This window comes from Carya illinoinensis, chromosome 4 (assembly GCF_018687715.1).
Source record: "Carya illinoinensis cultivar Pawnee chromosome 4, C.illinoinensisPawnee_v1, whole genome shotgun sequence".
Lineage (NCBI taxonomy): Eukaryota > Viridiplantae > Streptophyta > Magnoliopsida > Fagales > Juglandaceae > Carya > Carya illinoinensis.
In genome coordinates, this window is record NC_056755.1 from 42,038,787 (window position 1) to 42,162,057 (window position 123,271).

General features: G+C 34.7%; 9 protein-coding genes and 1 long non-coding RNA gene across 13 annotated transcripts in view; 6 read left to right on the forward strand and 4 right to left on the reverse strand.

Moving 5' to 3' along the window:
- The window catches only part of LOC122308485 (histone acetyltransferase GCN5), a 9,735-nt gene extending 8,552 nt beyond the window's left edge, over window positions 1-1,183 (forward strand). For 2 of the 3 annotated variants that reach the window (XM_043121840.1, XM_043121838.1), the window contains exons 12-13: window positions 535-676; window positions 761-1,183. In XM_043121840.1, coding sequence (XP_042977774.1) covers window positions 535-676; window positions 761-827 — 209 coding nt within the window. In that variant the 3' untranslated portion in view covers window positions 828-1,183. The remainder of the gene's footprint in view (window positions 1-534; window positions 677-760) is intronic. The other variant, XM_043121839.1, reaches the window with a different exon arrangement.
- An 814-nt stretch (window positions 1,184-1,997) lies between these two features.
- Window positions 1,998-6,059, reverse strand: LOC122308487 (light-inducible protein CPRF2). Its single transcript, XM_043121841.1, has 6 exons — window positions 5,552-6,059; window positions 5,355-5,454; window positions 4,844-5,045; window positions 3,705-3,780; window positions 3,483-3,608; window positions 1,998-2,576 (listed from the first exon to the last, which is right to left on the reverse strand). The coding sequence occupies exons 1-6, from the start codon at window positions 5,987-5,989 to the stop codon at window positions 2,160-2,162; spliced, it is 1,359 nt and encodes a 452-aa protein (XP_042977775.1). The 5' UTR covers window positions 5,990-6,059; the 3' UTR covers window positions 1,998-2,159.
- Window positions 6,060-22,047: 15,988 nt separating this feature from the next.
- On the forward strand, window positions 22,048-26,094 carry LOC122306831. Its single transcript, XR_006241542.1, has 5 exons — window positions 22,048-22,247; window positions 23,050-23,151; window positions 23,955-24,036; window positions 24,911-24,994; window positions 25,747-26,094. It is a non-coding gene; the product is annotated as an uncharacterized LOC122306831 (long non-coding RNA).
- A 5,072-nt stretch (window positions 26,095-31,166) lies between these two features.
- On the forward strand, window positions 31,167-36,339 carry LOC122308488 (transcription factor UNE12-like). The gene is made up of 6 exons (XM_043121843.1): window positions 31,167-31,712; window positions 32,597-32,716; window positions 32,911-32,976; window positions 34,523-34,588; window positions 35,439-35,516; window positions 35,609-36,339. The coding sequence occupies exons 1-6, from the start codon at window positions 31,389-31,391 to the stop codon at window positions 35,837-35,839; spliced, it is 885 nt and encodes a 294-aa protein (XP_042977777.1). The 5' UTR covers window positions 31,167-31,388; the 3' UTR covers window positions 35,840-36,339.
- A 10,321-nt stretch (window positions 36,340-46,660) lies between these two features.
- On the forward strand, window positions 46,661-49,261 carry LOC122308490 (protein OSB1, mitochondrial-like). The gene is made up of 5 exons (XM_043121845.1): window positions 46,661-47,241; window positions 47,825-47,963; window positions 48,061-48,145; window positions 48,224-48,330; window positions 48,832-49,261. The coding sequence occupies exons 1-5, from the start codon at window positions 46,850-46,852 to the stop codon at window positions 49,018-49,020; spliced, it is 912 nt and encodes a 303-aa protein (XP_042977779.1). The 5' UTR covers window positions 46,661-46,849; the 3' UTR covers window positions 49,021-49,261.
- Window positions 49,262-50,474: 1,213 nt separating this feature from the next.
- LOC122308489 (probable carbohydrate esterase At4g34215) lies at window positions 50,475-52,852 on the reverse strand. The gene is made up of 2 exons (XM_043121844.1): window positions 52,142-52,852; window positions 50,475-50,820 (listed from the first exon to the last, which is right to left on the reverse strand). The coding sequence occupies exons 1-2, from the start codon at window positions 52,829-52,831 to the stop codon at window positions 50,509-50,511; spliced, it is 1,002 nt and encodes a 333-aa protein (XP_042977778.1). The 5' UTR covers window positions 52,832-52,852; the 3' UTR covers window positions 50,475-50,508.
- Window positions 52,853-54,019: 1,167 nt separating this feature from the next.
- Window positions 54,020-55,850, reverse strand: LOC122306988 (auxin-induced protein 22D-like). The gene is made up of 4 exons (XM_043119577.1): window positions 55,501-55,850; window positions 55,130-55,338; window positions 54,911-55,010; window positions 54,020-54,510 (listed from the first exon to the last, which is right to left on the reverse strand). Exons 1-4 carry the CDS (start codon window positions 55,740-55,742, stop codon window positions 54,438-54,440), a joined length of 624 nt encoding a protein of 207 aa, XP_042975511.1. The 5' UTR covers window positions 55,743-55,850; the 3' UTR covers window positions 54,020-54,437.
- A 9,679-nt stretch (window positions 55,851-65,529) lies between these two features.
- LOC122306715 (auxin-induced protein AUX28-like) lies at window positions 65,530-69,265 on the forward strand. 2 transcript variants are annotated; one of them, XM_043119216.1, is made up of 6 exons: window positions 65,530-65,544; window positions 66,850-67,175; window positions 68,092-68,318; window positions 68,428-68,545; window positions 68,687-68,748; window positions 68,837-69,265. In XM_043119216.1, the coding sequence occupies exons 2-6, from the start codon at window positions 66,922-66,924 to the stop codon at window positions 68,872-68,874; spliced, it is 699 nt and encodes a 232-aa protein (XP_042975150.1). In that variant the 5' UTR covers window positions 65,530-65,544; window positions 66,850-66,921; the 3' UTR covers window positions 68,875-69,265. The 2 variants fall into 2 exon arrangements, with proteins under 2 accessions (XP_042975150.1, XP_042975149.1); XM_043119215.1 differs by lacking the exon at window positions 65,530-65,544 and having other exon boundaries at window positions 66,762-67,175.
- Window positions 69,266-83,260: 13,995 nt separating this feature from the next.
- Window positions 83,261-88,170, reverse strand: LOC122306731 (F-box/LRR-repeat protein 17). Its single transcript, XM_043119237.1, has 11 exons — window positions 87,467-88,170; window positions 86,983-87,084; window positions 86,368-86,512; window positions 86,016-86,200; window positions 85,778-85,882; window positions 85,283-85,380; window positions 84,946-85,166; window positions 84,797-84,863; window positions 84,593-84,678; window positions 83,904-84,005; window positions 83,261-83,625 (listed from the first exon to the last, which is right to left on the reverse strand). The coding sequence occupies exons 1-11, from the start codon at window positions 88,072-88,074 to the stop codon at window positions 83,563-83,565; spliced, it is 1,782 nt and encodes a 593-aa protein (XP_042975171.1). The 5' UTR covers window positions 88,075-88,170; the 3' UTR covers window positions 83,261-83,562.
- Window positions 88,171-120,554: 32,384 nt separating this feature from the next.
- On the forward strand, window positions 120,555-122,622 carry LOC122307899 (phospholipase A1-Igamma2, chloroplastic-like). The gene is made up of 2 exons (XM_043121022.1): window positions 120,555-121,956; window positions 122,106-122,622. The coding sequence occupies exons 1-2, from the start codon at window positions 120,608-120,610 to the stop codon at window positions 122,386-122,388; spliced, it is 1,632 nt and encodes a 543-aa protein (XP_042976956.1). The 5' UTR covers window positions 120,555-120,607; the 3' UTR covers window positions 122,389-122,622.
- The last annotated feature ends 649 nt before the right edge of the window (window positions 122,623-123,271 follow it).

The window sequence follows — 123,271 nt, forward strand, 5'->3', positions numbered from 1 at the left end:
CCTCTCAACTCAAACTTTTAACGATCTCATTACATATGAAATGCATCAACCATTTTCATTGCCATTATTTAATTTATACTTTGTTTATGTTTTTAAACACATTTAAAATCAAAAAGCGTTTTAAACAAATATGTATATTTTAGTAACAAAATATCTTAAAACTATTCCCATGAATTGTGCTGTGTACAACAGTTTGATGTAGTAATGGAAGTGCAAACCTATAATATTGAATTAATCAACAGACCGATAAAAGAAAAGTCCATTACCGTAAAGCTTTTTTGTTGATGATGTTCATATAACCCCCTTTCTTTGTTTACCCTTGCATTCTCCTTGCTTCATTCCAGCTCCTTTGTTTCCACCTGGTGTTGGTTTTATTTGTTCCAAATCTCGTCTCCCTAAATATAGCAAGTTACACTAGTACCAAAAGTTATGGTTATACATGCGTAAGTATATTTATATTGAAAAATCTATAGAAGAACAAATCTTGTATTTTGTCAAATATGTGATGCTTTAATGGAGTTTGACGTGCTGTAGATTTGAAGACGATGTCGAAAAGGGTAGAGTCAGATCAATATTATGTTACCTTTGAGATGTTTGTGGCGGATGTTAAAAGGATGTTTGCCAATGCACGCACCTACAACTCTCCCGAGACCATTTATTATAAATGTTCAACCAGGCATGGTGCTCTAATCGTTATTATTGTCTTTGCCCTTTACTTTTTCGGGCCATTTGTTATTCTTATATGATAAATTTTGTGCAGGTTGGAAGCCCATTTTCAAAGCAAGGTTCAGTCAGGTCTCCATTCTGGAGCAAAAATTCAGCAGTAACTAATTCAATGACTGAATATGGATTCATGCAATGGGTAAGGTTGATTGTGGGGTTCATAGAAGAAGATTGTATTTTTTGTTCTGAGTCACAGGAATAAGCTTACTAGATTGAATTGTCTTAATTTGATCAGATTTAGGCATATCTATCTATAGTACATTCAGGTGCTGTCCATGTGAGCCGGTTGGGCGGCTGCCTCCAACCTTATTGGAAGAGAGGCATTCCTATTCTTGACCTCTTCTTCGTTAATGTGGAGTGATCTAGATTTCGAACCACCCTGAATGTAAAGCCTGAGGTCATTTTCCCCTCCATATTCAACGGATAAAAATTTCGGAAAAAAAAAGGGAGATCTTCCGTCCGTATTCAGCCCTCATTATTGTAAGAAAAATTATATTTAACAGCTTTACGTCACACTTGCGGAGAGGGAAAAAAAAAAAAAAGAGTTCTACTCAGAAGTATACTTTTATTATAATTATTATTATTATTATTAGCATCATCATTATCCTTATTATTATGACCCAACTCCATGTACTTTACCACCTTGTGGATTAATCTCTCTTTTTCTTTTTTCTATTTCTTTAGAATTATCACTTCTGCTATGCGTACTGACTCCCGTAAAAGATCTCTGTTGTTTTTATTATTCCGTTCATTACCAGCGGAAGGATGAAGGGGGAAATTAAAAGAAAAAAATGATAAGAAGATTTTTATTTTTCAAAAAAAAGAAAATATCGAGCTACAACTTTCTAGTAAAAAATAATCCGAGTCTCGTGGCAATCCCACCTCTCCTGGTGGAGAGGTGATCCTGCACCTACCATCCGTCAATGATTATGGACAGAGAAGAAAATGAAAATGAGTGCATCCTTTTAAAAGGGGAAAAATAGTATGCAATATCTCTAAACCTTATAGTTCTTTCTTACTAAATATCAGCCGTCGAGGTATCAGAGTTATCCAAATGTCACCCTGGCAAGTCCAATCATTGAATGATCAATTCAACCTTTTTATTATTATTATTTGGGCAAGCGAACCAATTTTCAGCCAGGGGAAGCCAAAAGTCCCATCCCAAAGGCCTATAACCTCTCCTACCTTCATTTTCCTTTAAATTTTATCCTCTCGCCATTTCTCAGTGGCGTTTGGGGCAGAGTTGCGGTAATGCTCAGCTGATGAAACCCGTATAGAAAAGCCATTTGAGTAAATTAACTAAATGTTGGTGATTACAGAGATGTAGCTAAAATATCATCCATGAATCAAGATAGGCAACATTTATTCTGCAGGCAACCTTCCAAGCCTCAATTTGAAAATAGATAGCAGCAAGGAAGGCACTCTGATCAATTCTGCTAATTATTGTTTGCAACCGTATGAGAAAGTTCAGGATCCCAACTAGGCATGGCCCCGTGCGAGCTAGCATCCGCAGAAATGTGCTTTTGCGCTTGTGGCACACTAGCTGTGTGTTGCATCGAAGACATTTCGGCCACTCTGTTTCCACCAATAGTTTTTTGTGGGTTTCCAACAAGAGGAATTGGAGGGTTGCTGGGGAAACTGCTGTCAAGTCTCTGGTGATGTGGAGTGGCATTGGCAACATTTGGAACTGGCTGGTGAAAGAATTGGTTTGGGTTCGGCAAAATTGGTAAAGCAGGATTACCATTCATCGGGTTGCATGCAAATGGCATTCCTGCACTAGGCATATCGGCCATGGCTAGATTCATCTGGGGGAGATTTGTCAGTCGCTTAACTGTTTCTTCAGCCATCTTCACCTGGGAATAAAAAATCAAATGATTGGTTAAGCATATATCATTTTCGTGAATGCAAAAATTATAGAAACGTGGGAAATTGTGGACCATTTGCTACTATATCGTGCTTTTGCTGGTGAGTTATAGCAAGCTGTCTTGAGCTTCATTAAATTGAACAGAGTAACAATGGATAACAGAACTCTTCGTGTTGGAAAGCTCAGCTTGACAATCAACAAAGTAAAACTTTATTAAAAATTATTCCAATCTCCTAATGTAGTGTATATGGACGGACAAGAATGATCGAAGCTCCGAGAATTGTGAGAGAATTACAGAGGATACACCCAAATAACAAGACGAAGAAAAAGAGCAAGCATCCTTCAGGTAAAAAATATTTTTGCATTTTCTAACTGGCTGTATCTATTGTATACACCCACCTTGTGCACTTAAATTGCACCTCTCTGCTTATAAATAAAATTATCTTATTTATCAAAATAAAAAGAAAAGCAAAGATTCATAACTAAATAGATGACATGGTAATTTACTTTTGACCTCCTATTCCATGAAATTTAATCACCATTACTTAGCTTATGAGAATCCATTTCATCATTTCCTGGGGATGTAAGATGAACGTTCTCGGTGCACATCTAAGATCAATCTCAAAACCAAACAATGATGTTGCTCCAATGTGGTAGGGTCGTCTAATATATGATTCCTTAACACTACAGAGAAATAACATGAATGCAATTTTGAAACAACTCATGGTGACACAAGAATGCTATCTACTCTAAATTTATTTGAAATTCTTTTTTTCTTTATAAGTTATATTTATTTGAAATTCAAAACAATTATCATATTTCAATAGCCAAATATAAACTGACTATAAAATGTACGAGTAGCAAAATAATTGCACAGATTGAACAATCGGCTTACATTTGCTCTCAAAGCCTCAATATCAGCTTTTAAAATTCTGTTGTCAACACCAGATTGCTCGTACTTCTGATTCATGTCAGAAAGACGCTCTAACAAGGTAGAGTTTTCAGCCCTAAGCTGATTGACCTGTATGAAACAACATATTCTTAAAGAACTAAAAAATTAAAAAAAGAAAGAGATGAGGAGTGTGTTATAATGTTAAGAACAAACATGATGCATTACCTGTGTCTCAAGTTCGTTCATATGCGCTTGTTTTCTTCTTCTAGAGCGTCTAGCTGATTCTCGATTTGAAAGCATTCTAGTCCAACAGTCACAATGTCAATTAAAAAATGGCCAAATATTCTTTTAATAAATGATAGAATTCAATTAGAAAGCAACAAACAGGATAAAACTGAAGTGCATAGGTAGTATAGAAAAAAGCGTCACCCTCAATGAGAAAAAGAGTTTTTCTTGGATAGGTAGTAACTCCTTATTGATAAGCGAGGACTCCACACAATGTAATTAGATCAGATAAAGGCGATCAGAAAGAAAAAGATAAGAAGAATACAGAGACCACCAGAAAGAAAAAGGAAACATAATCAGATAAAGACAACCACCCAAAACAGGATAATACATCTGATGGCAGTTCAAATTGATGTTAATCATGTAGCCAAGTGCAATGGGAGCATAATCATGAAAAGGAAAAAAGTATACACACGAGAAGGAATAATGTTACTTAAGCTATATTTTGTTTAAACTATTCATCTCCTAAGAAAATGTATAACTGTAAGTGTTTTTCTAAAGTAAATAATTTTTTCCAAAATTGTCATGGCTTGACAAAAAATCAACTGACTTGTGCATACGTTCAAAAGACCTTCCGAATGTACCAAAAGGGCATAGCTAGCAATGAACAGAACTTATTCCAACAACTCTATTCTCAAATAAATACTTTTGTTAAAGAAAGTCGGTCTCACATTTTCCTTCATTCAATTAGAGCATTTTGTCTAAACTTACTCTGGTTGCCCTGACACGTGCTTGGGATTGGATTTTTTTATGGAAACTATTGATTTTGTTTGGAAAAAGCATAAAAATAAAAAAATAAAAAAAAAATAAAAATAAAAATAAAAAAAACCTGATGAGCCAACCCCAATCAATTGGGATAAAGTAGAATGGGAAGTCTAAATACAATTTTCTTGAACAGTGATCTTTCATACTACAATTATCTACCACAAAAAAGGGAGATCGAGCACATGAACTCATGAAGATATTAAATTTTTTTGATAGGAACTCATGAAGATATTAAATAAAGGTGCCTAGACCTTCAAAGAACCATGCGAACCAAAAAAGAATATAATCAACAAAAATAAACAATTAGCAATTACCTCCTAGCACGTTTCACATCAGTAGTGTTCCCAGGGTTTTCCATATCTCCCTCAAGTTCCTCATCATCCGAATCCTCTCTCGATGATCCACTTGTTGTTTGTCTGATTTGGACTCCAGATTTTCTCTGCAAAGGTGATTCCGGAATGCCAAGTGATCCACCATCAGCCTCGCTTTGTGCCGTAGGGAAATTATGATCCGCAGCTACAGTTATTAAAGATCAAATGTGACACAACCGGTTGTAACTTGTAAATTTGCCTGATTTATACAAATTTAACGTGATAAAATCACACAAGATGCTATTAAACCAACCCAATAAAAAAGGCCTTGATATAAAAATTTACTCAACCCTAGCACTGTCAAGATTTTTGAAGTAATAATTTTTTACATTAATATAGAAGTTAATAATTTAGCCTACTGAACATTCCATTCGGTTTATACATCAAAACCAATTGATAATTTTCCTATAAAAATAGTTTCTGAAAAGTTTTCCTTAAGTCGTTAAGCAAAAACCTTTATCATCGTGCGCTTGAGATCCAGGTTGAGACGGCTTTAACCCCTGCAATTGACTCTCCACAACATTACCGCATTCCTCAGGCTTTGAAGCCGACCCCTACAACACCAATTTCCGAACCCAAACACAAGTTAATTAAAGAAACCATAATTTATCGTTTTGTATATATACAGAGATGAGAGGGAAAGAGAGAGACCCGTTGAGCAGCGACGGCGCATGCCATATGGAGCTTACTTTGAAGAAGCAAGCGGTACTCATCGGGATCAACTGGAGCTGTCGGATACGGACGATCCAACGGCTGCGGATGATTAGGATTGTCGATGACCTGGTCGTCGGCTTCTTCTCTTCTAGACGTGGAAGATGAAGATCCCACGGGAGACACGGTGGGTGCTGGGGAAGCGACGATCTTGGGAAGGGGCAGAGATGCCGATACCGCTGCCGCAGCCGCCGAGACCGTAGCCAAGGCAGCCGGTGATGATGAGGAGGAGAGCTCCTCCATAAATCTCTCCAGGGCCCACTCCGACTCGCTCCGATTCATCGCTGTGGACGAACCCGCTGCCGAAGGCCAGAACGGATCGGCCATTTCATCGACTGGGAACACAGTATTCATCGCTCTCACCAAATTTTCTCGCATTTTCGTTTTGTCCGTTTGTACTGTGAATTGATCCACTTGCTTTTTGTCTCGTGCTGCGTTTCTCTTCCTATTTCGTTCCCAAGTCCTTTTTATATACAATTAACGGTCAAGATAATGCCATCTCATCTATCCGATGTATTTTAAGATCTTTTTTTGTTTTTTTTAATGATAAGCTCTAGTCATTGTCCCATAAACTATACATTATATATAATTTTTTTTATTTATTTTTTCTCTTATAAAATATATGATATATTAATAATATGTAAAAAAATTCGATTAATTTAAAAAGAATAAAATCAAAAATAATTTTAAAAATATAAAAATAATATAATATATAATGAATGAAAATGACGAATAACAAACTTTTTTTTAAAGTATTTTTTATTTTACCTTTGTACATAAAGCTATTAAAATTAATAATTTTGTTATTCAAATTATCAGTTTTTTCTATAACCCTTCTTGGTGGATTTGTTTTGGTTTTATTTCTTTTACAATTTGATTTTATATTTTAATAAAATTTTTTTAGGGCATATTAAATTTAAGCAAAGACTAATCACTACAAAATTTTAGAGTAATGTTTTGGATTCTTTTAAGTTTTAAAAATTGTAGATTATAAAAATCGATAGACTCAAATTCAAGCTTATTGTATATAAATGCAATATAATTTTTTTAGGCCAAAATGTTACGAGTAATGTTATATAGAGTTTTAAAATGTGTAAATAGTGTATTTTTTGCATAATTTTTTTTAAAAAAGGTATATTATTAAAAAATAGTTTTTTATATAAATTCATATTTATTTTTTTTAAGAAAATAGCACTAAAAAATTATAAGTAACATTTTTCACCCGCTTTGAGTTGGTTTGAATTCAAAGAGTATTGTATCTCATCTCATTTCATTATCATAATTTTTCTAAATTTTCACACAAAATATAATAAATAATTCAACATTTTCAAATTTCAAAATAATAATATTAAAAAAAATAATATTCTAATAATATTTTATTCAACTTTCATATAAAATCATCTTTTTGAATCCAAACGAGCACTTAACTCACCGTAACGTCAGAATATTTAATTACTCTTTGGACTGGAATCTCCTATTATTTAAGTTTATCAGCATCCAATAAAAATCTGACAAATTAGAAATTCCTATAGTAAATTTTTGCACCTTATCACAAACTAGCAAAAACAAAACACCCGTTGTGACGCCCCCAAATTTCATTTGGGATCGGACGGACATTTGAAGCGTCGAGACATGCAACACAAGGTTACCTGCCCCCGTTCATGACATATAAGATGCAATATTCCTAACATACATCTAACAATATGCAATATTTGCAGTGGATAAATTTTTTTTCTTTAGCAATACTATGCACCAAATTAAAAATATCTCAAATGCTTAAAACATCTTCATACATAAAAATCCATTGAACAACTAAGATCACAACACTAGTCCAACATGGTTATGATCCAAAAAGTACTAGAAATGCAACTCAATCGTACAAGTAGTAATTTACGTTAATTACTATATTAACATTTATGTCGCACCGTCGCTTAGTCAACTGTGTCTAGTTGATCAGCTCCTGATTCTCCTTCAGGTCCTGTAACAAGATCTACCATTTGGGGGGAATGGTAGTTGGGACTACCAAAGTGAGATTTGATTACAAATCTCAGTAAGTTAACAAAAAACTTCCACACAAGCTAATAATGCATGGATGACAGTAAAAGCATAAATGCATAATCAAATTCATAAGTAATTAAAGCATAACTTGGCGTACAACATAGCATAATTGACATAACTTAAATTGAAACATGAACTGAACTTGACTTGACATGAACTTGATCTGAAACTTGACTTAGCATGAACTTGTTTTGAAACTTGAATTAACATGAAAAATACATACTCCACAGTTGTTGTGGCCCCATGTATTCTACGGACTTAAAATTTAAAATTTCAAGTAAATAATCTTCCGAAACTTTTCTTTAGAAAAACATAGGCGATATAGTTTAAGTGTTCTTGTAAATACCAAAGTTAGTAGAGAATTCATCAAAATTAAGCTGTCTCTCTCTCTCTCTCTGTTTTTTTTTTTTTCGGTGGCCCTCTGTTTTAGACCAGACAACTCTGATGCGCATGATTTTTATAGGTCTTCTGTAGTTGTCAGGCGCCGCATAGCTACGACACTACTTTGTTCTTCTGTAATTGTCAGGCACCGCAGCTATGATACTACATTGCTCTTGTCTCTTGTAGAGAAATGATTCACGAGAGATGATTCGTCATAATTTTCTCTATAAAAGAATTATTCAGTTCATCTTCTTTCTCATCTCATCTTCTTCACTTTTCTGAAATTAGTCTGCATTCTTACTCTGCAATCTCTTTCTGTTTACTCACTTTGCAATGGCTCAGCAATCTTCTCATTACCAAAACATGAGGTATTCTGCACCTCATTCATCAGTTGTTTATGCTTCTTCCGTAGGTGCTATAATGCAATCCAATAATGATCTGACTAATAAGTCAGATAGTGAACTTATCTACGAGCTTGTGAGTCTCGGTACTCGATACTCATCAGCCATTGTCGCATATTCTCAGCGACTGCAATCTAGGACTGGTGGGGTTGACAAACTCCAGGAGAAAATTTCTATCCTTCAGAGGCTTCTTATGGAATCCAACATGAAGATAGAAGCAGTAAAGCGAGAGAACAGAAATTTAAAATCTTTGCTTAACTCTTCTTTTCGAGTGGCTACTCCTTTAGATAGGAAAGGCATGCAGATTTTTGAAGAGCAAGAGCGTTTAAAGATTGAGGCAAAGAGTCTCAAATTTATGTAATTTTGCTTTATAATAATAAAATAATACTTCACAAATATTTATATTTGTATTTCTATCTTCTGGTAGATGTTTTATGTGCTCCATTTTATTTCTTTCAGGGATTTTCATATATATGACATGATCTAATGACTCATATAAATATGCATTTAATCATGCATATCCAAACTCTCAGTAATCTTCAAGTTAATAAAAACCTCAAGGAGTTCTACTGGTCTAGGACTAACTTACTTCTTTATAATCGCAACAATCAGTCATCCTCCTAGGTGGTACTTCAATAACTGACCAGTTAATAACTTAAACTTGAGACTTTCTCTCTTATGATTGACATAACTCTTCTATCCATCATGAGTTATCAATTATTCTAACTCTAAATGATTTGTTCCTAATGTTCACATAAATCCTCAAGACCAAGATTTTACTCCTCATATAATAGTCTTCAAAAGAAGATCAATTTATGTATCCATAAAGATAATGCTTTGCCAGAAATCATTTACTGGCGGCGTGGTAATACTATTATCATAAATGAATCCTACTAAGGCTAAAGCTTCTCCTAATCAAATTACTCTTCCAAACATAATTTCTATCGTATTCTCAGAATCAAAACAATTCTCCAAATATGTGGAATACCATTCATCAATCCTACATATCCTTTCTCATATTACTAAAAGGTATTCTATATCTACATTGGTATGAACAATAATACTTCTAATGAAAATTGTTACTCTTACCACTAGGGTAACAATTTAGCTTCCAAGCTGAATTCTCAAGCATCACAATTAATAGAAACAATGACTCGTTTGAATCAAACAATATACAATTTACCAATCCCAATGACTTGACCTACTCCAAAATAACAATAATGCAATACTACCACCAATTGCAATCAGATCAACGTTAACTATGTTTACCTCAACTAATTCTTCATCCATCGGGAAATTCTGATCCTCTTGATTGTTATCTCCCTTAGCATTCCGAGGTATTCTATCACGAGTCATGTGTCCCTTCTTGAAACACACGAGTATATGTATTAAAACCACATACTACCTTTCATACCTTAAGAAATTCAAGTCTACTGATGACTAAAATTTCAAGCCTAATGTTTGGTGCATTTCCTAAGGACATGTGGATTTACTACCCAGAGACGTATTGCTCTGATATCACCCTGTGACGCCCCCAAATTCCGTTTGGGATCGGACGGACATTTGAAGCGTCGAGAACTGCAACACAAGGTTACCTGCCCCCGTTCATGACATATAAGATGCAATGTTCCTAACATGCATCTAACATTATGCAATATTCGCAGCGGATAATTTTTTTCTTTAGCAATACTATGCACCAAATTGAAAATATCTCAAATGCTTAAAACATACTTCATACATAAAGACCCATTGAGTAGATCACAACACTAGTCCAAAATGGTTATGATCCAAAAAATACTAAAGATGCAACTCCATTGTACAAGTAGTAATTTACGTTAACTACTATATTAACATTGACGTCGCACCATCGCTTAGTCAACTGTGTCTAGTTGATCAGCTCCTGATTCTCCTTCAGGTCCTGTAACAAGATCTACCATTCGGGGGGAATGGTAGTTGGGACTACCAAAGTGAGATTTGATTACAAATCTCAGTAAGTTAACAAAAAACTTCCACACAAGCTAATGATGCATGCATGACAGTAAAAACATAAATGCATAATCAAATTCATAAGTAATTAAAGTATAACTTGACGTACAACATAGCATAATTGACATAACTTAAATTGAAACATGAACTGAACTTGACTTGACATGAACTTGATCTGAAACTTGACTTAACATGAAAAATACATACTCCACAGTTGTTGTGACCCCATGTATTCTACGTGTAAATACATACTCCACAGTTGTTGTGGCCCCATGTATTCTACGTGTAAATACATACTCCACAGTTGTTGTGGCCCCATGTATTCTACACAAACTTGACTTAACATGAAAAATACATACTCCACAGTTGTTGTGGCCCCATGTATTCTACACAAACTTGACTTAACATGAAAAATACATACTCCACAGTTGTTGTGGCCCCATGTATTCTACACAAACTTGACTTAACATGAAAAATATATACTCCACAGTTGTTGTGGTCCCATGTATTCTACGTGTAAATACATACTCCACAGTTGTTGTGGCCCCATGTATTCTACATATACTGAATGTACTCAAGATGAAACGTGACTGGAAAACGAAAAGACTGGAGCCCTGACGTAACATAACGTGATTTGAACATAACTTGAAATACATGACCAACTTGAGATAGAAACATTTCGTAACATGACATAACATATAATAGACAACATATTTAACATGACATACTTGTAATGTACAGTAATACATGACAGAATATATTATGTAACAGATAAAAATTGATGACAGAATAAATTCTGTATAATAGACATTTACATGATAACTTGGCATGGCATGACATATATGATAACATACATACATACATTGTAGTTCCTTTACTTAGCACACATACACAGTAGACTGCTTGTAAGTTAAAAGCTAACTTACCTCGATCTCCGCGTTTCTTATAAAACTTCAAGTGCGACCACGAGAAACTGTAATTAGTGATTCTAAAAGTTAGAACTAAATCACTAAATATTTGAAATATGGAAAATACTAACTTAAAGAGTAAAATTTTCATTTTACAATCTACATGTGGAAAAATGACCGTTTTACCCATAACTTAAGGATTTTGCATACTAACTCCAAAAGTTTCTAAAATTTACATTCATCATGTAAATTTTGTCCTAAACTTAAATATCAACTCAGAAAAATTTAAAACAAAACACAACTATGAAGAACACACTATGGTCGAAACATCCATAGGCCATTTCCCTTTATTTTTGTTGCAATTCCTTCCAACTTCAAAACTCATGCTTAAACCAAAATTTTGCAACAAACATCTTCCAATCCTAAGTTCAAAACCATAATTAAAACATCCATTTAGAAAAAGCTAATAATTAACACCAAACTTTTTTTGTAAAAAGATCCAAGCACTTGAATCACAAGTTTTGACCTTAAATCAAAACATCTCCAAGAATTTCAAAAATCAAATCTTACTTCTAACATATTCATAATATCATCTTAACATCAACCATGCTTTAAATCATCAAACTAAAGTCACCAAAATCACAAAATAACATTTGGAGTTTTTGGTTTTACACTTAGTCCAAAAATAGAAACTTTTTCCTCAACTAGTTTTGATAAATCTCTTGATCTATGACTTATAAATATATGATCTTCAAACCAAACCATTACATGGTTTAAAAAGATGTCCTAAAACATATACAAGCTTCTAATTCAAGATCACATGGTTAGAAATTAACCAAAACATAAATTTAGCCAAGAATATCCACACTTTGGCTTATCTGAATATCTCTTTGCATAAAATTTCATATCTTTGAAACTAACATCAAATATTTTCAAAATAATAATATAACATGTATATAAGATGTTTAGGATCCTCCAATAAAATTATCAAAGTCATTAGAATAGGTTTAGACCATCAAAGAGTTAAACTTTCTCAAAACAGAAACTGTTTTTCCTCTTCCAGTTTCTAAATTTCTAAATCTAAGAATATCTTTTATCAAAACCTTTAATCATGCAAAAATCCTCAACTAATAGTCATATATACATGTTAACAATACTCCATAAAAATTTCGGACCAATATCTATCTATTATCTTGGTCAAAAACTCCAAACTATAACATATTCTCCAGTTTACCTCTTAGAATGACATTTCTATAGTTTATATAATATTTGACTGACCAAATGATCTTCAAATGGGGCAAATAAGATATCCATGTAAACTAGACTAAAAAATGAACAACTTATATGAAGGAGACTTTATGATAAAACACTTACAACAGCTTCGAAATTGGCGTGCAAAATACCTCCTAAAAGCTGTCCGAGAAAGAGTGTTTGATATTCTTTCAATGGAAAGTGTAAATGAAGATAATTTCGTGGGGAGAGGTGGCTGGAGATAATTATGGATGAGATATGGAAGAGATGAGGCTGGAGTTGAGAGTTGAGTGTAGTTTTCTCCTACCCAAAATATCTATAAAAGATTATCTCATAATATTCTATCCAATAGTATATACAAAAAATCAACTTAAGATATTTTTATCTAATAATATCTATAAAAATCAACTCAAAATATTTTTACCCAATAATATTCATGAAAATTACCTCAAGATATTTCTTTTTATCCAATAATATCTACAGTTTTGAACAGACGTTTTGTCCGAAAATATGAAAAAATGTTATTGCGCCATAAGACTTTAAATAACCCTCCGAGTCTAATGGCACAAACCATAATACATTTTGACACTTCTAACTATCTCCAATAATAAAAAATACACTTCTGATACCATAGTAAATAATAACACTAACTATATAGTTAGACAAAAACCTATACGATTAATGGATTCGTGAAAACTTATGGGGTTTTCACGAGATTCCTAAAGTTAATAGAAATTTCATAATTGAATTTCTAGCGGGCTGTTACACTAACTCCAAAAGTTTCCAAAATTTACATTCCTCATGTAAATTTTGTCATAAACTTAAATATTAACTCAAAAAAATTTAAAACAAAACACAACTATGAAGAACACACTATGGACGAAACATCCATAGGCCATTTCCCTTGATTTTTATTGCAATTCTTTCCAACTTCAAAACTCATGCTTAAACCAAAATTTTGCAACAAACATCTTCCAATCCTAAGTTCAAAACCATACTTAAAACATCCATTTAGAAAAAGCTAATAATTAACACCAAACTTTTTTGTAAAAAAATCCAAGCACTTGAATCACAAGTTTTGACCTTAAATCAAAACATCTCCAAGAATTTCAAAAATCAAATCTTACTTCTAACATATTCATAATATCATCCTAACATCAACCATGCTTTAAATCATCAAACTAAAGTCACCAAAATCACAAAATAACATTTGGAGTTTTTGATTTTACACTTAGTCCAAAAACAGAAACTTTTTCCTCAACTAGTTTTAATAAATCTCTTGATCTATGACTTATAAATATATGATCTTCAAACCAAATCATCACATGGTTTAAAAAGATGTCTTAAAACATATATAAGCTTCTAATTCAAGATCACATGGTTAGAAATTAACCAAAACATAAATTTAGCCAAGAATATCCACACTTTGGCTTATTTGAATATCTCTTTGCATAAAATTTCATATCTTTGAAACTAACATCAAATATTTTCAAAATAATAATATAACATGTATATAAGATGTTTAGGATCCTCCAATAAAATTATTAAAGTCATTAGAATAGGTTTAGACCACCAAAGAGTTAAACTTTCTCAAAACAGAAACTGTTTTTCTTCTTCCAGTTTCTAAGTTTCTAAATCTAAGAAAATCTTTCATCAAAACCTTTAATCATGCAAAAATCCTCAACCAATAGTCACATATACATGTTAACAATACTCCATAAAAATTTCGTACCAATATCTATCCATTAGTTTGGTCAAAAACTCCAAACTATAACATATTCTTCAGTTTATCTCCCAGAATGACCTTTCTATATTTTGCACAATATTTGACTGACCAAATGATTTTCAAATGGGGCAAATAAGATATTCATGTAAACTAGATTCAAAAAGGAACAACTTATATGAATGAAATTTTATGATAAAACACTTACAAAAACTTCGAAATGGGTGTGCAAAAGACCTCCTAAAAGCTGTCCGAGAGAGAGTGTTTGATATTCTTTCAATGAAAAGTGTAAATGAAGATAATTTCGTGGGGAGAGGTGGCTGGAGATACTTATGGATGAGATATGGAAGAGATGAGGCTGGAGTTGAGAGTTGAGTGTAGTTTTCTCCTACCCAAAATATCTATAAAAGATTATCTCATAATATTCTATCCAATAGTATCTACAAAAATATCAATTTAAGATATTTTTATCTAATAATATCTATAAAAATCAACTCAAAATATTTTTACCCAATAATATTCATGAAAATTACCTCAAGATATTTCTTTTTATCCAATAATATCTACAGTTTTGAACAGACGTTTTGTCCGAAAATATGAAAAAAAAGTTATTGCGCCGTAAGACTTTAAATAACCCTCCGAGTCTAATGGCACAAACCATAATACATTTTGACACTTCTAGCTATCTCCAATAATCAAAAACACACTTCTGATACCATAGTAAATGATAACACTAACTATGTAGTTAGACAAAAACCTATACGATTAATGGATTCGTGAAAACTTATGGGGTTTTCACGAGGTTCCTAAAGTTTATAGAAATTTCACAATTGAATTTCTAGCGGGCTGCTACACCCGTGTATCTCTTTTACTCATTTGAAAAACAAAGCATCTGGTATACAATTTAATTCTCACTTCCTTTCTATCTTCTTCTTCCCACAACCGCATTGTCTGTCTCCATCTTCTTCAGCTCCATTATCCACTCACACAGTATTTGAAGTAATTTACAAATTGGAGGTGTTGGTACCTCAAATATCAAATTCTTGCTATTTAATTAATCAAAGTCTTGACAATACCCCTCCCCATTTGCTATCAAGAAATTACTTATCAAACTTGGAGGAAGATTTTCTGAGTTTAATCTACCAAATCATCAGGGGACAAGTACTTTTCAATTCACAAATGATATTTTCACTACTGAACAAATATATCAAGCTATGAATATGCCCAATACTTCTCCCATAGATACACTAAATGGCAATGGAAATCAATTTGCACAAGCCCAGTCCTATTTTGATGAGGCAGAATTAAACACGCTACAAGGACAAAGCAATTTTCCAACAATGCTCGAGGAAATCGTATACAACAATCCACAGGGAGTAGATAGGCTAGAATTCTTTTGTCGGCATCTCCACCATCTATTTTGTTGGAATTTGAAAGGAATGAGAAGATAAAAAATGGGTAAGTATGGGGAGGCAACTTTCTCACTCTATTTCTTTGAAAAAATAAAGTTTACAATGACAACTATATATACACAAAAGCAATGAAGCAATCAAATAATAGGATAAAGAATAACAGACTAATTCTAGAAGCAGCTAAAAGAAATATTCTAACAAACTCTGTAGTGAATATTCTAATGCTAAGTGGGAAGCATTCTCTGTGGTGAGGGTGTATGCAGAGTTAGTGCAGCCTCAATTAATTCCTCTGATTTTCTTGATGAAGTTTGAGACTCCACCTCAAGATGGGCATAGATATTCAAAATGCCCATTTTTTATATTAAGAAACTTAGGGTAGCTGCAGGAAGAGTCTTGGTAAAAATATCAGCTAGCTCAAACTTGGAAGATAAATGAACTAGCATGATAATCCCTACTGAAACCTTTTCTCGAATAAAATGGCAATTAAGCTCTATGTGTTTAGTCCTTTAGTGAAAGACTAGATTTTTTGTAAGGTGTAGAGCATATTCGGTATCACAATACAATACTACAGCTTTAGTATAATCAATCTAGAAGTCTTTCAATAAAGAAATGATCCAAATCATTTCACAACTTGTGTGGGCTAATGCTTTATACTCTACTTCAGTAGAGGATCTAGAGATTGTTGCTTAGTTTTTAGACTTCCAACTAATTATAGAATCCCCAATGAAGATGTAGTACTCAGTAACTAATATTCTTATCTCTGGACAAGCTACCCAATCCGAATCACTAAAGGCCTTTAAATGAAAAGTTGATAGAGAAGAGAAGAAAATACCTTTCCCTATAGAACCCTTCAAGTATCTCAAAACCTTATGAGCAGCTTGTAAATGTATTTCTGTTGGTTTGAGCATGAATTGACTAAATATATGGACAGCATAAATAATGTCTGGTCTTGAAATTGTTAAGTAGATCAGTTGGCCCAATCAACCTTCTATAAATTGTAGCATCAATCAAAACATCTGTAGAAGTGTGACTGAGCTTGTGATTGGTCTTAATGGGAGTGTGAACAGGTTTACATCCTAAAAGATCAGAATCTTCTAAGATTTCAAAAGTATAATTCCTTTGACATATATGTTCCAGACCTTGATCTTACAATTTCTAAACCCAAGAAATATTTCACCTACCCTAGATCTTTGATCCTGAATTGTGAGTTCAAATGTGCCTTGATAGCATTAATAATTGACATATTTCAACTATTAATAAGTATGTCATCTACATAAACCAACAGAGCAACAAAACCATTAAACAAAAAATAATCAGATTTAGATTGTTGGAATCCAATAGAAAGTAAAGAAGAAGAAAATTTTGAATTCCATTGTCGAGAGGCTTATTTGAGGCCATATAATGACCTACAAACAAGTCTTTCATTTCCATAAGGATTCTCCTCCTTGATTTGATCACTTGAAGATAGGTCCATATATATTTTCTCATCAAGGTCTCCATTGAGGAATGCATGATGCAAATCTATTTGGCTTAAATGCCAATTATGGATGTCAGCTACGGCCAAAAAAGTTTTAACAGTAGTAAGGTTAGCTACGGGACTATATGTTTCTTGATAATCAAATTCCTCAATCTGAATGTAGTCATTGGCTACCAACCTGGTCTTCTATCTCTCCACATATCCATCTAAATTGAGCTTGATCTTGAAAACATACCTACAACCAACTGTGGTCTTTCTAGGAGGCAAACTAGTGACTGTCCATGTTCCATTTCCTCTAAAGTTTTTAATTCCGACTGCACTACTGCTTGCCAATGCGGAGACATCACAACTTCTTTATAGGTTTTTGGTTCTTGCACGAGGGAAAGTGAAAGTGCAAAGTTTTCTGTAATGGACAAGTGTCTGTGAAGAGGATGATTAGTTGAAGATAAAAGTTGTACCTAAGTGGGGTTACTAATGACTACTTGACATTGATAGTTATGTAAGTATGAAGAGGGTTTTCTAACACGATCAGACCTCCTAAGAGGAATGTGGGATGGTTAGTATTTTCTAGAGTATTTGAAACGGGACCAGAAGGAGTTGATTTGAGGTGCTGGAGATGAAAAAGAATATGATTGAGTAGAGTTGATGTGAGGGAAAGAGGAACTAACAGGTGAATCTAAAATGGGAGTATGAGAAGAAGAATTAGATTGAGATGCTGAAGGAGTGGCAGGATGATTTGTGGCAAGATCATATGGGGAGGAAAAATATTGTTTGGTGACAGGTAAAACTAGAGGTATGGTTTGATCATGTGAAGATATGGAAGAGGAAGATGTATTGAGGTAAGAATTTTGAAAGGGAAATGTAGACTCATAGAAAATCACATCCCTAGAGATAAAACGCGACTGACTCTCAATATTATATACCTTGTATCCTTTGACACCAACTGGATACCTTTATGACAATGCATTTTTTAGCACGATATTCTAACTTGAATTGATTGTGTTTGTGAGTAGAGACAAAGCATAGGCAGTTAAACACTGTCCAATGATCATAAGATGGCATAGAAGAGAAAAGCTTTTCATAAGGTGATTTATTATCTAAAACAGGTGAAGGGATTCTATTAATCAAATAGGTAGCAGTGAGGACTGCATCACCCAAAAATTTCAAGGGAAGGGAAGATTGAAAAAGAATACTCTTGCAACAGATAGGAGGTGTTGATGTTTTCTTTCAACAACTCCATTCTATTTTGGAGTATAAGTACAAAATTTCTTATGCAAGATTTCATGAAGATTATAGAAATCTGTCATGTTAAATTCAAGACCATTGTCTGATCGAATTTGCTTAATTTTAGTACCAAATTGAACCTCAACCATGTGAATAAATGATTGTAAAAGGGATTTGACTTCAGCCTTAAATTTCATAACAAAAACCCAAGTTACTCGACTGTAACCATCAACATTTGTTAAAAAATAATGGTGCTGTTGATTGGAAACTTTAGAGTAAGGCCCCTAAATATCACAGTGAATTAATTGGAATGGAGAATAAGAAACAAATGTACTCAATTGAAATGACTTTCTCTTTTGTTTAGCCAAATGGCAAATAGTATATTGAGTTTGTTCTATACACTTTACATTAGGAACTTGAGAGTGAATTAAGCTCATTCTTTGATTGGATAAATGTCCTAATCTAAAGTACCATAGATCAAACTCTTGCTGTCCATTTGCATTGAAAGCTTGACTTTTGATTGAAGACTTGAAATGGTGATTGAATAGAAGGGAATTTTTTTATAGCAGTGCTATGAAGTGAGCTGAGAAGAAGGTAGTAGAGTCCATTGTAGACCTTAGCTAGACCAATCGTCGTCCATGAATAAAGGTCCTATATAAAGTAGAATTTATTCAAAAACACGAGATAGAGAAGAGGATTATTAGTGACCTTATTCATATAAATCAGATTAAAGCTTAATGATGGCACATATAGAACATTGGTGAGAGTCAATGTAAGAGTTTGACAGTTCCAATGTGAGTGATTCTAACTTGTGTCTTATTAGGGAGCTATACAAAAGCTTGAGTAGAATAGATTATAAAAGAGAAAGGAGAGGTGGAACAGACCATATGGTCTATAGGACCAGTGTCTGTAATTCAAGGTGCATTTTGTGCATTTTGTGCGTTGATGGGGCTTATGATGTATCACTGACTCAGAAATAATAAGAGTACTAGAGAGGCAAATACTTTTACCTGCCACATTAGAATTTGGTGATAATTTGGTCACAACATCAATGGATTGAGTGGGGTTAGACATAATTGATGAGGCTTGAATAGAGGGTTGAGGGATATTTGATTCATGTATGTTCAATTGCGATGTTTGAGCATTAATCGAAGCAACTAGTTGCTAAATTTGACCTTGATTAAGAGGCAATTGTGATGAACTTCCCAATTCTTGCTCCTGATTTTGAGATTGTACTTGATTTGCAGAATGACTAACACCAAAAAAATCACTCGAATACCCAAATTTAGATTTAGTGAATTTGAAATTTGGTGAAAGCCCAATCAATCTGAAACACTTCTCCTTAGTGTGTCCAATCTTACCACAATGCTAACATGTTACATCTGGTTTATCTTTCCTTTTAGTGTTTTGAAAAATAGCAAGAGCTGATGGCTCAGGTGTAGGTAGTATCACAGTATGTATTTGCCTCTACCTTTCCTCTTGCAAAACCAAGGAGAAGGTCTTGTCAAGGGAAGGCATGAGGCTCATAAGTATAATCTGCCCTCTTATACTATCATACGTATCATTTAACCCCATTAGGAATTTGAAAACATTATCTAATTGCTATCTTTTGCCAATGTTGTTCAAAGCATTACAGGTACACAATCCACACAAACAATGAGGCATAGGTTTGTAGCTATTCAACTCTACCCATGCAGAATTGAGTTAAATAAAGTATTCACTTACAGATAAGCTTCCTTGCATAATAGAACTCAATTGTTGTTGAAGGTGATAGATCCTTACATTGTCAGGCTGTGAAAAACTATCTCTGAGCTTCTCCCAGACATCCCTTGCTGAACTCATGAACATAACATTTGAGCCAATATCCTAGAAATAGAGTTGAAAATCCAAGTGAGAATCAGGTTGTTGCATTGCAACCAAGGAATATAGAGATTTTCAAAAATATCTAGTGTGGGAACAGAGCCATCTAGAAAACTCAGTTTGTTTTTGATAGAAATGGCTAGTGTGAAAGACCTATGCCGACCATGAAAGATAATTTGAACCTATCAAGGGAGGAGTAACTACCACAGTGTGGGCATTGTCACTATGTTGTATGAAGAAATAACTATTATGATCTTTTGAAGGAGACATATATCTAGGTGATTTGGGTTGGACATTATTAGCCATCGAAAAAAAAAATTCAAAGAGATTTCGAAGAGTTTGAAGAATGAATCAACAATAGAGGAAATCTTCAGGAAACTTGGCTATGATACCATGTTGGAATTTGAAAGGAATGAGAAGTCAAAGATCCTTAAGTATGGAGAGGCAACTTTCTCACTCTATTTCATTGAAAAAATAAAGTTTACAATGACAGGTATACATATACAAAGGCAATGAGTCAATCGAATAATAGGACAAAGAATAACAGACTAATTCTAGGAGCAATTGAAAGAAATATTCTAACAAACTTTGCAGAGAATATTTTAATGCTAAGTGGGAGGCCTTATCTTTGGTGATGCTGTATGCAGAGTTAGTGCAACCTCAAGTAATTCCTATATTTTTGTTGATGAAATTTGAGACATTTCAAGAATCGGAAGAAGGTTTTTGTTTAATCAAGTTGTTCTAGCTCCTGATTAATTGCTCTTTGTTTAATTTTTATTTCTTAAAAATTTTCTTGGATTTAGGAGGTTGACGAAGGCATGATCAAGCCTCTGGCTTTTTGTTCCTACCATTGCTCACTTCGCCCTACCAAGAGAAAAAAAGAAAGAAAGAAAGGAAGCAAGAGTTTGGAAATCTTGTTCCTTTTTCTACAGAAGCCGAATCTAGAGCCAATTCTTATCCTTTTCATGTTTGGCAAGCCATTGTCGCTTACGAAGACTGCTGCTTCTTTAGGCTATTTTTAAATTGACCTTGCTCGTGTGATGCAGTCATTTTCGACTCTTGGGGGCATGGTTTTTACTTGTTCTATCTGAGGAGTGATGAAGTTCATCAACCTTGGTCTTGAATTCCTTCATTTGGTTTACATTTTAGAGTTTTTTATTTTTTTTAATTGTAGTGTTATTCTTAGTTGAGAGAGAGGGAGGGAGGGGGTTCCGATGGAGGTTGTCTGGGTATTGATTGAGAAGGTGTGAGAGAGAGAGAGAGAGAGAGAGAGAGAGAGAGAATTGAGAGTGAGGAATGAGAGTTTCTTTCTTCCTCTACAATGTTGTGCAAAATTGAGAGGGTGTAGTGTTGCATAACATTATTAGATGCTATTATTTGTAGAAGAGTGCTGCTGGTTGCCGTCCAGCAATGACCGTTGGGCGTGCTGCATAGCACAGATTTGATTTTTTATTTTTTTAACATATTTAAATGTTTTAAAAAATATAAAAAAATATATCAATATATTAAAAATTACTTTTTCAATCATTAAATAAAGAAAATATTATTATATATAAATAGTTAAAATGAGAAGATAAACTCAAGCCACGTACAAACATTTTCTTTCTTAGAATAACTCAAAAATATTAGATGGTAAAATCATTTGGGCCAGGATCAGGTTTTAACGAACCAAAGGCCAGCAGCAAATGCCTCATTTACAAATATCCGGTGATAAAAGGGAATCTCTGCACGCAACAAAACGGACGTCGTGGATCTCATCTCATCCGTTTGCCTACTTAGTACTTACCCCACAGATTTTTTCAATTTCGATAAAAAGAAGGAAAGAAAGAAAGCGATTACGCTTCGACAGCATTGGTTGCATTGCAATACTTCTGCGCTCGTACTTTCCAGTCCTTCTTACATCTGTCTCCCCACATCGTCGATCCATTTAGCCAATCGAGCTGAGGGAGTCGCAGGTACACATTTTTCTCGTAGTATTATTTAGTTCGTCCGCCACAATACATCATGGCTGTGATATGTCGTGGGATATTTGTAAAGATCAATATTTTATGTTTTTTTTTTTGGGACCGAAACTGACGGTTTTTAGCTACTAATGATCTTTTTGGTTGCTGAGAGAGGAGAAAAAAGAGTGCTAAAAAGAGAAGAATGTTGGGACTTGACAGAACCTCATTGGTTGGATTATATTTTATTAATTTTTTGGCAGGTGGGGAAAAGGTTATTTATTGATGTTTTTGGTCTTTTAGGACTGATCTAATGGGTTGATCCATGATTAAGAAAGAATTCTTCCCAGTTTTTCAATTTGCTGCTCACAACTTTAGAGCATTTTCTTAAAATAGGTTGCCAACTTTTTGTTTATACTTTGGTCCTGAGTGACAGACAAGTAAGCCGGCAAAGATTTGCAATGCTAATAAGTAATAATATTGGATCTTATGATTCTCAAATAAAAAAGACCTTCATAATATCGCTTACTACTTTTGGGGAAGGAGTTCAATGATGCGTTGTATGAAAAAACTAGCAGATGCTTGAGCAGCGTATTGTGTACGATCAACATCTCTCTATTGTCAGCGCTTCTGCTTTCCTCTTTTGTACGATGTTTCTCTGGGCAGGGGAGGGAACCATGGTGTTTAGTGCAGTTTTTTTTTTTTTTTTCCATTGTGCATGTCTCCTAGTAGGTAGAGTATGACCATATGTTCTCAAACGCGCATAGCTATTTACTTGAGTTTGATATGGGTTTACTTCATTATCTGAAATTCGCAGACATTTTTTTCTCGCTTGTGGTTGCATCCTTCATCTTTAATGGTCAACAGAGCTCAAATCCATACTAGCAACTCAGCACTCATTGCCATGATTGCAGATGAGGTAACGATGTTACAATTACTGTATGCTTTGGTAGCATATGGTAATATTAGGAGATGGTTTCTTTGACTTTTTATTCTGTTCATCTGTGCTACATACGGGTGATAAAAGATTTAGAATCTTCATCATACTCTCCACCTCCATGGCCATTCTGCTGTAGCAGTCATTTTCATTTGCAAGGATGCGGACAACTATACTTCTGTTCTACCTCATGGTACTTGATTTATCATCTTTTTCTCAACTCATTCCTTCCATTGTGAATGAGTTTCAGTCGGGTGAAGTTTGACTGGAGTTCGTGGTAAGCCTCAGGAACTAACCTGATCTTGGCTGTTAGCATATATCCTACAGGAATCCTGAGAGGCTGTTAGCTATATTGTTTAGATGAACTACCCTAATGCTCCACTTTTTGGCATTATTTCGCTTTTTCCAGAAAAACAGTTATATTTCATGTTTTACAGTAAGTACACTCTTCACAATACAGTGTGCTGATCATGATTTTCCAAACAGTTACATATTCATTCAGAATTGTTGTGTAAATTGAGTATCCAGTCAAGGAATATGCAGCAAGCATATTGTATCTTCTTCTTTGGCGTTTACCGATGAACCTTTGCAAGTCGTAAATATGAGATCAATTGTACACTCTAGTAGATTGACCAAGACAATTCAAGATGCGTCTTGTATGTTTCTTAGCATCTTATGGCTCGCATTGAGGGGATTCTTTTTAATGTTGTACCTGGCAGTAAATTTGATTGAGTATGGTGTTCAGCTGCTTGGAGCCTACCTGATCAATGACTTATTTCATCCAGGACACTGTAGTTGGATTTCTCTTGGCTGGAGTGGGTAATGTTGACTTACGAAGAAAGACAAATTCACTTATCGTGGACTCAAGTATGCTCTTGATTTGAATGCTTAGTTCCATTATGATGGTGTAATGATACAGGCCTAGAGTGTGCAAGTCTCGCGCAAGCCTTTGAATAAAAGTGGGATCCACCATGAAAAAGTGAATTTTTCATATAGATCTCACTTTTTTCAAAGGGCCTTGCACACTCAAGGCTTGTACAAATCATTTTCCTTACATCCATACAAAGATTCTACACTTGTTTATTATTGCAATACCTTTCTGTTGGCACTTTTTTTTATTTACTCTTTGAATAATTTATGATGTATGGTTAAAAAACTTTAGGACAAATATGTGCTTCTTGTAAGTGCTTGACCAAAGACTGGAACCTGAATTTAATGTACCAATTTGCAAAGAAAAGAAACAGAAATATCAGGAGAATGAAAGTTATGGTATAACTCGTTGATTTTATCACTGCTGACTTTCGTCAACTCAAGGAATGAAAGAAAGTAACTCGAGGAATGAAATAAGACTCATTGATTCGAGTTTATTTGTATTTTCCCTATGGTTCATTCTTTGCCAAGAAAAGAAGGTAAATAACGGAATGTTTTCTGATACAAATCAGTTCATTCCCTGTTTCCTTAATTACAGAACAAGCATATTATTATGAGTAATACTAAATACAGTTATAGTGTGTGCAAATACCGCACGCTCCATTTGAAAAAAAGTGGGATCTACTATTAAAATAATAATAATTTTTTATGCAGATCTCATATTTATCCACTTTTTTAAATGGGAGTGCACAACGTTTGTACACTCTATGACTGTATCTATCAGTTTTCTATTATTATACATTAAAATGTTAAATTGGATTTTTTTATGCTTTATCCTTTCCTTATGGAATTTTTTACATTTGTCTCTTAGAACACAACCATTAAACAAATTGAAGATGCATTTAAAGAGTTCACCACCAGGGAGGACATTGCTGTAGTGCTGATTAGCCAATATGTAAGCTGGTTCTTGTACTCTATCTCGCATTTTATTTTATAGGTCTTCATGATCTTGTACGACTATATTATTCTAAAGGTGTTTGAATATTTACTTGCAACTGCCCGTTCCTGATGCTGTGAAAAAAAATTCCAACATTACATGGTTAAACAGCTCGCCTTATACTAAAGGAAAATGTAGATTATGCCAAAAAGAAAAAAAGGGGGAAAAAAAAAACAGGAGAAATAGCTTTTGTTTGGAGAAAGTCCTGGGTGGCCTGTGCTTATCCAATTATGCTTCATGGAGGTCACTCTAGGCCGAGAAATGTTAGATAGATATAGTCCTAGGTTGGGCAAGTCTAGCACAACCTTTTTGAAAATAAGTGGGGCCCACCATAAAAAAGTGGGTTTTTTCCATGTGGGTCTTACATGTGCTTCACATTTTTTTAAAGGACTGTGCAGGTTCGCAAACTCTAAAACTATACAAATTATTTTTGTAGATACATCTAATTCTCTGCTAGAAGTACCTGTTTATAACTAGAATATTGAATGTTTATACTGTTGGTTACACGTCTCCCTTTTTTAATGGTGTATTTTCTTCTTTAATAGTTATTACTATCTTCATCTACTTTATTAGTCACTAAAAATGTGCTTGGGCCATTTCGCTGGAGTAATGGTAGTGATTTTGAGTGTATGACGTCCATTTTGCCATGTTGTTTCAGTTAAATTTGGCATGCTTGGTTACATTAGGCTCTCAATCTTTTTGATCCTCAGGTTGCAAATATGATAAGGTTTTTGGTTGATAGTTACAACCAGCCAGTTCTCGCTTTTTTAGAGATTCCTTCTAAGGACCATCCTTATGACCCTGCACATGATTCAGTTATTTCACGAGTAAAGTACCTCTTTTCGACAGAATCAGTAGCATCTGGGAGGCGCTAGTTACAGATGTTTCAGTTTTCTTGATGCATTCCCATCAGACTATGTTTGATATGTTTCTCCATTGTATATCTAGAAGACTATGCATTAAGAAGTTGACCATCCTTCTTCCTATCTATGTAATCTATTGTAATAATTTGGATGCATGTTCTAATGATTATTCTAATAAATGAGTTTTACAAGTAAGACAATTTTATTACGGTGAAAAGCGATGCCACCCAGTACACAAGAGTTATAGAGGAGAGAGCACCTGATTAGAGACAATTAAAACAAATGCATTCTAAATAATTGACAGAGCTAGAACTATTATGAGCTGATATCGTACACAATTTTAGCGTTCTGGTTCTTAGCACTATCGGTATCTTCTTGCAATTACAGAAGTTTTGAGTATTGCGTCCCTTTCAAATACACCAAATTAAGCACAAATGAGCCAATTTCACCATCTCCAAAATTACTAAACTCATATCAATTCAAAACTTCTTTACATGTGGAACCTATAATTTTTTTCAACTTAATACCTTTTTACACGCGAGATCTATAACCTTTTTTAACTTCCTATAAATACATTTAAACTCATTTTAACATTTAAATATATCTAAATTTATCTTAGATAAGACTTCACGAAAGTCACTTCACCATCTCAAATTACTATTATTTAAAAAAATTTTAACTCATCTTAACTAAACTCAACATTCAAACGGGATCTAAAACTTTCGAAATTAAATAAACATATTATTTCAAAATATATCAATATTTTAATAAAGGGTTGTGTGAAAGTTGTATAATGATTATGTTTATATAATTTTTCAGATCAAATAAATGACTTGTGTCTGCAACCCTATAATGTGTATCAATAACTGCAATCTCATGAGGTTGGATCGTTGATGTGGTATTGTTCCCTCCCCCTCCTTAAAAAAGAGTAATCCTATCCATGAGAGCTGCACCCTAACCTTGAGTGAACATGAAGTTAATCTCCTACCAATCATTTGTACATAGTATTTATGTGATGCCTCCAAATTTCGTTTAGAATAGAACGGACATTTGAAGTGTCGAGACATGCAACACAAGATTATCTGTCCCCGTTCATGACATATAAGATACAATGTTCCTAACATGCATCTAACATTATGCAATATTCGCAACAAATAAATTTTTTTCTTTGGCAATACTATGCACCAAATTGAAAATATTCCAAATGCTTAAAACATACTTCATATATAAAGATCCATTGAATAACTAAGATCATAACACTAGTCCAAAATGGTTATGATCCAACAAGTACTAAAAATGCAACTCCATCGTACAAGTAGTAATTTACGTTAACTACTATATTAACATTGACATCGCACCGTCGCTCAGTCAACTGTGTCTAGTTGGTCAGCTCCTGATTCTCCTTCAGGTCTTATAACAAAATCTACTATTCGGAGAGAATGGTAGTTGGGACTACCAAAATAAGATTTGATTACAAATTTCAGTAAGTTAATAAAAAACTTCCACACAAGTTAATGATGCATGGATGATAGTAAAAGTATGAATGCATAATCAATTTCATAAGTAATTAAAGCATAACTTGGAGTTCAACATAGCATAACTGACATAACTTAAATTGAAATGTGAACTGAACTTGACTTAACATGAATTTGATCTGAAACTTGACTTAATATGAACTTGCTCTGAAACTTGACTTAACGTGAACGTGATCTGAAACTTATTCTTTAACTGCTTAAATACATAATTCACAGTTGTTATGGCCCCATGTATTCTACGTGTCACAATTGCTGTGTCTCACGTAGTGTATGCGTCACAATTGCTGTGACCCTATACTTCGTGTGCTTGAAACTTATTCTTTAACTGTTTAAATATATACTCCACAATTGTTGTGGCCTCATGTATTTTACGTGTTACAATTGCTGTGTCTCATGTAGTGTATGCGTTACAATTGCTGTGACCCCATACATAAGTAATCAAAGCATAACTTGACATACAACATAGCATAACATGACATACTTGCAACAGTGAACATGACATGAAATACATGTAATAGATGACATATTTAACATGATGTACTTGCAATGTATAGCAATAAGTGACAAAATATCTTGTATAACAGATGAAAACTCATGACAGAATAAATTCTGTATAACAGAAAAATATGTGATAACTTGGCATGGCATGACATATATGATAACACACATATATACACTGTAGTTTCTTTACTTAGCACACATACACAGTAAACTGCTAGTAAGTTAAAAATTAACTTACCTTGATCTCTACGTCTCTTATAAAAACTCAAGCGTGATCACGATGAACTGTAATTAGTAATTCTAAAAATTAGAACTAAATCATTAATAATTTGAAATATGAAAAAATACTAACTTAAGAGTAAAATTTTCATTTTACCCTCTACATGTAAGAAAATGACCATTTTATCCCTAACTCAAGGGTTTTGCATGCTAACTCCAAAAGTCACCAAAATTTACATGTTTCATGTAAATTTGATCTTAAACTCAAATATCAATTTAGAAAAATTTAAAACTAATCACAACTATTAAAACTCTATAAGGCCGAAATTCTCATATGCTATTTCCATTGATTTTTGTTTCTAACTTATTTTGATCAACCTTTTGATCTATGACTTATAAAGATGTGATCTTCAAACCAAACTATCACATGATTTAAAAAGATGTCTTAAAACATATATAAACTTCTAATTCAAGATCACATGATTTAAAAAGATGTCTTAAAACATATATAAACTTCTAATTCAAGATCACATGGTTAAAAATTAACCAAAATATAACTTTAGCCAAGAACATCCACACTTTGGCTTATCCGAATACCTCTTTGCATAAAATTTCATATCTTTAAAACTAACATCAAATATTTTTAAAATAATATTATAACATGTATATAAGAGGATTAGGATCCTTCAATAAAATTATTAAAGCCATTGGAATAGGTTTAAACCACCAAAGATTTAGACTTTCTCAAAACAGAAACTGTTTTTCCTCTTCCAGTTTCTAAGTTTCTAGATCTAAGAAAATATTTCATCAAAACTTTTAATCATGCAACAAATCCTAAACCAATAATCATATAAACATGTTAACAATACTCCATAAAAATTTCAGACCAAGATCTATCTATTAGATTGGTCAAAAACTTCAAAATACAACATATTCTCCAGTTTATCTTCTAGAATGACCCTTTTAGAGTTTAAAAAATATTTGACTAACCAAATAATTTTAAAATGGAAGAAATAAGATATCTACGTAAATTAGACTAAAAAATAAACAACTTGTATGAATGAGATTTTATGATAAAATACTTATAAAAACTTCGAAATGAGAGTACAAAAGAACACCTAAAAGTTATCCGAGAGAGTATTTGGTGTTCATTCAATGAAAGGTGTAAAGGAAGATGCTTTCATGGGAAGTGGACTGGAGATATTTATACACAAGACATGGAAGAGAATGAGGCTGAAATGAGGGTTGAGTGCTGGTCTTTCTTACCCGATAATTTCTACAAAAATCAGCTCAAAATATTTTTACCCAATAATATCCATAAAAATCAGTTCAAGATATTTTTATTCAATAATATCCATAAAAATCAGCTCAAGATATTTTTACCCAATAATATCAAAGAAAATCAGCTCAAAATATTTTTATCCAAAAATATTCATAAATATCAGCTCAAGATATTTTTACCCAATAATATCTACAAAAATCAGTTCAAGATATTTTTAACCAAAAATATCTACAAATATCAGCCTAAGATATTTTCTAATGGTAGAGTATAGACTTGGAAGAGTGAGGTAGCTTTTTGATTTTTTTCCTTCTAGAACCTTCTAACTCCTCTTGACGACATCTGATTAGCCATGTAGGGGGATGAAATTACTTGGTCAAAATCAATGCTAAGGTGTCCAATTAAAACTTTTTTAACTTAATTTGGACATTCCACACTTCTGATACCATAGTAAGTAATAACACTAACTATGTGGTTAGACTAAAACCTATACAATTAATAGATTCGTGAAAACTTATAGGGTCTTCACGAGGTTCTTAAATCTAATAAAAATTCCACAATTAAATTTCTAACAGGCTGTTATAATGTCCACCATGGACCTTAATAGTACAATTATTCATTGCAAAACATTATTTATTTTACAGTCAAAGCTTATTCTCCATTGAAACTAATTTTTCAGTAGAGAAAACTTGGTGACTAGCTCATCTGGTCTGAAGTTATAACCAGCCCACCAATCCCCTCCCACCATGTCAACATATTAGAGGGCACTTTATGAACTTGCCTACACCAAATTTTATCCCTACTCAAACTCCCCATCTGTGCATCACATTTTCACTCTGCTACCCAAATCACATTTTCACTTTGCTATCCAAACTCACCGCCCCCCCCCCCCCCCCCCCCCCAAAAGGTTGCGATAGAGCTCACACAAACCTTCAATATAACATGACTGTGATGGAGCTAACACAGACTAGTGACGAAGTACATCCCAAACAGTGCGCGCGCGACACATTTTTTCACAGACCCCACAGCTAACCCATTTTTTCAATTTTTGTTAAAGTTCAAAATAGATAAAATCAAACCATTAGTAGCGGCGACAACAGAATTTTCACAAGATCTTGAAAGAAAAATCAGATTGGAGGGGAAGGATTGATTTTTCAGTGTAGTGGATTTTTGCCAAATTTGAAGGGGAAGGAATGGTGCAGTGGTGAGTTGCTGAGTTTTGCTATTAGAGGGTTTAATTTCCTGTTTTTCATTCTACTTTATCTAGATTTCTTTATCTTACATAGAGCAAGCTCATTGGTGGGATGTTTTTCCCCCAACAGCAACAGGGCTGTTGCAAAGTGCCTCTCTTTTTAAGTATAAAAGTCACCCCATATCGGATACACCATGCAATTTCACTCTCTCTCTCTCTCTCTCACTCTAGAAAAATGGAATGAGGCTGGAAAGAATATGTATGAAGATAGCCACGAAATTGAGCATATGAAATGGAAGATGTAATAATTGTTTAGCTGATGATATTTGACTCCAAAATGTAACCCTGACACAGATATGAGGGGTCTGATTGTTTAAAGCAAGAGTCACGAGTCCACCAGAATAAAGATTTTAGGCAGGTAGAATGCCATTAAACGAGGCCTTTTACACTCAAATTCATTTTAGGCCCAATTCGAAAGGCCTTACAGTTGTAATTTTACAGAAAAAGAGGCCCTTTCAGCTAAAGTACGGCATTTTTAAGCAAGGTAAAGCCACCCTCTTTTTCCCGTATTTCTTCTCTCCGTCTACTCCAGAGTAGAAGAAAGCAAAGCAAAGCAACGCGAAGCGAAGCAGAGAAACTCTCAACTCTCTCTCTCAACTCTGTGAGGGTACATGCAGTAGATGCTCTTTGGAATCCCTGACTCATCTCGACTCGGCCGAGTACCGACTCCAGTCCGTCAGCGGTCAGCCCATCCACCTAGCTCATGGCGAATAACCATCCCTCCTCCGAGGCCACCACCAACGACGACTTCCTCGACCAAATTCTCGGCATACAGACCTTCGGTTCGGCCGACACCGGAGGCTTGCATGCACCCGATGGAGGCTTGTCTGCCGGCGGTGCGCCTCCGCCGATGATGCTGCAGCTCAACTCTGGCGACGTCTCCGGCGGGTTCCACGGGCAGGTTTTTCCGTTGGGGCTGAGCTTGGACCAGGGAAAGGGAGGGTTTCTGAAGCCCGAGGAGGCCTCTGGGAGTGGCAAACGCTTTCGCGACGACCTCGTTGATGGTAGAGCTTCTTCTATGAAAAACGTAAGATACTGCCTTTTCTTTTTCTTTATGCTTTTCTTGTTTATTGGGTCAGAAAGTGGCGTTTTTTTTAGTCAGGAAAGTTTGATAAACCAAACTCAGCTGAATGGTTCTATATCTCATGTTAACAAAATTTAGGATTATTTTCTTTTCGGAAAATTTGCGGCAACTAGAAAGATCAAAATTTTCTCTCTTTATTTCGGTGTGTGCTCGCTTCTTAGTAGTAGTGATAATTTTTAAGTCAGAGAAGAGGAGCATAACTACTGGATACGCGGTTTATGCATTTGAGTTGTTCTTTTTGTATAATACCTAAGGACAGAACAGGAAGCAAATTGACGTTGGGAAACTCATACGGGGATGGGTTTGTGAACAACGATGTGAGATTCAAGGTATTATATCAGACAAGAAGTAAAAAACAAGAGGCCATGTGAGGGCATCTGTTAGTTTTGTTTCGAAAAGAAAAAGGGAAGTTAAAAATATTGAAAAAGCTTTGCATATGCGGAAGCGAGTGAAAAGTAACGGCAGTGGGCGTGGTTTTAGTGCAAGGTTCAGTGATTAATGCATAGCTTTATGGATTGAAGCAACTCGCAAAGCGATTAAAACCACTGGAAGTAGCAAACCGAGAGCGAAAAACTGTTGACCTAAGCATTATTGTAATTTAGTAAATTGAAGGGCTTCGCAGTCTTTTGGATCCATTTTCGTGAGGTAGTTAAACTTGTGGCATTTGATTTTGCTTTAGTATTGGGACAATTGGCAGTCGCTCCAATTTTTGCAGATTTCTTCTTCTTTTTTATTTTTATTTTTCTTTTGGTTGGAGGGGGAGGGGGAGGGAGGGTGTTTCACATGCAATTGCTGTCTGTGTTGATCGAATTATCATTCTTTTGCAGGTTTTCCATGGCCAACCAATGCCCACGACGGTTGCTGCAGCACCACATCCACCAACAATGCGCCCAAGGGTGCGGGCCAGACGAGGTCAGGCCACAGATCCACACAGCATAGCTGAGCGGGTAAGTTTGATATTCATAACAGCCATGAATATAGCAACAAGCCTTTGGAAAATTTCGAAGAAAACATACCATTTTAAATGCTTTGTTTTGGGGCAAGTGCTTGGATTCTTGTGTTTGATTTGCTCTTGAAGGTCTTTCCTCTTTTCCCTGTTGCAATGGTCGAGTTCACATTAATCTGCACCTTTTTGGTATAGTTGCGGAGAGAAAGAATAGCAGAAAGAGTCAGAGCATTGCAGGAACTGGTTCCTAGCGTCAACAAGGTCAGTCACTTTCTTTTGCGTCAATTTAAATTTAATTCATAGAAAGATGCATTCTGTTTCTTATGGTCATCACTCTTATTGAAGTTCTATTCTTCTTGAAAATAAGGAGAATTGCTCTCATGTTCCTAAAATTGAATAAGGGGAGTGTAATTTTAATGGACTAAATGTCCATGATTTTCTGCTTTCGGTTGTAAACCCTAGTTAGGTACTTCTCATGTATACTTCCTGTATACTTGGGCTATGCCTATTTTTATTATGAATAAAACTTCTTGATTAGCTATCAAATAAGGGCACTGTACACATAATATACTTTCAGAGGACAAAGAACACTTGTATGTTCCTTTTCTTTAAATTCTGCCCATTTTTTTCTCTGAAGAAATTTTACAAACTGCAGTACAGTTTTGTGCATGGAAGATGATACTGGGGATGAGTTTCACATTCTTTTCCCCCTGCAAAGATAAACGAATTTAGTTGTACAATAGGTTAACTAGCAGAAAAGAGGGGAAAGAGGATATATTTTCATTTTTTATGGTTAGAAACTTTTGAGATTTAAAAACATTAAATTCTATTTTTTTGAATTGCTGCTCTCCTTATCAGCACAATACTAGGCCTACTGATTTATATGATCTGTTGCTCTACAAGATTGAATTCATAATAAATCCCACATGGATTAAACCTTGAAAGTATGCAGTCCCCTTTCATTCAGGCATTCAATTGTTCATTGATTCTAGTTTTGATTGAAACATTTCTTGCATATGTTCAATATACCATATAAGACAATTAGTTCTAGATTGGTGGTGTACAATATATCTGTCTAGATGGCAGGAAGCATGAAATCTCAAAGGTATTACAGTCCATCCTGTCTTACTAATGCTTATTCTATTTACGTCTGAAAAATACTATTGTTTATTGTAAAGTTCCAATGTGCATCACCTGAAACTCCAAAACAATATTCTTTGATGGTAATGGGGATGCATAAAATACAAAAAAGCAGTACATATCACGGGAACAGAAACTGCAGAGTATTATCTGCTTAGGCTTGAAAACCCAGTATCGCCTGATTGCTTGTTTCATTCTTCTCGTGCACTATATTTTGTGCAGCGAGTATATTAAGTTAGTTTGACCAGGAAGTTTTTAATTAATGATATTGTCAATTCATTGGGTCCCTCCAACTCCAACCCCCCCCCCCCCCCCCCCCCCCAACAAAAAAAAAGGTGTGGGTTCAAGACCCACCAGTTGCATTTTATTTGTGACTCACCTATAAAAGAAAGAAAAAAAAAAAAAAAAAAAAAAAAAAAGAAAAAAAAAAAAGAAAGAAAGAATGAGCTTCGGCTTTCCCCAGAAGATGTTACACCCTTTTTATTTAGGTTCATTGAATTGACTGCAAGGATGTTGAATCTATGGATGAAAACATGGTTTCATGGTTAATTAATGTTGCATGGTGACATCTTCCCAAGTCAATCTTCAACTTAAAAATTTCTCCATTGACCGACCATACGATTCGATTTTCCTTTGTTTGACTATTGATCTAGCCATGTTTCTGTAGACGGATAGAGCTGCCATGCTTGATGAAATTGTGGATTATGTGAAGTTTCTAAGGCTTCAAGTCAAGGTAAAGTAATCTATGCTCCTTACAAATTCTATTATTCTTATGTAGTTGTCTAGCTGATCTCTTAATTATATAGGTCGTTGAATAGTGGTGTATCAAAAGTATCACGAAGGTAACATATATCTATATGCATGTAGCTTGCTAACTAGACAAACAAAACAAGCTTCAGATATTATATTATGACTTCCTTCTAGTTACTCTTTTACTCTGTTAGCACAATTTAGCTTTTGTCTTGTGCTGATTTTGATTCAATCATCATTGAAATTATGGGGGTAAAATTTGTTAGTTGCCTGACCAACTCCCTTAGTTTGAGGGCATATTTTCATCTTAAGCTATTCGTCTTACTATGCTTATCTTGTTTCTACTATCATCATATGTTGGCTTCTCCCTCTAATGACAAATAGGAGATGCTACTTTTTGTACCACATGTTTTGACCCATTTCCTTCGTGATCTTGCTGCCTTGCCATTTGGAACCTGTCATTTGCTTTCGTTAAGTCTTCTTGAGTAAGGGCTTCTTGAGTAAGTTGGGTTACAATAATTGGAATATGCATTTGATAGGTGCGGAAAAAAGGAGAAAAAAAGAAAGAGAAAAGAAGGGGGGGGGGTGTTGGGTAGTGGGAAGAGACATTTTTCAAATCATAGGGTCGGAGTGATAAAGTGAAAATGGAGCAAACCAAAGGTGTTAAAGAGTTCATTTCCCTAAATGTCTGTGATGTAAACATTGCATGATTGGTATTGGCATTTGGTCTCTTTTGTTTTAAAATGTAATTAAAAAGGGGGTGTTCAAGCAATTGGCTATTCATGGTCATATAATTTGGTTTGATTCTTTTATTAATTCCTTTCCCTTTACAGGTTTTGAGCATGAGTAGGCTGGGCGGAGCCGGTGCAGTGGCACCACTTGTAACAGACATTCCACTATCATCAGTTGAGGTTATAAATATGAACGTTATGAAGCATTTGCATATTTCTATATTATTTTACTTGTGCCTTTAGCCACTATGTTGCTTCACTTTGTAACTTAGGAGGAAGGCAGTGATGGCGGACGAAACCAACCAGCGTGGGAAAAGTGGTCTAATGATGGGACCGAACGTCAAGTAGCTAAGCTTATGGAAGAAAACGTCGGGGCTGCCATGCAGTTCCTTCAGTCGAAGGCTCTTTGCATCATGCCAATCTCATTGGCATCAGCCATTTACCAAACACAGCCATCAGACACCTCTAGCATTGTCAAGCCAGAAAGCAATCCCCCTCCATAGACCTCCCGTGAGAGGATAAACTGCTTCGCCCATGGTCCTATCAGAAACTCATTATATTCCTCGGTCTCTCTACCTTATTATATACATGTCACTTTCAACCCCCACAAAATTTAGTTGCTCACTCGGTTCAAATTGCAATCAAAGTCAGATGCCATGGTTCTTGCTTATTTTCCTGTCTTTTTAGCTTTTGTCAAAACAGGTTTTGATGTCAATAGCCTAAAAAATGCAAGCCGGCCCCTTAAAGTCGTGCCCAGCTCCAAGTAAAGGTGAAGAATCGTCAAAGCTTACTTGATGTGCTCCCCTTTTTTTTCTTTGTAGCAGTGGTGGGGGGTGATGGTGGAAAATGATGGAAGCACTTTCGTAGTGGGGGCTCTCATTTTTTTTGGGTAGTGGCTTGTGGGGTCCTTCCAAGAAGGATAGAGTATGTTTCATTTGTATAATCTTTAACTCGTATAAAGCGTTGGATTGATATGACATGTTTCACGCGCACTCACTTTCTATTTTCTTCTTTATCTCCCCGCCCCCCACAAGATGTATCGTTCATTCTCTCTGTATTTTATTATATAATATTTAAAAAATAAGTTTACAAGTTAAATATAATAAATAATTTTTAATTTTTTAATATCACATCATAAGATAATGAGATAAAAATAAAAATTGAGATTATAAATAGAATTATTCAAATCTACAAGAGAGATAATGATGCAAAAGTAGGTCCACAAACATATATGGATCTTATCATAAGACAGTTTTAAAAAACACTCCCAGAAATTAGATACCGCTCGAAACTTGGATTAAATTTAGTTAAATTTAATTTAGTTTAATTATAAGTTGACTTTAATATTTAAATATTTAATTATTAAATCATTAAATTCATTTTTAATTTAACTCTTTATGTATAAGATTTTTTTCAACTTAACAATTTTTTATATGTGAAATTTATAATTTTTTTAATTTATTATAAATATATCTAAATTTATCTTAATATTTAAACATATTTAAATTCAATTTAGATACGTTTTATAAAATTTATTTTATTATATCAACTCACTACTATTAATAAATAATTCAATTAAACTGACCATCTAAACGGAAAAAGGATATATTTTTTCTCAGCACATATTTTTTCTTTCTAAAATATTAATAAAAAAAATTGATCTTTGAACGCCTAATCTTATCCATTCTTCTCAGGAAAAGGAAAAAGAAAACTTTTACTCCCATTGGAGGGGCATATTCTCCCAAGGAAATATATTGAGGATTTGAATGTCCCATATTCTCCCTGTGTGTGTATTGATATGGTAAGAGCGTATTGATTTATATATAACTTTTCTCCAAGGTTGTGTAGTCTGAGTAATCCCAACAGACTCTTATAATGTCTCTCTCTCTCTCTCTCTCTCTCTCTCTCTCAAGCTAGCAACATCTTATATTTAGTTGCAGAATCCTTCTGTACTTGGGACTTGCACTAAAAGGTGTTGTACTTTGATGGAGTTTTTATGCTCACATCAAAGATCCCCCAATCTTACGTTTTACTGCAACAAACTCTGAGAGTCCAACTCGCAAAGAGGAGGACATTATCAAATACTTCCATGATCCATGCATACTGTCCGAAGGATTTGCACTTACGACATTGGATATTATAGGATTTACATGTTGTATTTATTTTTAATTTATAAAATTTTTATAAATTGAACCCTTAGTTCAAGCAAATAATTAAAGAAAATTTTTGTAACGTTCCCAGCTCCCATGTGTTTTAGTGGATAATTGCGACGTCGGGATATTGTGCACCGCACGGGCACAGCGCCAATGATCATAGATGTTTATGCGCTCGTATGCTTAGCACACTTGTCTGGTCAAAACTGCAATGGAAAAAAAGGCATGTATTATAACTATAGGCACAAGTGCCAGAGAAAATATTAAAACACCAAACTAGGCATAACGTGCCATTCATAAGTCATATTTATCTATTTGTCTCAACATTACAATGTCGTTATAAAGTCATTACAACCTTAAATTGTCCAAAAAAATCATTTAAATAAAAAACAAAAATAATCATCAATAGAAGGATAACCCAAACAGGACAGACCCTCGCCTCACTCCTTAGATTGCATTGGATTGTCCTAATCATACATGCCCTCATCGCTCACGTTTATATTTTCAAAAAGCCAAATTGTAGTGGAATTAATACAGTGAGATCTCAAAATATTTCAGTAAGTTAAAAACAATGACAATCATAAAATGCATGTAATGCCCTCAACATAGTAAACCCCAGCAACATATATAATTCATTCATCACAGTAAACAACCCAAGCATCCAATTCCCAACGTCAATGAAAACGTTTGAAGCATGAGAGCCCCAGATCCTCCATACATAAAACCATTTGAGAACCCTAATTCTCCCATAATTATAAAATCATCCAAGTACTATTTCCTTATTAATGCATGCACCATGGTCTTCCCTAAAACAGCCATGTACACACATTGGCCATTTTTGTCACACCGTAGATAACAACCACTCATGTGACTTCATCTCAAGAATAGCTTTGGTTTCGGGTAACTGTTGTTCACTAAAAACGTTTACTAGCCTTTGCTAGTCGAGAGGCAACAACTCAACCCGAGATCGTTACAATCTTGCCTGAACCCGTTGATAACCCAGCATCAACCTAGAAGATTTCATTTCATTGTCACATGCACTTAAGTGACTATGAAAGCTTCACTAAGATAATTTTCCATCTCGACTTGGGGTCATGAATCACACACGTGCATACCCACTTTGTTAAAACACCAAGCATCTCTTAAAAATATCATCTCAAGAGACGAAATGCAACACTAAAATTATTCTCAAAATCAACTTACAAGAGATGGAAAAACTAACAATGCAAAGTGCGAAGCAAGACCATAGATTGCGTAAATGACCTTCATACGCGATTTGAAAAACTACAAGATAACTTGCCAAGCAACCAGTAAGATAACGGTATATAACAAAAATAAGATAATCACTTGCTTACTCTTAGCAACATAAAAGCTACAAACTTGGATTGGAAGTGCAATAGCATAGTCCACGATCATCGAGCACACATTGAAAGCATCATTATAGAAGACACTTATCTCGAGTAGTGAATATTTATTGGGTTTTGGTCGGTTGTAGGTAGTTGGTAGATCTTCAAGTTGAGATTAATGATGACTTTGAGCGTTTAAGTATGTATGTGCTTGAGGTTTTAGAGAGGAAGGGTTTTTTGGGTTGATCACAGAACAAATGAGAGAGAGAGAGAGAGAGAGAGAGAGAGAGAGAGAGAGAGAGAGAGAGAGAGAGAGAGAGAGAGAGAGAGAGAGAGAGAGAGAGAGAGAACTTGAGTAACTCAAGAAAGGGCTTCAAAAATTAGAAAGTGAGAGAAAATAAATGAACACCTGTTTAGGCACATACTTTTATTTCACTTATTTCTTAATCACCTTATCAGTGACTTTACAATGACAAAATTTTTATTTGGGCATTTCCATAACTCCAATTTTCTAAGCGTCCTCAGAATTTCCTGATTTATGCATGTCGACCATGAGATTGCTTCTCCTAGGTTTATCTCAATCCCATTCTAGTCACATGTTCTCTAAATTTCTCCAAAAATAAACATTTGGTCATCGGATCTGCTACCATCTCGGTCGAAGAAATAAAATTAATCTTGACCTCACATCTTTCTACTATATCTAAAATATAGTGATAATGCACATCAATGTGTTTTCCCTTAAAACTTTGTGTTCCACTTTTTATCAATGAGATGACAAACTGATTATCACAAAACACATTAATTGATTTTATAGATGTACCCAAATTTAAATTTTCAATAAAGCGTTTCATCCACACTGCATTACTCACTGCATTACTACAAATAATATATTCTGCTTCCATAGTAGACTTAGCAACACAACCCTGTTTCTTACTCAAATAAGAAACTGCTGTTCCACCAAACATAAATATATGTCCAGATATAAATTTTCTATTATTTACATCACTTCCAAAATCAACATAACTGTAGCCAATTAATTCTAGATTACTGATTCTAAAGTATAATTTAAAATTTTTGGTACCTTGTAAATACCTTAATATACTCTTCACTGATTGCCAATGTTCCTTACCTGGATTAGATTAATATTTGCTTACCAATCCTACTGCATAACAAATATCTGATCTTGTACTTATCATTGCATACATGAGACTTCCCACAGCTTGAGCATAGAGAATATTAAGCATTTTACTTATTTCTTCCTCATCTTTTAAGCACATACTTTTATTTAAAATATGACCTTTGCAAACATGTGTGCTTAAGGATTTACAATTTTTCATACCAAATCTCTTAGGTACTTCTTCTAGATATTTTTCTTGATCTAAATACAATATATTTGAGTGTCTATTTCTACAAATTCTTATATCAAGAACATAGGCAGCTTTACCCATGTCTTTCATTTCAAATTTAGATTTTAAGAATTCTTTTGTTTTATTCATCATATTTAGAAAATTACGTGCCAATAATATATCATCAACATATAATGATAATAATGTTAATACATTATCATTTTTCCATATGTATATACAGTGATTTAGTGGACTCATTTCATATTCCATTTCTAAAATGGTTTGGTGTAATTTCAAGTACCACTATCTTGAATATTCCTTAAGTCCATGCAATGAATTCTTCAACCTGTAGACTTTTTCTTTATGTCCTTTAATTTGGAATCATTCTGGTTGAATTATAAATATATAATCTTTTAATTCACCATTAAGAAAAGTTGTCTTTACATCTAACCGATATAATTCTAAATTCATCCTGGCAACAACATATGTGATAATCCTTACGGATGTGAACTTTGCCACAGGCAAATATGTATCTACAAAGTATACACCTAGTTGTTGGGTATATATCTTGGTCACCAACCTTACTTTATATCTTTCCAAACTACTATCAACTTTAAATTTTCTTCTTAGAACCCATTTGCAATTAGTAGCTTTTCTATCTTTTGGAAGATCTGTTAACTCCTAAACGTTATTCTTGTTTATTGATTCTATTTCATCTTTCATAGCCTGAAGTCATTTATCTGAATTGATGCTATTAATTGCCACAGAAAAATTTTCAGGATCATTTTCTAAATTTTTCAAACTGGTATTTAGTACATAATGATCTTGAAATAATATCGATGGCCGTCTGGTTCTTTTACTCCCATTGTCTCCCTCCATCATCAATTCTTGAAGATTGATTTTCTTCTGACTTTATTTTATTCTTATAATTATGTATTTGAATAATATCATAATTTTCATTATTAGCTTCTATGGAAATCTGTTAATTTTCTAAATCCTTTTCTAAATCTATCTGATCAACTGAAATAACTTGGTTTGTATATTTCAAGAAAACGGTATCCCTACTTTCTATCAATCTTCTTTCAGAATGATAAAATTTGTAGTCACTTCTGTTTTCTACATACCCAACAAAACTGCATTTCCAAGTTTTACTTTTTAATTTATCCTTTAGTTGGCTTGGGATAAGCACTTGTGCCTTACAACCATACACTTTGAGTTTACTTAAGTATAATTTATGTCCCGTCTATATCTCATAAGGTGTAAGATGTTTTACTTTGGTTTCAACTCTATTTAATATATATGTCGCAGTAGATAATGCTTCACCCCAAAATGTGTTTGTAACATATGCCATCATCGATCTTGTCATATCCAATAGAGTTTTTTTTTTTTCTTTTTGCAATTCCATTTTGTTGAGATTTATATAGCATAGTATAAATGTATCGTATACCATTCAATTTGCAGAAATCATTCAAAACTTCAAATTCACCTCCTTTATCTCTATTCAAACATTTATTGGGCCTACCTAATTGGATTTCTACTTCTATTTTATATTCTTTAAATTTTTCTATTGCCTCAGATTTATCTTTGATTAAATAGATATACCCATATCTTGAATAGTCATAAGTGAAGGTTATAAAAATATTCCATTCCTCTATGGGTGTTATCTCTAAAATCTCCACAAATATAAGAATATACAATTTCAAGTAAATGTATAGATTTTCAACATTTTGAGAAAGATTTACTATTCATTTTTCCTTTGATATATGGTTCACATATATCAAAATTATTTGTGTTTATTTGTAGTATTAATCAACTTTTACACATTCTGATCATCTTATTTTTATTTATATAGTATAATCTTAAATGCCATAAATATGTACAATCAGTAGACACATTCAAATAATCAGAAATAGATATTTTATTGATATCAATATTCAGTACATACATATCGTGATCTTTCACGCCTTTCACTAATACATTATTCGATCTTACTTATTACAATGATTTTAGACTTAAACTCAACTGTGTAGGCTTTTTTTTTTAAATTATTATCTAATATAGACATTGATATTAGATTCATACGAATACTAGGTACATATAATACATCACTTAGTAAAATAACGAAACTATTTATTTTAAATTTACATGTACCTTATCCCAAGACATTGCAGTATATGTTGTTGCCCATGTACACTCTGTGCTCTCCTGTTTGTCTATCTTCAAATTTGACAAACATATTTTTGTTCCTGCATATATGTCTTGTTGCTGCAGAGTCAACTCATTATGAATCTGATGCTGGTTCCACGAGCATTATTTTTAAGACTGTTATCATAATTTTCTTACTTTCTTGTGTTTTTCCTTTATTAGGATATTGTGATTTGTAATGCCCATTCTTCCCACACTTAAAATAGTTTCCACTAAATGGTTTACTTTTTTTTCAATCATTGTTTTTTTCTTAAATTATTTTGACTTAATCTTGTTCTATGTATAATGTTTGTCCTGAGCCATTAACAAATTTGATGATTCACCATCTCTATTCCTCATCTTCATCATTTCTCCTTTAAGTACTAAAAGTATTATAAATGATGTCATTGTTATTTCATTTCCACTATGTATTAATGAAGTAACAATATGATCCCAAGATAAATGATGACTATTACGTACAGTCGTAACTTGCATTTTATTAGTGAGAGGATGACCGACATCATATAGTTCTTTCACAATCAACTCAATTTGAAGTATATGATTGCCAATGTCATCATTCTCTTTCATGTAATTTCGGTTATACTTATCTAATAATAATTGTATATAAATATCCAAGCTTAAACCATACATTACTTTAACTGCATCCATAATTTCTTTAGCAGTTACATAGTCTTCAAATAGAGGAATAATGTGATCATTCATATAATACAAGATTAAAGCTTTTGCCTAAGCATTGTGTTCTTCCCATTTATCTTCACTTGTCACGTCACTTCTGCTCCAATTTTCTACATTATCCAATGGCTTTGGTATTGTCAATTTATATAAGGTTTTTTTATGGGTTAGAAGAAAAGTTATATGCCCTTTCCAAGTTCGAAAATTTCTTTCATTCAATTTTTTTATCCTCGAGAGATTAATACTTTTCTTTGATAGTATAAATATTAAACCTTAAAAATTAAGAACAAAGAAAATGTAAAAATAATAAAAATATTCTATTGTAAATAAACTTAATACAATAGTTCAACTGTGAATAAATTAATATTATTACAAACTTAATAATAATAATACTTAGATTTAATTCAAGGAGGCACCTTGAAGTTCTCCTATTTATGTAAGGAGAATAATGAAAGTGACGTCCCGATCGAGAATTTTCACGACCTTTCCTCGATGTTTAACCTCTTTTAAAGAATTTTCGATGATAATTTTAACCAACAAATGCTTTTTTATGATTTGGCTCAAAATTTAGAACACAACGGCTTTTGAATGGACTAAATTGGGCTTGAAATGATCTCGAATGCTTGAACAAACAAATCTGTCATGAACCGATTTAGAAAATCGAGTAAATCGATTCAGTCTGTTCAAACCGGGTCTAGCAAAACACCAGTGGTTAGTGGCTGACTCCAATCTCGGCTCAATCAATGGCTCTAGTCTCAACTTAGCCCAGATATCAGCTTGAAGAACAGTTTAAGGATCGGCTTGACTCACGACTCGACTTGAGGATTTGTGATTCAGGTGTGGCTAAAACGAGGCTATCGTTTGGCTTCTTGGGCTAAATGACTATGTCGGTTAGTCCACTCTGATTTTAAATTTGATGATCGTTGGATAAAATGACACCATTTCGTCCAAGGTCATCTCTTTCCTTGTGTTGGGCCTTGTCTGAGTCTGAAAATTCAGTATTTTCACTTTCGTCCAGTGATATGGTCATCGGCGTTGAAGATTCCGATGTGCTTAAGAGGTCTATGAAGTTCGGCAGCGGTGATGAACTTCGGCCACCTCCCAAAACAGTGACATTGGGTGATGAAAAATTGAGAAAAACACTATTTATTTATCTAAAAATATTCCAATAATTTTCTTCAAAATAATAACAATTTTAAAGATTCCCAATATACTCCAATCCTCCTACCGTGATTTGATAAAGTTTCTCCATTAGATTCTCAAGCTTTCGAATATTATTGTAATATGTAAGTGTGGTTGCCAAACCGAGTACTTGTCTATTAATCGTCCTCTCAATACGCAAAAAAATTTCTTCTTACATGACCAAGTTCTGATACTACTATAGAAAAATGGAGAAACAAAATGGATGAAAATGAACGTAAAATTGACAAAATGATGACACTTCTGTGAGGGTATTTATCCCACAAATTGGTGATAGATAAAAAGAATTAATTGAATAAAATTGTACACCAATGACCCATATTTATAGGACATCATGCACCGGTTGTCAAATGGCACAACCATTGGTAACTCAATGGTTTTGGCAAATGACACACACTCTTAAGAAGTGACACATACCATTGATAACTCAATATTTGGTAAATCAAAAGGTTTGTCTTTTAACGCTTCACTAGTCACACAACCTTTTGACTAAATCAAAAAGTTGAGCCTCTTGACACTTCCTTCAAACATTATCCCTTATAGGAACCATCACCATGGAGATGGTGTCATTCCAAAAAGTACATTGTTTGGTGATCACATTCCTTAAAATAACATAAACATCTTCACGAGTTTCATTGTTCACTTTTAGCTTGATTAGCCCGTTGGTCGGCAGGCATCTGTTGGTCCAAGTGTAGGTCGGATTGAGAAAGAGACAGAGATCACAATGATGTGCTCTGTCATGAAATAGGTGCTTGGCAAAGGAGGGACGAGTTCCTCCAATGGGGTTGGCTCTTTTTAATTGCCACTTCATGTGAATGTAAAAAACGTATTAATAAATCTTATGAAGCCACCTATGGATGATTGTGGTGGAGTGTGAAGTTCGCGATCCTTCTCGCAAATGATGCTGTATTGCGAGAGCACCTCATACGTTCTCGGGCACATGGTCGGATTTTATTAAGTCAGTTTATAGCACTTGCTCAGATTCCCACCACAGCATGGGGAATGCACTTTGAGCTTTAGCTCATACTCATAGTAGCAGCTTATCAGGAACGTGTTCTAAGCACTTGATTGAACTTGTATCACTTTGCATGTTGTTTGCTTTTGCTAGTTTGCCTAATATTTTGTTCACCTATCTCGTTGCCCGCCTGCTGCAATGCCCGCCTATTTGTGGCTCACCCAATGCTTTACTCGTCTTTGTCCTTGCTCGTCTAGCATTGTGCTAGCCTACCCTTTGCTCGTCCTTGGCTTTGCTTGCCTTCATGCTCAACCGGTACAACCTTCCCTCATGTAAGTGTTCTAAAGTGGATGAGATGGCTAAGTCTTTTACCAAACAGTATATCCCTACTTATGTTAGACACGGTTCTTACAATCTTTATTCGTGATGGAGGATCTTAACAACATGTTATTCAATAGGTTTTTATTTATACTTTCTAAGCAACATGTTATTCAACATGTTGTTTGACAAACTCCAAATTTTGAGTCGAAGATTTAGAATTCTTATGAAATAATGATATTAAACAAGAAAACCAATGTGACTATTTCTACCTTTGTTTGTATTGTTTACAACCACTCACTTGTTCTTTCTAAGGTCTCGTTTGGATAGTGAGATAAGATAAAATGGTCTTGAATATTAGTAAAATGGTTTGTAAATAATAGTGAAATGATTTGAGTTAATATGTTTTATGGGATTTTGAAAACAAGAAAGAAAAAGTTGAATAAAAATATTATAAATATAAAATATTCTTATAATATAATTTTTTTAATATTATTTTTATTTTGAGATTTGAAAAAGTTGAATTATTTTTTGTATTTTATTTAGAAATTTGGAAAAATTATAATGATTAGGCAAAAATTAAATAAAAAGGTTAAAAATTTTAAATTGAAAAGTGTTTATATTTATAGTGTTTATATATTAAAACAAGACATGAGATCGGTTCGGTTTGGCCATTGAGATTTTTCATCTCAAATATAAAATTTTCATTTCATCATTACAATTTTTTCAAATCTTCATATAAAATATAATAAACAATTCAATTTTTTCTTAACTTTTTCAAATCTCAAAATAATAATAATATTAAAATATAATATTTTAATATTTAATCTTAAAACTCAATATTCTCATATAAGAAACCTCAATGGCCAAACAAAACCTTATGAATTGAAAGAATTTTACTATCCAACCATGCATATTAGAAACAGATAGCATTATTATTATTTTTTTGACAAAATTATTATTATTATTATTATTTAGATAGAAGCCCAATTCCTAGCTGCAAATGCTAACTCAAGAAAGCCCATCCATTGTTTGTATAACTGGGCTTGTGGAGGTCCGTTGGTCCAATTTCGTATCCACAATTATTAAAAATGATTATTTTATTAATTATTATTAAATCGTGAGATATCTTCGGACTGGACATAAAATTTGCATCAGAGCAAAGGAGGTCACAAAATCCGCTCGTCGTCACCACACTTGCGCGCACGTCCTCGGCGCACGGTCTCGCGGAGAAGACCATAGCGATAAGAGATAGAAAGCAAGAATTCCCACAAAGATAGATAGATAGATATAGATATAGACTCTCAGATTACAAAAAATGGCGTTGAACCAAACGCTACTATCCCCAGTACCACCATTATCATATTCATCCACGACCACTAGAACGGCGGCTACGAGGAACTTCGTTTGCTTAATACCCAAAACCCAATTCCCCAACCTCAGTGTACCCTCTCTGCTCCCATCTTCATCCGCCAATCGGTGCTTGCGCTTGAGATGTTCAGTGGATTACCACGACCAGCAGCAGTACAATTACAGCGCTCAGATGGCGTTCCCGAGGCCTGCGGAGATCCCGTGGAGTAAGGAACACAGTAACACGGTGCACCTCATAGGCATCGTCGGAACCCAAGTCGAGATCAAGCACTTACCCTCAGGCAAAGCCCTTGCCTGGACCCGCCTGGCCGTCAAGAAGTCCTCCTCCCTCACCTCCTGGTAAAACCTTATCATCCATCCTCCTCTCTTTATGGACAGGATTAAATTGTTTTGTCGCCATTTTTTATTGTATATGGTTTGCTGGGTTTAAAATTTGGCACTGTAAATTGATTTTTTGGTTGCATAATGCAGTTTGGTTCTTAAGTGGTGGAAATTAGTTGAATGTCGAGTGCTCAAAATGGGTGTCGCCTGGGGACTTTTCTTTTGTGTATTATATGTTTTATGGGTGCGATTTATATATGAACCATACGTTGCTTGGTATTTTTTGGTTTTTGGGAATTCCACTTTAGGGGTTTCGTGTGGCAATTTTCAAACTTTAATATGAAACCAGGAAATGAGTCGATTACTTATCTAGAATGCATGCTGACCATCAACTCAAGGTCACTCTGTTAGACATGATTGGCTTGGGTGCGTGTGCGTGTTTTGCTTACTACAATTTTTTGTTAGTTGATGCCTTGTTGATCTCGTTAAGACTTGAGATGTAACAAACTAACTCATCTATGTATGAATACCGTCAGTGGCTCAGTGCTAATTGGAGTTCAAATCATATAGCTTTCTTGAGAATGACAATGCTGTAATTCAGGATAAACTTGACGTTTTGGGATGAGCTAGCGCATATTGCTTTTCAGCATGTGGAGAAAGGCCAGCAAATATACATATCGGGTCGCCTGGTGTCAGATACAGTTGAAAGCGAGGATGGAAGACAGCAGACATACTACAAGGTTTTTTCAATTTATTTTATATTCATAACCAAAGGTCGTTCCCCATTCACATTCAGTTTGCCCGTAGTCAATTATTATAGTTTTAGCTTTTTTGCAGGTAGTTGTTCAGCAACTGAATTTTGTTGAAAGGAGCCTCTCATCTTTCCCTTTGAATGATCGTGAATCTAATTCTGTGATGGCAGGCAAGAAATATTCTTAATTTGAGAAGAGTTTTGTTTGTGTTTGAATGTTCCTATTACATGATTCCTCTATTTTTGCAGGGAAAAAGCTTGGAAATAATGCTGCAAGCAATGTTGGTTCTGTTGAAGAATTATGGCAAGCCTTCTTTGCTAATCCAGTGGATTGGTGGGATAATAGGAAGAACAAGGTACTAAATTTAAATTTTCTCCATTAGGAGATTGGATCTTTTATCCATGTTCATGTGCTTATAGCCTAGGATGTAATGAGGAGAAGAATATATGCTTTGATGTAATCTGCACAAAATTTACATGGCCAAATGAAAATTACAACAGGTGTTTTTATGATGAGAAAATACAATGGGTGAATATTATAAGATAGAAAGCATAATGGATTAATCAATAGCATAAACAATAGGTTGTTTTTCTTGGCTTGAAAAGTGTGGATATATATTTTTTCGGCTATGTACTGGCTTGATAATTGTTCAGCAATTATGAAACTTGATTCAAATGTTATGTTAAATGTAATTCTTTGAACCATATTATAATGACATTGTTCGTTCTACTAAATAACAATATTGGAAAATTCCTGGACGTATTCTATGTGGACCTGAAATTTTAGCATCATCGAACTAATTTCTTGTTCATGTTTGCTTCCAAAGCATATTATTGAAATTTTCTTTTGTTGACAGAAAAACCCAAAATATCCAGATTTTAAGCACAAAGATACTGGAGAAGCTTTGTGGGTCGAAGGCAGGTACAATCCACCATGGGTGAAGTCCCAACTAGCAATACTGGATACACGAATGGGGTCTCTTTATGATCAGGATACCAGGATGGATGCAAATTTAATGGCTGCTGATAAATTTTTGCCTTTCTAAGTGCTTGTGATGCTGGTATTGGGCCAATGGTGTAATTTCTCTATTTATTTTTCTCATTTTGCCTAATATTCTGGAAGATCTCCAAAGAATATGTTGATTATTTGTGGCCTACAATATTCATCTTACATTATGTGCAGATTATTTGTAGCTCTGTATTTGTCTTCAAACCCTTCTTGTGTATGTGAGGAAATTTTGTCTTGAGATCTAAACATCTCTTATAAAGATTATGGTTTATTAATTACTCTAGAATGCCCTATGATATGGTTCTGGCCATTGGACTTTAGGCCCTAATCCACCCAATTTAAACTTGTTTCTACCTTCCACTTCAATATCTAAATGCTGTTGCTTGTACTATTGATGAATTTTTCATGCCTAGCTTCAGTGGACCAAATATTTACTAGAAGTCATGATGTATCCACGGCCTTGTATATATCCTGCATCTGGAGACATTTTTTTATCTTTAGAACAAGAAACTTTATGAACTTTAAAATCTGCTCTGATGGGTTTGGGATACTTGAACTGAAGTCTTATCACGTGGTGTTTTAATTGCTCAAAATGCCTGAGACCTAACTGGACTATTGCATGTCATGCAGGCCTTCTGGAAAATAAGCATCGGAAAAACTAAAATTTGGGTCACTCACATGTTTTTGCATTTAGTTAATGCATGAATCAGGATACCATATGTTCTCCCGTGCCTTTTCTTTCTCCTTTTTCCATTTTAATATAATTTCAACCAAGAAACTTCGATTGAGTATTGTCACTGTAACTGTTTGAAAAGCAAGCATTAAGAGTCTGCATGTTTAGTTAAGTTGATTACAGTTGAAAAAATGGATTGGCTGACCAAATATGTATACGCATTGTAATATTTATGTGAGCTTAGAAGAGTCCTGACCATCTCCACATGGGCAGCATTACTAGTTTCCCAGAGACAAGGAGATTTTCTTTTTCTTTTATTATTATACACCACTGCTATGGTGGCCAGCCACATCAGTTTGCATAAAAAGTATATGTATTTTAAATTATTCTATAATTGACATGTTCTTACAGTATGGACCTGCAAGCTGATTTATACATGGGCAATTTCTATGTTCATGCAATTTTCCACCTGTATCAAAGTTGTTGGAGCAGTTGCATAGTTGTTGATTGGTTTATTATTACATGCAACCATGTCACTTCAGCTAGAATGTCATTATATTCATCCTTTGTCAATATTAATGGAGCCCACCCTGCTGTCTAATTACCCTGACAAGCAGACACTAGTTCATGCGCATGGTTCAAATACAGCCAGAAATGTGCCCTCCTCTTGTTTTGACATAAAACAAAGCAATTTTTCTTCTTCTTCTTCTTTTTTTTTTTTTTTTTTTTTTTTTTTGTGTAAAACGTTTGTAAGAACTGTTTGAAGTTTGATTTTTTGGGCAAGAAACTAATAAGACAGAAAAACTAGATCCCTCATATGCCACGTAGAATTTCTTTTGCTAGACATGCTTATTAATTTAGCAGGATGATCCTGTTGAAACATCTTAACAATGGAGCTATGAATAAGTCAACAATAAAAGGAGAACACCTTGCAGAACTGCCACTGTAAGTGAGGCTGACAATGGGGCCACTGGGCAAGAACTGAAGGAATGTATCGGCCAACATCTGGCCTAGTCGAACTTGGGATGGCGTGGTTAGGTGCAGACCGTCCGGCTCAAGAGTCAGGCCCTTGGCGTCAACTGTTCGCAGGTTCAAGAGGTCAATCCCCATCTGCGCTTCTCTAACAATCTTTATGAAAGGTCCAGATCCCGACGCCAGACCCATCTACCGAAAAGATTCCAACGTTATTTGACAGTTGTGTGTGTATATATATATTATGAGTAATATTTTATTATATAAAGAAATAGAAATATAAAAAGATGGGGTTAGAAGACTTGGTAAATGGATACATTGAGCCTTTAATACCATTTTGCTAAATTCAATCAAACAGTTTTAATTATTATAAAAGTATTAACTTAAACAGAAATATTTTAGTCGCAACAAAATCCTATAAAGATAAGTTAACAAACTGGCATAATTGATATGATACGTTAAATTGTAAAACTATTTTTGTTAAAAAGTAGATCTAATACATAATATGAAATCATATCAATTTATAAATTTATTTTTATAAAAAAATTTTCTAGTCTACACAATCTAAATCTCAATTTGATTCTAATTACTTAAAAAACATAGTATAAAAATAGGTTGGAGAAGTAGTATGAAAATAGGGTAACGATATTCTTATATCTCATTTACTACTATAATTTTTATAAAAGAATTTAATTTTTATAAAATTAAAATTATTTTTAATTAAATTACACGATTACGTTAGTTAATTGGATTTATTTTCTTTCAAATTATACCATAAGGTCATATTTTGAGATTTTTAATCTAAATTTAAAGTGTAAAAGAAAAAATACATCTGAATAAAAAAAAAATATAAGGATATTATTATTCATAAAAATATATTAAAAATGGGGGCCCATCAAAAATAAATCACAGTTGTTTAATTGACTACTTGTTGGGTTGTGGCCCAGAAGTTATCAAAACTTTTTTTTTTTTTTTCTTTTTTCTTTTTTAAAGGGAAGTTGTCAAAACTTGTAATCACTAGATAGATTGCTGCAGAATATGAAGTGGGACTATTCTGCACTATCAATTATTACTCCCAAAAGTGGACTATTTAAAAAGAAAAAAATTAATGTCACATGTCTTGGCCCTAAGGCTTTCAATAACAAAAAATTTAATTATAAATATAATTATGTATTAATATATATATTAATTTAATGTAAATAGTTAAAAAGTAAATTTTATTAAAAATAATATTAATTTAAATTTTAAATATGAAAGAATCAATATTAATATACAAATTAGTATGCGATACGTGACAAAAGTTTTAATACAATAACATAATCCCCCACTGCTGGGAAATAAATAAAATTTTAGTCCATCAGCAACCAACCCATTTGCAGATCAAACTAACATAACATCAAAGTTTGACCCAAGTTTGGGAGCAAGATTGGCAATTGAAGAAAGCGAAAACTAGAAATTTGACAAACAAAAACATTCATTGACGAGCTTGAGGAGAAAATCATTCGTGCATTACCTGGATTATTGGGAGCATGGGAGACTGCAAATCATCTCGGAGGTCCATGAAAAACCTCTCCAACTTTCCCTTATATGACTCTGCATCTTCTTTACTAACTGTGTCGCTCTCGCCTTGATACCAAAGAAGCGCTTGAATCGTACTGCCACCGCCATCTTGCAACGAAGCCCGTGCCCTCTGCACCAACTGGTTGTAAAGGAATGTTCCTCTGCCCCACTCACTTATCTTGGTCCCTCCGATTGCGCAGGGGACCAGACCAATGGCACCAAAGGTCGGGTCTTTGGCCAACACCGCGTTAGCAAAAGCCATTCCGGGTCCAACCCCGTTGGTCTTGTTGACATCAATGTCCGCGTGTAGAGGCTCGTGGGCTAAAACCCATGTGAGGTTTGCGCTGAGCCGGAGAACGGAAGGGTTGGGTTGGCACTGGGGAGGGATTATGCCGTCCCAGGTGGCGACGCCCGTGATTGTATCGTTAACCACGCCTCCACGTCCGGCCATGTTGCTCTGTCCGGCTAAGATGAATATGTTTTTGGGTGCCGGGAGTTGTTGGGGCCTCACCGACCAAGCTTGAGCCACAAGGACTGAAAAGAACAACAAGGTTACCATAGCCCTTTGCGGCGCTGTGCGGCAAAGATGAAAGGTCATTGACCACGTTGAAAGCAAGACATTTATACTTGCCTCTCTTCTCATTGTAACAGTTGAATCCCAGCCATTTTATTTAGGAAAAAAAAAATAAAAGGCAAGGTAATCCTGCCCTTTTTTTGTCTAAATACAGACTGTCATATTCGTTTAGTTTTCAATCTTTGGACCAGTAAAGAACATCCACGTCAGCGTACGAGGAATAATGGACATCACTGGCCAGCACATAATACGATGGATCATATATGATTTTGATCAAATGATCTCATTGGGACGTCAATTGTTGAGTTTTATTTAAAAAAAAGTACAAGTAACCATAGTAGGAGTACTTGTAACTTACAAAGGAGGTATGTGTTGCCGTCTATGTACGCATCCTTTTGAGAGATTAGGTCTCTATCATCTGCAACTTTGGTTACCTTTTGCAGAGGTTCATGAAGTAATTATTATAATCTTCAAGCCCGCCCTTCCAAATACCAATGCATTAATGGAATTGACCAATTTTTGGATCCTGTTTTGGCATCTTAATCAAAGAAAGATCAACTTTTACAATTAGGCTTTGCTTTCCAAAAGGGTATTGACCCAAACATGCATTTTTTTTTCCCGTTACAATCTTGGTTCTTTTGCATCTATTGCATAAAGGATTAGTTCAGGCCTTTAAAAAAAAAAAAAAAAAAATCTGTAAACCCTGATCGGTAGTTTTTCTATGCATATTTGGAACTGGCATCGGCCTATAATTGCTTGTCATGGTGATGATGGTTCATATGCGACTTTTTTCATTGGCGGGGAAGCATTTTCTGCCTCAAGTAATTGTGTAATCTAGAAGCTGATCATTTTCAGCAGTCGCTGGAAGTTTCACTTCCTCGTCAGAATGGATTAAATGTTGAAAAATACTTATTTTCTGCTGCATTAATATTATACTCATGTTCAGGTCTAAACCAGCATTAGATTATGTCAATGGACTTAATGCGCACGCTGGAAAAACCTCGTTCCAAATTATTATTATTATTTTTTTCTAGAGGCAACATCTTTCTCTTTCTGGAATCGTGGTGTAAATTAATTTTAATCGAACTGTACCCACATTTAGTGAAGATTTGATAAGCCGAAGTTCTCTGCAAGAACAATTAACTCATCATTTAGTTCTCAGAAAGATGCAGTTTCGTTTGAAATTATTATTATTATAATTGTGTCGAGGTTACTTGAATTCTAATGTAAAAGAAGCAGTCAATAACATGTTGATCATTTCTTTCAATGTCCACTCGCACACGCAAAATTTAAAGAAAATTGTTGTATTTTTTGCCTTCTGTAATCCTACTAAAACCTGAGCAGATCTTGGGACAAAACGAAACATTTTATCCTCTGTACATTTGGGTCTTAATTGCTGTATTTTGTCTTCCTTTTTCTTGTCTTTTGTCTTTTTTTCATTTTTCCTAGCTTTGATGCTAGCAAGTATCCGTTTACAAGAACTAACAATATTAATGGGCTAAAAACCCAGAGGCTGAAATCAACATCGAGTATTTAAAAAAAAAAAAAAAAAAGAACAAAGAAAATTATAGAATCTGACAAATATGTGTCTTTTTGCAGAACCCATGCTTAAAGATTCCATGTCAAAGGTGCAGCCACGACTTTGTTTTCTGTGTAGTTGTTCTTTTGCAGGTTTTCACAGACAACCCAAGCCTCTAGCTTCTGATCCTTTCATGATTCTGAGCCTCTTACAGGAGGAAACGAACATACTGCAGAATGAAATAAAGGCTTAATCAGTTTGGAGAAGGATATATATATATATATATAGATCACACGTACGTACGTATCATGAAGAGACTATTAGGGAAATTAACACAGATCAAAGTCATCTCACAAAGGAATATCCTCAGCCGAAATCCATGTGAATATTCTGTAATTAGTATGGAGAAAATCATGCTTATACGTTTCTGTATTTAATATTGTGTAACTGCTGTATATTCTAAGTCATAAAGGCTGTATATATATTTCCTAAGATAGGATTTTAGACTTGTATAAAGACTCCGTAAAGAATCAATTCAGATTGTGAAAAAACAGTTTCCATTGAAAGCACCCTTGCAGTGCTCTGTTTCTTATAGAGACCAAGGTGATCTAGCTAGGGAGAGAACTTACTCCCATGGAACATCTCCAACCAGCATCCAGTCACCATCTTTGTCTTCATAAGTCGGGGCAAAGTCAGATCCATTGTACCCTTCCCTTTCTGAATATTCACCTGACAAAAAATGTAGCAATTACTGATGATCAGAATTAATCGTTTATATTAGAAAGTACTACTGCAAATATAAGCACCATTACCATCATAATCATCATCAGGAATGTATAGATTCTTACCTACGGCGAACTTGAACATGTTTTCCAAAGCCTTGAGGAGATCTGGGTAGCTCTTGTAAAACTTGAGATCAACCTTCCTTAGATATGGAGCTCCATCCATGCTTACTTTCACGTACATCCCCGCACCATCATCCTGATCAGTACTCTTCTTTTGTTGGAAACTGTTTCTCCTGTAAGAACGAATTGGTGGCCACCCCACTACTTGTGCCCTGCCATGCATCATGCATGCATACTAATTAGCCAACATACATACATACATACGTATATATATATAATTATATATATATATATATATCCAAAGGGAGACATGATTAAGAATTAAGGATATAAATCAATACTGATCGAGCATTTTTTGCTAACGGATCACTTACTTGGCTGGAGGCTCACAATCTGGGTCACCATTGCTAGCAATATCAGACTCGTTGGAAATTCTCTTAAACCTTGGCTCCTCGCTCATTCCTTGTGGTGCAGCTCTCTTGTTATTCCTCATCACATGATTAGCAGTAGCAGGTGATTGTTTCTCATGCCCATCACTCCCGGGCAATCCTAATCTCAGCTCAGTTGCCTCGAGAATTAGATCATCAGTACCCCCATAATTCAGTGACCTTTCCATTTTTGCTGCACAACTAATTCAACAAATTAATAAAACCCAAAATACTTCAACACCTCGAGACTTTTCTCAAAGAAAGAATGAGTGAAATGTTGATCAGATTCGGGGAAAGCACAAAGAAATTTATAAGGTCAATGGTGAGGGACAATATTTAGGTGACTTTATTCTCTTGAGGGGCACCGTGGACTGTGGTGCTCAATGTGAGGGGGACATAGGAGGGACAAGCACAGCCAACGCTATTGATGACCGTGGACCAAGAATTGACGGTTGAGATTGGCGGGCGGGTTCTAGGACGGTTTGATGAGGAGTCCTGAATCACGAGGGTGGAAATCAAAAGACAACCACATGTGAAAGGAGGGTCCCACGTGGATCTCTTTGATTGGCAAAAGATATCGCTATGTGCCATGTGGTTTGAGATGAATGGTTGGACCTGCATGACATTTCGGATTTCATGTGGCATGGTCAGCTCATCATCCTTCATTAGCATTATTGCCATCATCATCACCATAATATCCCTTTTAGCCTAAAATTTTCTGAAGAATTAAGTGTATTTTATTTTAACATATTTTTTTGTTCCATAGGAGATTATGCTCTGCCTTTGGTTGATCATGACTTACCTTACCAACCATTACGAGTAATGTTTTGAATACCGTATTAAATGTCGTACTAATCAAGATATTGGAATGAAATATTTTGATATCAATATTGTTTCGTATACCATTTCAGGATAGTCGATATATGAATAAATTATATATATAAATATATATTAATTATATTATAAAATAATAATCTATATATGAATAAATTATAAATAAATTCATATATATATATATAAATTATAAATAGATTTGTTTGAATTTGAGGTCAAAAAATAAACTTATAGTTTGAAAAAATAAAAGAAAAAAGTAAAGGATGAAATATAGGCCGGTACGTAGCTCGGTATAAGTCGAAATATCGACCGATATGGCGGTACTGTCGGTATTTAGACCTGTATGAAACAAGTACAATTTTTATACCGAACCAGTGGCCGGTTAGGTATATACCAGTCTTACCAGTATGTACGGTATGAAATTAAAAACACTGATTACAAGTCTTTTGCATGCATGGTAGTTGACCATAATAAACATACTTAAATAAGATATTATATATATAATATGCAAGATGGCAATTTTAATTAAAAGAAAACTAAAGATAAAGAATCATATTGAAGGTTCTAATTAATAGTTTTCACTGTTAAAGAATTTAGAAAAAAAAAAAATGCTTGAAATGAACAATAGTGTTTATAAATGAGTCGTAATTTCAACAGCATTAATAATGGATTTTCCACAACAATTAAACTTAATTAATCGACGAAGGGAAATGGAATAAATCATTTCTCAAACCTGAAATCATACATATATGGAGACTATATGAGGAAGGGATCTTTAGGGGTTGATTTTTTTTTTTTTTTTAATCTTTGTATCAGCGAAACTTGCATAGATTTTTCTTTCTCCTTTCTCTTTTCTTTACAATTAGATATTATAACTATGCATCACACACACACACACATATATGGTGTATGTGTGTATTGTATATGTTCTTCATTTGCTAAAGGATGATGTGTATTCATAAACACATTTTTGTTTCCCTTTCTAGTTTCCTTCTTGGGAGTTGGTTGGGGCGCATGCGCATTCATGATTGCTTGAATGCATCAAAAGCTGATCCATATAGATATAACCAACACTTTCATTGCAAAATATGTCTTGAGGCCGTTTGCATTTGAGTCCATGGGCCTAGCAATTAAAGAGTGAAATGAACTGGTTAACAAGATTGTGGTCTAGGAATTGAGTATACTTATTGCCAACAAACCATAACGAGACTTGGTACAAACTTTTGGGGTATCTCAATTTGATTGTCACTTCAGAGAGTTTCATCCACAAACCCTGGTTTGGCTCTCACATCAACTAATAATGAATGAGCTTCAGGTTGGGCATGAATTAATCTTTATGCAATGGCTGTGCACCTCTGTTAATTGACATGCACCGATTATGATCACTCGATTTGCGTACGCCATCAATCGATATGGGAATTTCAGGTATATATAATAGTTGTTGTAATTAATCAACTCAGGTATCAACACATCTGTGGAAGAATGAAGGGTGGCCTGATACGTACGTACTTGTCCTGATCACGCTCTAACACATCTCAAAACTAGGGTTTATCCATGTCAAGGATTAAGATTTAAACAAAGACTCCGTTTGGGTCCGATCCCATTTGAAATTGGCCTGACATGTAGGATCGATGAGGGACAAGTGTCTCTTATATCCTATTATGGAATACGTGTTTAACGATCTTTCATCCAAAGATTCCCACCGAATCCACTGATCTCTTACACAAGCCTAACATGACAGCTCTCCCTTTTGATAATGGGGGCAGCTTGGTTTGCCGGTGCTGGTGTACCTAGACTCAACGCAACTTATTTCTGTTTCTTGAATCTGAAAACATATGTATATCCACAAAGACCATAGATGATAGAGCACACCCAAAAACAACTCATAGCTAGCTAGCTGACGATCAGCATGCAAAAAAAGTGGAACAAAAGGACAAATAGAAGTGTCATAATTGAGGGCACAATGCATTCATGTAATAAAACCACAGGCATTCTTTTGTGAACCCAGCTCACTAATCTTTGGATGGACCACATGAAACACAAGGGTCTACCAACTTTTCTCCCCAACTAGATTGAATCAAAGCATTGATGGTTTTGGTTGTCTGTTTTGCCAATTTCACTTCTATGCGAGTATCCTTCTTCCACATGACCCCATGCCACAGTATTGTGGATCCTACCTTGTTTGAAAAAGCTTCTTCTATACATGAGCATGGGCATATCCTTGAAGAAACACCAGTACATTTTGGAAGCAAACATGAATTATGACAAGCTGGTTCTCAGAGTGTTTATTTTCTTCCAAGAGTATTATCATGCGCGCATGTGTACTACTTCCAAGAGTGTTTTTCTTCTCAAACCAAGGAAGAAGAAGAAACTGCACCAGATCAAGAAGTCACTTGATTATAGGCTTGTACACAACTTTATGCTATTTATAAGGAAAAATCATGTAAATTAAATCTTATATATCATGAAAACGCCAAAACGGTGCGGAGAATATTTGAAAGTAGAAGAGTACTTTATTAAAAGTTAGCTAGCTAGAGAGGTGAAAGGGGAGCGATCGAAGACAAAACTATATATGCAAGCATGAAGCATATCATACGTACCAACGAACACACGTGTGAGTGTTAATTAAATGTTGATGGTGAAATGTGGGCCTTAAAACCACACGTGGATGCAAGAATTTGGACTTTGGAATTCTTCGGGATGAATCGAGAAGCCCAAAAGCCAGAAGGGTAGTCCCTACATACCCTTTTTTTTATTTTGTATTCTCTTTCTTTCTTGTTTCTTATATGTACTTGGTGCATGCATCCATACGTACCTTTGTGTGGTAGTTTGGACCATGCTATATGGCACCCATGTCCATTGCCATGCTACCTGGTACAGCTTTTCATACATGCATACATACATACAATGCCATTGAGAGGCGTGATGCCCCATGCATGCATGTACATCATATAATATATATATAAATATATATGCAGGCTAGCTGTAGGGAATAACCAATTAAGGGCATTGATGACACTTTCTAATCAATTTTCTCGAGAAAATTGTGGGTTCAAGTGAGTAATTAGATACATCTAAAACCAACTACTAAAAGTCAATATATTGATTGGACACCACCTTGACTGTTTCATGAGTGGGGCACTAAAGAGTTTCTGAACTCTTGTAGTGGCATAATATTCCAGTACACCACTTGGCCAATGTAATTGGAAATGTGTTTCGTCAGGTAATTCACTGAAACGAGTTTGAATTTTAGAAATGGATTCTTTTGTCCCCAAAAGGCTGTGATCTTTTTTAAACTTCAGCATCAAAATGCATGCGCATGCATGGTGTGAAGTACTGTGGAAAAAGAAAACCTTATTTAATTAATTTAACAGTGATCGATCAATCATATATCATTTGATGGTGACATAAATGATATATATATATAAATAAGGATCGAGCTGCTAGATAATGATCAGCTATATATATGTGTGCGCGCGCGCGTGCAGTATTAGTACTATATAGGTCAGGTGGCTAGCTAGCTGCCTAGTTTAGACGTTTTGACATTAATTTCCTCGATCGTTACGATCAGTACGTAGTACGTGAAGTTGCGGCTCTGATCATGATATATATGATCAGATCTAATTAGCTATAGCTAGGTTTTCTTCACATGGGAGCAATCTCTGCTCCATATTTATACAAAAAAGTAGTGCAAGTAGAATATCGATCTGCAGGTAAGTACGTAGCTAGGTCCCGGCCAGCAGCAACACAAATAAATAAATATTTATATATTTGTGGGCAACTGCATGCCAAACTTGTTAATTTGTATCTACCGAGGATATTCATGTATTTTTACCCCAAGAATTCAGAATGGTCAAACCAAAAATATTTGACTTGCGCATGATATTACAGTACTAAGATCGAAATGATCATTGAAAATAATAAAGATTTGATGAATTGGTCTGCATGTTAATGTTACTCAGACAACTTTAGGAACATGGAGTTGAAAGTCCGTTTAAAGTTGAGATTTTATATGAATCTCTTTGTTCTCCCATCAGACATAATTTAAGGACAATGTCCCCAGCCAGACAACATAATTCTGAAGACGGAAGCAAGGGGCCGGGAAAAAAAAACCAAAAATAAAAAAGCGTTCACACAGCCACAGGTTTCGAGGCATTAAATCAAACTTGATCTGGTTTATGGCCATGACTTTGATTCATATCCTTTGATCGATCTATGATCTAGGGCTGCATGCAGCAGGCTAAAGATCAGTAGCATGATTGATTGACCATATAATATCTAGTTTGTGGACACGAGTAAATCTTTTCAAAAGATAGCGGGGAAAAATCCAAGGGGAATAGGAAAATAAAATCCCATGATCGTCGTAAAATATCAGCCATTTGAGGTTCTGCAAAATGCGACGTGGCCGATCTCGTAGCTATATATCACACTAGCTACGAGAGATATCGTACGTACTTTCATTTTAAAGTTTTTTTGTCCGTCGGTCGCCGGAAAAATATCACGATTAGAAGCTTGGAATTACCGATATTGATCGAGAGTTTCCTACAATATTAATTGATCTACCCCTTGCAAATACAATTACTATTAGGTAGCAATTAACGAAAGATTTCGTAGCTGATCATGAGTGAAAAAATGTTCATGATCACGCGGCAAAACTGATGTGGTTATAATGGGAACATATACTATAATAATCGTCGCATAGAAGGTTGTCTGTTTTCAAAATCTCGCATCCTATATTATGTATGAAAAACCCTTAAAAGCCATACAAAACATAATGAGAAAAAACAAACCTTACTGAAAGATAAAATGGTCATCTCTTTTGTTATTTTGGAGGCCGACAAGCGGTTCTAGTCAATATCACACACCAACATAGTCTACATGCAATTAAGTAATTTGTTTAATTAACATTTTCTTGACCACTTTCCTTGAGTTCCTAGGACTAATCACACCTTGAGACAGGGGTAGTAATATATTACATGACCCGTTAACTTAACACGAACACGGTTGGATAATAGAGGGTTAGGGTTTAGTTTTAACGGGTTCGGGTCAAAATGGATTGACCTGTTAAGACACAATGTCTTAACAGGTCAATCCATTTTGACCCATTAAGAAAGTTAAATTACACTTATACCCTTAAAGTTGTTAGAATTTTAATTTTGATATCTTTATTGTTTTGATTGTAATTTTAGACTTGTAATTAATTTTATAATTTTTATATAAAATTATATATATAGATTGTTTGGATTGTAATTTTTATAGATATTGTAATTTTAACATTTGTATAAAATTATGCTAAACTTAATAAGGTCAAATGGGTTAATTTCAGGTCTATTCAACCCATTTATATAAATAGTTTGAAAATAGTCGTATTATATCGTATTAACCTATTTCGTAATATTTATTAATAGTCAAAATTAGTTGACATGACACGACCCGTTATGTTAATGAGTCGTATTAAGGTTTAAGATTTTGATACGATAAGTTTAGCGGGTTGAGTTAGGGTTGACCTATATAGTATAATATATATGTTTTGACACGACACAAACACGACCCGTTAATACGATTTGACACCCCTACCTTGTGGCCATTTTATATATCCAATGTTTTATTTATTTAATCGGCTGCATGAACGCCGATCAGTAATACCGAAGCTACGTACGTACCATAATTAATTAACAGCAAAAAAAACAAAACTTATATCGCCGGATAATAATAATCTCTGACAATTTGGGTGCAATATTATTATTTTTTTGGGGATCAGGAGACCATATGAGATGGGCATGATGCCGATTAAGACCGTACCGACCTGATCTGCTTCAAAACTTCACAAAAGCATGAATCTTACGACTACTGAAAGTTGTAGATCTTCATTGGAGAAGATCTCTAAAGCCTGATCTGCCTGAGCATGCTATATAATATATATATAGCCAGTAAAGAATTAATACATAAGAGTACTACTGGGAGGTTTTGATGTAATTCTTTTCCCTTTGTTTTTTTGGAAGATTTATATGGCATATAATATTAACCGATGTACGTGTCATGAGTGAGCGAGCGCAGTTTCAGAGAGAAACTTCCATGTATGCTGCAGAAACAAAGGGCCGGGAAAGACAGTAGGAAGCTGCATGCCTGCAGCGGCGCACAAGGAATAGGGTTTTGACACCAAGAGAAGGTGACACACCCAACAAGTTCACATGGCCACTAACATGGGCCCTCGATCGCACACGTACAGCGGCCGCCCCCCCTGATGATCTGCCGATAGATGAATCTCGATCAGCACATGCCAGCTTCGATCTTACAGTACTTAATTAGGTCCCACCACCTTCACCCTCTTCTCTCTCAACCAACTAACTGGCTACAAAAGTAGTACTACTGATCATCAAAAGAACAGACTTATTAATGAACGTCCCAATTAATTTGAGCGAGTTTTGGTTGCCCCCAAACATGACTAGCTAGCTACTGTGTGAGGCATTAATATTAGTTTTGCAGAGATTGAACGGGACAACATCTCACCTGCTGCATGCACAGACCAGCACCATTAATAATTCCCGTACGTATGTACACCTAGCTAAGCTTATAATAATGAGTGCATATATGGTTGTCAATTAAGTTATTGCATGCTGCATGCGTACATGATAATGTTTCTGATTTTGTTCCAACATTTCCAATTGGGAAGCAGTCCGTAGCACACATACATAGCAAGCACAGATAAAAAACACATCGGAAACAAGCCAACATATGCTTTTGCCTTTTTAGTGTGTTTCCATTCTCTCTAGCACTTTGGCAGGCATGCATCATATATTCGAAAAAGTCATGCTTCTAATTATATACATACTGCATATTGATGTACAGCATATTCAAATTAATAAATTCCAGACATACATGATCATGTACAGCATATTCAAATATATATATATACACATATAATATAATTATTCACTATTTTTTTTTTAACATTCACATGACTGCATGCAGGTGGCCGATGAGTACTATTAAATGCTGTATCGTGCTAATTAATTATGAGAAGATAAATTCCAGACATGTCTAAAAACGTACGTACATGCACTTGAACTACTATCTGATCTCCTCTAGGCCGGTAGATATGTTTATAAGCTGGTTATACAATTTTTCAGTGACTTTATCATTTCTCTATATATTAAGCAAAGTCTCCTTTAGAATTAGTAGTCAAGCTTCTAATTTATCTCTCTTTCCTAGCTTTGCAAGATTTACAGCAGGCGTGCACGATTCATTGTTGAAACATTGGGTATATATATATAGGAATAATTTATTCGTCATCTTTTTTCTGATTATCCTTTTATAATTATCATCCCATGTTGAAAACCTAGCTAACTAGCTAGCTATACCTAACCAAGAACAGCTTTTCTAGCAAGGAAACTCAATTTTGTTCTCTAAAAATAGAAAGACAAAAAAAAAAAAAAAAAAAAAAAAAAAAAAAAAAAAAAACCAAAAAAGCCAGCGAGCACAGCCGCCCTAGTTTTAGAAAGAGGGAAACTCTCCATTCTCTCTAAAAAACACCCCAAATAAAAACTTGCACCTCCTCTTTCCCTCATCCCTCTCTCTTTTCTCTAGTTTCTTCCTTTCTTTTTGGTGTTTTTTCAGGGTTAAATATGGAGGAAGGCCAATTTGCAGCTCTTCGGGTTCGGCGACCACAATAGGCTTCCCAAGATGCCAATCCTTCAGATGGGCAAAGACTTTTGCCAAAAAAATCAAGTGTGAGTCACGCACGGTCTAAAGTGTGCGTGTGCCACTGCTAAGGGTGCTCTTCTATCACCATGCACGACTTTTTTGAGTTCAAGGCCACCTGTTATTTCAGACCTGACTGGCCGCCAAACTCCCAGAGTGGCGCGTGGCTCTCAAGTGCCATCACAATCACTATATTTTTTTAATTTTTTCACTAAGATTGAAACTACGGATCTATATATTTTCAATATATAATTCGTTATTTTTTCATGTATTTTTAATTTATGTAATGTCTTTTGTTTTAGAAAAATAAAAAACAAAAAAACATCTTGTCTCATAGATTTTTGTCTATAGAGTGTGTCATATGCTCTATCTTAGACGAGGTATGGGGTTTGTTGACTTTATCTTAGATAGGGTTGTGCTGTCTCTCAGACTATGAATCTGTAGATATTTGCAGCATAGTTTAGAATATATCAGTCATGATTATGTATTAGAGAACTATTAATATTGTAGTTGGTTTGTAATGTATATTTTAGATCTGTTATTAATAAATGCAGTTTGCTTTAATTTATTTATTTTTTTAAATAAAAAGTTCAAAAAAAAAAAAAATAGTAGTAGTATCTTTTTTCCTACTTTTTGCTGGCCAATATATATGTAGGACATTATTAGCAAGCTAGCCATGTATAGACCAATTAAGTATCTGATGATGATTAGTTGATGGAATCATATATGGTGTATGGCCGCCCAAAAATTCATGGAAAATTAATGACGATACTTAATTCAACATTAAAGCAACGATACCTCCAGGCTTTATCTATATAAGGACCAGTACGGACGCGTATATAGTTTCAAACTTCTAGGCATGCTCACGGCCATCAATATGTTATTTTTTTCTCTGAACGGCCATCAATATGTTGATAGCTAGGTAGTACTCTGCCATGTTAATTCAATTTGAAATCACTGGTTCTTGATAAGTGACGTGTCACATCTACATAAATTCATGCGATAATTATGGTTGGTATATATATATCAATCAAGTCACAATTAATTAATAGTGCTACTACTTGATGATCTAGATATATACGTTGAATAATATTATTAGGGATATTGGTATACAGTCCATGCTAAGCTACAACAAAATTCTCATGCTAACATCAAGAATATTTCATTGTCGCTTTTCAGCTGATTATATATATATATATAACGTTTGATAATATATATCCAAAATATTGGATCTGAGCAACATTAATATACGATAAGAAACGGCCAGGAAAATAAATTGATGTTGGTGTACGTACTGTAAACAATAATGGTAAACTTTGCAATAATGATCATAATGGCAAAAATCTGAGAGAGAGAGAGAGAGAGAGAGAGAGAGAGAGAGAGAGAGAGAGAGAGAGAGAGAGAGAGAGAGAGAGAGAGAGAGAGAGAGAGAGAGAGAGAGAGAGAGAGAGAGAGGTGAGTTGTTTCCTTGGACTAGTGGCGGTACTGATCAGACTAGTGGTGATTAACCTTTTAACAAGCCGGCAGGCCAGTTCATGCACTTAATTAAATATATAAAAGCTAAATTTTGGATAGAACCTAGCTACATATATAGATGATCAGTACCCTCTCCGCGTCAAGGAACTCATGATGGAGGAGCCCCATTGATGAAACCTTGGAGGCCATAGTTCTCCAAGATGTACATGCATTAAGCATGCATTTGGGTTTTCCAAATTGGAATATTGTGTGAGACGAAGGGAGAGAATTAAGTTTTTGACATTATATTGAGTCGATCACCAGGTACGTACGTACGTGGTCATGCATGATCAATCTAAGAGATCAGGATTAATGAGGAGGAAGAAGACATGCGATTTCATCATTAGTAGCTTGATACCATACGATGTCTAGATCGAAGTTTGAGAATTAAGAACTAATTTGTACGTTGATCTCACGATGGTACAAGAGAGTTATTCATATATATATATATAGAGATATTAACATGCATGGTATTTATGATCTTTAAATTTTAATAAAAGTGTTGCATAGTACTGTACGTTGTACAAGATTGATTCTCTTTTGAATTCAAGCATTATCACTTTAATATATAGTTAATTGAGGGGAAAATTGGAACAAAGGCTGATCAATATCGATGAACTAGAACCTATCAATTTAATTAAGAATAAAATATATCATTAAATTGAAATTTTGCAAAAAGAGGAAAAATTGGAAAACCAAACCCTTAGTACGTTGTAATTAGAAATTAAGGTTAATATATATTTATATATATAGAAAAAATATATTCATAATCTATCTTTTCATCATTTCATTATGTAACATTAAATAATAACTTTACATATAAGATATAGCAAATAATGTCTAATTATTTAATGTCATATTATAAAATAATAAAAAAATTATGAGAATTTAAATGATCAATAACATTACTCATAATATATATATATATATATATATAGTCGCCAACAGGTAATTGTTTCCTACTCACGAGCTCCCACACAACAATAATATTCATAGGAAGCTTATAACAATTTGCCGTACGTGTCGTCATCGATGCCAGCAAGGTTGGAAAAATCAAGCTCACGCACCCTGCCACGTGTCACAATCGCAGTTCCCTACAAACCCCTAAAAAGACAGTGCAACCCGTCCATTCTTCTATTAATACCCGCAAAGCCCAAACGCAACATCCTTCCCTCCCTAGCTAGCTAACGTCCCCCAACACCCCACTATTATTATCACAAGAAACAAAGCACTGAATGCTTTGAGAGAGAGAGAGAGAGAGAGAGAGAGAGAGAGTTCTAGACAAATAAAGACAAGGATTTTTAGAGAGTGGAATTCATGGAAATTGGGTCAGAGGAGGAGAAGATGGGATTCGAGGAAACTGAGCTGAGGCTAGGATTGCCAGGAAATGGAGGAAGTACTGAAGGAGAGGTGGCGAGGAAGAGAGGTTTCTCTGAGACTGAGGCTACAACTATGGATTTGAAGCTTAAACTTTCTTCCAAGGACGCGGGGATGGATCTGAATGAGAAGGCGAAGAACCTAAAGAAGGAGAAGAACCTTCTCACCGCTGATCCAGCCAAGCATCATGCTAAGTAAGCTGCATATATATTGACATGCGTACTTTCTTTAATCGTGCTTTTATTAACTAAGCTTGTTAGTTGCTTTTTTAGCTTGTTATTCTTGGGAGCATGCAGTTAGTGCATAGCTGTGGTAGTGTTTAGGTTTAGGCAAATCGCAATTTACCTGAGAGATCAAGAATTGAGAAAGAGGTGAACAAGTTCACATCACAGAGAGAGAGAGAGAGAGAGAGAGAGAGAGAGAGAGAGAGAGAGAGAGAGAGAGAGAGAGAGAGAGAGAGAGCCTGGATCATGTGGAGGGGAGTTCTAAAAAATAATGTAGAAAATAAAATATTTTTATGGGGTTCAAAAGTTATCGTGGCTTCCTGGAAACTCCCAAGGTTCTCTGTATATGTAGCTAGTTTGTGTTCATGAAGTCGAGAGAAAGTCATCATAAAGCAATGATTTTTTAGTATATAATCCTTTCAGATGAGAATAATGAGCTAATAAATTTACAATTAATTATACGTTGTAAAAGGCTTCTTTTGAAACTTATCTAATCTACATGTTCGGAGTAATCATTATAACATCACAGACGTACAGATGGCCGGAAAAAGAAAGAAAAAAAACTTGCGTTGACCTTCCTGAGGAATTTCTCAATAAATATTCCCGATCAGCTAATTAGCATGCACATATATATTTTTGATTTCTATATTCTGGATCAGTTTGTTGATTTCGTAAAATTTTTGCTTCCGTTTTTTATTCATATTCTAATTATATACTATGATCTGCTTCCTATTTCTATTAATAAGTCTTTCTTTTCTCTCTGTTCTTGATCTTCTTCTTCTTCTTCTTCTTAATTTTTTGGCACTCCAGAGAGCTGTAGTTTTTTTAGCTGAAGCTGTAAATTATAGAAAGTAAGTAGAAATGATTTAACGAAATGGAAATTTAGGGCACAAGTGGTGGGTTGGCCACCAGTCCGATCATTCAGAAAGAATATGCTAGCTGTCCAAAAGGGCAGCACCGAAGAGAGTGACAACAAGGCGAGTGGCAATGCTGCCTTTGTGAAGGTTAGCGTGGATGGTGCACCTTATCTTCGTAAGGTAGACTTAAAGACGTACCAAAGTTACCAAGAGCTCTCGGATGCCTTAGGAAAAATGTTCAGCTCCTTCACTATAGGTAAAAACTTGGTATATATCAGTTCTTTCGTTTTTTTTGTTATTAAAGTGCCCGATTTGTTAATATGGTTCTTCAATATTGATCAAAACTGGTAATTGTGGATCCCAAGGAATGAAGGATTTCATGAATGAGAGCAAGTTGATGGATGTTTTGAACAGCTCTGATTACGTTCCAACGTATGAGGACAAGGTCGGTGACTGGATGCTCGTTGGTGATGTCCCATGGGAGTAGGTTCTTCGTGATCCCTCACAAACACTACTAAAAAATATAGTTATATCCGACAAATCTATATTCAAAACATCATCATCTGGCTTAATTATTTATTTTTACTTTCTTAATTTTTACCTCAAATTACCATATATGCGCAGGATGTTTGTTGATACATGCAAGCGTTTGCGCATCATGAAGGGAAAGGAGGCGATTGGACTCGGTTAGAATCTTCAAAAACTAAAAATAATAATATTGGTTTTATCTTTCCAAATCCTGATTTGTCGACGAAACTGTTTCTTGGATTTCAGCGCCAAGAGCCATGGAGAAATGCAGCAACAGAAGCTAAACTAGTAAGCTCCACAACGGCCTGCTCCTTTGATCTGGTCGCAAAGATCATAAGTGCAAATTAAAACCAAATCAACGGTACCCAAAAGCGCGCAGATGGATTGAGCAGGATGCATGGGGAGTGATGTTTTCTGAATAGTTTGATATATAATTAAGTATTAGTGTGAGATTTGATGATCTATATTTATTCATATATTTAAGTATATGTCGTGGACAAAAACCATAACAGCTAGCTCTTATATATGTTCCAAGAGAGTACTTGACCTTGTCTTGCTTGTTTGGTTTCAAATTTACGTGGCTTGCTTGTTTAATTTATAGCAGTGCAAGTGTAATAATGTACGGCATGCTTGAAACAGTTATATTTTTATATAATATGTCTGCTCTTTTATTAATTCCTGAAAATTTTTTGTCCTTCCTATAATAATAATAATTTATTTATGATAATTATTCTTTGAATCATGCTATTTGTTTGGTTTTGTTAAGAAACAACTTGTGTATGGCTGTTATTTTATGGGTGGAGACCACGTCTTAATGGGAGATGTTTCATGGCCAAGCTTGAATAGGGAGCAAGATCATGTGCATGTTGATGGAGCATTTATGCAATGGCCATTTGTTTTGGTTGGCTAAATTTATTGGTCTGGATCCATATGGAAGGGATTGCATGCATGCTGCTTTGGTGTATTAATTTGTAAACATTTGTTTTGGGGGGGGGGCGCACACCACAGAGTCACGTAATGAATAATTTGTACGTTTTGATCTGCACTGAGAATGGTCCCCCATGTTTGATGCATTAATAATGCTTGCAACTGTGTGTGATGGGTCAAGCTCGATCGTTTGCTGGCCCTTGCAATATCATATTTCTTTTCGTTTATTAATTTTGTGTGTGTGTGTAATCTCTCTCTCTCTCTCTCTCTCTCTCTCTCTCTCTCTCTCTCTCTCTCTCTCTCTCTCTCTCTCTCTCTCTCTCTCTCTCTCTATTAATCATGGATCTGATTTTGTTGAAGTACTATGCGTTTCAAATGATCATAATGGTACTGCGTAACTGGTCAATATATTGAATATACGTAAAGATTGAAAATACCACAAAGATAGGAGAGATTGGCTCCTTATTCAGAATATTAATATGTGAGTATCAGGAAATGATCTGGATCTTCCATTACCACATTACTACACACACAGAGAGAGAGAGAGAGAGAGAGAGAGAGAGAGATGAATGTGATATATATATATATATGGGAAGATATTCTGTTATATGTATATATATATACACAATTACAGAATTATTAACATTATGTGCTTCAAGGAAGAGTCCGATCGATATATATATATATATATATATTACGTATATGCATGGTTTGGTGTGTTAATTATTACTTGTTCTCATGATCCTCTGTCTCTCACGAAGATGACAGAACCCAGAATATAATGGAGGCCATTTATATAGTTGGTTTGGTCTACTTTGCTTAACTCAAGTTGGTTAATTTGGAGGCCATTTATGATGAATCATTTGTCATGATACTCAAATCATTTCTCAAGTTCTTGGATCACGTTCTGGATATTTGAGGGGCTTAAGACATTGTGTGAAACCATCCTCAACATCATCATCTTCTTCTAAAGTCAGATTGAATGACGACAAGACTAAGAAATTAGAAGAACTGCACTTAAGATAGAACAATTGATGTTGAAGGAAAAAGAGTTGCTGACCCGATTAAATCTAACAGCAGATTTAGAGGCGAGATGAGAAATTAAAGAGGTTACAATTAAATAACCAAAAAATATTTAAAAAATTTCAGTCAATGATGTCCCAAAACTCTATGCCACCACCACCACCACAATCATAATTCATGTAATTTTTTTTAATTGCCTTTAGTTATAATGTTTGTAAACATTTGAATAATCAATGTATATGATTACAATTTGTGTAATATTAGCATGTTCTTTCTAATTAAACTTTGATCTATTTGAACAATACTATTTGAACGGTAAATAACCCGTTCGAATGGTGAATTACCATTTATGTATCTATTCGAACAAAAATAGACACATTCAAACAAAAACAACCCATTTGAACAGTATCGAAGAAATACAGTCCGTACCTCTGTTCGAATAGTAAAATATTTCTTTGAACAACGTTATTTTGCAAAACTCCATTCAAACATAAAATCTCTGAAAATAAAATGTCTTTTTGAATGAGAAGAATTTATCTTTAAACAAAATTCACTTGAAAAATATGTTGGTTCGAACGAACATGATTGAATGTGGTTATTAATTCGAATAACATTTCATTTTGTTTGAACACAAGTGTCGGTTAGAACATAAATTTTTTCATTCGAATTTCATAAGTGTCGATTAGAACATAAATTTTTTCATTCGAATTGAATTATGAGACGACATTTTTGTTTGTCTTAAAAAAAAACCGTTCGAACAATTTCGAGTGTTTCTGCCTAATTTCGTCCCTAAAGGTATTTTTTAGAGACGAAAAAAATACTTTCTGAGACGGTCTTTTGGAGACAAAATTTTTTCATCTCCAAAAACTTCTAAAGACAAAATTTTAATTTTTTGAGACAAATTTTTTTCTCCAAAAACCAATTCTCTTGTAGTGACAACACGTGTAGATGAGTATAATTCTTTGTATATAAAAGACCTCACTCTGTACAGATTACTTCTTATCGAAATAATAGAAAAGTTTCTTCCAACCTTCTTGGTTTCTTAATTTCCTGTCAGTTTCTTGCTTGATATATAGGTTGGTGCATGCTATCAATATCTTTGAGTGATTTGATCATCTATTCTTCACTTTCTCCACAATGCATAATAAGTAGGGCTGTAAACCGATGCGTCGGCGTCGGTTTCGGCGCCAAACCGAAACCCCACCGACGTGGGAGAGGGGCTCTTTCAACCGGCCGAAACCGATCGACTGGGGAAGAGAAAACCGATGCCATCGGTCTCGACTGCGTCGGCGCGGTCTTCGGTTTGCCGTCGGCGTGTCTGTGACGAAGGAGGGAAGCGGCGCCGTCGTCTGCCATGAAAGTTCTCGGAGGAAGGTTGCAGAAAACCTAGGGAGGAAGAAGGAGACGGGAGGAAGAAGAAGGGGTTGGGACGATTTTAATCTCATTTTGGAACGGCGCCGTTCCTTTATATTTTTTTGTGTTTCCTGGGTCTAAAACGACGCCGTTTCAATTTTTCATAAGTGAAACGGCGTCGTTTCTATAAGTAATAAAGGAAAAAATATATATAAGAACCGGTCGGCCGGTTCAGCGGTTTTTAGCACAGGAGAACCGAAACCGAACCGGCCGACGTCGGTTTCTATATATTTATCTCGAACGCCGACCGGTTCTTCGCCGGTTTCGGCCAGTTCCGGCGTCCGGCGGCCGGTTTCCTTCGGTGGAGGTCGGTTCCTCGGTTTGGTGTACAGCCCTAATAATAAGAGAGTTTGCAATTTTATTTTTTTTATTTTTTTTGTTGAATGTAAGGATCTTATTATCCTGATCCCTCGAGGGCGTTGATTAATCTTGTTTTCTAGGGGCATCATTTTATTAGTAAGAAAAAGAACTTGGGATTATTCAAATTATTATTATTATAATATCCTTATGAGTTGGATGGAATTATTCATACAAATGAATCTCATAGACTAAGTAATGTGTAATAAATATTAGAGATTCCCAAGTTCATTCCCTTGATTTTGTATCTTATACTTGTATCTTATATCAACTTATTCAAATTAGAACTTAAATAATTTATCTCTACCTCAGGATTGCTCCAAACACTCTCACGATTTCATGTACTTTAGCATACAATTGGGTCAGATCATAGTCAGCAAGACTTTCTTCTTGCTGTCAAATGAAAATTTATATAAGAATTTAAATAAAAAAAGTGTATATGTTAATATTTAATGGGGACTACAATAACTTACCTTTTTCTAGAAAAGCAGTGAAAAGATCAAGAACCTGCATGATAGTGTATCGTTAAAATCCAGCAGCTTAGCAGTAAATATAACAATTGTTATAATCACATTTTAAATCATAAATACATTGCAAAATTACATTACAAATCACTTATAAGATTATTATTTTATAAGTATATTTTAAGTATTAATAAATTTAATTAGAGTGCACAAAGAGTTTTAATTATACATTATTGTTTTTTTATTAAATATTTTATAAGTATATTTTAAGTATTAATAATTTTTATGTTTATTATTATTTAAGTATTAATAATTTTAATTAGAGTGCACAAAGAGTTTTAATTCTACATTATAGTTTTTTAATTAAATATTTTATAAGTATATTTTAAGTATTAATAACTGTTATGTTTATTATTATTTAAGTATTAATAATTTTAATTAAAATTCTAAGAGTTTTAATTATATATTATAGTTTTTTAATTAAATATTTTATAAGTATATTTTAAGTAATAATAATTTTAATTAGAGTGTAAAAAGATTTTTAATTATAAAACAGAGCAAAAAATTGAACCACAAAACCCAATTTTCATATACATGATGGCATATTTCAATACTACACATTGTATATGAGATTACACAAACACACTTATACCTAAATATGATTATTAAATCAAACTTAGAAAACTATAAAAACTTACCTCAAATTTTTGCAATCTAATAAAAATATGAATCCATCATACCTATATATGCATAAAACACACTAAACCTCTCTTCTCTCTCAAGAATAAATGCAATAAACATCAAGAAATGTCTACTTGAAAATCGAAACGAAAAAGAACAAATAAAAACACATTACCTCTTGGTGCAACTCTCTTCTCTCTTCTCTCTCACTTGCAATATTGCTCTCTCTCTCTCTCTCTCTCTCTCAAAGTCTTCTAGAACACACTCTCTCTCTTAAACTTCAATCCGAGTGAAAATCAAATGAAGGGACCGGCTTAATAATATGTGAAGTTCTATTCAAACGTGAAAATAAAAAAGTTGCAAAATGTTTCCACAAAATATTTTTTGTTCAAATAGATAATATTTGGCGTTCGAACAAAAAAATAGAATATTCCCCAGTTCAAACAGACTTTATCTCTGTTCAAACAAAGAAATTATAGCAATATATAAGTATACATAATACTTAAAATATTATTATTAGTATATATTGGAACTATATACACTATATAATACTAAGTGTCACTAATAGTATAATACTAAGTTACTTATAAATCTATAATACTAAGTATCACTAATAGTATAATATTTTCTTTAGTATCACTAATAGTGTTATACTTGTTAGTATCACTATAAATATAATATTAAGTATCACTAATAGTATAATACTAAGTACCATAATAGTATAATAGCATAAATATATGAAAACTAATAGTACTATAAACTTTATAATATATTCTAAGTACTTAGTATATTACTAATATACAATATAAGTATGTTAAATATAAGTATACTAAGTATCACTATAGAATACACTTATAAGTATATTATATATATACTAGTTAAGTATATTTTACTATATACTATATATGCTCATCTAATGCATAATATATATACTAGTTACTTTTAATATATATAAGATACATATAGTAATCTATTCTATATACTATATATAGTTATCTAATATATATTGTATATACTATATTATCTATACTAGTTAAGAAATTTTTTATTAATACTGATATTAGTATTATATACTAGTATTAGTAATATAAAACATATATTTTTTTTACCTATTGTACTTATATATATTAGTATTATTATATATTTCGTTTGAGTGCATACCCTATTCAGTTCGAACGAATACCCTTTCCGTTCAAATGAAGTGACATTATAGAAGTCACGATACAGTTTCTTCTCTAGTCATTTCGTGTAACTCATTCAGACATATCGCATCTCCTCCGCCGTTCACAACCACCAACGCCGCCACTAACTCTGACCAAGTCCTCAAATCTCCAAGAATAAGAGGTATGGGTCCTCATCTTGTCCGAATATATATATATATATATATATATTTTACTAAAGTTAGGTTTTGAAGGGGTCGGATTTTGAATCAATCCGACCCCATTTTGTTGTTTTGGAGCCAAATGATACAAAAATAATCGATAAAAATGATGAGGTTTCATTCCTAAATCATTTTTACTGATTAAAACCAATAATTATCAAGAGTCCTTTGTTTTTAAATTTAGGATTGAGTTGACTCGGCCATGGCTGTTTGGCTCAATTTCTTTTGAACGAATCAGTATCCCGTTCAAATGGAGTTTTAGGTCATTCAAACTAAAGATGCCATCTGCCGGTGCTTATTCGAACGGATTGGAATCCGTTCGAATAAGCAGTTGCCAAATGGCAAACAACATTATTTCCATTCGAACAGAATATATTTCGTTCGAATAAGTCTTCGAATGTGGTTGTTGCCTGTTCGAATGAACAGGATAACTAGTTTGAATAGAATATGTTCTATTCAAACGAATTATTTCACTTCATTTCAATATAGTATACTTCTTCAATAATATAATTACATGTTGATGATGTGGATCAACAATATATTAATGGCTAGCAGTAGCAGAAGAAAACGTCTCGACCCCAGACAGGCCAAAGTAGCGTAGCAACTCCTTCTCAGCAAGTCGTGAGGCTTATACTAGTTGAGCGGGAGATCATTCTAGATGACTTCCTTGATCTTACTTGGGAGGGACAGAGCATACATGACATCATCACCGATTGTGGATGGACACCGATATATCGGCAGATGGGAGAGCAATCTGGTGAGGCTTTGTACTGCAACTTATTAGTCCAGGGAGTGAGTATTATCTTCTCTCCCTACGTTATTGTTGAGTTTCTTAATCTAAACTGGGAGCCCAGAGCATATCCTGCAGTGGCAGCGGCTACATCGAGAGTAGCTACTACACCATCTGATACGGACACACCCTCTGTATCCTTATTGCCAGCACCAAATGTAGAGACCGATGAGCTGGATGCTATCTCGGATGATAGTGAGAGCGGCGATGAGGTACCTAATGATAGTCTCATAGACGATCGGGTTTGTGAGCTAGTGTGAGACCCTTCGGCTCCTCCATATGATAGCAATAAAGTGATCCGATAGGCCGACTATATAGCATTTTTCAGAATACTTAATCTGATTGTCGAGTATAACATTGATCTGAAAAAATACAAGAATAATTTCAGGGTCGAGCTAGCCAGATTTTTGTTACGGATAGCACAGGGGGCCGATTGATCTGGCATTGTATTTCTTCCTTCGCATTTGAGCAGAGTCATGCTATTCCGGTGGAGGTAGTTTACCATTTACACTACTGATATCTAACCTCCTACTCTAATTGAGAGTTACAGTGACTTCAAATGAGCAGAGGTCACCATAGATGGGGCTTGTTAACAAGATCACATTAAGCAAGAGTAAGGGTCACTTGCCGAAGACTCCTGCAGTACAGTATTTGCCTCTGCCTACTGATCCAACTTCTATTGCTGTTGTCGGTGTTGAGAGACAGCTTGCTAGATCTACTTTGGATGAGGTACGAGCTAATTTGGTGGAGCACCGCCAAATTATGAAGCAAGAGTTCATTGAGCCCATCATAGAGAAGCTTAAGGACTTGGATGGACACTTATATACCTTAAAGGAGGATTTTGATTTACTTAACAAATATATATTGTTAGTTATTATTTTAATTTTTTTATGTTGTATAGAACTAACTCCTTTTGGGATGTAATTAATGTATGGTTTATATTTTTAGTGTTTGCTAACCTCTTTATTGTTAATTACATTTTCTTTTTATTATACTTAACGTTCACAATAAAAGAAAAAACGATACTATATATCTTTAAAGTAATATTTATTTAACTAAAATATTTTAAAAATAATTACATAAAATTAGTTTATGAATTCGTAAATATTTTAATTCATTGTAAATCATAATATATAATATATACACATTTTTATTTATATTGAAAATGATAACAAATTAATAGAAAAAATATGTATTACTTTAATATTTTGGACCTGTTTAACAATATATTATTACAATTAAATAATCCCGTTCGAACAAGGCAATCACTGTTAGAACATTTATGTTCCGTCCAAATGTATTATATTGCATTCTAACATGATTAATGATCTGTTCAAACAAAATTTGATTAGTTCGAATGGTTTAGACCTTTGGAGACAATCTAATTCATCCCAGAACATCTGGTTCGAACGAATATGTATCCGTTTGAACATATTTATAAAGTTTTCTATGTTTTGAGATGAAATTTCATCTCCAAAAAGTACTTTTAGGGATGAAATTTATTTCATCTTTCATTCCTAACAAATTTCATCTTTAGAAGTAAAATTTGTTGTAGCGTGTAAAAGTAACTAAACTTTGTTGACTCATACGTACAAGTGTTAACACTCCAGCCTCTCAAGATGGAGTGTATATATTGAGCACACCGTAAATTGTGGTGAGGATAATGCCTTTGTAAAGAAATCTATTAACTGATATTGAGAGCTAAGATTGAGAGTACGCAGAATTTCAAACCAAATTTTCTCTATGACTAAATGATAATCAATTTCAATGTGTTTCATTCTCTCATGAAACATTGGATTAGTTGTTATGTGTAGAGTAGCTTTGCTATTGCAGAAAAGCAAAGCTAGTGAAGTGTGATTAACACCAAAGTCCTTAAGTAATGCAATCAACCAAGTTAATTCACAAGCTGTAGAACCAAGAGCTCTGTACTCAGCTTCTCAGCTTCAGCTGAGGATTGTGACGCAATATTTTGCTTCTTGGACTTCCAAGAAATGAGAGAATCACCCAATAAGACATAAAAACTAGTAATTGATTTTCTAGTTTCAGGACATGTTGCCCAATCTGAATTAGTGAAGGCTTCTAGCTGTAAAGAGGAATTAGAAGTAGGAAGAAATATACCCTGTCAGGGAATGCCTTTCAGATACCTTAATACCTAATGTGCAGCATCCAAATGAATTTGGGCAAGTTTATCCATAAACTGACTTAGAACATGGATAGAAAATGTTAAGTCTGGTCTTGTAATCATTAGGTAAAGTAACATTCCTATTAATCTTCGATAAAAAGTAGGATCTTCTTAGCGAGATGCAAGTTGGAATTCATAGGAACTTTAGATGGTTTGCAACCAAGAAAACCAAAATCTGTTAACACTTCAAGAGCATAGTGCCTTTGAAAAGTGGAAATACCTTTGGATGCTTGAGCCACTTCCAATCCAAGGAAATATTTCAGTTCTCCAAGATCTTTAATCTTGAACTCATTATGAAGAATATTCATGATGTCTTGTACTCCTAGAAGATCATTACTTGCTACTATTACATCATAAACATAAGCGAGTAAAGTAAGAAATGAATTTGCAATGACTTTGGTAAAATACAAAATAATTACATTTGGATTGTGTAAATCCACGAATCAAAAGACAAATAGATAGCTTGTAAAACCATTATTACAATAGAGATTGGAAAAACAAAAGATTCCAAAGGAACAATAGATGAAGATGAGGAAGTGAGAGATTGGGCTCAAGCTACTTCTACTAAATGCATATGCTTTCTTTCCACAACTTCATTTTGTTGAAGTGTTGCATTACAACTCCTTTGATGTATAATACCTCTAGAAGCATAATAGCTAAACATATTGAATTCTAGATCATTATCACTTTAAAGAATTTTAACCTTTTGATTAAATTGTGTTTTAATAAGAGCAAGCAATAAAAGCAATTTAGGTCAAGTTTCATATTTGGATTTAATCATATAGACCCAGGTTACTCATGTAAAATTATCTATAGTTGTAAGGAAATAATGAAAACCTTCTAAAGTGGGAGTAGAGAGAGTGTGAAGCCCAACCCGAAAAACCCAAACCCAGGTCTTTTATCTTTCGTTATTGTGAGCCTGGCCTGTGTGGAAGCCTAAACCAAGACCCAACCCCTCACCTTGTACAACATTATTTTAGGCTTGAAAGTTAAAACCCTAAGCTTTTCCCTTCCTTTCTTTTTTCCTTTCTCCTGCACCGCACCCTTCCCCCATGGCTCTCTCCCACTTCTACTCCTATAAGCCTCACATGCAACCCATGCCTACCATGTGTCGAAGCTGGGCCACCTCTACCAATTCCTTACTGCTGTCCCCCCTCCAGTTCTGTCATTAGCGCTAGTAAACCCTCTCTCCTCTCATATGTCGATCTTGACCTCCCACCTCTTTGTCCGTATCTCTCATTCTCTTTGTTTTTTCCCTCTCCATTTCACTTTACTCGCGGAAGCCACCATCTGTCATTGCTGTTGGACTTTGAGACTGGGCTGTAAAACCCTCAGATCCTCTCTCTCATCTCTTAGTTCCACCCCCCTTAGATCTCTCTCAATCTCATTCTCTCACTTAGGATTTTGCCATGTTGATTCACCCTAGAAATAGCCTCACCAAGTCTAGCCTATACTCATAGCCCTACTCTCTCTCTCTCTCTCTCTCTCTCTCTCTCTCTCTCTCTCTCTCTCTCTCTCTCTCTCTCATGGCTAGAGAAGCCTAGCTCAACCACCATGAAGCTCAGCTGCCAATTCCCTTCCTCCAATTCACTCATTTCTCAGTCGCCACCCTCAACCGCCACTCGCTAGCCACCAGCAACAAGTTGCCACCACTATTACAGCAAGCCCCCACCAACATACTCGACTAAAGCCTCACACAGTATACCTCATTGCCATTGCATCCTCCGTTTTAAATACCTCTATGAACCACCACCCGAGAACCACTACACAAGCACACACTACCTCTCTCTACTCGCGACATCCACACAAAGCCTTGAAGGATCGCCGCCTTATTGTTAAAGGTAACACTTACGAGTAATCAATGAGTTTAAGACAATTCAGAAGTTTGCCTATGTGCTGTAAGTGGTTCTCAAACTTTCTTAAAATAACTATAGTTAGAAAAATTATGAAACTATCTTTTGTGTAATGTGAATGGATTATTTATGTGAAGCATTGAATTTGATCTGTAGTAATGGCTGTGAATTTGTGTAGTGACCGGGGGCCCTATGGACCTTTGGGAATAAATTATGGTTGGATGTGAATCTGTGGCCAAAGGCCTTGTGGAGCGTTAGAAATGAAATTTGCAGTTGTTGTGTTGTTTAAATTGAATTGCTGTGAAATTATGTGTTTTTATTTTAATTCATGATAAATGTTGTTGCGATGTCCTTCACTAATTAACTGTTGCACATTGTCTACCCTATATTTGTTTACTTGTCATTAACGTTTTCCATATTTGTGCTCTGATTTTTGTGTATACTAAATTATGCAAAATTGTTGGTTTTTGGTGTCAAATGATTATTTTGTGAACACGTGCGTATCACGACCCCAAGTCGAGATGAGATATTATCTCGATGGAGCTCCTTTGGCCACTTGGGAGTGCGTAAAATTGTGTGACATCTCATGGGTCTTTGTTGGTGACAACGGGTTCAGATGAGACAGTAACGCTCTTAAGTCAACTCTGTTGCCTCTCTCCTAGCAGAGGCTAAAGGATGGGGCAAAACTGAGCATTGCTCGTTACGAAGTCACATGCACAATCGTTAATCGTGGTATAGCAAAGGGAGCCATAATACTGTGCATATGGTCTATAGGGAAGACCATGGTACATACATTAATAAAATGATTGTGTGAATTTTATGTTAATCATGACCCCAAACTAAGATGAAGCATTATCTTGGTGGAACTCATCTGGTCACTCAGGAGTGTGTAAAACTGAGTGATATCTTCTGGGTTGTCGTTGGGCGAAAACAGGCTCGAGCTAGATGGTAGCGCTCTCGTGTCTTCTCTATTGCCTCTCTGCTGGCTGAGGTTCGAGGATGTCTAGTCACATACGGGCCTTACTCAAAGTTGGATATTGCTCATTATGAAGTCACATGCACGGTCGTTACTAATGATGTAATGAAAGGAGTTAGAATGTGCATATAGTCCATATGGGGAGATCATGGTGCATACCTTAATCAAATGGAGTTTTCAAAATAGGAAAAATGTGATTTTCAAGTGCGAGATGTCATGTGTGAGAAATGAGCATGTACTTGAATTTGGTAAATTTCAAAAGTCATACTTCTCTACTATTTCTTATTTGCATATTTTCATATTTTTCCACCTACATGTATTTTTAATGTTAGACTTAGTTTCACTTATGGAGATTTTGCAAACTCTCACTTTGGAGTTCCCATCAGAGTGGAACTGTTAACTTTAATGTAGTGGACGGTGACAAGCATGGAGGTTTGGCTCTACCTGAATAGTGAGGATTTAGGATATTTTTCCCCTTTTGTTGTGTTTTTATTTGGGTTAATTTAATTTGGATAAATGTAATATTTATATGTCGAAGTTTGGAAGACATGTGGTTTATGGATATTTGTTTGGTGACATAACTTTAAATTTTGGTGCCATTAGATTTAATGATTGTCTTTATATTTTTTTCATTGCAAATTAACTGCACATTATTGTATTACATGTATACACACATTTAATGTCAGTATGCACTAAGGTGTATGACCCTTAGGCTGATATCCCAACATCACTATTTTTGTCAAATCACAAGCGGGGGTCGAGAGCATCACAGAGAGGACCCCATATATCACAATAAATGATCCCAAAATGTTCATTAGTAACAAAGTTACTTAATGGAAAAGATAAACGAGTATGCTTTACATAATGACATATATCACAGATATCTGACAATGAGAATTGATAACAAAAACTTGTTTATTCAACAGACATTGTCTAGCAAGTGATAGATGTCCTAGGCGATAATTCCATACATCAACTACTTTGTTTAACTCATGTTATGCTTCCTAGTTAACCTCTCTAGCTAATTTGAATAAGTTAAAATAATATATAAATAAGATGCATAATCAATTAAGGGCATGAACTTTGGAATCTCCAATTCTTGTGCATTACTAAACCTATGAGATTCATTTGTATGAATAATTCCCTCCAACTCATAAGGATATGTAATAATTTGAATCCCAAGTTTTTTTTTCTAAAATGATGCTCCTAGAAAATGAGATTCAACACCCTCGAAAGATTAGGATAATAAGATCCTTACATTCAACAAAAAAAAAATAAATAAATAAAAATAAAAATAAAATAAAATTAAAATTAAAAATAATAATAATAATAATTTGCAAACTCTCTTATGATGCATTATGGAAAAAGTGAAAAACAGATGATTAAATCACCTAAACTTTACTGACTCATACATACAAGTCTCAACATTTATCAAACACATTACCGATATAGAAACCTATCACATCACCTAGTATAAAAAAGTATGAGTTGAACTTCTACAATATATAGCTTTTGAGTTATTTTATTCTCGTATATAGCATACTATCTACGTCACTTAAATGGTAATATTTGATTTATAAGATACAAATTTTAAAATTTATCTTTCAAATTAAATTATATCATATAAGAACTTTATTGTATATGCTCTACATACTAGTTTGAGAATAGAAATTTTCATAGTTTTTATCTTCCACTTATTTACATATTTCATTAATTAAAAGACTTTATATAATGTGTAACAAGTGTTGTTTAATTTGTTGTTAAAGAATTCATGTCTTTATAATTATTATGGATCACACGATAAATAGTGTTTCCATGTATCAAAGTATAATTATCAAACCAAACCCATGTCTTAATAAGCATACCCAAGTGTTAAGGTGCATTTCATAACCATCAGCTTCAAGTCGCGTCCTAAACCTACAAAATGAGTCAAACGGGTGGTCGAGTATGATCGGGCTAGGAAATGCCAGGCTCGCTCATTATTTCCTAGCTCGTCAAAAGCCTTATGTTTTGATGAAATGGACCGAGCCTGTCCCTATTAGCACAAGGCCTCCCTTAAACCAAGATTAGTCAATGAGGCCGAGTCAGCCTGCTTATTGGGCCAAAAATAAAGAAATACTTCCTAAGGATCATCCAGTCTTAAAAAAGTTACGATCATTTCGAGATTAAGGCTCTGTTTAGATGTTAAAAATATTCAAATTTATAAATAATAATAAAATAATTTATTAATAATAATAAAATTATAATAAATAGTTAATTATTATCAATAAATTATTTTTTAATAATAATAAAGTAGTCTAACTATTCTCGAACATATTCTAAAAGATCTAGATCTATATAAACCAAGTATTCGGGTTTGTAGGCAGTACTCTAGCCTGGGCCCATAAAAAAGTTCGGTCCACCCGACAAGCTTTCCGGCCTTGGGTTTATGAAAATCCAATCAAGGTCAGCTCAACATGCCCTAAGGAGGACCATATAGAAGAAAGGCCCGATGAGGTGGACAACTAAGAAGGACCAGACTTGAAATTTGCTCCAGGGGACAAATATACAGATAGAATGCCAAAAGAATCTTGATAGCCCAAACAATCATGAAAGACCAGACATCAGTAGTGACAAAAACAAGTGTAAAAATTATTAAGATCTTTATTTGAGAGAGAAGGAACTGACAAGTCCAATGGTCAGCCAATGTTTCTTTCCAATAATGATTGGAGATTGAGACTACTACAGTTAGTTTTTCCTCTTGTTTTCCCCTTTTTCTCGGAGGGAAAGGCAACTCTACAAGGAACCAATTCCTAGCATGATTTGGGAACAATAATAAACTGTTTGAATACACGAGGGCCACACAGCCTCGGGAAATTAACATAACAATATAGGCGAGATCGCACCATGTCTACACTAATGTAAATGTCAGGGGAATACATGTGGTCAGCTCACAAGAACATTACAATGTCGTCTCTCGAACCTCGGCTTCTTGTCATCCTCGTATGACTGCAAAAATGACAACAATACCTTCAGCAAAGTTTTTGAAATCAAGCAAAACAGTCTTCAGATTATCAAAAGTGCATTTGTTTATAACTTAAATAAGCATCATATCTGAGAAAAGTAGAGAAATAAATTTACTGGGATTTGAAACTAAATAGGGATCAGGTAACCAATACATTCAACCATATAGGCAAGCATGATGTGGGAACTTCCTATAGCTAATCTCCTGCCAGTTTTCTCATATCCAAACCCTATTGCAGATAAACAAGTTTTTTCAGCTGTACCTGTGCACTGAGAAAATGAGGAACTCGAACCCTTTTGGACCCGTCAGCTAAACGTTTACATGATGGTAATACATTTTCCATAGCAGAGAAGTTATTCTTGACCTGCGAACAGATTTGGCAAAAATGCAAGTGTAAGAACAATAGGTACCGTAACCATATAATTTAAAACAAGAATTACAAGTTCTACTCCTAATCTATCCACTCAACCTATCTTCTAACTTATAGTTGTCCAGTCTCAAAGATAACGTAACATAGTTTAGGAGATTTTCACTGCAAAAATGAGGTTCTTCATGATGTGATGGAACTCTGCCTTGATAAATAACTTATTCCTCACTTAAGATGAGTGCAGAACAAAAATGAGAACAGCTTCTAAATTAATAAACGCCATTCATTCTGTGGAATAACTGAACTTGCGTCAACAAGAAATCACAATTTTGTGTTATGAGGGTCAATTATATAAGTTAATGGAACGTCTGTCATCAATTTGTTTTTAGTAGAGTGGTCTACCGAATTGGCTTGAAAGCAAAATTACAATTCCTGGTGTTGGATATCAGAGAATATAAAACTAACAAAGCATGATAGTGCTGCAATTAAGATGATTATGCAAATCCACTTGTTCTATTTCCCTGACTCAGTTTTCTGGAATACAAAACAAAACTTAGAGACAAGATGTACTAAAAAACTCTTACCTGACTTTCAATGGCTCCAATCAACAACTCTTGACAACCCGATGCATGCACACTTTCTAAATTAGGGCACTGAAGTAACAATCTCTCTGGGCATATGAACGACAATAATCAATTATATGTAGTTCACTAACTCAGAAAAGGAGTAATAAATTGCAACAGTGTGCACAGAGATCATTATCAAAGAATATGCTTCCAATGGCATACCTGCATGTAAATTCTTGCAAGAGTTCAGATTCAAATCATTCAGTTCTGGGCAGTTTAAATATAGAGCCTGCATTTAAATCACAAGCTAAGAACCAAAGAGAGGACTACACAAGAAGACAAAATTTGGTTTTCAGATTCAAAAGCCTTACATCTAAGCCAGAACAACCCCACAAACTGAGTTTCTTCAGCCGGTTGTGCTTGATAATTAGCTTCTGGTGAATAAGGTGTAGTTGGGTGTTTGAAGTGTTTTTTATTTCGCAATCATTGCTTTCATCAGGGACTGAATTTTCAGAATTAGGATCACAAATGGTCATGCCACAATCCATGAGTTCAAGAAGAGGCAACTGAGCTGTGGCAAACTGAATGCCACCTGAAATTACAGTCAATTGGTTTATGAGCAGAAGTCAATGTGAGAACAAATATTACTTAACAGATAACTAAAAAAAACTACATTAGATAGATGAGGAGCCTTGAATGGATAATTACTTGAAGTAACATTAGGACAAAGAGCAAGTAGAAGCCTTGAAAGTGTTTCAGGGAACACATTGCAGATCATTCCAATGCCGCTATCACTGATGCTTGATCTGAAATAACGTCAAAAATAAAATCTCACGCATCATGAGAAGTGAAGAAGCTATTATCTTTAAGTTTATAGATATTTAACCATCTTTCGCTCAAAACCTACAACTAAATATTTGAAGCCAACTTGGATCAGGATTCAGAACTCAATAGACAATCTACAATGCAAGGACTTGAAAGTTCAGAAATTACCCTCATAAAATCTAATTCCATAATAGGATGGTTACTTTAGAACCTAGAATCACAACCTCAAGCATTGGATGCTGCATAACTCATTTTTACTTAAGTTGGTCTTTTCGCTTATACGTTTCTTCCAGTACAAGGATTTCTCTAATACTAAGACAATAGTTAGCTTATCTTATAAGCAGTTGAATGCAACTGTACATGGGAGCAAAAATGTACCCGCTTAGGTCAAGCAATTCTAAGTCTGGATAGCTTGAAGCAATGGCAGCAACAGATGCATCAGTGATTTCAGATCCAAGAACAAGTGAAAGCATTCGCAACCACCTGAAGAATAAGCAATTAAACAACCTTCACTGAAATTTTTATTAATGTTGTCAAGTGGTCAAAAGAAACCATTCAGTTCCTGCATTACAGAGAATGTGAAGATTGCCAGACAACTAATAAAAAAAGGCCAAACCTGAGCTCTGCAGCTGTAAGAGCAAGCACAACAGAATGAGAAAGCCGAACTGATGCAATGTGTATGTTTTGCAGCCTTGGGCAATTCCTTCCCACACCATCAACCATCGTAATCAGATCGGTACTATCATTTTGTTGGCAAGAAAATTCAAGGGAAATCTCTTTCAGATTTGGGCAGTTAAAAACCTGATAGAATGTTGAGTACATACAAAAGAAATAACTTAAATACAGGAGAGAAAGAAAGACCTTGAATTTCAATTGTAAAGAAAATCAAACCGAGAAAGAAAGACCTTGAATTTCAATTGTAAAGAAAATCAAACCTTAAGTTGTAAAAGGAAAGGAAAAAGAATCACCGTCTTAGAGAGGGAGAATAGATCTGAAAGCCAAAGAGTTGAAAGACTGGACGAACAAAGAACAAAACCCCCAAGATTAGAACATCCTTCCATCTTAAGACTTTTGAGGCATCGCTTATCCGCAACAAATCTCCCCAATTCATCGCTGCAGTTAAAAGTTCATAGGCCAATTAACCAGCCAATTCAAAGAAAGTTTTTTCAGCTAAAAGAAAGAGTTCTGTTTACTCGCATTACAGAACACGATATAACAGTCTAAAAGAAAGGGTGAAACAGATCATGTCATAAACTCAGTTGGCATCCCAAGGAAAAATAAACAAAACAAACCAAAAAAGTTAACGCATTAAGACTCAGAGCATCCACTTAAATGCTTCAATAAGCACCCTATTGTACCAAATATCTTGGTACAATAACAGATCTACATAAATTATACAAACATCAAATCTTAAAGAACTACAGACCGCTGTTTGATTTTGCCATCATGATAATTTTTGCGTTTGTTGCGCAAAACATTTATCTCAAGGACAACCAATCACATTGTTTCTATCTCACGGAAGCATTTTATCAGCTTAGAAAAAACAAAAATAGAAGAAGGAAACAAAAGAATATGAATCATACCCAGAGATCCGATTTATCGCAGCTTCAGATTTCAAGATCTCCATAAATTCGAGATTAGGGCAAGAGAATGCAATGCACGCTAGCATTGTTGCATCTACATCACTGCAAAACCAAAAAATATAACTTTTAGTTAAACCAAAAGAAACCAATTTCTCCAATTTCGTTCTCTTTCAAATACTTCAACTTTTTTTGAAAACTGCAATGATCACTTTGAAATCATAATATAAAGTATCTCAAGATGCTTATAGATCGAACTGTATGATGTCGTTGTTCGAGTTGATCTTTATAGACCAAACACTTCGAAATCGTTTCTTGCGTCCAGCTTTACAGATCAAAGTACATTTCATTTTAGCTCATTTTTCTTAACTGATCGATTAAAGTCAGCAAATTCTCGCCTTGTTTATGCTTAATGTCCATTTAGAATAATCTGATCCATCCGATAAAACCATAGATCATATGGTTTCTTGTACCGGAGAACCCTAACCTTTCCATTCTTAGAGAGAGTCTCACGAGTCCTGGGCATTTCTGTAACACAGATCCGACCTGAGACCTAGCCGGAACCCTAAGCCTGAGCTCCTCCGCCGCTCTCCATAACCTCCTCGCCGTCTCCCTCCACCCCTTGCACACCCTCGCCGCCCCCAATAGCCCCGCCGGCGGCAACCTCTTCAGTATCTCCCACAAACAACCCGCCGGGAAACCGTCAGACTCCGGATCCGGAAATCTATGGCCGAGGTCCAAGTCCTCCTCGTCCTCTTCTGTCTCGGGCTCCTGGAATCCGCCGCGTACGTCATCGTCGAATGAGAGCGCGCGGCGGAGATGAGAATAGGGCTGACGCGGTGGCGGGGGCAGCGTGGGGGACATGGAATACAGGGCGGATGAATCGGCGTGCATTGGGGTGCTGTCTATGGAGACGGTGGGGCTACCGACATGGCAGGAGTGACCCTTCTTAGGGAGGCCACAGCGGCCACAGTTATAACTTCCACGCTTCTTCAACCGCTTGCGCTCGGCGGCTATGGTGGCGTCGCAGCATGGAGTGGTCGGACTCCCAGGGGTTAATGGCGATTCGTTACGGTGGAGGTTGTGATGCTGCATAGCGACCGCGCGAGATTGAGAGGGAGTGTGTGCGAGTGCGAGATGGGTAACATATAATTAGGCGCGGCGACTCTGAGAGGGACTGGTCGGGAAAGGCGCGGGAACAACGTAGATTTCGCGCGCTAGGTTTTAAATTATTAAAAGGAGACTAAAGTAGTCAAGTACAAAAAGGGCGAGGGTGGACCGGAGGAGCCTATTAATTGAACCTCTAATTTATTTAGAGAAATAATATTTATAATTTTAAAATATATAAATTTAATATATTTTTTTAAAAAATATATATAAATATAAAATATATAGAAAAAATTAATTTTTTAATAATAGATTTTACTCTTTTTAAAAAAAATACGAATAATTTATACACTTTAACATTATATCTAACATTATTCTATTTTATATTATTTAAAAATTCTCCTCAAATCCACCTTTTGATTTAGATTTGACATTCTAAATAAATAAATTTGGGTTTGAATTTGATACAAATCTATATCTAGATTTGAATTTTAAAATATAATTTAAATATTAGACTTAGGTTTTTAAAATCCAAGTCATCGTTTCAAATCTAATTATCTAAATTCATTATAAATATTAATGTAAGATTCATTACATAGGCTCATAAATAATTGCTTATTGGAATTAGGAAAAAATGTTAAACTTAACAATAAAAGTCTTATGAAATGGGTTGGCATACATATATATGCATGCATATGTTTATAAAATCTATATGATAAATCTTGTAATAATTCTGTGTCATGATTAAATAGGGTTTGCTAATTATGAAAAGGTAATTTAATGTGTTTGTATGAATTGAAAGTTAGTTCGCTGGTTGGCGTTGAAAATGCAATCAATGGGCCGGCTGATGAAATCGTGGGCAATGTTTGTTTGGTGATCTACTTGGCATGATGATGATTGATAATCGGCGTGGAAGTGTTGGATCTGTGAACCTTGTGAGCAGGGAATGTTTCTTTTTCTTTTCTCTCTCTCTCTCTCTAAGCAAGCTTGTATTTTATATATATAGAAAAGGAAATTACAATTTATAAGGAGAGTCCTTCCCACTATCAATATACAAAATACAAGTTGGAATGCAAACTAGAGGAATGCTACCAAACTTCAAGTTTGTAGCTGCCTATTGCGCCACTGAATGCGTAAACCGATTTTGAGATCTATCGATTTTTTTAAAGCTCCAATCTTTGTAAGATTTCAGAGTGATTGCTATGTCTTCCGAGATTGGAGCAATTTGCCAAATGGCAACGTCCTCATAGATAGAGGAAATGACTAACTGTGAGTTGCCTGCCATAAGGATAGATGGGTGGTTGATATGTTCCGCCATTTTGAGTGCTAATCTTACTGCTAAAGCTTATGCTATTATTGGAGTTGTGGTGAGATTCTCCTCTGTCAATATTTCTATAGGCTTCCCTTTTGTGTTCCTGCTTACTGTTGAGGCTACAGAGAAAGTATTTCTGATAGCTGCATCGAAAGATATACAAATTTGGTTTTGGAGAGGTTTCTGCCATGACTTCTGAACTAAAGAATTATGTTTTTCTTTCCAAATATGTAGATTTTCTTGACATGAGTGGTTCAGTTGTTGCGAAGCTTTTTGAGTAGAGAGACTTATGTTGTTGTGAACTAAGTCATTCCAGAACTTCCATATAAAATCCATAATCAAGATTGCAAATAGTCTAAAAGGTTGTTCATCTTGTGAATTGAGGCCCAGTTTTTGTTTTGGATTTAAGATGAAGAGGAACCAATCTTTCATAGAATTTATGGTCAAGAAGCAGAGGTTTAAATGCCAATTACTCTGACTCTAAAAGATTCTAGAGATGGGACATTCTATGAAAAGATGCAAAAGGGTTTCTTCACTACCATCACAAAACGGGCAATTTGTTGAGGGGATACTGGAGATGAAACGTTTTAATCTTTCTCTGGTTGGAAGAATATTCCATAGGATTTTCTACAAAAGAAATTTATGGCGATCATGGATTTTGAACTTCCATATCTTTTTCCATCAGATATTCAGGATGACTGTATTGATAATGCTTGTCATGTTGGAGGCAATATGATGGGCTGATTTGACAGAGAACCTTCCATTTTGAGTTATTGTCTAAATGAAACTATCTAGTCTTTGTGTTGTTGTGGATAAAGGGAATTTCTGAATTTCTAAGACACTACTAGGTTGGAAAAGGGATTGTAATTTTTAAAAATCTCAGGATCTATTTATCTAATTGATCAGGTCTGAAACCTTTAGACCTGGCGAAAGATCCATTTGAGGGTTTAAAGGAAGAGGTTTGAAATTTTCCAGAGTGGATCCACGGGTCTAATTAGGCTCTCACCGATAAACCATTAGTGATATTGAAACACATACATTTTGCCAGTATTGGTCTTGTTTTCAGTATTCTTTTCCATAGACTCGAGTCAGTATTATTTGAAGCAACATTTGTGAAGGTGGTTGATTTCAGATATTTCTTTATAAGGAGTTTGTGCCATATACCCATATTTGGTTGACTCATTTCCCAGCCTGTCTTTGCTAATAACGCAACATTCATGTTTTCCATCTTTTATAGTCCCAATCTTCCTTCTTTTTTTGGTTGGCAGATTAACTTCCAAGATTTTAAGCATAACTTGTGCTTTTGATCTTTTGTAGTTCCCCACCAGAAATTTTTGAGGCTTGTATTCAAGGACTTATAGATAGACTTTGGGAGCATGTGTGTTGACATTTGATAAGTAGGGATGGTGCTTGCTACTGTTCTAATGAGCACAGATCTACTTGCTTGAGATAACAATTTTGATTCCAGCCTTCTAATCTTTTGTTTATTTTCTCCAGCATCTCTTTGTAGTTTTCTTTTTTGGAACGGTTAAACATTGTATGAATTCCCAAGTATTTCATTTTTGATGTCGATCCTTTGTATGGCAAATTCTTCAATATTTTCCTCCTTGTTGCTTGGCTGGTATTTTGAGTTATGTAGATTGAGGATTTACTCTGATTGATGCATTGGCCTCACCAGTCTTAATATTTTGCTATGATAACTTTTGTTAATTTTTCTTTTGCTTGCCCAAAGACTATGAGATCATCTGCAAAAAGAAGGTGAAAGATGGAGGGCTTTCTCTACTGATTTTTATGCCTTCTAATAGTCTGGTATTTTCCAATCTTGCCAATAGCCTTGAGAAGACTTCTGTGCATAGGATGAAAAGGAAAGATGAGATGGGATCACCTTGTCTTAGACTCCTTTGAGCTTTGAAAAAACCTCTTGAGGATCCATTAATGAGAATAGAGAACAAGGCTGTTGTAATGCATTCCTTGATGAGGTTTATCCATGTGGAATTGAATCATAATACTTTCATAACTGTAAAGAGGAAATTCCATTCTATAAAATCGAAAGCTTTTTCTATGTCTATCTTTATGGCCATCTGGCCCTTCTTCTCCTTGTGCTTCTTAAGATGGTGAAACATTTCATGGGCAATGATGAAATTTTCTTTTATATTTCTTCCAGGCACAAAAGCTGTTTGAAAGGGAGAGATGATACTTGGAAGAGTTTTCTTTAAGCAATTTGCCAGAATCTTTGTGATATTTTGTAGATGACATTTGTCAAACTGATAGGACGGTAGTGCTATGGGGAACTTGGGTTGAGATTTTTTGGTATGAGAGCGATGGGGGTATGGTTTATTTTTTTCAAGAGTTTTCCACTCCTAAAGAAATTTTGCACTATAGCAATTACATCCCTCTTGATAATATACCAGTAATGCTTATAAAAAATGCCAGTCATTCCATTCGGACCTGGAGTTTTGTGATTTGGGATTTGTTTGAGAGCTCCAAAAATTTCAGTTTCCAAGGGTACTACAGTTAATAAATCATTTTCCTCACTAAAAATATGGTTTTGGAAAATATTCTCAAGATTTTCTGGGTAAGTGGGTTCCATGGATGTATAGATGGATTTGAAATAATCGATAAAAGTTGATTCTATCACATTTTGATCCATAGTCCAAATACCTGGATTTAGCTTGACAGAGTCGATCCCATTCCTTCTTCGGCGTATTGTTGTTGACAGGTGATAGAATTTTGTATTTAAATCTGTTGTTGTGAGCCAATTGATTCTCGACTTTTGCCTCCAAAGGATTTCTTCGTTCTTTTGCTGATCTTGAAGTTGATGGAGAAGATAATTTTCTCTCTGTAAATTCAGTTGGTCTGGCGTGGTGCTTTGTAGTTGACTGAGCTCCATCTTGATTTGCTGGATATTTGACTGAATTCTCCCAAAATGATTTTTATTCCAGAGTTTGAGTGCTTTTTTTGTTTCCTTGATCTTGCTGCACAATATAAAGGCGGGATTTCCACTGAATTGTTGGCTCCATGCATCTTGAATGATTATATTGCTGAGAGGTTCTCGAGTCTAGAATTCTTCAAATTTAAACTGAGAAACATTTTTCCTTATCTTTATTGTGTTGAGCAAGAGGGGCTTGTGATTTGAGGTTGAAGATACTAAATGCTGAATAGTGGCATCTGGAAATAGCATCCTCCACTGTGTATTGGCTATTCCCCGATCTAACCTTTCTCTAATCATTGATTTTCCTTAACGATTATTAGTCCATGTGAAAGCTAGTCCCGAAAAGCCTATGTCGATTAAGCCATGAGAATCCATTAAACTTTTTAATCCTCCAATGGAAGTAGATGTGACTGGTCTGCCCCCCACTTTATCCGTTTGATTGAGTAAATCATTGAAATCACCAATATAGAGCCAAGGGCCTGGGAAAGATTGATGTGTAGATTCTAGATGAGTCCAGAATTGTGTCTTGTTTTGCCACTGAGCTGGAGCATAACAAAAGTAGACAGCCAAGGTTGATTAGGAGGATCAGAGTAGACCAAAATAGAAATAACATTTGTATTAACATGTACCGGTTCAATATCCAACCAGAGTAGCCATAGTAACAAAAGGCCTCCATTTTTCCCTGAGGCGAGGACATTAACAAAAAGGTGGAAACCTAGCCTATTTAGATTAATAAGGGTGTTTTCACTAGACACCATAGTTTCCGACAAAAATATAATATCAGGATTATATTTAGATATATATACCCTTATATCTGATTACGTAAGGGAGGGCTAAACTCCTGCAATTCCATATCAGTGTCTTCATAGGGATGTTGGAGGCATGGTTGAGCCCACCTCGTCAGCTTTGGTTGCTTTCCTAGTTTAGGTTGTCTTTTGAGTGGACCTATTGTAAAGTTTTGCCCTTGCTATTTCCTTTGATTTTGTTGATTTCCCAATGGATGTTTTATTGATTGATAAGAGCATGAAAGCTACTTCTTTCTCTTCATTGGAGTGCTGCTTCTTGCTATTCTTTTGCCATCTACTTCTGAAATATTTTGGAATTTTTGTTTTGGGGTTTGTATGTCTTCAGTCTCAAGGAGTATCCTTTTTGCCTGGAATTTTGTTTCTGAAAGAAGGACTATAGTGACTGTGCTCCTTGATGGGTGATACTCTTCTTGACGTGCTATTTGATCTTCTGAGAAATTTGCCTTGCTTCTGATGGCTGGCCCCATTGGCTTCTTTGGAGGAAATCCTGGTGGAGGATTTAAACTTTGACTTCTGGAATAAGATGAATTGGCTGATAATTAATAGTTGGAAAGAAAATTATTGCCTTTGGTTTTTGTAGTGTGGGATTGAGAGCATTAAAAAGTGGGCCAGTTTTCCATTTGATTTCCCTCTTCTGATTGAGTGAAGTCTGACTTAATTCATTTCTTGAACCAATTGAGATGATAGGCTTTTTCTCCGTATGATTTTTTTTTTTTTTTTTTTTTTTTTTTTTTTTTTCAGGCATCAATTCCTTTGGGCTTTAAAGGGGGGCTTCTTTTGGTATGGCCCAATAGGGGCTTAAACCCAAAACAGCTTCTTGTAATTGGGTCCATCGAGAAGGCCACGACTCCGGATTAAGTACTGACTAAGAAGATATTTTCTACTGAGCCTTCTCCCTTTGATTGCATTGAATATCCAGATTGTCCATTTGTGAGATTTGACAATTGACTGGTTGAAAGGCATTAGGTGGGTAGGATTTAATGCCCATATTTATGTTGCTGCTTCCGAAAGGGGGTGAGGCATTTAAAGCTGTGATTTTACTGTACTCAACAGTACCTGGAGAGATCTCAGCCTTCGGATTGTATGGTTACCGGCTCAATTCTTCAACTGCAAAGAGAGATTCCCGTGAATGGATAGTTGGTGCACACTGGAAACCCAGTTTCATCTACTGGTTTGCGTGAATCCCAGAGTCGGTGCATGTTTGAGATGCTATTTCGGTGCTTGCTTGGTCATAAAGATGATCTTCGAGTTTCCCTTTTCCAGCTTTCCCATCTTTATAATAGTTTGAGCTGTTTTCAAGTGGGTCAAAAGAGATAAGTTCTTGAGGAGACCAGACCTTGACTAGCTTTTTCTTTGCAATCTTTGCATCCAGATTTGTTGAGAGTTCCTCTTGAGTGGCGAGCCATGGATTTTCCCATTTATCCACTGAGAAATAACTTTCAATGGCAGATGAGTTTTCTCCATGTGGGATTGCAACCTCTTTCCCTTTATCTAGTGAAAGGGAAGCACCGAAGACTTTATTTGATGAGCTTTAAATCGGGTCCAGGATGACAAGATTTTTACTTCCTTCAGTCTCTAATTTTTGTAAAGAACTATCGAAATCTTCCTGCTCTGTAAAGTTGACTAAAGCTAGTCTAGAGACATTTGAATAACTACTCTGTACTTGGACCGGTTTGACCATAGTAGAATCTGCACGCAGCCAAGGCCCATAAGGCAGGTGTTCTAGAATAATATTTAGAAAAGTGCAGAAGATATGAGAGTGACCGATTCTACCGCATGCATAACAAAAGTCTAAAAGACGTTCATAGTTAAAAGAAACCCAATTTGCACTGGAATCTCTAGGTTCCCATATTCCTTGTTTCAGGGGTTTGTTGATGTCTAGCTCCACTTTAATACGTAGAAATTTCTTGCTAGCCAAACCAAACAGAGGGTCCACATCAACTCCAATATAATTCCCAAGGGCCCTACCAATTTTTTAGGCCAAATTTTCTATCATATGTTTTCTAATAAGACCATGAATTTGGACAAAAAAAGGTGAAGTACGAAGGTTGATATCTTGCCAAGATGAACCTTCGGGGCAGCTCTTGAGAAGAAGTAGGTGTCTTTTAAAATTTCAAGGGATCTGGTTCATAATCCTTTGAATATCACTAGTCTTTTGGAATGTGAAAAGGAAAATATTTACATCTAAATCTTTAATATGGAACTTATTGACAAAATTCCAGGTTGCCTTAAAAGATGCATGAAGAACAATCTTGTTTAGAGGCCGAGTAGTGACTATTCTTCCAATGAGAGCTAAATCTTTGTTTTCACTTGCAGGTTCTTGTTCAGGAGAGAACCAAAGGTCCTCCCAAGATAATGCTTCAGTTTGATTGATCAGGTTGTCCATATCCATTGAGAAGATTGTTGTAAAAGAAGAAATGATGGATGGGGTGGGTTAAAACAGGGTGGGAAGGAAAAAAGTGTGAAGAGGGTATGCACTCATCTGACTAGCAAGAGAGTTGGCTATTGCAAGAGTTTCCCTAGAGAGGTGATGGGGTCATTTTGGGTAGGGACGGTTTGGATGAATGGTGGACTTGAAAATTCGTCTTCCCATTTAGCGAGAGTGGGCGGCAAGTGCCGAGGGAGGATGGTTATAGAACTACTTCGAACTAGTTTGTTTTCATAATCATTCTATCTTATCTTATCTAATCATTATAATTTTATTAAATTTTCACATAAAGTAAAATAAAAAATTCAATTTTTTCAAAATTTAAAACAAAAATATTATTAAAAATATATATTCTAACAATATTTTATTCAACTTTCAAGTTTTGTCTTAATTCATTTCATCTCATTTGTGAAAATAAAAATATTAATGTTCTTCTTTATTTAAATAAGAAAACATTAAAAAAAAGGAAAAAAAAAAAAGAAGAGAGAGAGAGAGATAGAGAGGGAGAGGGAGGGTGTGAATAGGATGTAAAGATCATCCAATGGGAGACTAGCAAGTCAATATCCCATTATTTTTCTTGCATACTTAAAATCATAGTTTTATCCCTCTTTTTTAGCCTCAAATTGCAAGGCTCTCCTGACCTATGAGAGTGGAAGAAGTGGTAGTTGGGTGCGATTGTGTCGCCTCTAATGCCAAAGATAGAATCTTTAGGACTGAGCAAAACAAGAAAGAATTAAAAATAAAAAATAAAAATAAAAATAAAAAGGCTAAGGGAAGAGTAAGGCTAAGCGAATGAATAACCTGTTTCTGTAGTTAGCATTTCACCCCTTGTATCCAATCCTCTGTAGGACCTTTCCGTCGTTATAATGATCATTCGCTATTCCAAATGGCATTGCATTGCATTTAATGCAAGTGCTCTTGTCAGTAATTGGGACTCAACCTTGAGGCTGGCCACTTAATCAGGTCTGTACAGGACAGGATCCCGATCTGTCTTTCCCTTATTAATGTGTTGAGTTTGGGAAACTGTCATATTTTTTCATTTTCTCAATCTGGTTTGGGCCATTTGTCTATAACCTCCTCCTACCAAGTCATGGATTACAGGCTTTGATGGATCAGTGACCTGTGCCCAACCTGGGTGGGTATAAAAAAACCACATTCCACATAGGATTAACATTGTTTCATTTTCATGTGAATTAAATAGTTAACACTTAGGTGCCGTTTAGATAATGAGTTGAAATGAAATGAATTGAGATGAAAATTAAATTAAATATTGTTAAAATATTATTTCTTAATACTATTATTGTTTTAGGAATTGAAAAATTGAATTGTTTATTATATTTTGTGTAAAAATTTAAAAAAGTTATAATGATCAGATGATATAAGATTAAACACTTTTATTATCTAAACAGGGCCTTAGTCCAGTAGTTTAGATTTTTAAAATTGAAACGTTATATGTTTATTCTATAAATAACTAATATATAACATACACATTTAACTCTTAACTATTAAGAGTAATAATAATAGATGACGAAGTATAATTAAAAATCTTTATAAGGAATTAAATTATAATTTCATAATAATTTTAAAATACAATATGTCATTATTAATATTTTAGTTTAAGAAGTGTGAGAATGTAAAATCAATTAATGTTTTGCATTTTTATTATTTCTTACAGTGTCTTTGAGAAATGAAATAGATTAATAAATATTTTTTAATAAAATTGTTTGCAATTGGTCATTTGTGTTGTGGTTAAAAAAAAAAGTAATAAAATTGTTTGCAGTTTATATATAAAAAAAATGGCATTGAAACAAAACCATTTTTTTACATGGATAAAAGTTTACCTATATTTAAATAAGATGCTTTAGACCATATATTTCTCTTACTGTCGATTTATTTTCCATTAGATTGATATTTCTATTTCTTACATACATTTTCCTGTTAGACCCAGTAACTATTTTAGGTAAATTTTATATAAGAATTATATTTTTATAAGAGCATATGAAATTGTAAATATTTATTTTCTCAACTAGGCAAATGTGCAGCGTACATTGCCCTTACTAGTATATATATATATGAATGCATCTTATCAGTTGAATCTTAAGGTTTTATTTGGATAGTGAGATGAAATGAAATAGTTTTATATGAAAGTTGAAAGTTAAATAAAATATTATTAGATTATTGTTTTCAAATATTATTATTTTTTTGAAATTTAAAAAAATTGAATTGAGATTTTAAAAAGTTGAATTATTTATTATATTTTATATGAGAATTTGAAAAAATTATAATAGTAAAATGAGATTATTTCTGATCAAAAGGATGGCATATTACTATATGCACTACAACATAATTGGTTTTTTGGGACGAAATTTTGTACGGATTTCGTCCCATAAAATATTTTGGGATGAATTTTTTCGTCCCAAGGTCGTTTCTACATTACTGTCTTAGAAGATATATTGGGACGAAAATCACTAATTTGTCCCAAAATATATCTTTAGGGACGATTTTGAAATTGACTATTTGATACTGTTCAAACGTTTGATTTTTTTGTCACGGTTTAATTTCATTCTAGAATGTCTTTCGAATGGTTACTATTGTACGTTCATACGACATTAAATTGGTTGAACGGTTATGAAAAAATGTTAAAACGATCACACATTTTGATAACATTCGAACGGCATAAAATAGATTACCATTCGAATGTGAAAGGAACAGATCGAACACTAAAAAAGATCGAACGGTGTTGAGTTATGTTCGAACGATACGATAATAAATTGCGTTCGAACGTTTTTTGATAATTTGATGTCGTTAGAACGGCTTAATTAATAATGTTCGAACGTTACATAGTCGTTCGAACGAATACTATTTTATTAAAAACCCATAATAATAAAAAACTAAATAGACATTCATAATATTTGAAAAACATACATTAGAAACTGTTTAATACTCACGAAAGTTTTATAATAAGTGCGAACTAATAAATAACCATAAGAATGACATTGTTCATATATAATTAGATAATGTCATAATCTATATGTAAAAACCATCAGTTGCTTGGAGGCCTGTACTGTTGCATAAGTTGCTGCATTTGGAGTTGCATATCTCTCCTGAACTCTTCTTATTATTCTTCATGTTATTTGAGACGCGTCTCCATCTTTCCTTGTTTCGCCAATTGAACCTCTAACTTATCTTGCCTTGCAACCAATTCTTCGATTCTGCGATTCGAATTCTTTTGCTCTATAAAGGCCGTAGAGGCAGACCCGAAAGAAGAGAATGAGGGAGAAGGTTTTACACAACGATCCAAATCCCTCAAATATTCTGAACGTTGACCCAGAACTTGTGTCAAAATCTCAATATTATTTGAGGAATTTTGATCTAACGTACATTCAGCACATATAGCAACCATTTTATCCTACACATAAGATAAAGAGTTAATATCATCATAAATATTCTAATATATTTATTTAGAATAAATTATAATACTTACATAATTTTCACGGGCATTGGGATGACTTCACTCTCCATTACGATTAGTATGTGATGCAGCATATAATTTTGTCAGATCATAATTGGCATCTGAATCTTACTATAATAAATATTTGTTAAGATATAAAGTCATTAGGATTCATATATTCAGTTAACTATATACAAATAAAAAAATAGCAATACCAATTTCTTAGAGAGGCGGTGGAAAGATCTTGAACCTGCATGATGAGTAATTTTCAATTTCTATCTATTTGTTTTGTTTATAGAACTTCGCTCCTACATAGGAATTGAAAATATTAGAAAGCAAAATTAAAAATAGGACGACAAAAATAATTAATTTAATTATACCTTATATAATGGATCCTCAAACATGTCACAAAATTTTTTCCAATCAGAAGGTTGAACATCTTGAAAAGGATGTTGGCGTGCATCTTCGATATTCTCGAACTTATTATAATGCTCATGACACATTGTCTTATATTTGCAAAATGCATTACTCACAAGCTCTTCCACAGTCTTACGCTCCTCTCTCCGACTAAAATTTAATTCGAAATCATCCTTAAAAAAAAAAAATTAGACAAACATATTATCATTTATAATATTCTAACTTTAAGTAAAATATAAAAATTTACCAACTTAATAAATGTTTTAAACATTACCAAACAACGCTTCTTGATAAGCTCTTTAACATCTTGGGGGACTTTCTTCCATGAACTTGTTGCCAAAAGTGCATAAGTTCGTGTAAGAGCACCCACATGCGATACAAGCCAAGTTGTTGGTTGTCCTTTGCCTCTGGTATGTTCGTCAAGAATGTTAACCTTGATCTTACCCACCTTACGATATTTTTCCAACGTCATGCCTCTATTAGTGCCTCAACCTTGACAAAACTGTACTGTGAACTCATCATGATATATAACATTGTAATCAATTTTCTATTATAACCTTAATTAATAACTTTTATGACTACTAGAATTTTACCTTGTTCTATAGAGTCAATCTCTAATGGTGAGTTTGAAGGAGAGTTAGGAACAGGTGGAAATGGGATGCGAACTTCCTTTCTATTTGGAGGCATAATTTCATAAAACTGATACAATATTTATTAAGGAAAATAGTTCTCATCATCACGTAATGTGAAAATATAAATGGTCAACACTAGCTGTATCAGTATCATTTGACAATTCAGTCTCATCATCTGTAGATACTTCAGATGAATCAACATTTTGTTCAAGTGTCGCATCAACAATTTTAGCCTCAATATCTTTTCTATTTAATGGAATCATCTCATACTAGCTCAAATTCACAAACAAATTAAAAACGGGCTGACTCTCTTGGTATGCTTCTTGAGTAGAGGGAACATCTTCTTCTTTATCTCGTCCTTCCGCTTGAGGGATAACATCATATATATTTTTTGGAGAATATTTTTGTACTACTCGCCATTGATTTCCTAACTTCGGGTCATTTAAGTAGAATACTTAAGATGCTAAAATAAAAGGATCATCTTCGTACCATTTTTTTGATATATCAATACCAAAAAAATATTCATCATCACATACTCCAGTTCGAGGATTGCTTAAATCCCACCAATCACATTTAGACAGATACATTGCAAGCTTTTCTAAATATTTCATTTCAATTATATCAACAATAACTCCATACAAATCAATATTTTTTCCATCATGACTTTCCTCGCCTAGGACACCACTATTTTGTATTTTCCTATAACAATCTCGATCCATTGTGTGATACCTACTTTCCCGAGAAATACATGCAGAATATCTTGTAGCGCGTCTCGATGGGCCACGCGTTAATGCATACAATTCATCCGATATATCGTTTGGATTATTCGCATGTATTTGTACAACCTACATATTGAGTAGAGCTTCTATTATATTAATAATAAACAATCAATATTTTCTGAACTATTGGATGAGTAAAGTATATGTAATGTCATTACCTGTTGTTCAAACCATCTCAAGAACTCCTCTTCATATTTCTAGTTTATATCATTTACTCCTAGTTTCTTGAGCATGTTAATATGATCACTGAAATTGATGATTACCACAAGTCTTTTATATTCTTAAACATTCTCGCACCGATGTCACCTAACATTTGTTCCATATTCTCATCATATACATCTCCAACAACATCTGGTTGTACATCTTCATTGATCTCTTCTTCTTCATGTAGAACCTCGAATGAAGTTGGATATGGTTCACCGTGTAAGACCTAATTAGTATAACCCTTGTCAATACCTTTCACAAACAGATGCTCTCTCACCAAGTCTATCTTATGAAAATGCAAATTCCTGCATTCTTTACATGGGTATCCAATACACCCATCACTATCACATGTACCTAATGCAAACTTTAAGAATTTCTTAACACGTTCAGCATATACGTTGTAATTCTGACCCAATCGATCGGACACTCGCATCCAACTCTTATCCATGCCGACTATCTTCATTACAAACAATCACGTATGCATCAACAAACAAACAAGTATCATGTATCAATCAATGAGTATATCACCTTGCACCGGGTAATTGATCATATCTCATTCGGAATTGTAAACCTATCCTCTATAATCTGTCATAGTCTAACAAAATTTCGACAGCATCTCTCCATAGTTCTCCAAATATGCTCATCTGGTTGTGTACACCGACGATTAACACGTCCATACACCATCACCAAATATGCATATTCGGAGAATAAAGGATGAATCTACTAAAATCTTAATGCTAGATGTATAACAGATATAGTTCGATAGTTTGCAAGAATGATCTTACAATTCCAAACTGTCCACTCTGGACAATTCAAGAGTTATCAGTCTTTTAATTCATCCGGATTGATAACTCTCGAACGAGTCTAAGATTTATTTTGATGAACAAGTAATACAAGATATGCTAACATGTATCAAACAAACAATGCAAGATATGCTAATTAAAATTCAATTGATTAATTAAAATATTTAGTATTTAAGTATTATTAAATCTTAACTACTTGTATTTTAAAACATAACTTTAATTTTATTAATTTAAATATTTAGTATTTAAGTATTATTAAATCTAGAATATTTGTATTTTAAATAAAATTAATTTTATTAATTTAAATATTAAGTATTTAAGTATTATTAAATCTTAACTATTTGTATTTTAATTAACCTTCAATTCATTAATTTAAATATTAAGTATTATAGTATTATTAAATCTTAACTATTTGTATTTTAATTAAAATTCATTTGATTAATTTAAATTTTAATAATTTGTTCAATTATTAAATCTTAATTATTTGTAGTTTAAACTAAATTCATTTTATTAATTTAAAGATTAGTATTTAAGTATTATTAAATCTAATTTCTAATTAATATTTTAACACTGACCAACATAACGTTCAAACGGTGAACATAAGTATTCTAACGTACTATTAACGTTCGAACGGTAATCGTGTACCATTCGAACGGGTCTATTCCAGATTCCAGTCGTCTTTAACCTCTGAAAACCCCAACAATGACCAACTCATTACATCAAACGAAAATACAAAATATCACGAAGTCAGTACAGCAAACGAAAACCCTCATATTCAAACCAAAATGAGTTAAAGATAGCATAAATACCTGGTTTTAAGAGATAAAATTGCAAGAGACCATACGTTATGCCCAAAACCTTGAAAATACTCTTCAAAAAGCAGTAAAAATAACTCTTAATCTAAAAATATACGAGATGGATGAAAGCTATTAATATTTGAGTGCTGGATTGAGGGAGAATGGCGCTGGTTGGAAGATATTGAACTTGGGAGCGAAACTAGGAGTGGAGAGACGAGAGCGAGATTGTGAGATTCTGTTGTGTAAATGTAGAACATTTACGTTCAAACGGTTACTTACTAAACATTTGAACGTAAAAATATTTTGCCGAAAAAATTTCCCCCGTGAATTTAACGTTCGAACGTGTAATAGTATGTTCAACTTTCAGACCCATCAGCCTGTGCAATGTACTGTACAAGATTGTCTCAAAAATCCTTGCCAACAGACTGAAAACCATCCTCCCCAACCCCATATCCCCTAATCAAAGTGCCTTTGTACCTAGCAGATTCATTTCAAACAATGTAATAGTTGCTTATGAAGCTCTTCACTCCATGAGTACAAGAATGAAAGGAAAGAAAGGGAGTATGACCCTCAAGTTAGACATTAGTAAAGCTTATGATAGGGTAGAATGAGGCTTTGTGAGAGTGTTATTTCAAAAATGGGCTTCCCTATCAAATAGATCAACCTAGTTCAAACATATCTTAATTCTGTCACATACTCAATCCTGGTCAATGGGACACCACAGAAAAAGTTCTTTCCCTCAAGAGGCATAAGACAAGGTGACCCTATGTACCCCTACATCTTCATTTTATGTGCTGAGGCTCTCACCTCATTACTGAACCAAGCTGAAAAACACAAAGAGATTACCCCAGTTCAGATAGGAAGAGGCCCTATCACTGTAAACCACCTTTTTCTTTGCAGATGACAGCCTCCTTTTCTGCCAAGCAAACCCAAAGGAACTTATTCACTTGGTTGATACTTTAGTTGTGTATGAGCAGGCCTCGGGTCAAGTTTTAACAAGGAAAAATCATCACTGTTTTTCAGCAATAACACTAAGCAAGAGACCAAAGATCAAATTCTACAGTTGGCAGGGGTGGGTCATTTGCAAAGTACTTGGGGCTTCCAGCCTGTGTTGGGAGGAAAAAAGTGACTGCATTCCACTCCTTAATTGATAGAACATAGGCCAGAATTGCAAACTGGAAAACTAAGCACCTTTTAAGTGCAGGGAAAGAATTATTACTCAAGGCTGTTCTACGGGCCATTCCCACCTATACCATGGGGATTTTCCTACTTCCAGACTCGATCACAAGGAAACTGAATCAACTACTAAGAAAGTTCTAATGAGGCTATAGTGAAGACACCTCTAAAATACAGTGGATCAGCTGGAATCAGATTAGCAAAAACAAAGAGGCTGGAGGCCTTGGTTTTAGGGACTTCAGAAGCTTTAATCTTGCACTTCTAGCCAAACAAGGCTGGAGAATGCTCAATAATCCAACTTCCCTGGTGGCCATGATTATCAAGCAGAAGTATTGTGGAAAATGTGCTTTCTTAGAAGCACAGCTGGGCTCGAGACCATCCTTTGCTTGGAGAGGCATATATGCAGGCCTAGAGATCCTTAAAAAGGGAGTGGTATGGAGAGTAGGAAATGGCTAGAGTGTAAACATCTAGTTGAATAACTGGATTCCATCTCTGTCATCATACAAAGTCATCACCCCAAGAGAAGAAGACTGCTGGTGTGAGCAAGTGATCTTATTGATCCAATATATAGAAGTTGGAAGGAATGTCTACTCCAGGAATTATTTTCAACACACGAGATAGAGGCAATCAAAGCAATGCCAGTGTGCCTTGGAGACAGACAGGATAGGATGATTTGGTAACATACCACCAATGGTCAATTCTCAGTTAAGAGTTGCTACTACATGCACAGGTCAATGGAAGCTGAAGTAGATGGGGAACCCTCATTTAGAAGACAAGATACACAGGTGTGGAAGACAATATGGAAGATCAAAACCACACCAGCAACCAAAATGTTTATATGGAGAGCATGCAGTGAGGCTCTCCCCACCTTGGCAAATTTGAAAAAGAGAAGAGTGGTGGAAGACAGTTCTTGTGGTATTTGCAAACAAGTCCCTGAGACATCAGGCCATGCCTTATGGGGTTGTGTTGCTGCGCAGGATGTATGGAACAATAGCATTAGAAAGGTTCAAAAAATGACATACCATAGTGATCACTTCTTTGATATATGGTCTAATCTAGTGGAGGTGTTGAACACCAATGAACTTGGGATAGTGGCATGCATCTCAAAAGGAATATGAAATAGGAGGAATGAGATTTTACATGGCAAGGAATTTAAGCATCCCACCAGGGTATGCAACTAGGCACTAGAAGAGTTAACTCTATACACAGACAGCTTGCAAACCTCAGAAAAGGGAAGAGACAACCCTCGAGCAGAGTCACACAAGTGGAAAAAGCCAGTTGAGAACCACTACAAGGTCAATTGGGATGCGGCAGTAAGATCAGTTGAAGGCAAAATTGACATAGGTGTCATAGTCAGAGATCACACAGGCCAAGTTGCTGGTGCACTCCGGACTCAAAGTACCTTCAGGAAGAGGCCATTTTATGCAGAGGCATATGGCTTACTGCTAGCAGCAGTGTTCATCAAAGAGTTAGGCATACAGTAGGCTTTTTTAGAAGGAGATTCAAAACAGGTAGTTGACTTGACTGAAAGACAAGGCTTGGACTGGAGCATGGGAGGATGTCTAGTGGGAGATACAAGAAAAATACTAAAATCATGCACACAATGGAGTATTACTCATGTTTCTCGTGAGGCAAACATGGCAGCCCATCATTTGGCACAAGAAGCATTAAGCTATTCAGAGGACGTCTATGATTTTAAAACTTGTCCTTCATGTGTAATGTCAATTGTAACCAAAGAAATGGTGTAATCATAGCAATCTATGTATGTATGTAGCATAGAGTTATCTGTTACAAATTGTTTTTGGTTTATTAATGAGATGAGATCTCTTAAAAATATATATATATATATATATATATATATATATATATATAGTGTCATCTATAGTGTTAGAATAGAGAGTGTCATAGCTTATAACTAAAATATAATATGTTTACTTACTAAACAAGTCATAATATGCATTTACTATAACATATATGTGATATTTTCACAGAAGTCAAACGTGTATTGATGAGGTCAATACCCTTGCTGATCATGAGGTGAGGGATTTGGTTGTTGGTCCAGATGCTCCACCGTATGATGGGATAAAGAGTATCAAACAGGCAGATTTATCTTCTTTCTTCAAGATTTTGAATTTGATAATTGCCAACAACATCCACCCTCAGCAGCACAAGACAGAGGTTGGCATTGATCGGACGAAATTTATGATACAGGTCGCTCATGGTATTCCTATCGACTTGGTGGGGTATAAATTTGATAGGATTAAATCAGAGTCTCGGTACATTTTGATGGATATACTGCCATTCGGAATCATGATTACCCGATTTCTGCTATTTGCTGTTGTTGTGCCTGATGTTACGGAGCGTAAACGAGAACCGATGGGACTGATAAATAGCACCACCTTCTCACGCAGCACGGGACACTCGAGATTGCGTCTTCGTGGACATATTCCAGAACCGGTTGATCCTCAGAGAGATGCACAGCCGGGAGATCATGGAGTATCAGCTGCTGAGACATCCACACAGGCCGAGACATCAGTAAACAATGTTACTCGTGAGGAGATGGCCGAGATCGTGCGTGCAGTGATCAGCAAACAAACATCAGCGATGATCGATGCAGTGCGTATGGAGATCTATTTGGCTATGTCTGTGCTTCGTACACAGTTTGATGCCATGCCTGCTATTCAGGTCACCATCAATACTCGACAAATACAAATAAAGAAACGTATAGCTGTAGTTGAGGAAGTGTGCAAAGACTGGGGGTCTTAATTAGTACATTCTATCTTTTATTTATTTATTTTTTGTTTTAAACATGGATAATATTTTGTGTTTTGTAAATTCAGTATTTAACTATGAAATAGTATTATTTTATATTTTCTTAACTAATTATTAATTTATATTATTCCTATTATTTAATTAACCAATTTCTTATAATTACTAGTTAATATAAATATAATTCTGCAAAAAAAAAAAAAAAAAAAAACCTGGTCACCATTTGACCCCTTCAAATCAAGTTTGAACCATGCTGATGTATCATTCGAACGGTTAAATTGGAATGTTCGAACGATGCATCAATTTCCCTCTAAAAAAATTTACTTAACGTGCCAAAATTAGGTTCGAATGGTATAATTTATACGTTCGAATGGTAAATCATTAATGTTCGAACAGTTAACTTATTTGGGACAAAATATTTCATCCCTAACTTCGAACAGTATGGACATTCCGTCATTTTTTGGAAATGAAATATATTTCGTTCTAAAATCTAATTTTTTGAGACGATTTTCATTTCATCCCAAAGTAAATTCATCCCAAAATCTCTTTTTTGTTATAGTGATGGTTGGTGCTATTGACCGATAGTCGTTTTGTGTGTGTGTTTTTTCACATTTAAATATTAAAAAAAAATACTCACACACAAAACGACTATCGGTCAATCCAATTGGTCTTGGGCATCTTAGTATTTTTCCTATTATATATATATATATAGAAGGATGCATGCCTACATAAAATACAAACAAATTAAACTTAACTAATTAGAGCTGCATATATATATATATAATAACTATGGACAGGCCGTTAATTAATATATATATATATATAGAGCAAATTAAAGGAACGAATCAAATCTAATCTAATCATTAGTAACTATACAACTATATAAGTGCAAATTGCCTAAAATGGCATGTGAAACTTACGAGATCAACTTAAATGAAGTTTGCCCTTTTTGGGAAGATACTTTCTATGTACATTCATGCAATTAGTGGCTCATGAATTTAAATTGGTGACTTTAGATATATTTTTCCACAAAAAGTTTCACTCGTAGGGAAAAACAACTTTTTTTCCAAGAAATTAACTGTGACTAATGGATGAAAGGCTCGTCGAAAATACTCCATCAGATATTAATCTGTGGTGAGGAATACAACGCATTTATGTTCCAACAAATTGCATTGGTGGGTAATACCATGCAATAATAGTGATGCAAAGACTTTCCTGGAAAGTGGAAATAAACGTATAAACTAGGCTTTTGCCATGAGATAGCCCGTGGGTAGAAGTCATTTTCCACGAAGTTGATCTATGAGAAATACCAAATGTGATGGAAAATTTGTAACTTTTACTTTGGAAAGAGTTTCTGAAAATAAGCGTATAGCACCAGCTTTTGTGGTGAGCATATAGCTTGTGTGTAAAAGTCATTTTCCACGAAGTTGACCTGTGAGAACTACTGGCATTTTCCACAAATGATGGTGGAAGATTATAGATATATTAGCACAAAATTAAGCAGTCCGTCAATAAAGGACTTTTTCCACCAAAGTTTGCATGTGGATAGAAAAGTACGTACGTACTCGATCACTCTTAGTTGCTATACGATCTTAAATAATTAATGGCTAAAAACACAATACTTTGACTTGGCTCTCACTACAACAAAAGTAGGTTTTAGTGACAGATGAAACTGTCACAAGAAATGGGAAAAACGTCACGAAATACATTTGGTGACGGTTTCTGACCGTCACCACCACTGTCAAGTAATGTGCGTCACGGATTACATTTAGTGACAGTTTACTGTACAAGCGTCACTAAAAATACTTTTAGTGACGGTTGGGGATGTGCCGTTTGAAATAACGTTCGAACATATCATTTTCTGTGACGGTTAAAATTTGTCACAGAAAATTACATTCGAACGTAAAATATTACGTTCGAATGTAAAAAGGACGAGCTGACATCCGAATGAGAAAAGGTAACGTTTGTTGATTATAGTTCGGACGTATAATTTAAACGTTTGAACGTTACGTTCGAATCTCGAATCCAACGAAAATAAAATAATGTCCAAACGTTTGTATCATAACGTTCGGATGTTAATTCAAATGTTAAAAGAGTAGCATTCGAACGTAAAGTGTACGTTCGGATGTTTGGAACGTTAAGCTTTTTTGACATTCGAACGTTTTTTTAACTTGGGTTTAAACGTTCAAACGTTTTGTTACTATTTTGTATAGTTACGTTCGAACGTATTTTCGAACGTGTAATACCGTTGAAATGTATTTTATTTACATTCGAACGTACATATCAGAAATGCTAAACTCATCCACTTAATAAACAAACCAATTATTTCATATTACAGTACATATTTCACAACCAACATTGTTTGAAACTGTTTTCAAATTAGATGTTAAAAACATAATAGACAAATAAAATTCATTTCTTTTTCTTTCCTCGCCCAGCACGATTATGTTGCAATGACATAACACGCTCCATTTGCAACATCATCTTCCACTGCACTTGCTCTTGGACCTCACTACGGATTCTTTCTTCCTGGTCTCTTTGTTGGTCCTGCAAACGCGTCTCTAAATGAGACTGTCGCTCTAAGAGGGACTCCAACTCTTGTTGTCTAGACCTCATATATTCATTCTCGCGTCGTGCAGCTTCTAAATCTTTGGTAAGATTATTAATTTGTGATGTCGATGAGGTTGAGGAAGATGAACTAGAATGCTTGAAAGATCATCCCAAACCTCTTACCATACTAGAGTTGGGCCCAAGCACCTGTGTTAAAATGTCCAAGTCACTAGGAGAGGATTCCCCAGAAGCTGACTACATCTCCATCATTTTTTCCTGCAGTTTGAAAGATTAAAACACACAATAAATAACATATTAAAAGAAATACAAAAAAAATAATTTAATCACATGTGCAATAATTTGTTTAACAAAAGGAACACAGCTTACATAATTAATTGCAGCTGTAGGATCCATCCACTCACTATGCTCATTAGTGTGAGCAGCAGCATAGACATGAACGAGGGAAAAGTTTTCAGGATCATCACGTTTCTAAGAAAACGATATTAGCAATTTGAAAAAGACAGTATTAGTACTTATATAAAAGAATAATAAGAAAAAATATGAATTATTGCGTTTATTAACTACCATTCTTTCAGCAAGACGATGGAATGATCTTGAACCAGCACGATGGTGAATAGTCAGAGCAGATCTATTATTTGCATTTGTAGAACTTAAGTGCTACAAAAATAATTCCCACCGTTAATTGTAATATATGTATATACATATAATATAAACAACAAATATAAATGTAAATAATTATAGGAAATAAATCTAAAATACTTGATATTCTGGAGAGGCAAAAAGATCACAACACTTTATCCAGTCGTCTAATTTCATCTGCTGGAAAGGGCACTGTGCAGCCTCTTCAAACGTTTCAAATTTCTTGAAGTGGTTGTGACATCGTCCCTTATGACGTCGGAATAGTGTAGCTATTAACTCATTCACAGTTCTCAAATCCTCGCTACGACTAAAGTCGAGGTCAAATTCATCCTAATTATAAATTAATTACGTTAAAAATATGATAAACTAATGTAGGTGAAAAAAATGATATAATAAATAAACTCACCAGCACACGACTCCAAATGTGTTCCTTAATCTCATTCGGCACATCTCTCCAGGAGCGCACATAAAATGGAGCGTAAGCTCGAACTACTGTGCCAATATAGGAGGAAAGCGCTGCTGCACTATCATTCACTCCTCCAGTGGAATTATCGAGAATTGTGATTTTCAATTTACCATGCCTTCGATTTTTCTCAAGTGAGATGCCGCGTACATAGCCACGACCGCGACGAGCAGATGCATCAACTAATAGATGATAGTATAATTTTGAAGGTTATATATATTATTTATTGAAACAAACCTCTTGATTATATATAGTATTAACTTATACATTCCTTACCAGTAGGTGTCGACTGTGCATCGTTTTCTGTAATGTTAACTTCATCTTCGGGAACGAACTCCTCAGGTGGGGAGTCCTCAATGGGTTCAGGACTTGGAGTTGGTGGAGGAGGCACATTTCTCCTTTGTCTTTTTGGTGGCATACTTGGAAATGATTATATATAACAAAAAAATATTATTAGAATAAATTTATATTTATTATAAAATTCTATTATGGTTGTATATGAATAAACTTTTTAGTACTTTTAGTCTTCATCTTCGGATGTATTTTCTATGTTTGTTTCAGAATCTCTCTATATAACATCTTCGTCATCATCATCAAGCTCTTCTTCGTCATCCTTATCCACTTCCCCCCCAGATTCTTGTTTGTCTTCTTCTTCTGACTCTTCTTCTGTACTTTTCTCACTTTCTTCAATTGAATGATAATTTAATGAAGATGGGTCGAGATGGATGAGTGGGACGTCATCTCTACATAAGGGGAGCAACTCGAATGCACCGAGGTCAACAAATAAGTTAATACCCCCTCCTCCATCTTCCTGGTAGGTCTATACATTTGGAGTGTCATTTTCATCTCTACTATTATCGTAATCTGCACTCATTCCTACTTCATATATATTTCGAGGGACAAATTTTTGTACAACTCGCCAAGTTATCTCTCCATAATCTTCATCAGCATTTTTCATTGGATCAATCAAGTAATAGATTTGAGTAGCTTGACAAGCCAGTACGAATGGATCATCTTCGTACCATTTAGATGCAGTATTGACACTCGTAAAATGATTATCCCTATATATCGAATTCCGACCACCGCCTAGATCCCATCAATCACATTTAAAGACATATGTTATAGACCCACTCAGATATTTCAATCCGATAATATTACGAATGACACCATAATAATCAATATCATCTGTTCCATGACTCCTCTCGACCAAGACACCACAGTTTTGAGTTTTTCTATTACGTTCACGGTCCAGAGTATGGAATCTATAACCTCAAACTGTGCATGCAATGTATCGAAGTACTCTGTTTGATGGACCACGGGCCAATGCATACAATTCAAAAGAGACTGATCAGGGATCACGAGCACGTTGTTCCAATATCTAACAATTTAAACAATGTTATTTATTAAATATTAGCTAGAGTTAAAACTTTCATCATGTAACATATATTATAGAGTTTAGTTCATACACGTTGTTCAAATCATCCAGAAAATTCTGATTCGTATCTTGCCACTATATCCTCGACGCCTTCCATCTTAAATTTGTCCATGTGCTCACTGTATAGTATAATTTATCATATTATTTTACATAACAATAGTTAAAGTTAACCTCATTATCTTTAAAATTATTTAAACCTTGTACAACGACATACCTGAGATAATGATCAATCTCCTGACAATTATTTAGCACGTACCACCGAACTTTACCCAACTCCATATCAAGTAAATCGTAACCCGTTTGTGCACCCAAAGGTCGTACATTCTGAGAAAACACTGATAGAGGAGACGGAGCAGCAAGATCAGCATTTCGTTCTTGACGAATAAATCGTGTCTCAACACCACGAAGATATAAAGAGCAAAATGTTAACCATTCATCGTGTATATAGGCCTCTGCTATTGAACCCTCAGCTCTAGCTTTATTCCCAACAGTGCGCTTCAGTCGACCTAAATATCTTTCAACTGGATACATCCAACGGAACTGTACCGGTCCACCCAATATGATATCCCGGGGTAAATGTATTGCTAAATGGACCATGACATCAAAAAATGATGGTGGAAAGATTTGCTCAAACTTACATAGTATAGTAGCAATGTCTTCTTCCAGTTTCTGCAGCATATCTTGATTCACTACTCGAGCACACAAATCGTTAAAAAACATACACAGTTCAGTTATGGCAACACGTACAGCAGATGTTAAGCTTCCCACGAATTTCCACCGGTAATAACTTCTGCAAAAATACGTGACAGTCATGACTTTTCAATCCGCCAATTTTCCAGTCATCATGGCTTACACATCTACTGATATTTGAAGCATAACCATCTGGCAACTTCACACCTTGTAACCATTTGCAGAAGTCCATCCTCTCCTCCCTTGTCATTGTAAAACATGCATGCGGCATGACCACCCTCTCACCTTCCACTCTTAAATGTAAATTATGTTTAATTTCCATTCTCTCAAGATCTTTCCTTGTCTTAATTGTATCTTTCGTCTTTTTATTGATGCTCATCAATGTACCCAATATATTATCACAAATATTCTTCTCAATATGCATTACATCCAAACTATGTCGCAACATACAGGATGACCAATACAGCAACTCAAAAAAAATACTACACTTTGTCCAATTCAATTCTGCTACACCTCATTTTCTCTTGTTCTTTCCCCGACCTTTGCCAAAATTGTTCCCTGCCACATGTATCAATTATTCCAGGATCTCTTTCCCAGACAACTCATTTGGCACAATTCTATCTTCTACTCGTCTATCTAACTTAGCGGATTTTGTTCTCCATGCATAATTTGTTGGTAGATAACGTCGATGACCCATGAAACACAACTTTTGAGAATATTTTAACCACTCACTAGTAGTTTCTTTATTACACGTCGAACAAGCTAACTTTCCTTTAGTACTCCAGCCAAAAAGATTCCCATATGCCAGAAAGTCATTTATTGTTCACATTACCGCAACATGCATCTGAAAAGTTGTTGATGTGGATGCATCATAAGTTCTGACGCCTACTTCCCATAACTCTTTCAATTCTTCAATCAACGGCTGCAAATATATGTCAATGTCATTCCCAAGTGATCTCGGGTCAGGGATAAGCAAAGTTAACAAAAATTTGGGCGCCTTCATGCACCTCCATGGTGGAAGATTGTACGGAATCAACACTACAGGCCAAGTGCTATAACTTGTACTCATATTTTCAAAAGGATTGAATCCATCACTTGTGAGTCCGAGCCGCCCGTTCCTTGCTTCTATCCCAAACTCTGGATACTAATTATCGAAAGATTGTCATGCAAGTGAGTCAACAGGGTGCCTCATAAATCCATCATTTTGAACTCTTTTCTCTTTGTGCCACTTCATATCGTGACCTATTTTCTTATACATGTATAATCTTTGCAACCGGGATTTCAATAGGAAATATCGCAATACTTTAACCGGCACGCTTTTCTTATCCTTCCACCTCGACTCTCCACATACAGGACATGCTTGTTTTTCCTCGTTCTCATTCCAAAATAAAACACAATCATTCTTGCACGCATGTATGGACTTATACTCAAACCCTAATCCCTTTCTCAACTATTTCGTGTCATAAAAGTTCTTCGGCAATGCAGATCCTTCGGGAAGCACTTTGTTAAATAAGTCTAATATCATGTTAATTGTTTTGGTTGACATTCCACACAATGACTTTATGTGAAGCAACCGCACAATAAACGACATTTTAGAATGTTTTGTACAGCCTGGATAAAGCTCGCGCTTTGCATCTTCCCACATTTCCGAAAAATTATCTGAATCATTCTGTCGCCCACTTGAGCCATTGTCGTCAACCTCATCCATAAACATCCCAGCTCCAATATCACTCAACATCTCTTCCATCTCATCTCGCTCATAATCATCATCCACATGCCGCAAATTTTTCCACTGACTGAATAAGTCATCTGCTGATTCTGCATACGGCTCACCATGCAGTACCCATCGAGTATACCCCAAATCCATACCGTTCACAAATATATGATTTTCAGCTTCATCCAATCCTATCGCACACAAATTTTTACAACCTCGACATGGACAATTAATGTAACCACGACTATCAGCAGAGGCCTTTGCAAAATCAATAAAGGCCCTTACTCCACGTGCATAGGGTATGTAATCTTTTCCAAGTCTATCGCGTAGATGCATCCAACTTTTATCTATTTCTAAAAACATCTAATTTTTTAGTAATACGTATAAGAGTTAAATACACATGCATGTCATGATACATCATGTTCAAAGTAATCTTTCTCAAGGTAGTTGGTCCTATTCCATTCGAGATTATATTCTCCATATTGCACAAGTCCCGTCACTTTACTACTTTGAACGTTAGTAAAAATTTTGGCAGCAATTCCCCATAGTTCTCCAAGTATACATGTTCACATATAGGGATTATGACCCAAAGAACAGTATACCCGAAGAACAAATGAGGAAGACATCGAAACTTCATACTAAATGTTCAAAGTAGGAATAACGTTTATGTGCAATACAGATAATATAATCTTAAACTGTCCACATTGGACAATTCAGGAATTAATGTACACTAATTTCCAAACGAGTCTAAGGTTATTTATGCAATGTTATACAATAACTAACAAAAAAGTCTACAAATAAATTAGCGCACATTGTTTGAATTATCTCGATGTATTAATAATATTTATATTATTAATGATTGATAGCACTTAGAAATTATTTGTAGACTTATATAATTTCTAATAATAAATTATACTTATTATCAGTTATATAATATATAACACTACTATAAAATATCTTATAATTACTATTATAAGTTACTGATAACACTTATATTTTATTTGTTATTATATAGCATAAAATAACAATTTTTACTTATTTATTTTGTATTTAATATAATATATAGTAAATTAGATTATAATTACTAGTTATACTATATATTGATAACACTTAATTTTTATCAGTTATTATATAATTATTACTATTATTGCCAAAATTATTATAATTATTATAATAATTTTTATTATTAAATAAGTAATTATTATTATAATTACTTATCTATTTCTTATTAATCCTTTTTTAATACTATACATTACATGATAATTATTATTAGGGATTGATACTAATAGCACTATACTATATATTATTAGATAAAATATTTATTATTATTGAGCTATTAGATTTTTAGGAATTATTATTTTATAATAATTATATATTAATAATTGTTAATATATAATATAAATACTTATTTATATTATAATTTTAGTAATACGAATTTTTATATATACTACATAGTTATGCCTTATAATTGACACTTAGTAATATATCTAATTTATTATATTAGTTATTTAACTAATTATATAGATAATAGTTTTAATTGTAATATTATAATTTATAATTATCGTTATTATAAATTATATACTATTTATTTTTATTTTTACACAAATAATCACACTATTTATTTTTATCGAAATTGTTATATATATTCTTTAATCACAACATATTACTAAAATAGACACATAAATTTACAAATAATTATTATTCAAAAACATACACTATACTAAAACATTATCACATTAAGAATAAACATATTCAATAACAATAATTTTTCATTTTAATTCATCCAAACAACACAATTCATATCACAAATTAAATCCACAATAAAATGTAACAATAGAGTTTAGTATATATAACTTGTGCTTTAAAGAAATTCCTCTTCAAAAATCACAACTTTTCAACAATTCACAACAAATGATCCTTCAAAAAATACACAATACTAGTTGGTTAAATATATATATAAAAAAACATTGATAATTATCATGTAAATTACAAATAAAAAATGAGAAATTTTTTTACCTTAATGCTTAAAACTATACCTTTGCAAACTCTCTCTCTCACTATAACCCTCCACTTCTTCTCTCCCTCTCTCTAAAACTCTCTCTGTCTCTCCAAAAGTTTTCACTTCTCAGCTCTCTCTCTCTAAAACTCTCTCTGTCTCTCACTCTAACACGCACGGAGGAAAGCAGAAATGAATCAGCTTTCCTGTGCGTGAAAGTTTTATATTCTGCTTGTTATGCAATTAACGTTCGGACGTTCATTAATGAACGTCCGAACGTTTCATTTTCCAAGCGAATGTTTACGCAGTAACGTTTGAACGTATAATTATCCCACCTAGCAATTATACAGTACGTTCGCACGTATGATTCTCCATCCTACGTATTCGTCTATAACATTCGAATGTTTATATATTACGTTAGAACGTACTGTTTAAATTTGGTTTTAGAGGGAAATTTCCCTCCAAATTTATTAGAATGTCCGAACGTTTCACATGAAGGTTCAAATGTAAATATTATTATTTACATATTAGAATTTAGTATATTCCTCATAATATATTTATATATATTAAATTATAAATTATACAATATTAATTAATATATAATTTGTACCAATTATAATATATATAACATAAGTATTATATAAGAACGTACTATATATATTATAACTTTATATTATCTAATAATGTAAAATATATATTATATTTATAACTATAATATAATAAGTATATTATATATTATAGTTATAACAAGTATATTATAATATATTATATAGGAAAAATTGTATATTATCATAGTATAATAGTACTTTAATATAGAATATCTAATAACTATATTAAAATAATATAGTTATTAGATAATATAGTATAAGTATTATATAATATATTATCTATATTATAGTCTATAATATAGTATAAGTATTATATAGTATGTTATCTATATATAATAACTATATAATATAGTATAATATATTATATAGTAAATATATTATAGATATAATATACTACTAGTATATAGTTATATATGCTACTTGTATATAATATAGTATATATACATATTATATAATATATCATATTATATAGTAATATATAGATAATATAATATATATAATATTAATATTTTAAATAATATATATAATATATGTAAAAAACGTGTGAATGTTATAATTCAAACGTCCGAACGTATAATACATAACGTTCGCATGTGGATGAAACGTTTGAACGTTAATTAATGAACGTTCGAACGTTAACTGTATATAAAGCCAGGCTCGACAGTTTCCAGGCCATTTCTCGCACTAAAACTCTCACTCTCTCTTCCTCTCCGCCACGCACGCCGCCGCAACCGTCGTCATACGCCACCGCAACCGTCACTAAAAGGTAATGTGCCCTCTCCCTCTTCTATTTAGTACCATTTTAATAGGTGGGTTTCAAAAATTCAAAACCCACCATAGGCTAGTTATTGTGCACCCATTTCCGACCACTATTCGCCGTAAATTGATAAAATAGGACCGTAGAAACATTCCCCACTGTTAGTAGATGCTTATTTTGGTTGTTTGTGGCTTCGAAGCATGCGTTTTGAAGCTTTCGGTAATGGTTGAGTCGACTCAGCGATTCCGTATTGTAACGTTCGGACGTCACGACACAACGTCCAAACGTGTGACCTTTAGTATTCTTTACGTTTGCACGTTAAATTGTAATGTGCAAACGTATTTTTTTACGTGCAAATGTTTTTATCCAACGCTTTAACAGAACGTTGGATAAAACATTCGAACGTAAACTGTTGGTCTTCTTCGGCTAGTATGAACGTCCGAACATATGACGGTTCAAATTCATTACGTCCGAACGTTTATATCATACGTTCGGACGTAATAAACTCATTTGTACGTTCTTATCGAACATTTGAATGATACGTTCGATAAAACGTCCGAGCGTATCATCTTGGTAAATTTGCATGTGACAGTTTTAATTTTAACGTGCGAACGTAATTTCAATAACGTTCGAACGTTTCCTATTAAAATATTTTTATATTGTTTCTTTTTATTATTATTATTTTAGATATTGAAAAAGTGAAATTATTTAAAAATTTTACTGCCAAAATAATGTAAATTTGTAAGGATGATATTATAATTTTCTGTATAATCCATATATGTCATAATACGTATGTATCTGTGATTCTAATCATTTTTTTAAAATATTATAACTTATATATTTTTTTTTAATTTTCAGGATATGACTCAGTATATGACGACAAGGAAGCGAGGGAGGGATGGAGGCAATCCGGACATTGCTCGATTGGGGGCACGAACTGTTATGGGGGAACGAGAAATCCTCATTAATGAGTTTGATGAGCTCAGCTGGGAGCAGAAGACTCTGAGAGACATCTTCGTCACCAGAGGTTGGGGCCCCATATGCACATTGAGGGGAAAGATTTACCCCTCAATGGTTCGAGAGTTTTACATTGGGATGACCACCATGCCTAACGATGCATCATCCCATACTCTCAGTGTACACGATGTACAGTTTCAGTTCTCGGCGAATGTTATCGCCGACTTACTCCAGATTTCGCGTATACTACTTGAGTCGACAGCTGCTGAGGCTGGTGACACAGCAGCTGCATTTTCCCCAGGCATATTCGAGGCAGATCCAGCCACTTCTGCTTCATCTTCGGGCCCTGTTGAGTTGATGCCCAATCATGAAGAAGATCGACCTGAGGGCGATCCTATTGCTGTTGAGGTTGGTGATGATGAGCGGGACCAAGATTTCTACGTCCTCACTGGCACGGACCGCACGAAGCTCGATAGGCCGAACTCCTTCAGCCAAAATCAACTGCTGCCTTTCTTTCGCATGTTGCACATTTTTGTTGCAACAAATGTAGACCCGGTGGCACATAAGAGCACATTCAGTTGGGCTCGTGCATAGTTCCTGATTTTCTTGGCACGTGGTGAGCCCATTGACTTGCCCCTTATTATATTTGAGCGGATCCGTTACGAGGCCAACATCGTTACCACAGATAATCTCCCGTACGGAGTCATCATCAGCCGCTTATTACTAGCCTGGAGAGTGCCACTCCAGGCGGAGGAGATGATGATAAACCAGATAAGCCCCATCGACATAACCACACACCGCCGGAGCATTGGACAGGGGAGAGGCTCAGCTCAGCGTCAGTCTGGTTCTATGCCAGATCTTGTTCCCCCAACTGAGTCTGGGGCCGATGTTGCTCGCTCGTCGGTAAGTACTAGTCAGCAGCTGGGAGTTACATCCGCTAGGGATGTGCGACCTGCTTGGGTTGATGCAGTGATGACAGATATGAAGGCACATATAGACCGACAGATCAATAGACAGATTGCGCATATAGATCAGGCTGTCGCACATTTTGCACATCATGTAGATGTGCTAAACAATAAGGTTGAGACATTGCCTGAGGAGTCTCGATCTTTTGTAAACCAGCAGTTCTGAAAGTGATTTGTAAAAATTTATCATATTTTATTTTTTATTTTTGACATATGTAATGGGCACAAATATTTAATGTATGTATTGTGTAGCTTAATTTCTACTCTTAATTTTTTTTTAATATAACGTTACTCAACCTTACTATTAAAAAAATATATATTATGGTTAATTTATGCAAATTAACATATAACGTTCGAACCTTATCACTTTAACGTTCAAACATTGGCGCTAATATATTAACGTTTGCATGTAATTAGTTTAAACGTTCGAACGTTCGCGCTAAAATTTTTACGTTCCCACATCAATATACATAACATTCGAACGTTATTGTGACGTGCGAACGTGTTATGTGAAACGTTTGAACGTTTTAAAATTCTTACCCAACATTTAGTGACAATTCTCACAAACCGTCACAGTAAATACGTTTTAGTCACAATTTGGAAACCATCACTATTTATAATCTGTTACTAAAAGCCATATTTGTTATAGTGTCTGCTGTATTGATGATGAGATGATCTATCTATCCGCAAACCCTACGTTAAATCGACAAAGTTAAGGTTATGCATGTATTAATTAAGATGAAACGGCCTTTCGTGATGTCATCTAGATGAATAATATGCCTCCGTTCCTAATTTGACTCGAGACTCCGTCCTTATTTCTTACGCACGTACCGGGCACGAGGTCATATATGATCGGACTTGCTCTCAAAATCAGTCGCTTTTATGTATAAGATCAAGACAATAATATTGCAATTACCCGCATGGCCATTGGCCGCCATGCACGCACTAGTCTGCATTGACTTTTTCCAGGCTCGAGAATTCAACGGTTGGACAAAATAAAATAACGTTCCGATCGATATTGTATTCATGTGTGAACTAGATCGAATGTGAGAAAGTAACACGTACATACTATCGATCAGAAAAAAAAAATGCGTACATGACCTTTTCGGAGCAGACGTCTATAAATATCACCACCTACGTACAGAAGATCAGAATAAAGGCATCTCCTCGATCCACTCTTCTAGTTCTTGATAACAATTTCACGGACCACAAGTTTATAAATGTTAGCCATTTCTGTCTCTAGCACTGTCCTTCCAGCCTTCAGTACCATTATAAACACCAAGAACACCCTCCAATCCATAATTCATGTTCCAGTACCATTTCTAGTACAAAACTCCCATCTTGGAGTTTCAAACTTTTACACAAAAACACCAACACGACTCAACGTACTCCTCAAAACAAGCGACTACTCATCCTCATCAACCAACCTCGCCGAGACCGAGAAAGAGAGATCAATACCGCAAGTAGAACAAGATGAAGAAGAACATGAAATAACCATACAATCACCGGCAGCTGAGAGTCAACTAGCTAAATATTTCTGGCACGAAATCCATGGCCAAAACGACTGGGTTGACCTACTCAATCCCATGGACCGGCGCCTTCGGTCGGAGCTGATGCGGTACGGCGAAATGGCACAAGCATGTTACGACGCCTTCGATTATAACCCCTTTTCCAAGTATTGCGGCACCTGTAGGTATATGCGAAGTGAATTCTTCGACTCCCTAGGAATGTCACAGCTCGGCTACGATGTCTCTCGCTACCTGTTTGCTGCCTCAAACATCAATCTACCAAACTTTTTCAGGAATTCGGCTTCCCCTTGTAAAGTGTTGAGCAAGCATGCTAATTGGATTGGATACGTCGCCGTTTCAAACGACGAAACGTCCCGGCGCATAGGCCGCCGTGACATAACTATTGCATGGAGAGGCACAGTGACACAGCTGGAGTGGATAGAGGACATCAAAGATTTCCTCGTGCCAATTTCTTCGAAAATCCCATGCCCGGATCCAACTGTGAAAGTCCAAACAGGGTTTTTCGACCTCTATACAGAAAAGGAAGAGGACAGCAAGTATTGCAGGCTTTCAGCGAGAGAGCAGATACTTTCCAAGGTCAGAAGGTTACTCGATAAGTACGCAGACGAAGAAGTAAGCATTACCATCAAGGGGCATAGTCTCGGGGCTGCGTTGGCCATTCTAAGCGCGTACGATATAGTTGAAACGAGCTTGAAAGAGTTAGCCGCGGACAGGCCGGTCGTGCCGGTCTGCGTGTTCTCGTTTGCGGGTCCGAGAGTCGGGAATGTGATGTTCAGGGAGAGGCTGGAGTCGACGTTGGGTTTGAAGGTGTTGAGGGTGGTGAATGTTCACGACATGGTGCCGAAGGTGCCGGGGTTTTTTTTCAACGAGCGATCGCCGCCGATGATGATGAAGTATGCAAAGTGGTTGCCGTGGAGTTACTCGCACGTTGGGGTTGAGCTTGAATTGGATCACATTAACTCGCCGTTCTTAAAGCAGGCTGTTCATGATGATCCGATTCGTGCGCATAATTTGGAGGGTCTCCTGCATTTGCTTGATGGGTAACTTGAATCTCAATATATAATATGCTCCTATTTTCTGCATGAAAAACGCTATACATTTCTTCATCGTGCATGCATGCATTCATGGCATGGCTTTATTAATCTTGCATGTGGTTAATGTCATTAATTTGGTTAATAATGTGACGCAGATACCATGGAAAAAACCATAAATTTGAGCTAGCAAGTGGAAGAGATATTGCATTGGTGAACAAAGCCTCTGATTTCCTGGAAGATGAATATTTGGTCCCGGCTAATTGGAGGCAGGATGAAAACAAGGGAATGGTGAGGAACAAGGATGGGCACTGGGTGCAGCTCGAACGCCGAGTATATGATCTCTATTGTCACGGAGCTCCGGATGATGATCATGTCATGCACTGTTTAGACCTGGCTTCAGATGATCAATATCATGGGGATGCTGCTGCTGCTGCTTAGGAAAAAAAAAAAAAGGTTTATTCTGGGCTAACTGATCATCATCTTAGGGACGTACAAGTGAAAATTAAGTCATAAAATCTATTATCTTAGGCACCTCAGACAAGCTTTACAGATTCAAATTTCCAGATGTATCTGTCATGAAGTATTAGAATGTTATTATATATGATAGAATATAACCTCGTTCACATATAAATTATAGAATCTTCTTTTGTACAATTTCATGACCCACATAAATGCAAGTTGTTTTCTCTCAATTTCATTTCTAACTTGTTATTTATCATGGCATCAAGTCATTATTAATATTTTACTTTGAGAAGTGTGAGAATGTAAAATCAATTAATATTTTGCATTTTTATTATTTCTTATAGTGTTTTTGAGAAATGAAATAGATTAATAAATATTTTTTAATAAATTAGTAAAATTGTTAATTTGCAACTGGTCATTTGTATTGTGGTTAAAAAAAAAATTAATAAAACTGTTTGCAGTTAAAAAAATGGCATTAAAACAAAACTATTTTTTTTACATGGATAAAATTTTACCTATATTTAACTAAGATATTTTAGACCATATATTTCTTTTACTGTCAAATTATTTTCCATTAGATTGATATTTCTATTTCATCCATTCATTTTCTTGCTGGACACCATATAATAATTATATTTTTACAAGAGCGTATGAAATTGTAAATATTTATTTTCTCAACTAAGCACATGTGCAGCGCAAGTTATTAAAGATAGCGCCTTTGTTTACTTCTTTTACTTTAGTTCAAGATCAATTCTGTTAGTTAGTCACATATTTTAAATTTTATTTTTCCCGGCCACTTGTCTGCTTGTATATAAAGCATATTTCTATTTCTGTAAAGTTAAGTTGATGAATACAATAT

Bases quoted from the DNA above. Each gene is read 5' to 3' on its own strand.
- LOC122308487 (XM_043121841.1), bottom strand. From the start codon at position 5,989: ATGCGAGAAAATTTGGTGAGAGCGATGAATACTGTGTTCCCAGTCGAT. The intron at 3,781-4,843 runs GTAATTGCTAAT...CTGTTGGACTAG, and splicing joins GATGTGAAACGTGCTAGGAG to AATGCTTTCAAATCGAGAAT. The intron at 2,577-3,482 runs GTAAGCCGATTG...TTTTATTCCCAG, and splicing joins TTGAGGCTTTGAGAGCAAAT to GTGAAGATGGCTGAAGAAAC.
- LOC122308488 (XM_043121843.1), top strand. From the start codon at position 31,389: ATGGCGAATAACCATCCCTCCTCCGAGGCCACCACCAACGACGACTTC. The intron at 32,977-34,522 runs GTCAGTCACTTT...ATGTTTCTGTAG, and splicing joins TGGTTCCTAGCGTCAACAAG to ACGGATAGAGCTGCCATGCT. The intron at 34,589-35,438 runs GTAAAGTAATCT...TTCCCTTTACAG, and splicing joins TTCTAAGGCTTCAAGTCAAG to GTTTTGAGCATGAGTAGGCT.
- LOC122308490 (XM_043121845.1), top strand. From the start codon at position 46,850: ATGGCGTTGAACCAAACGCTACTATCCCCAGTACCACCATTATCATAT. The intron at 47,964-48,060 runs GTTTTTTCAATT...GCTTTTTTGCAG, and splicing joins GACAGCAGACATACTACAAG to GTAGTTGTTCAGCAACTGAA. The intron at 48,331-48,831 runs GTACTAAATTTA...TTTTGTTGACAG, and splicing joins GGGATAATAGGAAGAACAAG to AAAAACCCAAAATATCCAGA.
- LOC122308489 (XM_043121844.1), bottom strand. From the start codon at position 52,831: ATGAGAAGAGAGGCAAGTATAAATGTCTTGCTTTCAACGTGGTCAATG. The intron at 50,821-52,141 runs GTAATGCACGAA...TCTTTTCGGTAG, and splicing joins CCATGCTCCCAATAATCCAG to ATGGGTCTGGCGTCGGGATC.
- LOC122306988 (XM_043119577.1), bottom strand. From the start codon at position 55,742: ATGGAAAGGTCACTGAATTATGGGGGTACTGATGATCTAATTCTCGAG. The intron at 55,011-55,129 runs GTAAGAATCTAT...ATTTTTTGTCAG, and splicing joins CATGTTCAAGTTCGCCGTAG to GTGAATATTCAGAAAGGGAA. The intron at 54,511-54,910 runs GTAAGTTCTCTC...TTCATTCTGCAG, and splicing joins GTTGGAGATGTTCCATGGGA to TATGTTCGTTTCCTCCTGTA.
- LOC122306715 (XM_043119216.1), top strand. From the start codon at position 66,922: ATGGAAATTGGGTCAGAGGAGGAGAAGATGGGATTCGAGGAAACTGAG. The intron at 67,176-68,091 runs GTAAGCTGCATA...ATGGAAATTTAG, and splicing joins CCAGCCAAGCATCATGCTAA to GGCACAAGTGGTGGGTTGGC. The intron at 68,749-68,836 runs GTTAGAATCTTC...CTTGGATTTCAG, and splicing joins AAAGGAGGCGATTGGACTCG to CGCCAAGAGCCATGGAGAAA.
- LOC122306731 (XM_043119237.1), bottom strand. From the start codon at position 88,074: ATGCAGCATCACAACCTCCACCGTAACGAATCGCCATTAACCCCTGGG. The intron at 85,167-85,282 runs GTAATTATCCAT...CTGTAATTTCAG, and splicing joins TTGTCCTAATGTTACTTCAA to GTGGCATTCAGTTTGCCACA. The intron at 84,864-84,945 runs GTAAGGCTTTTG...ATTTAAATGCAG, and splicing joins GGGGTTGTTCTGGCTTAGAT to GCTCTATATTTAAACTGCCC.
- LOC122307899 (XM_043121022.1), top strand. From the start codon at position 120,608: ATGTTAGCCATTTCTGTCTCTAGCACTGTCCTTCCAGCCTTCAGTACC. The intron at 121,957-122,105 runs GTAACTTGAATC...AATGTGACGCAG, and splicing joins CTCCTGCATTTGCTTGATGG to ATACCATGGAAAAAACCATA.